At 41.1% G+C, this 144,179-nt stretch overlaps 5 protein-coding genes and 1 long non-coding RNA gene across 9 annotated transcripts in view; 2 read left to right on the plus strand and 4 right to left on the minus strand.

The window, feature by feature from the left end:
• The window catches only part of LOC148103118 (putative C-type lectin domain family 20 member A), a 1,900-nt gene extending 1,213 nt beyond the window's left edge, over positions 1–687 (minus strand). The window contains exons 1-2 of the mRNA XM_087838619.1: positions 520–687; positions 1–331 (exon numbers count right to left, since the gene is read on the minus strand). The exon at positions 1–331 is cut by the window's left edge and continues 47 nt beyond it. Of these exons, the coding sequence (XP_087694745.1) occupies positions 1–331; positions 520–589 (401 nt within the window). The 5' untranslated portion in view covers positions 590–687. The remainder of the gene's footprint in view (positions 332–519) is intronic.
• An 8,021-nt stretch (positions 688–8,708) lies between these two features.
• On the plus strand, positions 8,709–14,761 carry LOC148103119 (stonustoxin subunit beta-like). Of its 2 annotated transcripts, XM_087838629.1 has the most exons (5): positions 8,709–8,743; positions 9,594–9,859; positions 10,493–10,544; positions 14,057–14,103; positions 14,220–14,761. In XM_087838629.1, the coding sequence occupies exons 2-5, from the start codon at positions 9,625–9,627 to the stop codon at positions 14,759–14,761; spliced, it is 876 nt and encodes a 291-aa protein (XP_087694755.1). In that variant the 5' UTR covers positions 8,709–8,743; positions 9,594–9,624. The 2 variants fall into 2 exon arrangements, 1 of the variants encoding a protein (XP_087694755.1); XR_015718545.1 differs by lacking the exons at positions 8,709–8,743; positions 14,220–14,761 and having other exon boundaries at positions 9,834–9,859; positions 10,497–10,544; positions 14,057–14,083.
• Positions 14,762–23,849: 9,088 nt separating this feature from the next.
• LOC148103120 (uncharacterized) lies at positions 23,850–25,067 on the minus strand. Its single transcript, XR_015718570.1, has 3 exons — positions 24,975–25,067; positions 24,133–24,341; positions 23,850–23,969 (listed from the first exon to the last, which is right to left on the minus strand). It is a non-coding gene; the product is annotated as an uncharacterized LOC148103120 (long non-coding RNA).
• A 1,931-nt stretch (positions 25,068–26,998) lies between these two features.
• LOC102782036 (GTPase IMAP family member 9-like) lies at positions 26,999–88,464 on the minus strand. Of its 3 annotated transcripts, XM_087838535.1 has the most exons (3): positions 88,398–88,464; positions 85,835–86,481; positions 67,833–68,726 (listed from the first exon to the last, which is right to left on the minus strand). In XM_087838535.1, exons 1-3 carry the CDS (start codon positions 88,432–88,434, stop codon positions 67,833–67,835), a joined length of 1,578 nt encoding a protein of 525 aa, XP_087694661.1. In that variant the 5' UTR covers positions 88,435–88,464. The 3 variants fall into 3 exon arrangements, with proteins under 3 accessions (XP_087694662.1, XP_087694661.1, XP_087694663.1); XM_087838536.1 differs by lacking the exons at positions 67,833–68,726; positions 85,835–86,481; positions 88,398–88,464 and adding exons at positions 26,999–28,025; positions 28,797–28,865; XM_087838537.1 differs by lacking the exons at positions 85,835–86,481; positions 88,398–88,464 and adding an exon at positions 70,660–70,726 and having other exon boundaries at positions 67,833–68,743.
• Positions 88,465–122,242: 33,778 nt separating this feature from the next.
• Positions 122,243–132,710, minus strand: LOC118455527 (uncharacterized). Its single transcript, XM_087838551.1, has 10 exons — positions 132,674–132,710; positions 129,892–130,248; positions 128,518–128,631; positions 127,542–127,886; positions 126,668–127,006; positions 124,110–124,451; positions 123,700–124,035; positions 123,219–123,303; positions 122,784–122,853; positions 122,243–122,307 (listed from the first exon to the last, which is right to left on the minus strand). Exons 1-9 carry the CDS (start codon positions 132,708–132,710, stop codon positions 122,805–122,807), a joined length of 2,004 nt encoding a protein of 667 aa, XP_087694677.1. The 3' UTR covers positions 122,243–122,307; positions 122,784–122,804.
• Positions 132,711–143,431: 10,721 nt separating this feature from the next.
• The window catches only part of LOC148103121 (uncharacterized), a 6,356-nt gene continuing 5,608 nt past the window's right edge, over positions 143,432–144,179 (plus strand). The window contains exon 1 of the mRNA XM_087838630.1: positions 143,432–143,462. Coding sequence (XP_087694756.1) covers positions 143,432–143,462 — 31 coding nt within the window. The remainder of the gene's footprint in view (positions 143,463–144,179) is intronic.

Here is a 144,179-nt window from a genome sequence, read left to right on the forward strand (position 1 = left end):
CACTTCTCTGATGTCCTCACACAGTTCTCAGGGGTGCCATCATAATCATTTGGCTCTCGAGCTGCCCAACAGGTCTTATTTTCAGTGTATTCCTCCCCCGGCAGAGACCAGTGCCACCTCCTGTTGTGTCTTCCTGGCTCGCTGTACAGTCCAATCCAGGCTTGTGTTTGACTCTGTGCAGAGTCTTGAAGTCTTCTCATGTCTGTCAGGTCAAACACTTTGGCCAGGTCTGTGTAGTTCTCTCTGCAGTATGCCCGTGCTTCATCCCAGCTCATCTCTTCTTTAATAAAGTGGTACTCATACAGCTGACATGTGATGAAGACACACTGACCTAAAACAGAAGAAATACTGTTGAATATCTGCTGATACAAGCAGGAAACTCATGTTCCCATCAAACTGTCCAGTTTACAGGTGAATCCTGGATTTTCTCAGTAAGAGTTCATTTGTTTAATGAGTCCTGATCAAACTAAAGGATTTTAGGTGGAAACAATCAGGAGCCCTGGTAAAATGATCACTCACCCATCAGAAGAAGCAGAAACAGACTCCACTGCATCGTCGCTCTGTCACATGAAAATGACTTTTCTGTCATTTGGAGGAAACAATGAATCCAGCAGCTCTTCAGTGTTTGATGGACACGCAGCACTTTATATTAAACACAGATATCTAGTTTATCACACACTGCTGTAAGAAATATATGATTCTTCTTAATAAATGATCATCTGTTTAAAATTGTCCATGAAGAAAGAAGCAACAGTTCAAATGTGGTCCACACAGCACCTCTGTACACAAACATGAAATGAGCCTGCAGGTTTGAATCTGGTTCTTCTCTGGTGTTCATGCAGACAGCTGTGCAGGAAATAACCATCTGTACTAACACACACTCTCTTTGTACTCAGCATTTGAATATGAACTAACAGTTTTTACCCCTGACTCAAAGACACAGTGTTAATATGAGTTATATACAGACTCATTTACATATTGCTTTGGAAAGAAGAAAGAAGAAACACTGGACTGTCCAACAAGAGGAAGTTTCTAATATCCAAATATGACAGCAGAGGTGCACATGGACAGAAACATGAATATGAGTCTGTTGATTTTTGAAAATATAAACATAACGCTGCCTGTACTGATCAATATCGCTGGATCGCTCTGACGCTGACATGATCTTATAAACCTATCAAAGACTTTTTGCATGTACTGACGCAGCAGTCAATCCTGTTCAAGCTCGCCCTCCAAATTCACCCATCGTCAGGTTGTCATCCATCGTTGAGCTTGTAGAGCTCAATAAATGTCTGTCAGTGCTGATTATTCAAACAGTGTTTAAAACGTGACTCATTCATTGTCAAAAATATCTCCTCTGGATATGCAATTGTTTTTAATATGGCACCTTTTATATTTCACAAACTGCAGATGATGAAATCCACTTTATTTCGTTCATACTCACTGAGCTTCATCTTTAATATGTCAAACTATCTGAACAAGAACGGTATTGTAGATGTAAAGATGCATCTTAATTGACGCAAAGGCAAAAATCTGGAATAAATTTGATGTGACTGTTCATATAAAATCCAACAAAGGTGTGTGTGTGTGTGTGTATAACCCAGTCATAAATTACATATTGTTATAATTACACAAAATGTGTTCTTCATACCTGACTGTTAGGACCTCCAAGCCTGTAGTTATGTTCATTATCAGTTAGAGCCCCTCCTCATTGTTCTTCTTCTTCTTTGGTGCAACCCTATAAATACAGTGTACCCTTTTGCCTCTCCCCTTTTCTACAATTCCCCTGTGGGAGAGGTGGGTGTCATTTCTTTCCAGACACTGTAAAACACACATATAATTCATATTTAGCCACCCTGATATTTCTGAATGTGTGTCTTTATTTCAGTTATTGTCATCATTGTGCCAGTTTTTATTAGATGCTATAAAAGTGTAGTATGTGTGTGCCACAAATGTTTTTTAGGCACCATAAATGCTAGCATGGATATATGCTCCTTGCTAGCTTGGAAGTTGTGGTGGGTTGAGCTAACCCTCTTCCCCACTGTTTGTATTTGGTCGTAGGAGCTGGAGCGAGCAAGTTATTTACTCGGATGTCTTTCATACTTTTACTTTTACTCTTTGTCAGACACAACGCAGAAACACACTGGTTACGTGTGTGTGTGTGTGTGTGTGTGTGTGTGTGTGTGTGTGTGCTTGCAGAAGGAATGTCTCGACAGGAGCCTTTTTAAATGCATCCAATCAGCTTTTTTTTTTTTTTTTAACAAGAGGTGTACATTGTAATAAAAGTCTTCTTTTTCATATTTTATAAATATGAAACTCACAAGATTTTGAATTCATGCTCTTGTGAAAGAATATAAATCTCTGTGTCACAATGATTTCTATAAAAACATGTTGTTTATGGGGCCAATATGACAAATCTTTCATGGTCCCTATGAATGATCACTGGTAACTGAAGAGAAAGAAGAGGAAGCTTGAACCCAGATTCTGTCCATTTTCATAACAAGTGACAGCTCAGACATCTGTTAATGAGAGAACATGTTCTTATCATAAAGACGGTGATGTGAAGCATCAGCAGGACGTCAAAGTGTTCAACAGTCTGGACCCTGAGACATAATAAAAACAGACTTGCCAAAGTAAAAGCAGAGCCAACGTGTGTATTAGATACCCTCAGTTCAAAAGCAGAAAACATAAAAAATAGAATCCACAACAAATCATCCTAAATAAATGTCATCCTGGGGGTCGTTACAAGGAAATACAAAAAGAAAAATCTGCCATTTTTTTTATCTGAAAATGTTGCATTTAGTAAAACAAAGGAGTACAGGGGTCAACAATAATATGGAATATGGACATTGCTGTTTTGTCCGCTATATGTAGAGCCAAAGCAACTGCACATGTGTAAAAAGAAGTTCTTTGCATGGACTTTGAATATATCGATATCATAAAGATCATATTTTGCAAAAAACAAACTTCTTCTCTCTCAGAGCCCTGCAACCTGTCAAAATACAGATAGTTGAGACAAAATAACATACTGAGTCATAGTTATACCAGCTACACCAGGCTATCAATTTTAGGTTATAAATTCACGTGATAACACGCTCTCTTCCTTCACCCCCCTGTTCACAGACAAAATTGCAAGCTGGTAATTGTAAGAGGCACAGACATGTGCCATATACCATGTTCCTCTCCACAGTAAAAGGCTTAAAATACTGATTCATTTAACGCAGCTAAAGCGATTGTTTGTAAAAACCAGTCTTTGTTTTTTTTACAACTGTGTTTTTATATTAAACAGAAGTCAAAGCAGCAGCAGGTAAACTAACTACTGTGATCGATCTGTCTCTATGCAGCCATCTGTGCTTTGGCTGCAGATTCTGATGCATCACTGATCTGCTGTATTACACAGAACTTCCTGCAACGACTCAGATATGCCTTGATCTGACACACCCGCTTCAAAGCAAACTTCTGCGCTTCAGAGTTTTAAACTGAATTCATTATCAAGATTCAAGATTCAAGGTCTTTATCATCAACACAGCATACAGCAGATTCAAATGCTGCCTCCAGTTTGTAGTGGGTTTATGGGAGCTTTTGTTGTTGTTGAGTCTTTTGGTGAGTATTGTGAGGTGTTTGTAAAAGTGTTTGTGTTTGTCTAACATGGTGTTTTTCTCCAGGACAGGCCTCGGTGTGAAAGTCTTCCTGCACTGAGGGCAGCTGTGGATTCCCTTCCTGTCCTCTTCATCAAAGTGCGTTTTAATACAGTTCATGCAGTAGCTGTGTCCACAGGGAATAGCCACCGGATCCTTCAGTAGATCAGCAGGAAGAAAAGGGAGGGTTATCAGGCTGTGCTTCACTCCAGGAAGAGGAGCGGTTTGAGAGCGATACTGTGTGTTTAACCCTTTTATTTACCACTCACCTCAACCTTTAAGCTTGTTAACCCTTTCTTTTATATAAATAAATTTCACTTTAGAAACATCAGAGTTCTCACTGAAGTTAGCAAACAGTCCTCAGTTTTACTGAATGCAGGAGGATAATGATCCTAAACATTCAGTCTGGAAAATAACCTGACTCTCAAAATCAGCAAAACTAGAGAAATGACACTGGACTACCGGAAACGACCAGTCAGGGAACACCAGCCCATCCACATAAAGAGTGTCAAGGTCGAAAGGGTCAACAGCTACAAATTCCTTGGAGTCAACATCACCGAGGATCTCTCCTCAACAGAAAAACACAAAAACATCTTCATCAGCTAATTTGTCTCATTCTTCAAAATGTCACATTTAACCTCCTAGGACCTGCGTCCACATATGTGGACATCACATTTTTGGTTATTTAGACCAGAATACTCAATTTTGCTCTACAAGGGCCTGATATCCACTTACGAGGACATTATACTGCTACTGTTCTATCACAATTTTAAACGAATATCCTCATATGTGGCTCTTATTTTTCTTAAAAACAAAACTAACGTAAAAAAAAATAAATCTGATAATTCTTTGTTTTTACATTCATTGGGCCCCAATATGCCCGTATATCAGAGAGAAATTAAAAATGCTGCTGTGGAAGAGTTCAGGTCTTAGGAGGTTAAAAGTATATGATATAACACAGATTATTAATTAGATTATAAAATTATTAAATATTGTATTATTACATTACTACATTATTCTCACCGTTTTAGCAGATGAACTGAAATGTGTGAGTACATGGGTACATGTACTCACACAGTACATCTGTTTTGAAATTTACATCTGGTTCTTCTCTGGTGTTCATGCAGACAGCTCTGCAGTAAATAATCATCTGTACTAACACACTCTGTCTGTTGTAGAGCTCAGGCCTCGTCTCCTTGTTTGTGCCAGATAATCAGCTGCAGTACCTAAAACAGTTCAGTCACAACCGTCTGCCCACTCTCACCCACCGACTTTCTCCTGCATGGTCATAGATTCAGAGCGCATCCTCCGACACTTGTCTGTGTTTGACTTTGTTGTGGAAAAATTAATGGAGCACTGAAACTAAAGTGGTTTGTTTGTGTGGAGACGATCTTTGTTCATCTGTCAGGAGGTTAGCTCCACAACTCCCATAACTACAAACCTTACTGAACCTTTAAGTCCACCAGCCTGGCTGTTTAAACACATCTGTGTTCCTCGTGGGTGAGTCAGACTTCCACTCTGCACTCACTGGTTGGACAAGGGAGACTTGCTCTGCATCAGAAAATCCACAAGGACAATGTCTGACCATCAGGTCTGAAGGTCAAAGCACTCAGAAAGCAGGAAACACAGCAGCAAGTCCACCTCTGAATGGCTCAGAAACACCAGTGGCCAAGTCAAAGTGTGGAATTTAAGGCTGAGAAGCTTCATCCTTCTTTAAACCGTCGTTCCTGCTAGGAAACCTCCAATGTGTCCCATTCAAACCATACTTCAAAGAAGAGAGGACCAAAAGACATGCCTAGTTGCAAGGTACAGACCTTTGCACACAGGTAGGTTTGGATAACATTTTCCCTTAATAGAATAACCATCTTTTAAAAACAGAATTTTTATTACTCATTTTTCACGAGGTGGTAGCAAATACCTTTTAACAGCACTGCATGCTGTGTCACTTATAGACTCACAATTACCTTTGCTCCTCAGTAACACCACCTGCATCCATAAATGACACTTCTGCTGCTCTGCAAAGGAGCTGATATCACTTAATTCAGTGATGCTCACATTCCCAATAAAAACATTCAATCACAAATATTATTTTCACAAAATGCAAACCCATTTTCTTCACACAGGGATCATTTGAATAGGAAACATTTAAGTCTTTTGAGCCATCAATTTTCAGCGTCCTGTGAAACAGTGAGGCAGACAAACGTATTACGAACTGATTATTAATAACTGTGATCATCACGTGTTATTGAGAAATCCTCACAAATACAAGGAAATAAAAATATGAGATTGCCACAGACAGAAATCTCTGTGTCAAACACAGAGAGGAAAGACTGCTGTGTTTACTGTGATGACCAATCGTAACAGTCCATTTCACCCGCATCTTTAGCCCTCTACAGCATAGCGTTGCCCTGAGGCAACAAACCACATTTTCATGCCTTACACTGGCCCTTCAAAAAAAACACTTTTTTTTCAGATAATGCTACCAGACACATCTCTTTCCAATAAAATGATGAGTTGAAGGTGGTGTGACTTTCATTTTGGGGGGGAGGACCCCTTTCTGCAAGCTGCACTACATGGGGGACATCTCCATTAGGAGGCAAGATAAAGATCACTATTTTACATGTTTATAGTGAAATAAATGTATATTAAAAAATACTTGTATGTGCATGAATATGTTAAGAAGCATATTTGATTGTTTGTTCTACTTTTTAAATTTATTTATACAGTAAAACTGTTCATTTTCATTCATTGCCTCAAGGCAACACTGCGCAGTTAGCCCAATTTTTTTCAGGCATTATAATGCATTTGCATATGTGTGTAGAGATGTGTTTGTGTGCATTTATATGATCATAGTCAATGTTTTTTACTTTACAATCTACTCATAATTACAGGACATGGATGTAAACACCTTTTATGGAAGGAAACCAAGGGAATGTGCACTGTCTGTCCTCAGAAAGTGAGGACAGTGAGCTTTCAGGGAGTGACATTGAAGTAGAGGAGTGGATCCCTGAATGAGGTTTGCGGGACACTTAGGAGCTCAGGGGTCAGTTGATAAAGTAACCGTGTCTTTGTGCGTGTTAGTGCCCACATAGCAAGCAGGTCTGGCCAGGATCAAGTCGGCACTGCTGGCTGACCAGGGCTGGACCAGGCCTGGCATCGATGGCACTGTCTATGTGATGGCATGCCATATCTGGCTTGATTGTGGCTTGGTTTATGTGGCCCAGGCCTACAGAAAACAGGTCTGGCCCAGACCTGGAATAAAAGCTTCAGTTTCGTATGCAGACTGTGGAATGGGGAACAGCTTCGTGTGAGCCCTGGCCTGGTCGACAGTTGATCAGAGGGGCTGCTGAAACTGGCAGCATGAACAGGGTGATGCCAACAACCTTCACAGCGTCCTTGTCTTTTGTCTGGTCACTTCTGCGTCAAAATACTGAAGACTGAAGTCGTTTGAAATCCCAAAGGTATCATTCACAAAACTTTGCAGCTCCTCTACTGTTGGTGGGATCCCTGATGGAATTTCTTGATTTGGTAATCAGTGATTACCAAAGCTTTTTATTTTAGCTTTATCTTGTTCAGCCTAGAATAAAATGTAAATGGGCAGAGTTAAGATTAAGTGGGGTCAACTTGGTCATTTTCTGCTGCTTCAATTTCAAAACTAGTAGTTTAATTTAATACAATCATCCATCACAACCTATTCAAAATGCATAGTCTACATACTGATCAGCTGAATTTAAGTTGAGGGATCTTCCAACAACTGAAAAGAACACAACATTAATAACAATCACACTCCCCGAAGTAAATATTTTACACACACAAATTGTTAAAGACAAATTTGAATTAATACTAAATTTTTTAAAGGTGAGGTTCACATATAAAACAATGAAACTCTTTATTAGATTAAAAAGGGGATAGACTCTATTTTCTGTACCGATCTGGTGACAGATCATGACATGAAATAACACTATTTGTGTATTTATATACTGTATATATCTTCCCATATTTGAAAAGATGTCCTTTTAATCTACACAAGGTCATCTCTGTATCCAAACACCATCGGGTGTTAAACATAGAAATAGACTTATGTCAGATTAAACACGTATTACTATATTACTTCCTGAGTGTACCTTTGTCTTGAAGATCGTTCTACACAAACATAAACATCGTGACTGAGCGTGGGTCTCACTGATACACGACCAAGTTTAACTGGAACCTCCATCATCCCTCTATGTGAGCTGTGCCTGCACTAAATTCACGGGGCTCCGACAGCATGAAAATGAAAACCAGTTATGTTGCTGGACTGAGCCACTTTAGCTTCATTACCACAACTGAAAAACTGTGTGGAGACAAAAGCTTTGAAAAACTGTGACTGACAAAATCCTGCACAAATGATTTTAACTACATCACTGAGTGCAAAACTTTTTCATAAAATGTTAAAAGTAAATGAGGGAGGCTACAGCCCATCGAAATACATCATTGATATATTTTTTTAATATGGTAAAACGTGTGGTTAAGCTCTGAAGTAACACAGCCTTGGAAAGTGACCTTATGCTAGCAGTCCACTTCATGCCATTTTGCGTAAAAATATGATACTGTCGTTACAGTGGTCATTATTAATCAAATTTTGACGTATCATACTGTTTAGATCTTTTACTCAAAACTGCTACACGTTATTGTTTAAAACATGTCGTATATTCGTACAACATAAGATAATCTTATGTGCCACAAACAGGACTTTAATATCACCAACCATTCCCATGTTGTTACGGTGTATCCATATAAATGGACCACCCAGGTCAAAAGGTCATCAATCAAGCTTGCATTCTTGAGTGACACAAGCCGTATACATATGTTTTTTAGCGTGGCACTTGTGGTCCTCCATACTTTTATAGTTTGAAGTATCAGAGACGTGCTGTGATCAGTTTGTTCACTCTGAGCCAGTCTGAGCAGTCAGACAACATATTTGTAAATCAGCACATGGCGGTGTTGCCCTCTCACACTCTTCAGGTGGAGTCCCGCCTCCTTCCAGGAAGCACTTCACCTGTGTGTCCGTGTTTAGTGTCCAGGTGTGAAGTGGAGCTTGTTGGTGGTGTGTGTGTGAAGAAACTGTAAGTTTGCTTTTTGCCTCCTTTAACAGTTTGACTCTTTCTTTCTGCGACGTTTCAGGATCAACTTTGATCACTGTTGTGTTTGAAGACAAATCCACATGATTCTAAATTATTGATTGGCTTGAAACAAACAGTTTTATAAACAGTTCATGTTTGATTGATTACTTCATAAACAACCTGTGCCTTTTTTTTTTGGAACGAAAACATTGTCTCACCATTAAATCACATACATCAGTGTCCAACTGTTTCCTGTCTGTCCTTTAAAATTAAAATGACATTAATGTTAGTTGTAATGTGTTTGATTGCAGTCGGGTTGTAAACTTCATATTTCCTTGATTGATCATAGAATCCATTTGTGTTCCTGTTTAATTCGCATCAAAGAATCAGACAACAAACCTCAGTAACAGCCTCTGAAAATCTGAAAACTAAAACAGTTGCTCCACTCTGATAGGCCCAGATGAGGCACAGGCTCATTTTTCAGGTGTGAGTCAGACAATCAGACAGTTAAAAATGTGTCGAAAAAACTCAACTCTTATCATGTTCCTGAACCTCCTAAGCTGGACTCCTTCCTGCTATTTGGAGGCTAAGCTCAGAGCTCTCTGAGAGGATTCTCAGGCTTTTTGAGAATACCAACACGGAGCAGAAAAATCCTCATCACCCACTGGGAAATAGTCTGACTTTTTGCCAGCAATGCGGCAAAAAGGCAACAAAACACATGACCTCATGGTTGGTGAAACTGACATGCACCCAATTATCCTTGAGAGAATAAAGAGCTGGTCCAGTGACTGGGACAAAAACTCAGTCTTTCCTCCTGTATCCACAGTTAACTGATACTCTCTTGTTCTTTCAGATGAAAATTCCCTCTCGTATTTTACAGATCAATGATGGCGAAGTCTGTTCCATTGCAACTCCTGGAAATGCTGGATCATCTGGGAGAGGAACAGCTGAAACGTTTCCACTTTTACCTGCAGAATGAACCTGTAGGTGATTTCCAGACTATCCAAAAGAGTCGTCTGGAGAATGCAGACAGGCTGAAAACAGTAGATGTGATGATACAGAGCTATTCTGATCATGCAATGGAGGTGGCAACGTTGATTATTATGATGATGAATAATGGTAAGTGAAAAAAAGACATGAAAACAACAAAAATAAATACAAAGGTTTATTTTATTAAGCATGTTGAGAGTCAAGTTGTGTCAGTTTATGTTTTTAAATTTCTCACGTTTCTCCTCAAATTACTTAGAGGAAATATCCTAAAGGTATTTTTTTGTTTGTTTTTTGTTTAAGCCATTCAAGTTATTTATAATTTATTTATTTATTTTTCTCCCCAGTTACTCCCTTAATAAATAGCATGCCATTAATTTGTTAATTGTCCAGCCAAACTTTTAATACATTAAATAATAACATTTCTAAAAAGATTATCCTGTTATGCCTGTTTTACCTTTACCTCTCCAAAAATTGCATGGAAACATGAACACTTTTGATTTATTGATATTTAAGCAATGCATCTTGCTGTCATCTTTTAATTTCATTTTCATAAACTGACTTTCATAGAAAACACGCTACACCCAATGTTATGTTTTTACTTTGTCTACTTTTATTATTGAGCTTAAATAAAGTTATAAAACAGTTAGTTACTACTGCAGTTCTCTGTGCTGTATATAGATAGCAATTGAAGTACATTTTGTAGTTGTTGCCCACTGACTCAATGTTTTCCTTTCTATTTTCTTTTTAAATTTAAAAATTAAGAAAGAGTGCTGAATAGTGGTCTCGCTCAGAGCAGTGAAGTAACCCAGAAACTGTAAGTAAAGTTCAAAAATCCATTTTCTCTGTCACTCAATAAACCTTTCAGATACAGACATTGACAACATTGTTGGTACCCTTCAGTCAATGAAAGAAAAACTCACAATGGTCACAGAAATAACTTTAATCTGACAAAAGTAATAATAAATAAAAATTATATGAATGTTAGCCAGTGAAAGTCAGACATTGCTTTTCAACCATGCTTCAACTGAATTATTTAAAAAAGATAAATGCATGAAACAGACCTGGCCAAAAATGATGGTACCTATAACTTAATATTTTGTTATACAACCTTTTGAGGCAATCACTGCATTCAAACGATTCATGTAACTGTCAATGAGACTTCTGCACCTCTCAGGAGGTATTTTGGCCACTCCTCATGAGCAAACTTATCCGGTTGTTTCCGGTTAAAAGGATGCCTTTTCCAGACTGCATGTTTCAGCTCTTTCCAAAGATGCTCAATAGGATTGAGGTCAGGGCTCATAGAAGGCCACTTTAAAATAGTCCAATGTTTTCCTCTTAGCCATTTTTGAGTGTTTTAGCTGTGTTTTGGGTAATTGTCCTGTTGTAAGACCCATGACCTGCGACTGAGACCAAGCTTTCTAACACTGGCCAGCACATTTCTCTCTAGAATCCCTTGATAATCTTGAGATTTCTTTGTACCCCGCACAGATTCAAGCCAACCCGTACCAGATGAGGGAAAGCAGCCCCAGAACATAACCAAGCCTCCCCCATGTTTCACAGTTGGGACAGCGTCCTATCTTGATATGCTTCATTTTTCTGTCTGTGAACATAGAGCTGATGTACCTTGACAAAAAGTTCAATTTTTGTCTCATCTGTCCACAGGACATTCTCCCAGAAGCTTTGCGGCTTGTCAACATGTAGTTTGGCATATTCCAGTCTGGCTTTGTATGATTTGTTTTCAACAATGGTGTCCTCCTTGGTCATCTCCCATGTAGCCCACTTTAGCTCAAACTACGACGGATGGTGTGATCTGACACTGGTGTTCCTTGAGCATGAAGTTCAGCTTGGATCTCTTTAGAAGTGTTTCTGGGCTCTTTTGTTACCATTTGGATTATCCGTCTCGTTGATCTGTCATCAATTTTCCTCCTGCGGCCACGTCCAGGGACGTTGGCTACAGTCCCATGGATCTTAAATTTCTGAATGACATGTGCAGCTGTAGTCACAGGAACATCTAGGTGCTTGGAGATGGTCTTATAGCCTTTACCTTTAACATGCTTGTCTATGATTTTCTTTCTCATCTCCTGAGAGAACTCTTTCCTTTGCTTTCTCTGGTCCATGTTGAGTGTGGTACACACTATGTCGCCAAACAGCACAGTGACTACCTGGAGTCATATATATTGGCCCATATGTTGGCCCACTGACTGATTACAAGAGTGTAGACACCTGTGATGCTGATTGGTGGACACACCTTGGATTAACATCATCCTTTTGTCACATTATTTGTATTCTTTTCTAGAGGTACCATCATTTTTGTCCAGGCCTGTTTCATGCATTTATTTTTTTAAAATTCAGTTGAAGTAGAGTTGGGATGCCCTGGAAACCTAATCCAGGAGGCGCCCAGGACGCATCGTTGTCAGATGCACGAACTACCTCAACTGGCTCCTTTCGATGTGGAGGAGCAGAGGCTCTACTAAGAGCCCCTCTCAAATGGCCAAACTTCTCACCCTATCTCTAAGGAAGAGGCCAGCCACCCTTTGGAGGAAGCCCATTTCCGCCGCTTGTATCCGCGATCTTGTTCTTTTGGTCACTACCCACAGCTCGTGACCAAAGGTGAGGGTAGGGGCGTAGATCGGCTGGTAAATTGAGAGCTTCGCTTTTACATTCACCTCTCTCTTCACCACAACAGAGCAGTACAGCGTCCGCATCACTGCAGCTGCTGCACCAATCCGTCTGTGGATGTCCCGCTCCCTACTCCCATCACTTATGAACAAGACCCCGAAATACTTAAACTCCTCTACCTGAGGTGGCATAGGCATAGGTGCTGTTGTTGCATCACTAAAGTGTGAACACCATGTACCCCTAAGGCTGCCTCTTTTGCAGTCTTACAGTGGCTTGCAAAAGTATTTGCCCCCCTTTAACTTTCCAACATTTTGTCACATTATTCCAAACATTGATTCCAAACATTTTTTACAAATAAATAACTGCAAAGTGGGGTGTGCGTAATTATTATTAGCCCCCTGTGTCAATACATTGTAGAACCACCTTTTGCTGCAATTACAGCTGTCAGTCTTTTAGGGTATGTTTTAGGGGAGACAGTTCAGGCTAGGTGGCTGGCCGGTCAGCCGAACGAGCAGTGACCCAGAACCAAACAATGGAAAAAGGCACAACATCAGGAAGGAAAAGGAGATATCCCCAAGATGGCATCAATCTTGAAGAAGCTAAGCAGGGAAGATAAGATAAGGGAAGGGGAGAGGAGAAAAGTGCGACCGCCTTCGCCAAGAGCCAAAGAAGAAGCTCTCTCAATGAAAGAACAGTACATACATATACAAGTGTATCGTACCACAGTGTGTTCCAGAACAGCTTTTATACTGATAGGGTTGTAAGTAATCTAGAAAACCTGGAACACCTGTAGGAATTAGTATTACCAGCTTTCCAGGCATGATCAGCCTCTATTCCATTTTTAGGTATTAAAGAGCAGAAATTATTTAATTTCATTCAGACGCCTAAAAATGCTTCTTTCTGAATATTTCTGAAGAATTAACCATATATTCACAGGCTACTGGCCCTTTCTGCCCAGCACATGTAGTACGCATGAGGTTAAATGGCGTCTGGCCCTTAAAACTTTTCAGCTCTTTCAGTGAATTATTGTCTGAGCATGATGAGTATTTGGAATCTGTGTTAGCTCTGAAGGCTAGCTAGCAATTCTTTAGCTGGTTACATGATAATTTCTGGTTCAGTTGTTTGTTTAGTGGACTTTTACATAACTGCTCATTTAATCATCACTTGTTTTCGTTGTTTCTGTGGATACCACACATGTTTGGACTTATACTTCTAAACCCGTGTTATGATGGATTAAATGCGATCTCCTCCCTTTTTCCGTAATTTTTTTGGGGTGTGGGTGCTTAACAGGACTTAAACTGCAATAAATATGTATTAAAAGGTGTTCTACAATTTTTGAGTTTATGTTTTGAGTTTATAGTGTATGTTAGAAAGTATGAAAAACATTTCAGATCTCTGGATGCTACAGGAAACTATGAAAAGTCATTAATAAGAGCAAAGGCAGGGAGGTGTCCTTTCCAGCAAAACAGAAGAGTAATATAAAAATAATGAAGGTCACAGTTTGAATCAGTTATATTTCATTCAATACAGTGGTGTACTGAGTCCAGATCATTAGCAGTTTGAGTCACATATGGATTGAAGTGTATTTGTGAAAATGTTGGACTGTTCCTTTATCAGGGACTAACAGTATGTGTATGAGAGCCATGTAATGTCCATGTGTGCATGCTGAAAGAGACTGTGCTTGTCTGACCCCCCTCCTACTTTCAGGGTGGAGCCTGCTGGAGTCCTATCGCTCAGACAAGTTCTAAGGAAGTGTAAGTGTGTTTTTAATGTGATTCATGAAAACAAAGCAGCACACATTCAAGTGTCAATCAATGAACAGATGATGGATCAATAACTGCAGCTGGATTGTGTTTGTTCTCTCCATCAGATTCCTGTCCACTCACAATCGACACAAACACAGCACAAAAATACCTCAAACTGTCTGACAACAACAGAAGGGTGACATGTACATTTGATGAGGTTCAGTCATATCCTGATCATCCAGACAGATTTGATGGTGATCCTCAACTGCTGTGTAGAAATGGTCTGACTGGTCGCTGTTACTGGGAGGTTGAATGGAAAGGAGAGGTGCATGTATCAGTTAGTTATGGAAGAATCAAAAGGAAAGGAATTAGTAAGGACTCTACGTTTGGAGGGAATGATCTTTCCTGGTGTCTGATCTGCTCTAATGATGACACTCAAGGTGTAGTTTACAATAACAGATTAACCTCTGTTTCCTCCTCCTCTTCCTCTTCCTCTTTCTCTAACAGAGTAGCAGTGTATGTGGACTGTCCTGCTGGCACTCTGTCCTTCTACAGAGTCTTCTCTGACACTCTGATCCATGTGTACACCTTCAACACCACATTCACTGAAACTCTTTATCCTGGGTTTGCAGTTGAATATGGTTCATCATTGCTTCTGTTGAGTTGAGTGTAAAGAGTGTCTCCTGTTAGAGAAACACTAACAGTTGTTGAACAGATAGTTCAGTCTGTAAATGTCTGTCTCTTTCACTCAGAAACACGTTTTCAGACTCATGGGTTCAATCAGTTGATGTTTTAAACTATTCTAAATGATTCCTTGTAAACTTCTTCCTCTTCAGTCTTTTAAAGATGCAATAATGATAATAATAATGGATTGGATTTATACAGCGCTTTTCAAGGCACCCAAAGCGCTTTACAATACCACTATTCATTCACTCTCACATTCTCACACTGGTGGAGGCAGCTACGGTTGTAGCCACAGCTGCCCTGGGGAAGACTGACAGAAGCGAGGCTGCCATATCACGCCATCGGCCCCTCTGGCCAACACCAGTAGGCGGTAGGTGAAGTGTCTTGCCCAAGGACACAACGACCAGGACAGAGACCCCGGGGATCGAACCGGCGACCTTCTGGTTACAGATGCGCTTCCCAACCTCCTGAGCCACGGTCGCCCTTGCAAGCTACTATTGTTCCAGGTCCACATGTTGTTTTTCTGTATTTTGCACTCAAAGCTTCACAGTGAATATCAGTATGTTGTGTTTCTCTGAAGCTCAGTTCACACAGTTCTAGCTCCTCTGCATTTTCAACAAGTCTGGGCTATATAAAATGAATCAAAATGGTTGATTTCTCTTTCTTAATGGGATTTTTCCAAACTCCCCATGCGATCTCACTGTTTAACTCATTGTTGGAAGCTCATCATTTATAAACACTTTTGCCATAGAAGCTGCAAATATTGTCTCAATTGATGTTAATGCAGTTATAACGATAAAATGATTTTCTGGGAGTATCATCATCATCTAATAAATAAGAAAGACTGAATTTACCAATTGAAATTAGCCTTGTCTTCTTTGTCAATGTCTTTTGACAAAAAAACCAGCGGGGCTTGTGGAAACACAGACCTAACAACGTACTATGGAGTTTTTACGTGTTTTGGAGTTTGTACGTGTTTTGTCTGTAGGGGCCACCATAAATATACTTTCATTTATTCACTCCACATAAAATGTAATAAATAAATCATATGATACAAAAACCAACTAGTCACAGTTCAACTTTTAACTATTTAAATTTTCAGCTTTTTCATTTTAAACAAATTTAAAATGAAACAACACAAAACACTGCAAACCACAACACAATTAAATATAAATTAAAATATTAAAACAAAAAGAAGATGCACATTCTCTGTCATATGGACCTGCATGAATAAACTTTCTGAATCCTTTATCATCTGCAACTGAAAATAGTGGATGATTACTATACCTTTCTAATGTGACGTTGTTGTCCCTCGCTCTCTTTCTCTCTGGCTCTGTTCCTGTGCTACTGCGAGTGTAACTTAACGCCCCTCCCCCCTCTGCTCAGCGAAAAGCACAAGGCTCGCATGCGGAGTGAAGCGGAAAAAACATGCGAGAGAGAGGGTGAGAGAAAGAAAAAAAACCCACGGCTCGCGATAAAGGAGCCGGCTCGCGTCGTTCACGTCAAAGACCCGGCTCTAAGAGCCATTTTGTTCGAGACCAACACATCACTAGTACAGATGTTCCAGCTGTATCTGTATGGATCTGTGTGTTGGTGGAGGTTTGTCTCTGTTTCACTCCGTTTGTGTCTCTGTTGTTCAGCTGGTTCTCAGGTAACTCTTATTTCTATAAAGATGATAATAAAATTGGATCTGATTCCGAAGGAAGTGATCTTTTTTCTTATTCAACCTCTTTTCCTTGAGTATAATAGAAATGTCATAGAGATCAATGAAAGGTTGTAGTTTATATCTTACTTTAACGATACATATTCTTCCCCTGTTAATGTATTCAAGTCACATAAACTAGAAGAGCCAGTGAAATCTATCCCATTGTTACAAATGTTGGAATATTAAAGAAGGAACAAAGAGGTCCATATTCACCGTAGTGGCACAAAACCTCTATTTGACATTTAACAATTGATTTACTGGATTGGATAGCTGGATTTACTAAAGAGACTCAGTGTCCAAAACTAAATAGATTTTGAAATATTTCAAACTCAACCACTCTGTGTTCCTCCGCCACTGCCTTGTTTGAGATTTGGACAAAATGGATTCTGGAATATTGAATTTTGTCATTTTGAGCTGATTGGAGACCAAAATAGCCAATCAGATTTTTTTGCATCCAAGTCTCTGATTGGCTGGTATTTTTAGCACAAATACAACAGTGTACAGAAAGAGTTGAGCAAGCACGGGCAGAAATGTTGAGAGCGCGAGCAACACAATGTGAGCAAGAGCAAATGCAAAAACTGAGTGAGAGGGGCTGCTATTGTGTGTGCTGTGTGTGGATAACAGCAAACACTGAAATACAGTTTTTGCACACAACAATTAATTTTGTTCACTCAAATTTAGCTTTTCTTCGCTCAAAATACATTTCTCCTCAAAATGCAACATTTGCACCTGCAATTTTTTTATATGCGCTCAGAATTGTGGCACAAAAATAACGCCATACCAAAATGGCTGTACTGTCTGACTAACCCCAAATTCACAGGTGACTCATGACCCCTGCTTAAGCGTTAGCTTCTGACTGCTCTGTTGGTGTAAATCTGTCTCTCTTTATGAATCGTTTTGTCTCTTATACAGAAAAAGGAGTGATCTTGGAGACCCCTGCACTTCCTGTGATAACAGGAAGTGATGTCACACTGCGTTGCAGACATAGCAATGGTGACACGGTGGCAGCTTACTTCTTCTTCAGTGGACGTCTTCTTGGATCTGGATATAAAGAGCACACCATCTCTAATGTGCAGCAGTCTAATGAGCGTCTGTACTGGTTTACTGGTTTAGGTTTTATCCGATACCAGTACCAAACCGGTACTTTTGAAACGGTGCCGGTGCTCCAACCGGTGCTCCAACCGGTGCTTATAGAATGGAGAACACACAATTTGCCCAAAAAACTCTCATGTTCAGCTGTTTTTTGTAAAAAGATAACAATGTTAGCCTTTTCTGCAGCTATGGGGCATATATGGTATCACTCTTGGCTGGAAGCAGCTTAAACAATGGAAAAAACACAAACTTTGTCCAAAAACCTCTCATGTTCAGCTGTTTTTTTGTAAAAAGATAACAATGTTAGCCTTTTCTGCAGCTATGGGGCATATATGGTATCACTCTTGGCTGGAAGCAGCTTAAACAATGGAAAAAACACAAACTTTGTCCAAAAACCTCTCATGTTCAGCTGTTTTTTTGTAAAAAGATAACAATGTTAGCCTTTTCTGCAGCTATAGGGCATATATGGTATCACTCTCGACTGGAAGCAGTGCTTAAACAATGGAAAAAACACAAACTTTGTCCAAAAACCTCTCATGTTTAACTGTTTTCCACTTTTTCTTTGGTCATTTTAGCCTTTTAGGCCAGGGTGAAGGGAGTATCTGCCATCAAACAAGAAGACAGACGCATGTAGCTATGATGGTGTTTGCTAGTTCACCTTACATGCATTAATGTAATAACGTGGTTAGCCTACTCAACGTAAATTACACATGAACAACATTAAGCTACTCACGCAGAGAAGAACGGCTGCTGCTGCATCATCATCCTCATCATTTCTGCTACACTGGCAGGGCTAGGGGCCAGGACTCTCCTCTTCGGGTTTTTGGGGGATGTTGCTAACTCCGGGTCCGATAACAGGCACCACACCCGCAGTAGATGTGCTCGGTGTGAGGTCTCGCAGCAAGCTATCAAATACAGCGCATTTCTTGACTTTAAAAAAAAAAAGAAGCTATGCGTCACCAGGTGTTTCATCGGATTTGAGGTGTAACCTCCTTTGCACAGTATCACCTTAAAGCACTTGTTGCAGCTGCTGATTTTACATCTTTTGCTGTGAAGTACAGCCAGACTTTTGACCGCTTCGCCTTGGGCATTTTTAATCTGTAGCTCTGCTCTAAAAGATCGTACGTACCTGGACCCGCCTACTATCCTCGGAAACGTAAAATGATCGGCTAGAATCTAAAGTGTATCACAGCTCAGGAAAAAAAGCACTGAAATAAAGCACCGAAATGTGCGCTGGTTTTCGGTCTGGTTACTACCGTTTATGTCAGAACTGGTGCCATCATGGCACCGGATACCAGTACCCATCCCTACTGACAGAGCTCCTCTGATATATACAACAAAGTCAAGCTTACACAGCTTTACTCTAAAGTGCTTCACAAACCGGTTTGTATGATTACAATCACACACAGTACCACATATATAACAATGTAAAAATATGGCTCTTTCATGTCATAGTGTAAAGAAACAGGAGACACCTTTCCTCCAGGTGTAGACTTCATAAATGAACTCCCCTTACACTGGAACATGTTGCAGTCTGTGAGCAACACACTGACAGTCGACACATGTTCATTTGTTTTTACATGCTGGAAAACTAGCCTTACCTCTATTTAGCTCCAAAGGGACATGAAGGGTACCTCAAGTGGTCCCAAGTGGGTCATTGGAACCGCTTGAGACAATAACAATATCCATGATGTCGCAGGAGGAAATTATGTTTTCTAAAAGTGGAACCAAAGAAGTATATTCAGGGAAAACTATGTTGCTCTAATGTAGATCTTGTGGTACTCCGGAAGACAGAAGATGAACAGATGAGATGATCAGATGAGGATCACCTTGTTCCAAATGTGAGAGAGAACAGTCAGTCTGACATACACAACAAACCAAACCCAGATCTGCATGAAATTTGAATCAAACATTTCTCAGGGGAACGGCTGTGTACGATGACGTACCTGCCAGCTCTCCTGAATTGATTGTGGCAGGTTGAATGTTATTCCTCGGTTCCACCCACTTTCAGCCTTGAGCGTTAGGGGGCGCTAGTATAAATAGTGGCCATTTGAGCATTCCTGGATCGCTTACCTGTGATCTCCTTTTTGGTCACCTGACTTCCCTTTGGTGTTGCAGAGATCATTTGCGGGTTACCCTTCTGAAGCCTCCATCGCGGCTGGTGTTTTCTCATTGTAGTGTGTACATTGCCTTACTTGGTGGTAAACAGATATTGTTTTTAGGTCATAGCTGTAGAAGCCTCCTATGAGCCCCTGCTCATGTTTCATGACGCGGTTTACTCGGTACGTAATTCAATTTTGTTACGATCTCTGCCTTTTATTGTTCTTTTATAGTAATTACTTATTATGCTTTGCAGGAAGTGTGGGCCTTAGTTTTACGCAACGCTACGCTAACTGAAGTGCTGCTGCTTTGCTTTGCTTTTACCGTCTGTTCCCGTTGCGAGGTTTCTTTTCCTGCTGCTGCCAGCTTTTTAAAGTGGACGTCTGTGTGGACAGTGGCCATATGCACGCCGGTTATGGGAGTCAGCTGGCGTACATATTGATTGACTGGATGATTAACTTATAGTCGGGCAGATGGCAAGTTGGAGCAATACGGCGATTCCGTTTGCTCCAGATTTTAAAGTTTTATCCAGATTGTATGTTGTTTTTCTGTTGTTTTGATTTGTATTTTGGATTTTTGTTATGCCACTGGTGGGAGGCCCTTTTTCTAGCTGCAGATCACCGGTGTGGTCCTGCAGTTGTGTTATCCCCCAGCGCTACATATTAGTTTTGTTGTAATATATTAAAATTTTCTTTGTTTCTTTTATTCAGATGCGGAGTGCCGACGTGGAGGAGACTAGGGTGCCTTGGTGGTAGGATCCTTTGAGTGTACACACCTGCCTTGTTTTGCTTATTAGTGTGAGTGTGTGATTTTGTGTTACACTTGTGTCTTGGTGTGTTTTCTTTTTTTTGAGTTTGTGCGTGGCATCCCTGCCCCTCCACTGGTAAGCCTCAGCTCTGAATACCTTTTTAAGCATATGTGTACATGGATATTTATGATTGTGCTTTTATACGGTGTTTTAAATAATTATTAATAAATTGTCAACTTGTTTTAACATTGAACCTCGTCTCTGTACCGAGTATAACAAACCTTACTGCCTTCTTGGTGATTAGTGTTACTTCCAGTATTCTCTGGGTGAAATTCCCAGTGTGGCGCTGTCTTTCAAACTGTGAAGAGTATTTACTTTATTCTCACCTCGTGCTGCCACATTAACATCAAGTTGTTTCATTAGCCGTGAGAGGAATAGATTCATAAATCCTGGTCCAGGGAAGACAATACAGATAGTCAGGGCAACCAAATGATCGACATCTGTAACATTGCTGTTATTCCAGTTTAACATGACAATCAAATAATGGTTCTCTTGATTCACTTTTGATATATAATAGAAATAAGACAAACTTGATCAATAAAAGGGGATTGAAAGATAGATGAGCAATGCTTTCAGTGTTGAGGTTCTGATGTAAGTCGAGGCTTTACCAAATATTGGATTTAAACCTGCAGGATGTGCGCTGATGCGTTAAGAATTCATTTTAAATGATCCAGCTCTAGTCTTTACATTTCACGCCAACTTTGCAACACATGACAAAGAGAAAGAGGGAGGAAGATAATTTTACACAGAGGAAGAAGGTCCATCAATTATGGATTTTCTCTTCTTTCGGAAACCTTGAAACAGCTCTGTAAAGCTTGCACCATGTTTTCCTGCAGAGGAAAGAGACAACTATGATTCAAAGTCCCCACATTTAAAGTCACTGAAATCATTGTTTTTTCTCCATTATGTTGGTTAATCTGTACTTCTGCAGGTTGTTTTAAGTGCAGAAAGTTGGTGTCATGTGATTGGCTGATTAGATATTTAGATCAATGAGCAGCTTACAGGTTTTCCTAATGAAGTGTCCCCTGAGTGTACTTAATGGCCATGGAACCTGTATAATTCCACAAACCTTTACTCAGTGTGTTGGAATGTGTGTTATTAGCAGTGTAGGGACTAACGCATTATTAACCCTTTAAGACCTACCATAGAACCAAGTCCGCCAGAGCTTATATTATATTTTTACATGCTGTGGAGCCATTTTTGGGAGCATTTCAAGTTGCTATACATCATTACAAACAATATAGCCCAAATTTTAATAATGTGTATGCATTACCTGCATAGTAATTACATAAATTGCAAAGAAGTGCAATAAACTACAAAAATATTGAACGTTTTTGCAAAGCTATATGTGGAAGGAAATCGTGACCTAGGGAGCGCTGATGGCATAAGATGTAAGTACAACTCCTCCGGTTTCATATGCAAAAAAAAAATATTGTGCTACCTTACGCGATTTAAAAATAGTTACTCAAAACGGAGCGTGCCCGCTCCGACCGGCTTTAAAGGGTTAAGTAACGCGTTACAATAACTACGTTATTGTTGTGGTAACACGCACGGTAATGCGTTATTATGCCAAAATCAGGAATGCGTTAATCGTTACTGGGATTAAGATAGGGTCGTTATTAGTTACTTTGTGTGTTGCATCCGACTTACCTTGGAAATAGGAAGGCGGACCTGGGAATAATGTCACACTCGAGTAAACGGCATTCTGGTTAGCCTCATCAGAGAAGTCGGGACTCCAATATGGCAATGCTCTCTAAAACAGTTGTTTTGCTAGAGCTGAACTTCTGGTAAGAAGTTATGACCTGCAGTCTATCTGGGTCAGATATAAACCAAGTTTAGATGTAGTTTATTTTCCTTATACTGAATTTTTACAGTCAGTTACAATAACTCGTACCACGTACTAGCTAGCGTGACAGAGTTTCTATACAGCTAGGTCGGTGCTATTATTATTATTAGGTCGATGTTACTGATGTTGAATCGTCTCGTATTCAGAGAAAATATTGCGCATTTTGTATTGACGTGAAAAGAAACAACCTGCGTGAGTGTTGCTGGATCCATCACTACAAAGAACACGCCAGACAGGTCAGGGATAAAGTTATTGATTAATTTAAAGCAGTCTTAGGCTACAAAAAGATTTCCCAAGCCTTGAACATCCCACGGAGCACTGTTCAAGCATTCATTCAGAAATGGAAGGAATATCCCAGATAGCAAGGAAACATTGAAACAACGTTGAGTCAATATCAGGCAACGTCATTGAATCAACGTTGAAGTGTGACGTTGACCTAACGTCACTCTTGCACCCTTTTTTAATGTTGAAACAACGTCAGGTTTTGATGTTGAATCAATGTTGAAACCTGACATTGAATCTGACATTGAAACAATGTCATATTCTGATATTGAAACACTGTTGAGCTATGGTGTTGATTTTCCTCCTCTTTCGCACAGTTGCTTTTTATTAAAAAAACAGTTAAATCATGATTGGAAATCTACCTTTCTTTATAGGTATTTTAACCAATACTAAACTACTGCATGTTTCCATCAATACTTAAACCACCTAAACACATAATTGTACTTATTCCTCAAATTGGACACCCTTTATAAAAAAAAACAACAACAAATGTCTCACAATGTATCATGTCAATATTAATATCCTAAAATAAGAAAGCATTGCATGTGATGTAACAGAGAAAAAAAATAAACAAAAAAAGGTCAATAGGCATGTTTCGTTTGCTAAATACTTTATTAAAAGACAGTTTCCTATTTACATTTATATGTTTCACAGAAGTTTGTAATTTTTTACTCTGGGATGGGGATGCATGATGTGCGTCCTGCACCACCCAAACGATCTGGGGCGTATCTGAGCCATTTCTGCACTGCTTGTGCAAAGACAAACTTGGACATAGAGTTTGCCCCTAACTGCTGCGTCAGGCCATCTAGGAAAAAAATACACACACACAAACAAAAAAAGTGAATTAGAGCACATGACTAAGCTCTTGTTAACTGTCTTCAGCGGGGAGAAAGTATGTAAACTCCTAGGCTGATAAACATGAAAGTCACCAGGCGTAAATCTGCAAACTGCCGCATTTGATTCCCAAAGAGCTATGAGCAGAAAAAGTGATAAGTCTTAGCATGGTGTGCCGTGTATCCTTTAAAACGAAATAAACATGGGGTCCTCGGGCTGTACAACTACAACCCGAGGACTAAACAAGCCAAAGACCAAAGACTCCATCTCCAGATTAACTGGACATGAAAGTCTTGTTATTAAGAAAGACAAAGTAATATAGCAAAAAAACTGTAAAACTTACCACCATATATGCATTTGCAGAGCGCTGTATCTTTAAATGCCATTTTTTGCTTCGTCTGGTCCTTGGTTTTTTTCCCTGCCCAGTTGAGTACCGAGGCCAGCTCGTTTGTAATGGCATAAGCCATTACACGGCGGACTCGCACCTCCAGTGTGGTCCCTCCAATCAAGGCAAAGCGTCTCACCTATAGACACATTTTAAGAGATGGAATTAGCGTGTCTCATGTCTTAAATGTGTATGCAAGTGCTTGTGTGTTTAATCAACAGGCCGTTGTTATGTATTTAAATCACATCTGACAGCTATTACACTTTATAGTTACAAAGTGTACATAACCTTTATATACTTACCATTGCCTTATTTGCCTCTTATGATTGAAGAGCTGCCTCTGCATTGTTTAGCTCCTCAATGTTGTGCAAGGGCAAATCCAGAGGCAGTACCCCAGCATCTACCGATTCATTGCAGCAGGGATGGCGGATGGCTCTGACCTCCTCACAGAGTTCGTTAACAGCTGTCGTCAGGTCTGACAGCATAGCTAATATCTTTTGTGAGGTCGCATCTGTTTAAAAAAACAATTCCAGAAAGATTAATGGCTTAAGCAGTGAGAGGCGAAAAACTAATAAATAAATAATAAAACGCAGTTTACGTGTGGACAAAAGGTGCAAACGCAAGGTAGGTGAGCGTGCAACGTAAAGTTAGGTGAGCGTGCATCGTAAAGTTAGGTGAGCGTGCAACGTAAAGTTTGAATTGAGTGCGAATCGAAGCGGGTGCTCTCCAATCAGTAAAAGTAACAAAGTCATTGAACACATTTATACAGTTACCTTTACGTTTATCAATCATATATCACAGATTTACAATTTTTTGTAGTACTATGCTAAAAAGCAACTACAGAGCGAAAATCTGGGTCAAGTGCCGAGGCGACGGCAAGAACAAAGGAACCCTCGAAGCGTTAAAGCTAGCTAGCTAGCTTTGTAAGGGAATATAACGGAAAAGTATGAAACAAAAATGTTTTCTTTGTTGACTTTGTTCGCAGTGCAATTTATTTGTTGCCGGATTGTAAGATGAAAGTAGACACAATTTCAGGCTCCCACATTTTGTCTGAAACTTTACATTAACAAGTTTGTTTGTTTTTTACTGCTATTCAAATGCAACCGTGGAAATAACGAATAGAACAAAAGTCATTCATTCTTACCTTATATTAATCGTGGTGCAGGCCAGTGCAGTGCATGAACTGATGCCTTCTCCGGTCAATTCCGCTGAGAGTAAATCTAATGTCCCGCTCTACTGTACAAGACAATGGTTACCTGAAGGGATGTACCACTGTGAGAGGGGGGGCTATGGAATAGTCCAAGTGGTAGCAGCTTTAATTTCCCGCTCAACCATAAATCAATGGTTTTTCAACGTGATTGTTGTCACCTTGTCAACTATAAATAGATCAACAATCAACGATGACAGAACAACAGTGAATCAATGTTATTTCAATGTCAGTGTCAGGTTTCATCAGTATTTCAATGTTGTTTCAACATTGGTTTTGTGTTGACATTTCAAGCCTGGCGATTCTGATGGTTCAGATGGAAAATCAACATCTGTTCATTGTCTCCTTGCTATCTGGGATGGCACAACTGTAAACCTACCAAGACAAGGCCGTCCAACTAAGCTCACAGGCCGAACAAGGAGAGCGCTGATCAGAAATGCAGCCAAGAGGCCCATGGTGACTCTGGACGAGCTGCAGAGATCTACAGCTCAGGTGGGGGAATCTGTCCATAGGACAACTATTAGTGGTGCACTGCACAAAGTTGGCCTTTATGGAAGAGTGGCAAGAAGAAAGCCATTGTTAACAGAAAACCATAAGAAGTCCCTTTGCAGTTTGACACAAGCCATGTGGGGGACACAGCAAACATGTGGAAGAAGCTGCTCTGGTCAGACGAGACCAAAATGGAACTTTTTGGCTAAAATGCAAAACGCTATGTGTGGCGGAAAACTAACACTGCACATCACTCTGAACACACCATCCCCACTGTCAAATATGGTGGTGGCAGCATCATGCTCTGGGGGGCTTCTCTTCAGCAGGGACAGGGAAGTTGATGGGAAGATGGATGGAGCCAAATACAGGGCAATCTTGGAAGAAAACCTCTTGGAGTCTGCAAAAGACGTGAGACTGGGGCGGAGGTTCACCTTCCAGCAGGACAACGACCCTAAACATAAAGCCAGGGCAACAATGGAATGGTGTAAAACAAAACATATCCATGTGTTAGAATGGCCCAGTCAAAGTCCAGATCTAAATCCAATCGAGAAACTGTGGCAACATCTGAAAACTGCTGTTCGGAAACGCTGTCCATCTAATCTGACTGAGCTGGAGCTGTTTTGCAAAGAAGAATGGGCAAAGATTTCAGTCAGAGACAGACCCTAAAAGACTGGCAGCTGGAATTGCAGCAAAAGGTGGTTCTACAAAGTATTGACTCAGGGGGCTGAATAATCACGCACACCCCACTTTGCAGTTATTTATTTATTTGTAAAAAATGTTTGGAATCATGTATGATTTTCGTTCCCCTTCTCACGTGTGCACCACTTTGTGTTGGTCTTTCATGTGGACTTCCAATAAAATTGATTCATGTTTGTGGCTGTAATGTGACAAAATGTGGAAAGGTTCAAGGGGGCCGAATACTTTTGCAAGCAATTGTATCAGGTTATTCTTAGTACTGTGTACTTATAATGAATATCTTGCCCAAACTTAGTTATCTTAAGTCAGCTTTAGTCAATGTTTTTGAGACAAAAACTTTACATAATTTATTTAAGTTCTGGGAATGAATTAGATTTTACAAGTTAAAGCTGCTGTTAAAACAAAAATATTTTCTATTGAAATACACTTTAAAGAGGAATTGTTTTGGGTGTTAATTGCAATTTGAAACATGCTCAGCAATAATGCTCTAGACACAGGGAGTGTATACATGACACCTTTTTATTGATAAACATAACAAAGTCTGGGGAATATATGGACAAACATGCTTTTATTTTCTTCTTTCAAATTCTCATAAACACAAATGTAAAGCTTTCTACTTTTTCCTTCTCATATCACAAGAATAGGTATTTCAAAATAATCCTTGTTTACATTATTAAGAAAACCAAGTCAAGATAATTTCTTGTGTATTATTTTATTATTTCTACTGGATAATAATTAGTAAACCTATAGTAATTGTGATGTCCAAAGTCAACAGAAAACAATTTACTGACATTAAGATACAAATTGCACTCTGTTCCTGTGTTTATTGTCCTTTATCTCCATATTGATGTACAGTTAATTACATGAAGATGAATTCAATTCACACCAATCCTCATTGTGTTTTGCAGGCCCCCATCTTCACTACCACAGCTACACTTCCCACTAAAGCCCCAACTGCTGCCCCCACTGCGGTACCCACTGGTCCCACCGCAGTTCCAATAGCTGCTCCTGTAACTGCTGCTACACCCACTCCACTAATGGACATACTAGTTCTTAAAAAACGCTGAACGAAGCGACTGTCTTCTTCTGCCACTTTTCTTGCCTCTGCAAGAGTTATAGATACATTTTCTCTCATAATTTGTTTTATCTCATCTGCAATAGCTTGATAAGCATCTTTGAATATTTCATTGGTATAGTAGTTTCCTTTGTTGTGCTTAACCATCACATTGATCTTTTCCAGCAGCTCTCTGACCTGAGTGGGTTCCTTGTTTCTGTTGTTAAAAACGTGATATCCTCCACGACACTGACGGATGAAGTCAGAGAGAGCTTTACTTTCTTTAATGAAGTCCTCTATGTTGACTTCATCTTCCTCCAGATTGTCTCCATAAGTGAACAACACCATAGTGTAAAGGTGTGCTTCCTTGCCAAATATCTTCTGAATCATTTTCACTGTGTTTTGTTCTTCCTCTGTAAATCGGAATGGCTGCAGCACAACCAGGAACGCATGAGGACCAGGAGCAGCAAATAAGATGCACCTAGCAATCTCTGTCACCACCTCATTGTTACTTTTTTCGGTGTCAAACAGACCTGGAGTATCGACTACAGCCAGTTCTTGACCTTCAAACTGACAGGTTTCCTTCTGACACCCTGTTGTTAATGAGGAAGGAGATGATTTAGATTTGAAAGCTTTTGTTCCTAAGATGGTGTTTCCTGCTGAACTTTTCCCAACTCCAGTTTTCCCAACTAGCACAATCCTAAAACCTTCCTCCACTGGTTCCTCTTCTTCCTCCACTCCTCGTTCACCTGTGTGGAAATTTCATTGAAATATAAAGGTCTTAGTGACTTTTTAAATGTACCTCTGCTTATCATCAATTTGTTTCTTCCACACTTCTGAAGAATTGTCAGTGTAATCAGAAAAATCTTGACCTCATTCTGTGTAGCTATTAAAACTGCGAACATGAAATGTGTTCAGTTTCATGCATCCAACCTGCTGTAAGCTGCTCCACCCAAATCATAAACTGTGTCACTGGATGTAAACAAGTCTGAGCAAGCCTGGTAACAAATGCTTTACATACCATCTCCAAGAAAGCATAAAATCTTTGGTTTGTTTTATTTCTTTTCGTTTGAGTTATGTCGCTTCATCCCATACACAAAGTAAAACCCCAGTAAAACTATGAAATCATAACAACACCTTGTCCCTGAAAGTGCTCAATCCCTCCTTGGCTTTTTTTTTTTTTCATCTAAAATGTTAATTTCCACGGAGAAGCTGGAGAACAACAGGAGAATTTCTGTGAACTAGCAACTCACGGTTTACATTGTACTTTTGATCAGACAAAATCATCTGAAAACACAAACATGCATTTTTTTATATCTCTGTCGACAGAGCACAAATTTACTCATAAGAAAGCAGACTTTATGAGGTTGTCTTTGTTTGCATACTCTACTGAGCAATTCAGACAGTTATTGTACACATGTACAAGTTTAACCCAATACATGTCTGCCAAGCTGCGTTGCTCTTTATCTAAAGTGTAAAGTACACCTGAAAAAGAGTGTGATATATAGAGAGGCACTTACCAATCTGGACAACCTGTCTGTCCTTGTCGTCTTCCATAGTTTTGTTTCAGGCCGTCGTCGTGTGAAGTGTGACCTGCTGAATAGTTTCGTTTTCTTCTTAGCTTTCTTATATTCTGCTTCTAGTCCCCTCCCCTTAAACATGCCATTCAGACACACTTATGAAGCTGCCTCATGCCTGTGCCGAAGACATCTCATCCCAAAGATTATAATGACTACAGAGCCATGCACTGATATTGCACATCCCGAAGACCCATCCTGGACCAGCTCCTCTAAGGATATTATAAGAATTGTGTTTTTTGACTTCTGCAGTGTCTCGAGCACCAAATGGCCAGCATGGGGTGGGGGGGGTCTAATGCAGTTAGACCCCCCCCCCCCCCCCCCCCCCCGAGTGGCCTGGATAGTTGACTACCTGAAATGCAGATCACAGTGTCAGTGAGGTTTTGGTCGTAACTTTGATGAGTTGCTGAAACTACATGTTTATAGTGCAGCTATGGTTTTTCTTGCTAATAAAGTGTCATATAATCTGCTTATCTTGTGCTATGAGCACAGTTTATATAGGAAATGTGCACTTTAAACTTTTAATTGCATGATTCTTTTACTTTACACATTATTAAAATAATGGGCAAACAGTACTTGTCTTGATGGAAGAAAGCAATTGATTCTTGCTGCCTGCTGATTCCTCTTTTGAACAGTGCAAGGAGTGAAAGGCAGTGCAAAGCGACGGAAAAATCATACTGTCTAGCTAAATACCATGAGTAAACAGACCAAGAGAACTAATGTGAGTCATTAAGCCAGGTTGCGTGTCAAGAGGAGCAGGCAGAGAAAAAGAGGAACATGTCTAGACATGTCACTAGGGATCTGAAAGAATGCTCGGAAGAAAAGACATTACTTCTCCTTGTCCCTTGCTGAGCGGATGGCTGGAAACTAACCGAGCCATCTGCTCTACAACTTCCCAGTAAGGCCAAACAGATTGTCAACCGTCCTTCTCAATAGATCACTCACTCTCAAGTAAGAGGCAGAGGCAGCAATTCTTAGACTAAAGTGTACATTTGAGTTGACCAATGGTCATGTTATGCCTGTGGTTCCTATGCACAATGGACTAAGTACTGAAAATGCTGCCCATGAACTCTCTTTGGGGACTAAAGATGAAGATATGAAATTGGCTCATGGTAAGTTGAACTTAGAATTAGACTGAATTCTGTACATCTGTGAATAATAAGTTCATGATTTTGAACTGTCTAGCTCCTCTAACCCGTCCCGGTTAGTACAAGATAAGCTTTTGATTGGGCGTAATGATGTGTCAGCTACCTCACAGTCTAAAGAGCCACCTATATGTGCTAATTGTTCTAACAGGAAGGGGGTCTCTGTTAAAGTGAATTGTTAAATGTTGTCATTTTACATTTTACAGCAGCTTTCTGACCTGAGTGGGTTCCTTGTTTCTGTTGTTAAAAACGTGATATCCTCCACGACACTGATGGATGAAGTCAGAGAGAGCTTTACTTTCTTTAATGAAGTCCTCTATGTTGACTTCATCTTCCTCCAGATTGTCTCCATAAGTGAACAACACCATAGTGTAATGGTGTGCTTCCTTGCCAAATATCTTCTGAATCATTTTCACTGTGTTTTGTTCTTCCTCTGTAAATTGGAATGACTGCAGCACAACCAGGAACGCATGAGGACCAGGAGCAGCAAATAAGATGCACCTAGCAATCTCTGTCACCACCTCATTGTTACTTTTTTCGGTGTCAAACAGACCTGGAGTATCGACTACAGCCAGTTCTTGACCTTCAAACTGACAGGTTTCCTTCTGACACCCTGTTGTTACTGATGAAGGAGATGATGTGGATTTGAAACACTATTCCTAAAATGGTGTTTCCTGCTGAACTCCTGCTGAAGGTAAAGTAAGTGACTAGTTACTTCTTTATGTTTGTATCTTTATGTAAAGTAATAAATGTTGAGGAGACCTTTAAGCATAATGTGTTCACCTATGTAAGTGTATCAAGAGGAAAAAGTGACTATAAAATTTTTTTATGAATCTATCATTTTTTGTATAGGAATTTTCTGAGGATGAGAGGGCATGAAGACACCATGGAGTGGCAGTTACAGACTATGCAACACAACAAGCAACAGGATTCCAGCAGTTGCAGAGTTTTGCTGTTAAATGTAACCCTTATTCAAATGATTCCATTTATTGTTAGCTGTCACAATGAATTGTGTGGCTGATCCCAAGTGCAGGACTCGGAGACAAAACATTAACTTAAACGGCAGCTTTATTTGCTTGTGAGACACACTTGGTGATACATAAACAACAACTTAAACTAACTAGACTGGAGATGCAAATGACTCTAACCTGAAGGTAGACGACGAAGAATACACACACAACAAACGTGGGCGACGCAACAACTGGCAGGGAAAAACACAGAGCTTAAATACATACTGAGGTGATTAGGGAATGTGAAACAGGAAGGTGACACAGCTGGGAGAAATTGGGGCTAACAAGACAGGTGGAGCAAAGCTGGACATACTGACATAAGTTAAAATCCTTCAAAATAAAACAGGAAACAATACACAAGGACAAAGTCTAAGAAACACAGACTTAACAGGGGCAGAACTAAACATAAACCAGAATAAGCTGGAACATAGAACATCATCATCAAATAGATCAAGAAAATAACCAAAAATACAAAACCAAACTTAAAAATGAAAACTCAAAATACTGGGTCAAAACTGGCCCAGAACCGTGACAGTTAGCTACAATTAGGACTTTACTTTATAATAATGAGAAATCTCACAATTTGCAGAACAAAACCTTGCTTTTGGAGAAGTCAGTGAAGGATTAACCACCTCAGAAGCAGTTGTGCTGGAGCAAATGCAGATAGCTTGTACCCTACTTGAACATCGAGGTAAGTCCAGTAAAGTCCTTATCATGTTAGAGTGTGCACTTCCAATTTAAATAGTGCTTTTCAAATGGCACAGTACAAAGAGTGTGTTTCAGACCCTTCATAAATTGTCTAATTAAAAAAATTTAGGGGACTAATTTGCAATGAAGTATTTGTGGAAAAAATGTACAGCGTGGGCCATTTATATGGATACACCGTAATAAAATGGGAATGGTTGGTGATATTAAAGTCCTGTTTGTGGCACATTAGTATATGTGAGGGGGCAAACTCCTCAAGATGGGTGGTGACCATGGTGGCCATTTAGAAGTCGGCCATCTTGGATACAACTTTTGTTTTTCAATAGGAAGAGGGCCATGTGACACATCAAACTTATTGGTAATGTCACAAAAAAACAATGGTGTGCTTGGTTTCAACGTAACTTTATTTTTTCATGAGTTATTTACAAGTTTCTGACCACTTATAAAATGTGTTCAATGTGCTGCCCATTGTGCTGGATTGTCAATGCAACCCTCTTCTCCCACTCTTCACACACTGATAGCAACACAGCAGGAGAAATGCCAGCACAGGCATCCAGTATCCGTAGTTTCAGGTGCTGCACATCTCGTATCTTCACACCATAGACAATTGCCTTCAGATTACCCCAAAGGTAAAAGTCTAAGGGGGTCAGATCGGGAGACCTTGGGGGCTATTCAACTGGCCCTCGATGACCAATCCACTTTCAAGGAAACTGTTCATCTAGGAATGCTCGGACCTGGCACCCATAATGTGGTGGTGCACCATCTTGCTGGAGAAACTCAGGGAACGTGCCAGCTTCAGTGCATAAAGAGGGAAACACATCATCATGGAGCAATTTCAAATATCCAGTGGCCTTGAGGTTTCCATTGATGAAGAATGGACCCACTATTGTTGTTCCCCATATACCACACCAAACCATCACTTTTGTTGTTCCAACAGTCTTGGAGGGATCCATCAAATGTGGGTTAGTGTCAGACCAATAGCGGTGGTTTTGTTTGTTAACTTCACCATTCACATAAAAGTTTGCCTCATCACTGAACAAAATCTTCTGCGTGAACTGAGGGTCCTGTTCCAATTTTTGTTTTGCCCATTCTGCAAATTTTGTGCGTCGATCTGGGTCATCCTCATTGAGATGCTGCAGTAGCTGGAGTTTGTAAGGGAGCCATTTGTGAGTAGCTAATATCCGCCGAAGGGATGTTTGACTAATGCCACTCTCCAGTGACATGCGGCGAGTGCTACGCTGTGGGCTCTTGCTGAATGAAGCTAGGACAGCCACTGATGTTTCTTCATTAGTGACAGTTTTCTTGCGCCCACATTTTGGCAAATCCAACACTGAACCAGTTTTACGAAACTTAGCAAGCAGTTTGCTGACTGTAGCATGGGAGATGCGTGGTCTCGTAGGGTGTCTTGCATTGAAATCTGCTGCAATGACCCGGTTAAGGCGTTCACCAGATATTAACACAATTTCGATCCGCTCCTCACGTGTTAACCTCTTCGACATGTCAATGGTTGTGAACAAAGAGAAACTTGTAAATAACTCATGAAAGAATAAAGTTACGTTGAAACCAAGCACACCATTGTTTTTCTTGTGACATTACCAATAAGTTTGATGTGTCACATGGCCCTCTTCCTATTGAAAAAACAAAAGTTGTATCCAAGATGGCCTACTTCTAAATGGCCACCATGGTCACCACCCATCTTGAGGAGTTTGCCCCCTCACATATACTAATGTGCCACAAACAGGACTTTAATATCACCAACCATTCCCATGTTATTACGGTGTATCCATATAAATGGTCCACCCTGTACTATTATTTTTTAATTATTCAATAAATAATGTCCGATTAAAACCTAACCATGGATGTGTTTCGGGGAACGCTGAGGACTACTGCATTGTTTGCTCTATATTAGATGCTGATGCTGACGGCAGCATGATTGAAACGGTAAAAAAAAAAAAAAAAAAAAAAGAAACACATAAGTATTAGTATCATTACTTGCTAATCATGTTTAAAATGTTGACTAATAGTATTCACCAAACAAAATATGAGCTATTTATTTTTCTTTTCTGGGTGCAGTGTGAATCTTGCCAAAGATGGGCACATTTTGCATGTGCAAAATATAAAGAGAGCAACCAACAATATAAATGCAAAACATGTCAGGAAAAAACATAACAACTTCAAATAAAAACAACTGTCTTTCCCCTCCTTGACTCTTTGTATTCTTTGTCAACATTAGATGGTTGTGTGCTGGAGACACGTTTTAATAGTGTGATTTGGCCATCTGAAAATCCTACCTAAATAAATCAAACCTGGAAGCATGTTTTAATAGTGTGATTTGGCCATCTGAACATCCTACCTAAATAAATCAAACCTGGAAGCATGTTTTAATAGTGTGATTTGGCCATCTGAACCCCCTACCTATAGAAATCCCAGAAGGAAGCATGTTTTAATTGTGTGATTTCGCCATGTGAACATCCTACCTAAATAAATCCAACAGGAAGCATGTTATTTGGCCATCTGAACATCCTACCTAAATAAATCCAAGTAGGAAGCATGTTTTAATAGTGTGATTTGGCCATCTGAACATCCTACCTAAATAAATCCAAGTAGGAAGCATGTTTTAATAGTGTGATTTGGCCATCTGAACATGCTACCTAAATAACTCCAAGTAGGAAGCATGTTCTTAACTTCCTAGCGAAAAAACTCAATGCTTTTAAGTGTGATTTGGCCATCTGAACGTCCTACCTATACGACGGAGCCATAAACCACGTAAGGTAGCATATTGTGATAAGGTAGCACGGATTGATCGACAAGACCATAAATTTACGCTACGGTAGGATGTTTTGTCAGAACTTTTTGTGATTCGCGCTCTGTTCTTGCTCTTGTCTTTATTTATATACAAGGGTAATACAACAGTGAGTATGTTTGTTCCTATCAGAGGAATGTTGATATGTATGTATGTGCATATGTGGGTGTGTGTGTGTGTGCTTGAGTTTCTGAGGGAAGAGGCTCCTGTTCCTGGTAGGGAGTTAAACTGCTTGTTCAGCTCTTATTTTCGCTGTGGGAAGAAACTGCTCCTTCTTTGTTATAATAAGAAGGAACAGAAAAAGTCTTGTAGTGAACAACAGTCTGAGTCATCACAAGGTCATCATGCAATATTCTATCATATGCAGACTTATATCATTAAAAGTTTATACTGACGACTAAGTACAATTCTCCATTGACAGTGATCCTTTCAGACATTGAGTCACCAGAGTCACCAATGAGGTGGTGACCTCATTGTTACTTTTTTTGGTGTCAAACAGACCTGGAGTATTGAATACAGCCAGTTCTTGACCTTCAAACTGACAGGTTTCCTTCTGGCACTCAACTGTTACTGAGGAAGGAGATGATGTAGATTTGAAGGCTTTTGTTCCTAAGATGGTGTTTCCTGCTGAACTTTTCCCAACTCCAGTTTTCCCAACTAGCACAATCCTAAGACCTTCCTCCACTGGTTTCTCTTCTTCCTCCACTCCTTGTTCACCTGTGTGGAAATTTCATTGATATATAAAGGTATTAGTGACTTTTTAAAGGTACATCTAAATATCAATATTATGTAATAGTGAGGAGTGAAACCCATTTGATAAAAGTAGTAGAAACGTAATCCTTTCAGACATTGCTCCCCAAAATTATAAAATAGCTGAAATATAAAAAACATACTGACTCCTCAATGTGATGACATTTGTAACAGCTATAAATGCAACATTAATTCTAAACACAGCAAAATACCAAAAACAATGAAGAAAATTCAATTTAAGTTTATTTTATTTAGACACCCCCAAATCACTACAACAGCTGCCTCAAGGTGCTTTATATTGTAAAGTAGACCCTACAATAACACATACAGAGAAAAACCCAACAATCATATGACCCCCCTATGAGCAAGCACTTTAGCGAGAGTGGGAAGGAAAAACTCCCTTTTAACAGGAAGAAACCTCCGACATAACCAGCCTGGGGATGTGACCAGTTGGAGTGAGAGAAGGAAGACAGGATAAAGACATGCTGTGGAAGAGAGACAGAGACTAATAACAAGTGTGATTCTGTGCAGAGAGGTCTATTAACACATAGTGAGTGAAGAAGAAACACCCAGTGCATCATGGGAATCCCCCAGCAGCCTACACCTATTGCAGCATAAGTAAGGGAGGATTCAGGGTCACCTGGTCCAGTATGCTTTAGCAAAAAGGAATGTTAAAGTGGTTGCTGCTTTAAAGAGAGAGAAAAAATGTTGAATTATGTATGAAATACCAAATAAAGTTGATGGATATAGTCGGGTCGCCTTCAACCAAAGAAGAGCAAGTGCTGCTGCTGCAACATAGAGAGGAGATATGTGAGATGGGGCATGGGGTGGAATCTGACTGCTGCAGAGAGCAACCCAGGCTGGGCAGCTGTGTGGAAAGAACTTTTACTAGAGTAAAGAGTATTTTTCTGGAGTATTTTTTAATACAGGTGTCTGTACTTCTACTTTTGCCACCTCTGCTTATCATCAGCTTGTTTCTTCCACACTTCTGAAGAATTGTCAGTGTAATCAGAAAAATCCTGACCTCATTCTCAACCTGCTGTAAGCTGCTCCACCCAAATCATAAACTGTGTCACTGGATGTAAACAAGTCTGAGCAAGCCTGGTAACAAATGCTTTACATACCATCTCCAAGAAAGCAAAAAATCTTTGGTTTGTTTTATTTCTTTTCGTTTGGGTTATGTCGCTTGTTGTGGAACAACAAGCACTTGTTGTGGAATCAAGACAATACATTAAAGGACAATACACTAGAGAGAAATCCCACAACAGTTTCCACCCTCTTGATTACATCTCAATCACTGATACGAAGGATTTCTCTTCCTAACATTCTGTTAATTGCATCAGCAATATTGGACACTCAAAAAGGTTTCACAATATGCATCATTCTTACAGTGTCAGGAAAATAATTTCACTCATCACAATCATCCTCGCTTTCGCTATCATCAATGTAATCTTCAGTCTGCAACAGGGGAAGCTGCAATTTGGGAGACTCACTTTCTTTTGTCAGTGCCACTGTGATTAATCTACTTAATATGGTACGGAGGCATGGGATCAGACAACAACTGCATCATTTGAGAATGGTAATAAAAGTGGCTATGGACATTAGCAACGACATCACTATGGCCTTATACTTCCCAAACTGTCTGTTGAACCACCCGTCTAAGGGGCTAGTAATGCTGGAGTCCTCTGTCATTTGGGATGACAGTGTTCGCAAACCTTCCAAGGCTCTGGTTACAGTGCCATCTGGGGCTGTGTTGTTTGGAATGAAAGTGCAGCACAGAGGACTCACCATAGTTCAGACCCCTGCTTTTTCAGCCAAGAGCATGTCCAGAGCCATTCGATTCTGCCAGGCCATCAAGGATACGGCAGCCAGCTGTTCAGACAGACCCGCCATTGCATCCCGTGTCAGATTGGCCAGTCATTGGACATTGTAATGTACATAGTTGATTCTGTCCACATTCTTATTTGGAGTTACCCATAAGAAGATGGACTCAAACCCCCCTGAAACCTGGTTGGCCAATTTAAACTCATCAGGGACACCTCTGGGGATACCTATAGCATCTATATAAGTTGGGGAGTTTTTAGTCAAATCAAAATCTTCCGTTGTGGTCCTACGGGCCCTTCCCACATGGTCCTCTGCAGAGGCGTGGGACCCTGCTAACACTATAGGGAGTGCCAACCTCACAGTGGTGCAGGTTCCTGACCAGCTGCTGGGCATAGTGTCTCTTAACACCTTGTCACCGCACCACCAGAACAGATCGTCTCAAGCCACATTAATGCTGCTCATATTTTTCCATTTTGTGACATTTATTATTTTAGCACACCATGAATCATCAGGAGCTCCTACAGGGGTGGCATTCACCCTGGTTAGGCACGTATAATTTCTGGTCATTGGGGAGAACACGGGGGGGGGGAGTACTTAATACAGTGCAATCATTGCAGCATGCAATCAAATCCTGGCCTGTCCTCCCAGAACAATAAAGGGGCAGGCACAGTGAACAGTGTGGGGCGGGCTCCAGAGCAGGCCACACAGTCTGTCATGTTAGTTACACTGGCTGTGTATGTTATCCAGTCAAGTCAGTATTTTTGTCTATGTAATCCGTCTCTACTTGCACGGCATTCTTTGGGGAGGTGATATTCAGATCATTTACAAAGGGGTCCTCAAGTGGTCTAAACATTTGCTTGGCTATGGTGGCGGTGACCTCTGTTGCATTAGCACGGTCATACTGTGGTTTGGGCTTAATGCATAATGTAGTCTTACCTTTATTGTGGCCATTGTGTCTGCACCGGCCTGATACACTCCTATGATTAAATAAAAGGAGTCTTCTTTGGAATCGTGGCATGGTCCTGGGAAATTTGGTCTCCTGGAAAGTGGGGTTCCAACTCAGGTTCTTAATTGTTAGCAGTAATGGGTTCAGGCCGGTACCAGTCGCCAATTGGGCTCTAACAAAGGAAAACTATTCTTACTTTTCATCTTACCCTCTGTTGATTTTGTCTGTTCCCCCCAGTACCCTGGCCTGGAATGCCACCACACAAAACTCCAACTTGGACACCACTTCTGGTATCCCGGAACGCCACGTCCAAATATGCACAGATAAACATCATAATCTCTCCAGCTTTCATTATAGCCTTTACAGTCTATCACATTGCACAGATCAAAGCTGAAAGTCTGGGTGGTCGCATACGTATAGTGTAGCTCAATGTATCCGCCATACTCAGTAAGGCATTTGTCTCTCATCTTGTGGGTTGCTCTTGGCTTGTCGCAGGTAGAGGGTAGACTGCCTACTACCTGAATGAGGTGCAGGGATTATTCTGCCCCATTTGTCTTTTATAGTTGTTCCTCTGTTCTGGGTGGTTCTCCTCCAAACAGTTTACAGTGGCTGGCGTGGATCCAAGTAACTCGTTCTCCAACTTTCACCACCGTTTGTCTGGTCAGTAGGACTTGGAATGGGCCCAGCCACTGCTTCGCCTTCCAGTGTCTCCTCCTGAAATCCTTCACTAGCACCCAGTCCCCTGGTTTGAACAGGTGCAGGGGTCCTTCTGGTGGCCTGGGCAGGGCTGCTTTCACTGCTCGGTGTACCTGCGAGAGAGTCCTGGAGAGATTTTGACAGTACACAATCATTTCGCTGTTGCACAACTCTGTGGACATGCCAGTCCATTTGGGGGGTTCTGCCCCCACTCTGGCAGGTCGTCCATACAACACCTCATAAGGGCTGAGGTGTGCTGGAGGTCTGGTTCGCGTATGCACATACATCAGCACGAGGGGAAGTGCTTTTGGCCACGTGAGGCCAGTTTCTTCACAACACTTTACCAGCTTGGATTTTAAGGAGCCGTTCATTCTCTCCACAGCACCTCCAGATTGTGGGTGATATGCACAGTGTGTTTGCAGCTTGAAACCTAGTTGCTCGCTGATCTCCTTCAATGCCTGGTTCACAAAGTGAGTACCATTATCACTTGTGATTTTCCCCGGGATACCCCACCTGGGAATGATTTCTGACAGGAGGGCTTTTGCCACTGCACTGCTGTCTGCACTTTTAGTGGGGAATGCTTCTACCCACTTAGAGAACATGTCCACTACTACCAGACAATACTTCTTTCCCTCGGCTGGTGTCAATTCAATGAAATCCATCATTAGATGGTCGAAATGCATGTCTGGTGGGGGGTGTGCTGCAGTGTTTACCTGTACTGGGCGTCCCACATTGTTGGTCGCACAAATGAGACACCTTTTACAGTACCTCTCAGCTGCAGTGGAAAACCCTTTGGTGAACCATAGCGATGTTACTGCTTGTAGCATCCCCCCTTTGGACACATGGTCTAAACCATGTGTCCATTTTCAGAAAGCAGGGGAAGAAGTGTTTAGATAGACATGGGCGGCCGTCAGCAGAGCGCCAAACAGATTCGGCAAGTGTGCAGCCATGTTTGCACCAGAGAGTTTTCTCTAGCTGGGAGGCAAATGACTGTACAGCAGGAAGATCAGAGATGTTAGGTGTGCGCAGCGGTGCCAAGACAAGTTGGAAGGGTAGGCCTTCTTCGGCGGCTGCTTTGGCCGCTGCATCGGCGGCGGCATTTCCTCAGGAGACACAATCAGTTTTACCTGTGTGTGCTGCACACTTCACTACAGCAATGCAAGCAGGTAGGAGGATGGCGTCCAGCAGTGCTGCTACCTGGTTAGCATTGAGGATGGGTTTCCCATCAGATTTCAGGAACTTTCTGTGACTCTACAAGGCGCCAAAACCATGTACCACACCGAACGCGTAGCGAGAGTCAGTGTAGATGGTGGCCGATTTACTCTTCGCAAGTTTACAGGCTTCTGTGAGCGCCACAAGTTCCGCAGTCTGTGCTGAGAAGTGTCTGGGCAACGAGCCTGAAACGAGAGTGGCATGATCAGAACAGACAGCAAAACCCACGTGAATCATGTGAGGAGGAGCCATCTACATATAACACTATGTCAGAGTTCTCGATGGGAACATCTAACAAGTCAATCCGAGGTGTACAAGTTTCACCCAATACAGCAGTGCAGCTGTGTGGCTCACCATCCTCTCGCGTGGGGAGAAGAGTGGCTGGGTTGAATGTTGTGCATCGTTTCACTGTGATGTTGGGCATGTCAAGCAGTATGGAAGAGTACCTGAGCCAGCGAGTTGCAGAAAGGTGTGAAATTTTCTGCTCCAGCAAATTGAGAGAAACTGCATGAGGTACCTGCACTGTAAGAGGAGACCCTAGCATGTCACGTGAGGCGAACACGGCCTTCTCACACACAGCTACTGCTCGTAGGCATCCAGGCAGTCCTGCAGCCACTGGGTCAAGCTTGGAAGAGTAATAACCCACTGGGCGAAGTGAATCACCATGCTGCTGTAAAAGAACAGAGGACATGAAACCATTCTTTTCATCCACCATTTGTGTATATGGTTTGGATGGGTCTGGAAGCGCTAAAACAGGCACTGTTTGCAGCAGCTTTTTCAAGGAAGTGAAGGCAGCTCCGGCCTCTGGTGTCCAAGAAATGTGATCATTGGCTGACAGACTTGTACCATGTATGAGTGCAGTAAGTGGGGCTTCCACAGAGGAGTCGTGTGGAATGAAATTGCGGCAGTATGATGTGGTTCCTAGGAATGACATCATCTTCCTAGTGGGTGATTTTAACATCCATGTTGATGCTAAAAATGACAGCCTCAACATGGCATTTAATCTGTTGTTAGACTCAATTGGTTTCTCTCAAAATGTTAAAGAACCCACCCACCACTTTAATCACACTCTAGATCTTGTTTTAACATATGGCATAGAAACTGAACATTTAATAGTGTTTCCTGAAAACCCTGTCCTGTCTGATCATTTCTTGATAACATTTACATTTACATTAATTGATTACGCAGCAGTGGAGAGTGGACTTTATCAAAGTAGATGTCTTTCTGAAAGCGCTGTAACTAAGTTTAAGAATATAATCCAGCCACTGTTATCATCGTCAATGCCCTGTACCAACACAGAGCAGAGCAGCTATCTGAACGCTACCCCAACAGAGGTCGATTATCTTGTTAATAATTTCACCTCCTCACTACGTACGACTCTGGATACTGTAGCTCCTGTGAAAACTAAGGTCTCTAATCAGAAGTACCTGACCCCGTGGTATAATTCTCAAACACGTACCCTAAAGCAGATGACTCGTAATCTGGAGAGGAAATGGCGTGTCACAAATTTAGAGGATCATCATTTAGCCTGGAGAAATAGTTTGTTGCTTTATAAGAAAGCCCTCCGCAAAGCCAGAACAGCTTACTACTCGTCACTGATTGAAGATAATAAGAACAACCCCAGGTTTCTCTTCAGCACTGTAGCCAGGCTGACAAAAAGTCAGAGCTCTTTTGAGCCAACCATCCCTTTAACGTTAACTAGTGATGACTTCATGAACTTCTTCACAAATAAAATTTTTATCATTAGAGAAAAAATTACCAATAATCATCCCACAGATGTAATATTATCTACAGCTACTCTTAGTTTCATTGATGTTAAGTTAGACTCTTTTTCTCCAATTGATCTTTCTGAGTTAACTTCAATAATTACTTCCTCCAAACCATCAACGTGTCTTTTAGACCCCATTCCTACAAAACTGCTCAAAGAAGTCCTGCCATTGATTAATTCTTTGATCTTATATATGATCAACCTATCTCTAATAATCGGCTATGTACCACAGGCCTTCAAGGTGGCTGCAGTTAAACCTTTACTCAAAAAGCCATCTCTAGACCCAGCAGTCTTAGCTAATTATAGGCCAATCTCCAACCTTCCTTTCATATAAAAAATCCTTGAAAGAGTAGTTGTCAAACAGCTAACCGATCATCTGCAGAGGAATGGTTTATTTGAAGAGTTTCAGTCAGGTTTCAGAGTTCATCACAGCACAGAAACAGCTTTAGTGAAGGTTACAAATGATCTTCTTATGGCCTCTGACAGTGGACTCATCTCTGTGCTTGTCCTTCTTGACCTTAGTGCAGCATTCGATACTGTTGACCATAATATCCTATTAGAGCGATTAGAACATGCTGTAGGTATTACAGGTATTGCACTGCAGTGGTTTGTATCATATATATCTAATAGACTCCAATTTCTGCATGTAAATGGAGAGTCCTCTTCACACACTGAGGTTAATTATGGAGTTCCACAGGGTTCAGTGCTAGGACCAATTCTGTTTACATTATACATGCTTCCCCTAGGCAGCATCATTAGAAGACATAGCATACATTTTCACTGCTATGCAGATGACACCCAGCTCTATCTGTCCATGAAGCCAGATAACACACACCAATTAGTTAAACTGCAGGAATGTCTTAAAGACATAAAGACTTGGATGGCCACTAACTTTCTGCTTCTTAACTCAGATAAAACTGAGGTCATTGTACTCGGCGCTGAAAAGCTTAGAAATATGGTATCTAACCAGATTCTTACTCTGGATGGCATTACCTTGGCCTCCAGTAACACTGTGAGGAACCTTGGAGTCATTTTTGACCAAGATATGTCCTTCAACGCACATATTAAACAAATATGTAGGACTGCGTTCTTCCATTTGCGCAACATCTCTAAAATTAGAAATATCCTGTCTCAGAGTGACGCTGAAAAACTAGTTCATGCATTTATTACTTCCAGGCTGGACTACTGCAATTCATTATTATCAGGATGTCCAAAAAACTCACTGAAAAGCCTTCAGTTAATCCAAAATGCTGCAGCAAGAGTACTGACAGGGACTAGAAAGAGAGAGCATATTTCTCCTGTTTTGGCTTCCCTTCATTGGCTTCCTGTTAAATCCAGAATTGAATTCAAAATCCTGCTCCTCACATACAAGGTCTTAAATAATCAGGCCCCATCTTATCTTAATGACCTTGTAGTACCATATCACCCTATTAGAGCACTTCGCTCTCGCTCTGCAGGCCTACTTGTTGTTCCTAGAGTATTTAAAAGTAGAATGGGAGGGAGAGCCTTCAGTTTTCAGGCCCCTCTTCTGTGGAACCAGCTTCCAGTTTGGATTCGGGAGACAGACACTATCTCTACTTTTAAGATTAGGCTTAAAACTTTCCTTTTTGCTAAAGCATATAGTTAGGGCTGGACCAGGTGACCCTGAATCCTCCCTTAGTTATGCTGCAATAGATGTAGGCTGCCGGGGGATTCCCATGATGCATTGAGTTTTTCCTTTCCAGTCACCTTTCTCACTCACTATGTGTTAACAGACCTCTCTGTATTGAATCGTATCTGTTATTAATCTCTGTCTCTCTTCCACAGCATGTCTTTTATCCTGTCTTCCTTCTCTCACCCCAACCGGTCGCAGCAGATGGCCGCCCCTCCCTGAGCCTGGTTCTGCCGGAGGTTTCTTCCTGTTAAAAGGGAGTTTTTCCTTCCCACTGTCGCCAAAGTGCTTGCTCATAGGGGGTCATATGATTGTTGGGCTTTTCTCTGTATCTATGAAGCGCCTTGAGGCGACATTTGTTGTGATTTGGCGCTATACAAATAAAATTGAATTGAATTGAATTGAATCTGTTTTTTGGTGAGAGGTTTTGGAATGGTCATCACAGCTTCCACCCTCTTGGAGGAAATCTGGTGAGAGTTGTAAGAAATCACATGCCCTAAGAATGTGACTTGCTCTTTACAAAACTGTAGTTTTGACTTACTCGCTTACTCGGCCCTTGTGATGCAAATGTGTCAGTAAAGTGAGAGAATCTTTCAGACACTGCTCTTGTGTGGGCGCACACAGTAGCAGATTATCGACATATTGCAGTAACACTGTGCCTTGGGACAGGATCAAGTGTGACAGAGAGTCTCTTAAGGCTGCATTGTAAATTGTGGGGGACTCACAGTAGCCTTGACAAAACCAAGTGAATGGGTAAGCCTTTCCCTGGAACTCAAAATAAAACCAGAACTGGCAATCTGGGTGAACTGGAACAGAGAATGCATTAGTCAGGTCAGCAACAGTAAACCACATAGTATCAGATGGGATTTGGGACAAAATGGTGTGGGGATTCGGAACCACAGGGGCTCTGGGGATTACAGCCTTGTTCACACCTTGTAAGTCCTGCACAAACCGCCACTCAACAGGTTCATTTGGTCCTCTGATTTTCTTCACAGGGAATAATGGAGTGCGAACCGGAGAGGTGGGGCATGGGATAATTACTCCAGCATTTAACAGGGATTCAAACACAGGAGTAATCCCCTCTATGGATTCCTGTTTCAGAGGATATTGTCTTTGGCATGGTCTAATAGAGGACTTTGGAGTGATTACCACTGGCTCACAATCTTTAATTAGGCCTACATCATACTTAGATGAGGCTCACAGGCCGTCAGGCACCTCTGTCAGCATGGGGTGTGAGAAGTTTAGAGGAGGTGTCGTTTGAAGCAGACAGTGTAAGACAGCTATGTCCACTAGCTCAACTGACTGGACTGAATACATCACGGTTTGCTTGTAGGCTTTCATTTCTCGAGAAAACAGCACTGTGGTATTCTCTGTAGTCTCCCATTTGCAAGCACGATAGCAGCGGTGCATAAATTCTCCCATGTCTTCCCACTGGCAGCTGTGAGCTTTTGCCAGGGAAACATGCGGGACGGATGCATCCATAGTAAACATGTTTCTTTGCTCATCAGTGAGAGAAATCGCAAGCGCATCAAATGTGGAGCTCCAAAACATACATGTCACAGTTAGTAAATCATTCTCGGTTCTGCACCATTCTTCCTCATAACTGTCATCAGGGCCATGCAGAGAAAAGTGAGACATGCAACTCAACTCTCCAGGAGCCATAAAACAGACATCTGGAGGCATGCAGTTGCGAGTCGCTTGTATGAATTCTGTAACAATCGGCCCCTCCTCCAGCTTCCACCCGTAACCGAAAGCCAGGGTCACGGGGTTATATTTCACCATCATATAATCATAGTCAGATTGTGTGATTATGATGCCATTATAGCAGGAGATTAAACTTATTTTCATTTTGCACATCAAATCTCTGGCAAGCAAATTGACCGGGCACAGGTCTGAACACAAAAACTCGTGTGTGAATTTTCTACCCTGTCCGTCTACACAAAAAAGGGGTATGGTGAAAGTTTCTCTCTGTATGGTTCCTGATGCGGATACAGAATGAGTGAACCTCTCACCCAGCACGGGCTGGGGTGAGAGAGAATCTGAGCATAGTACAGAGTGGGTGGCCCCGGAATCTACAAGAAATTGTACTTCGTGATTACAAACTAACATTTTATACAAGGGCAGTGATTTATAAGGCACGCTATTTAAATGTACATATGTACCAGCTGGTGACAAAGAAACCTGCTCTACATGCTCAAAAGTGTGATGTATTAAAGTGTGTGTGTCTGTGTGTAAAACATTTTCTACATCAATGGGTGTGTGTATGTGTGTGTGATTTTCACTTCCCTGTTCTGATGAGGTGGGCAAACCACAGCCTGAAGCATACTCTGGCGTCCTTTCCCCCCAGTCTCAGTCCGCATGCATCCACCGCTGGCCCTGGTCACTTTGGCGTTGATGCTGGTCACCTGTAGGGTAGCCGTAGTTAGGGCAGCTTCGCCTCCAATGTCCATGTTCACCACAGGAAAAACAGATAGCTAGGTCTCTTCTCCAGTGTTGTCGTTGTCGATCGCGTCCTCGATCACGTCTTCCTCCCCGGCCTCGGTCGTGCCAGCTGCCTTTACCGTGGAAGCCACTCCGCGGGTTTGCTGCAGTTTTGTACAGCGTTAAGGCCGCGTTGTGGAGATCGGTGCTCTGTTTTTCTCTTTCTTGTTTTTTCTTTCGTCCAGGTGATTCTGTGCATGGCGGGCATGGCGTCGCAGTTCTGTTAGCGGAGGTTCATCATCTCCCACCACATATGAACACTTCACCTCGGCTGCCACATCTGGTCTCAGTCCCCGGAAAATATGGCCGCAGAGATGATGCTCATATGTGGAGGCGGAGGCGCCCGTCATGTTATCTTTGGGTATTCCACCATTAGCTTCAAACACAGAATAGAATAGAATAGAATAGCCTTTATTGTCATTGTACAAAGTACAACGAAATTGGAGTGCCACTCCCTTGGTGCAAAATGCAATAATAAATATAAATGTAAAATATAAAAAGTACAATAAAACAACCAAAGTACTCAGACAATGATAAGTACGATATATACAGGATAGCAGCCTAATATAATGATAGTATGAATAGCAGCATAATATAGTGACAATGGAAAGTATGGTAAAGTTAAGCAGGTTTAACTGTTTTGTGCTTATTTACTACGGTGATAGCTCTGGGAAAGAAGCTATCCCTGAATCTGTTTGTCCTGGTTTTATGTGACCTGTACCGTCGGCCTGACGGTAATAGTTCAAACAGTTGATTACTGGGGTGAGAGTAGTCCTTAATGATATTGCCAGCTCTGCTGAGGTACCGAGAGTTTGCAATGGCCTCCAGACTGGGCAGAGAGCAGCCAGTGATCTTCTGGGCTGTGTTGATGACCTTCTGCAGTCCTTTCCTGTCTGCAACTGAGCACCCTGCATACCATGTTGTTATGCCGTACGTTAGGATGCTCTCTATGGTGGCTCTATAGAATGTCACCAGCAGCCTCTCCTCCAGGTTGTTCCTCCTGAGCACTCTCAAAAAATGGAGACGCTGATGGGCCTTTTTTTACCACCGCCGTGGTATTTGCAGTCCAGGAGAGATCATCAGAGATCTGCACGCCCAGAAACCTCATGGAGTGTACCCTCTCCACACAGTTCCTGTGAATGTAGAGTGGGACCGGGTCCGCTCTGCCCTTCCTAAAGTCCAAAATAAGTTCTTTAGTTTTTGTGGTGTTCAGTTGGATGTTGTTAACTGAACACCACTCAGTCAATCTGTTAACCTCATCTCTGTAGTCCGACTCATCTCCCCTTGAGATGAGTCCAACCACTGTGGTGTCATCCGCGAACTTTATGATGGTGTTTGAGAGATGGGTAGGGGAGCAGTCGGATGTGTAGAGCGTAAACAAGAGGGGACTCAGAACACATCCTTGTGGAGACCCGGTACTGAGTGTGATGGTGCTGGACAGGTGGGGGCCGAGTCTAACAGACTGTGGTCTATTTGTCAGGAAGTCCTTGATCCAGAGGCAGATGGGGTGGAGAGTCCCAGGTGAGACAGTTTCTGGACCAGGATCTCCAGGATGATGTGATTGAATGCTGAGCTGAAGTCCAGGAAGAGCATTCTCACATAGCTTCCTCGGTGCTCCAGGTGACTCAGCGCAGTGTGGAGCGCTATGGTGATGGCGTCCTCAGTGGATCGATTTGTCCTGTAGGCAAATTGATGGGGGTCCAGAGTGGAAGGCAGACCGGCCCTGATGTGCTGACAGACCAGTCTCTCAAAGCACTTCATCACTACAGGCATAAGTGCAACAGGCCTGTAGTCATTTGGGCTGTCTACAGCCGTCTTCTTAGCGATGGGGATGATGATTGAGGTTTTGAGGCAGGGTGGGATGGTGTTTAATGACAAGGAAAGGTTGAAGATTTTAGTGAAGACTCCGGTCAGTTCGTCAGCACATGCTCTGAGAACCTTTCCATGTATTCCATCAGGACCTGCCGCCTTCCTGGGATTCACTGACCTTAGAACACACCTCACTTGATGGTCTTCAAATGTTAGTGTGCCGGTGCTAGAGGCGGGTGGAAGTGGTGTAACAGCTGAGGGCCTGGTCGTCTCAAAGCGGGCGAAGAAACGGTTTAGATTCTCAGCCAGCGAGGCATCAGTCCTAGATGTCGCCTGGTTATTGCTTCTGTAGTTGGTAATGTGATTGATCCCCTGCCACATTTTTCTGGGGTCGTTGTCGACAGCAAAGTGATCTTCAGTCCTGCTCCTATAGGCAGCCTTAGCTTTCCTGATGCCTCTACTCAGGTCTGCCCTGGCCGCCCTATACGCAGTCCTGTCCCCTGACTTGAAGGCAGTGTTGCGGCTTTTTAGGAGGGATTGCAATTCGCTATTCATCCAGGGTTTTTGATTTGGAAACACCCTGACCCTTTTGTTGACGGTGACATTGTCAACACAGTTCCTGATGTACGAGAGTACAGTGTCCGTGTACTCCTGGAGGTTGAGGCTGGAGAATAAATCCCATTCAGTTGTTGAGAAGCAGTCCTGCAGTTGAGAGACGGCTCCTTCAGGCCAGGTTTTTATTATCTTTGTCTGGGGCTTTGTTTTTCTCAGCAGAGGGGTGTAGGTGGGGGTGAGGGACATGCAGAGGTGGTCAGGTCCAGCCAGGTGGGGGAGGGGTGTCGCTCTGAAGGGATGCCTGATGTTTGAATAGACATGGTCCAAAGTGTTTTCTCCTCTCGTAGCAAAGTCCACAAACTGGAAAAATTTGGGAAGCACAGTCTTTAGGCACGCTTTATTAAAGTCGCCGGCAACAATAAAAACCCCATCGGGGTGGGCAAGCTGTTGTTTATTTATGGTGTTGAGCAAGAGGCTGAGAGCCGTGCCAACGTTAGCATCCGGTGGTATATAAACAGCTATCACAATAACTACTGTAAACTCCCTCGGGATATAAAAAGGTCTGCACGAAACTGCCAGAACCTCCAAATCAGGAGAACAGTGTGTGTGAATGATCCTGCTGTTACAACACCATTTGTTATGCACGTAAACATATAGCCCCCCTCCTCTGCTTTTACCTGAGTTGCTGTTTCTGTCATGCCGGTGTAGCGTACGGCCTGCTAACTCAACTGCAGCATCGGGAATCAGCGGGTGAAGCCACGACTCCGTGATAAGAATACAGTTACAATACTGCAGTTACGTGCAAAGCTCGTGGTGGCTATCTGTAGCTCCAATTCGTCCAATTTGTGGGTAATGGATCTGGCATTCGATAGGAAAAGGCTCAGAAGTGCTGGCCAGTATGGTTGTTTACGTAGCCTAGCATCTGGGCCCGACCGGCATCCTCTCTTCTGCTTTCTCTCCCTTAGTCACCTCCTACGCTTGCTGGGTGGGCAGACCATCCACGGTGACCCTGGCGGTCTCGCTATCTCCCCCAGGGTGTTGGGTGTTCGCTATTAGTCGCCAGAGACAGACAAACTATATTTGAAACCTAGGTCAATTAGGTTCTGGCGACTGTAAGAGATGGTGGCGTTGCAAACTTTCAAAAATATACACAGTAAAAGTAAAAACAAGCACCAAACTGGAGAGCTAAGAGCCGCTGCACCCGCGCGCGCCACCATCTTGAATGCATGCATGCAGTTGTCATGCTAAATCATCCACAGATTCATCCTTTCTTTGCTTGCAAGCCTGAATCTTTGACATGTCCACCTTGTCTGGGAAAACCTCCTTTAGCTTATCCACCAGGTGGGTCACTGCAGTACAATATTCACGGTTTTCTCCATGCTCATAGGTCAGGTGTCGTATCCTCAGCGTAGGATCAGGCAAGTAAGGTGATATTCTCCTCAGGTCGCATGGTTTCAGCTTACCTGCCAGTGCGCATCTAATTTCTTGACCCGTGGGACGATATTCTTGGCAGAAAATTAGGAGCTGCTCACCGAACTTTGCACCCGACACGAGAGGGTCAGTTAGATGGCTTGTGGCGTCAGTGATGTCTGACTGTGTCCATGGTCTGTCAACTAAAATAGGTCCCTCGGGTCCCGCCACTTCCACCATCGGGAGCTGTAGGTTTTCTCCTTTCGCCTGTCGCTGTTTCCACATTCTCTGCACGGTCTGGAACTTTTTGACCTCCTCGCTGCTGTCTGCATTCTCTGTATCGTCCCGCTCATCATCAGTGAGACAACATTCAGGCTGATCCGTGGCAAAAGGCAGGGCGTAATATCCATGGCGGCTGTCCTTACTTCTGCACTTTCCTCTCACATCTTTCTGTTTCTGTATTTTCTCTTTCGTCGCTTGAGCTCGCGACACGCTCTGTGTGTGACTGAGCGCTTGGAGGGCCTCTCTTGTGTCGGATCTGAGTGTCATTCTCTCCGCTTCCTCCTGGCGGGGCTGTCGCTCCTCAGTCGCGGAACTGGCACTGGCATCCTCTGGTGGTGAGGCGTGTGGTGCAGAGCGGGATGGGGAGGGAAAGGAGTCCAGGCCTGCATCGGCTTTCAGGCCCTGCAAAACAGCTTGTACTGGGGCACAAGGAGAAGCACAGACAGTGCGTGAACAGGGAAATTATGTTTTGTTCTCCATGTTATACGGAGGTGGAAGAGCCCTTCTCCTGTCGGTGGCGCTGTCACTTGGTGTTCGCTCGCTCTGTGGTATAGTATCACTTCCTGTTCCTGCTCAAACACAGTGGTGTTTCTGAGTAGCTTATTTGCTTAGCAGTTTAATTAACAACTTTTAAATACATTCTTTTTTCATAGTATAATCTTCACGTGCTTCATCCGAAGCACACTTTCTGTGTACTCACTACCTAATTTATAGCCAAAGTATTCACTCACTGTCTCTGTACTGTTTCGCTAGCTTAGCTCGTAGCCGACTTGTTAGCACCATGGCTACTTCACCTGTCCCTCCTGCACTTTCTTGCTCATTGTGTCAGATGTTTAGTTACTCCTCGGCCTCCTTTAGCAGTAATGATATCTGTAACAAATGTAGCATATTTGCAGCTCTGGAGGCCAGGATTACTGAACTGGAGACTCGGCTTCGCACCCTTCACTCACCCTTAGCTAGCCAGGCCCCTGTAGCTGGTGCAGCCGAAGATAGCGTAGGTCCCGCTAGCTTTTCCCCGGCAGATCCCAAGCAGCTGCGGAAAGAGGGCGGCTGGGTAACGGTGAGGAGGAAGCATAGTCCTAAACAGAAGCCCCAGGTACACCACCAACCCGTTCATTTGTCTAACCGTTTTTCCTCACTCGGTGACACACCCGCTGGGGGTCAAACTCTGGTAATTGGTGATTCTGTTCTCAGACACGTGAAGCTAGAGACACTGGCAACCATAGTCAATTGTCTTCCAGGGGCCAGAGCAGGCGACATTGAAGGAAATTTAAAACTGCTGGCTAAGGGTAAACGTAAATTCAATAAAATTATAATTCACGTCGGCAGTAATGACACCCGGTTAGGCCAATCGGAGGTCACTAAAATCAATATTGAATCGGTGTGCAACTTTGCCAAAACAATGTCGGACTCTGTAGTTTTCTCTGGTCCCCTCCCCAATCAGACCAGGAGTGACATGTTTAGCCGCATGTTCTCCTTAAATTGCTGGCTGTCTGAGTGGTGTCCCAGAAACGATGTGGGCTTCATAGATAATTGGCAAACCTTCTGGAGGAAACCTGGTCTTGTTAGGAGAGATGGCATCCATCCCACTTTGGATGGAGCAGCTCTCATTTCTATAAATATGGACAAATTTATTAAACCCCTCAAAATATGACTATCCAGAGTTGGGACCAGGAAGCAGAGTTGCAGTCCTACACGCCTCTCTGCAGCTTCTCTCCTCCTGCTACCCCCCCCCAAAAACCCATCTCCATAGAGACTGTGTCAGCTTCCAAAAAGACAAAAAATAAACTAAAAACCAACAACATACAACTTAAACATTTACAAAGAAAGAACAATACAGTATCCACATCTGAACCAAAGAGTAAAACAGTGAAATGTGGATTATTAAATATTAGGTCTCTCTCCTCCAAGTCTCTGTTAGTACATGACTTAATAATTGATCAACAAATTGATTTACTCTGCCTCACAGAAACCTGGTTGCAGCAGGATGATTATGTTAGTTTAAATGAATCAACACCCCCGAGTCATTCTAACTACCAGAAATCTCGAAGCACAGGTCGAGGGGGAGGTGTGGCAGCAATTTTTCACACCAGTCTATTAATTAATGAAAGACCAAGACAGACTTTTAATTCATTTGAAAGCCTGATGCTTAACGTTGTCCACCCCAGCTGTGAAACTCAGAAACCAGTCTTACTTGTTATCATCTATCGTCCACCTGGGCCTTACACAGAGTTTCTGTCTGATTTCTCAGACTTCATATCTAATTTAGTTCTGAGCTCAGATAAAATAATTATTGTGGGTGATTTTAACATCCATGTTGATGCTAAAAATGACAGCCTCAACATGGCATTTAATCTGTTGTTAGATTCAATTGGTTTCTCTCAAAATGTAAAAGAACCCACCCACCACTTTAATCACACTCTAGATCTTGTTTTAACATATGGCATAGAAACTGAACATTTAACAGTGTTTCCTGAAAACCCTCTCCTGTCTGATCATTTCTTGATAACATTTACATTTACAATAATTGATTACGCAGCAGTGGAGAGTGGACTTTATCAAAGTAGATGTCTTTCTGAAAGCGCTGCAACTAAGTTTAAGAATATAATCCAGCCACTGTTATCATCGTCAATGCCCTGTACCAACACAGAGCAGAGCAGCTATCTGAACGCTACCCCAACAGAGGTCGATTATCTTGTTAATAATTTCACCTCCTCACTACGTACGACTCTGGATACTGTAGCTCCAGTGAAAACTAAGGTCTCTAATCAGAAGTACCTGACCCCGTGGTATAATTCTCAAACACGTACCCTAAAGCAGATGACTCGTAATCTGGAGAGGAAATGGCGTGTCACAAATTTAGAGGATCATCATTTAGCCTGGAGAAATAGTTTGTTGCTTTATAAGAAAGCCCTCCGCAAAGCCAGAACAGCTTACTACTCATCACTGATTGAAGAAAATAAGAACAACCCCAGGTTTCTCTTCAGCACTGTAGCTAGGCTGACAAAAAGTCAGAGCTCGTTTCAGCCAACCATCCCTTTAACGTTAACTAGTGATGACTTCATGAACTTCTTCACAAATAAAATTTTTATCATTAGAGAAAAAATTACCAATAATCATCCCACAGATGTAATATTATCTACAGCTACTCTTAGTACCATTGATGTTAAGTTAGACTCTTTTTCTCCAATTGATCTTTCTGAGTTAACTTCAATAATTACTTCCTCCAAACCATCAACGTGTCTTTTAGACCCCATTCCTACAAAACTGCTCAAAGAAGTCCTGCCATTGATTAATTCTTCGATCTTATATATGATCAACCTATCTTTAATAATCAGCTATGTACCACAGGCCTTCAAGGTGGCTGCAGTTAAACCTTTACTCAAAAAGCCATCTCTAGACCCAGCAGTCTTAGCTAATTATAGACCAATCTCCAACCTTCCTTTCATATCAAAAATCCTTGAAAGAGTAGTTGTCAAACAGCTAACCGATCATCTGCAGAGGAATGGTTTATTTGAAGAGTTTCAGTCAGGTTTCAGAGCTCATTACAGCACAGAAACAGCTTTAGTGAAGGTTACAAATGATCTTCTTATGGCCTCTTTAATGGACTCATCTCTGTGCTTGTCCTTCTTGACCTCAGTGCAGCATTCAATACTGTTGACCATAATATCCTATTAGAGCGATTAGAACATGCTGTAGGTATTACAGGTATTGCACTGCAGTGGTTTGTATCATATCTATCTAATAGACTCCAATTTGTGCATGTAAATGGAGAGTCCTCTTCACACACTGAGGTTAATTATGGAGTTCCACAGGGTTCAGTGCTAGGACCAATTCTGTTTACATTATACATGCTTCCCCCATGCAGCATCATTAGAAGACATAGCATACATTTTCACTGCTATGCAGATGACACCCAGCTCTATCTGTCCATGAAGCCAGATAACACACACCAATTAGTTAAACTGCAGGAATGTCTTAAAGACATAAAGACTTGGATGGCCACTAACTTTCTGCTTCTTAACTCAGATAAAACTGAGGTCATTGTACTCGGCGCTGAAAAGCTTAGAAATATGGTATCTAAGCAGATTCTTCCTCTGGATGGCATTACCTTGGCCTCCAGTAACACTGTGAGGAACCTTGGAGTCATTTTTGACTAGGATATGTCCTTCAACGCACATATTAAACAAATATGTAAGACTGCGTTCTTCCATTTGCGCAACATCTCTAAAATTAGAAATATCCTGTCTCAGAGTGACGCTGAAAAACTAGTTCATGCATTTATTACTTCCAGGCTGGACTACTGCAATTCATTATTATTAGGATGTCCAAAAAACTCACTGAAAAGCCTTCAGTTAATCCAAAATGCTGCAGCAAGAGTACTGACAGGGACTAGAAAGAGAGCATATTTCTCCTGTTTTGGCTTCCCTTCATTGGCTTCCTGTTAAATCCAGAATTGAATTCAAAATCCTGCTCCTCACATACAAGGTCTTAAATAATCAGGCCCCATCTTATCTTAATGACCTTGTAGTACCATGTCACCCTATTAGAGCACTTCGCTCCCGCTCTGCAGGCCTACTTGTTGTTCCTAGAGTATTCAAAAGTAGAATGGGAGGCAGAGCCTTCAGTTTTCAGGCCCCTCTTCTGTGGAACCAGCTTCCAGTTTGGATTCAGGAGACAGACACTATCTCTACTTTCAAGATCAGGCTTCAAACTTTCCTTTTTGCTAAAGCATATAGTTAGGGCTGGACCAGGTGACCCTGAATCCTCCCTTAGTTATGCTGCAATAGATGTAGTCTGCCGGGGGATTCCCATGATGCATTGAGTTTTTCCTTTCCAGTCACCTTTCTCACTCACTATGTATTAACAGACCTCTCTGTGTTGAATCATATCTGTTATTAACCTCTGTCTCTCTTCCACAGCATGTCTTTTATCCTGTCTTCCTTCTCTCACCCCAACCAATCAGAGCAGATGGCCCCGCCCCTCCCTGAGCCTGGTTCTGCCGGAGGTTTCTTCCTGTTAAAAGGGAGTTTTTCCTTCCCACTGTTGCCAAAGTGCTTGCTCATAGCGGGTCATATGATTGTTGGGTTTTTCTCTGTATCTATGAAGCGCCTTGAGGCGACTTTTGTTGTGATTTGGCGCTATATAAATAAAATTGAATTGAATTGAATTGAATTGAAAGAGACGCGGAGACATACTGTGCGTCCGCCCCTCTTCTACGCACTTCTCTAGGTAATTCTTTCAGAGCTGCTTTATTTTCCCTCCTTTCTGCTTCCCTCATCCACATTTTCAAACATTCCTTCTCATCGCTTACCCTACGCAGATCACAGAATGTCCCCCACTCTGGGGTCAAGCCATCCTGTGTGAGCTTCCGTCTCCTGGGAGACATTCACCAGTTTCTCACCATCTGTTTCCCAGCGTGAATGAGGTGTGAACCAGACATGCTAAACTAAGTAACATGAAAGCATTTCATCAAGACAATACATTAAAGGACAATACACTAAAGAGAAATCCCACAACACGCTTCATCCCATACACAAAGTAAAACTCCAGTAAAACTATGAAATCATAACAACACCTTATCCCTGAAAGTTCTCAATCCCTCCTGGGCTTTTGTTGTTGTTTTTGTCATCTAAAATGTTAATTTCCACGGAGAAGCTGGAGAACAACAGGAGATTTCTGCCAACTAGCAACTCACGGTTTACATTGTACTTTTGATCAGACAAAATCATCTGAAAACACAAACATGCATTTTTTTTATATCTCTGTCGACGGAGCACAAATTTACTCATAAGAAAGCAGACTTTGTGTGGTTGTCTTTGTTTGCGTACTCTACTGAGCAATTCAGACAGTTATTGTACACATGTACAAGTTTAACCCAATACATGTCTGCCAAGCTGCGTTGCTCTTTATCTAAAGTGTAAAGTACACCTGAAAAAGAGTGTGATATATAGAGAGGCACTTACCAATCTGGACAACCTGTCTATCCTTGTCGTCTTCCATAGTTTTAGACACCCACACTTATGCAGCTGCCTCGTGCCTGTGCCGAAGACATCTCATTCCAAAGATTACAATGACTACAGACCCATGCACTGATATTGCACATCCCGAAGACCCATCCTCGACCAGCTTCTCTGAGAATATTATGAGAATCGTGTTTTTTGACATCTGCAGTGTCCCAAGCACCAAATGGCCAGCTCTACTGCTGGCAGTGATCAGTGGCGGTCCTAGCCTGTTCGGTGCTCCGGGCAAACACTCCCTCTGGGACGGTTTTCTATCGCTCATTTGCCGGGATTAAGGCCGCCTTTCGTTTGCGAGGTGCGCCTGCTGCTTGCGGCACAGGGAGGAGAGGGTGGGGCGGCGGGGGATTCTCTGGCTGGAGCAGCGTCTAATAACCAACTTGCAAAATAAAACAAAATAAAAAGAAACCAACAAACACGAAAACACCAGACATTATGATAAAGACATAATTTGCACCGATGTTTTTTCGAAATTCTATACGCAAAAAGTGAGCGCGAGAGCCCTCGGTGCACCTGCTCACTGCTGAAGTCAAAGTAAACTTGCTGTACTGTATTCATCTCCGCTAAATACAGTACAGCATATATAGAGACAAGACGACGAGGCTCCAGTTACAGCAGTGCAACTAAACAAACAATAAATATAAGAAGAGTAAAGAATAAATATACACTTTAGGGCAGGGGTAAAGGGATCAATAACAATTTAAAATTTATGATTTACAGTTTGATGATTAAAAGTCTCACACACAACCTGTTGAAAGGGGAGGGGGGCCTGCTGCTTCCAAATAGATCACATTTCATTCACAATGTTATAAATCCAAGCCCATTATGTATTCATGATTTGAATCCTGGGTAGTGCGAAATCCCAGAAATAAACCTTAGACAAAGCTAATCTGTGAACTAAGGTGTAGGTCTATTAGGTTATGTTGTGGTGATCCTCGGGTTGAGGAATGGGTGTTCATACTGGAGTGCAAAATTAAAACCAATGTAAGATGGACAAGAAAAGTTGAAAGCCATCAGGTGCTCAGTTTAGAAAAAAGAGAAAAGAAGAGGAGGAGAAAAGAGCAAAAGATACAGGTACGCAGATGTGTGACTGGATAATGGCAGGTCATCCTGAAACAATCAGAGTCAGAATACTTTATTAATCCCCAAGGAAATTATGTGGGTTACAGTTGCTCCAAGAAGAAATGGTAAAGAAAGTAACAGTAACAGACTAAACTCCAAACAATACATTATGTTACAGATTTTAATATTAATTTGTCATTGTCAGTTGTTGATTTGTCCTGTTCTCATTGTATGACGTATTATGATGGCTGTTTGGTAGCTGTTTGCATGCTATGCATACTCTCTCTCTCTTCATATGTGTGTGTGTGTTTCTCTGGTGAAATTCAGTATGGTTCCGACAAAAGTTTTATGTTAACCCTTTAAGAACTACCATAGAACAAAGTCCACCACAGCTCATCTTTATATTTTTACATGCTGTAGTGCCATTTTTGGGAGCATTTCAAGTTGCCAAAAATCAATACAACTTTTATAGCTCAAATTTTAATATATGTATGCATTAAGTCCATAGTAACTACTAGGGCTGTGCGATATGACCAAAATCTCATATCCCGATATAAAACATCTATTGTCCGATAACAATATAAATCACAAAAATTTAACATTTTCTGTAAATTCTGTGAATCTCGGATTGCTGAAGTGTTTCCAGTTGGGCATCGTGTACCTGTAGTCGAGTGTTTTAACCGATGCATTTTATTTTTATATCAGGGATGTTTTGTTTGTTATGTTGGCCTTGGCTCTCCCTGATGTTATACCTCAGTCTGAACCCAAATCTCATCTCCAGCATTAAGAAGGAGGAGCCAAGATGGTGATTTTAGAAGGTTTATTTAATGCTGGTGATGAGATTTGGGTTCAGACTGAGGTATAACATCAGGGACAGTCAAGGCCAACATAACAAACAAAACATCCCTGATGTAAAAATAAAAGAAACTTACCTAACTCCAAAGAAAACAAAATACACAACCTATAACCATAACCTACCTAACAACACATAAACGGGAGAAAACGGGATGTCAAAACAAAAGGCAGCTCTCCCCTACAAGTAGTCTGAACATGAAAACAACAATGCTCATACAAGATACAAAGGCATGCAAGCCTGTACAGGTATGGCAACCAAAATGGACAGAGGGCACAGAAGCACAGCTCCACAGGCCTTAAGTAGTGCTCTGCTGATTAACAATTGGCCAGACTCTGCGCAGCATCCAATCAGGACAGAGGAGGTGGAGCCTAGACAAAACAAAGGGTTAGTAGGGAGAAGAGACATCCTCCTGGGGGATGTAACACTACACATTTTAGACATAAGTTGTAATGGCCACAATTTTCTTTGTGAGTATTTATTACACGGCGTGCTGCGGAGAAAAGCCTGTTCTAACGTTTGAGTCTAAGGTTTATTTTTTAACACCTGACGGCTCTTTTTTGCTTCTCATCCGTAAATAATCTGCTCTTTCACGTGATTCAGTTTATTTTGAAAAGTGTCAGCAGGATCTTGAGCTTTATTGTGAAAGGTTTATGTGGAAAATAAACAAGTGGACACGTGATGGTTTTACCGTCGTTTTATTTTTGAGATACACCAATTTTTATATACTGCAGAAAAAACCAAAAACAATCCTATAATGCAAATTTGCACAGAAAACAGCATGTGCATCAAAATTTAAAGCAGTGATATTTGGGTTCTAGGCATCCCAGAAACTATTGAGAAAAGTATAACGTCAAACATGACTTTTAAAAAGAACAGTATAGGCTTTTATGGGCCTACAAGTAAAAAACTACAATTTTCGCGAAAATGACAACACTTCCGGTTTAGGACAGGTAATGGCGGACATGCGATTGTTCGTGCTGCCGTCTATTTCAACGTAGGAAGTGTTATGAATAGCTGATCGGATCGGCAAAGTGTGTTTCTGGAATATTATGTTCCAGAGGGAGTGTTTACCCAGGGAACCAATTAGGCTAGGAACGCCACTGCACCCCACCACGATGCCGCCCCGGGCAGCCACCCGTGTCGCCTGTATCAAAAACCGCTACTGGCATTGATGCAAATAATCCCCCCCCCCCCCCACCCCACCCAGGTGTCATGGGATAGTTGACTACCTGAAATGCAGATCACAGTGTCAGTGAGGTTTTGGTCGTAACTTTGATGAGTTGCTGAAACTACATGTTTATAGTGCAGCTATGGTTTTTCTTGCTACTAAAGTGTCATATAATCTGCTTATCTTGTGCTATGAGCACAGTTTATATAGGAAATGTGCACTTTAAACTTTTAATTGCATCATACTTTTACTTTACACATTATTAAAACAATGGGCAAACAGTACTTGTCTTGATGGAAGAAAGCAATTGATTCTTGCTGCCTGCTGATTCCTCTTTTGAACAGTGCAAGGAGTGAAAGGCAGTGCAAAGCGACGGAAAAATCATACTGTCTAGCTAAATACCATGAGTAAACAGACCAAGAGAACTAATGTGAGTCATTAAGCCAGGTTGCGTGTCAAGAGGAGCAGGCAGAAAAAAAGAGGAACATGTCTAGACATGTCACTAGGGATCTGAAAGAATGCTGGGCAGAAAAGACAAGACATTACTTCTCCTTGTCCCGAGCTGAGCGGATGGCTGGAAACTAACCGAGCCATCTGCTCTACAACTTCCCAGTAAGGCCAAACAGATTGTCAACCGTCCTTCTCAATAGATCACTCACTCTCAAGTAAGAGGCAGAGGCAGCAATTCTTAGACTAAAGTGTACATGTGAGTTGACCAATGGTCATGTTATGCCTGTGGTTCCTATGCACAATGGACTAAGTACTGAAAATGCTGCACATGAACTCTCTTTGGGGATGAAGATATGAAATTGGCTCATGGTAAGTTGAACTTAGAATTAGACTGAATTCTGTACAGCTGTGAATAATAAGTTCATGATTTTGAACTGTCTAGCTCCTCTAACCCGGCCCGGTTAGTACAAGATGAGCTTTTGGTTGGGCGTAATGATGTGTCAGCTACCTCATAGTCTAAAGAGCCACTATATACCTATATGTGCTAATTGTTCTAACAGGAGGGGGTCTCCTTCAGGTGGGAAGTGCCCGGAAAGTATCCTTGTCTGACACCCAAAACATCTCAACTAGCTCCTTGCTTCCACAGTCGCTCTCAAATTACCGAATTATACTAAAGGACTATTATTGTGCAGCACCAGTTTATAGCATCATATTTATGGATATATCAAACACATGTTTTTTACTGCTCACTGATAATGATGATGGAGAATACAGTTTTCTTGCTTATGTGTATGTGTGATGGCTGCATGCAAGCACACAATTGAAATACTTGGGTAATATTCATTTGATCTTTTTGTCTTATGTTTACATTATGCTCTAAAGCCTCTGTGATCATAAGTTAACTTATTTGATATTTTGAGTTTACCTGTAATGCATGACAGCACTAAGCTCTAGTCCAAATGGTGGCATAGACTCTACTTTGCATTGTTTGTTATTTTATATAGGTATAGGTTATATTAATTTTATTTCTGCTCTTGCTGAGTTACCTGGCGTCCGCTCCAGTCCTTCCTGGTTTGGTTGAAAGAAGAGGCTTTTTCTTCTTTTTAAATGTTAGTGGCGGTTGTCAAACAACATGCATTACCGCCACCACTAGTATGGAGTGTGGACTGGAATGAAGGCCCCCCCCCCCCAAAACAAACAAACAAACAAAAAAAAAATAAACCCTCAAAGCGAAAGAGGAGGCTGAGGATGGAGCTGGTTTAAATGCAGAAGCCAATAAAATGGACTGGACGATCTATTGTGATCATGTGGGGGGAATAGGGTTCTTCTTGTATGATGGTTAGCTGTTATCTCTCTAGTTTTCACCTTTGGTGTATATAATGTTTTTTTTCATTTGCTATATAACTGGAGCATTTTCTCATTTGGGCAGGTCAGTTTGTTGAGCTGTGTTTTGTTAAGTGACTTTTGAGTAGAGTTCTGTTAAGTTAGCCTCTGTTATGGGCCCACGTGGTTCTTAAAAAAGTTTATTTTGGTCATTTTTAATTTTTGTAATCATCTTTTCCTTTTTGGGGTATAATAAACCCATTTTTTGAAGATTACATTTGTGCGACACATACACACACAGACACACACAAAAGGCAGTTTTCTTTATTTTCGGGGTATTTTTTCCCCTCTATTTTTTTCTTCACTCCTTATCAAACCATGCAGAGAGGAGCAAGGAGTGTGAGAGTAGTCCAAGGAGATGTACCAAGCCAGCATATGGGCTCGGAAGTACAAGTCGATGGAGAACAAGAGGAAAATGGAGTTTCTGGAGAGGTAGACAGTATTGAGGGCCAAGGTAAGGAGCCAACAATATGAGATCTGATCTCTTTTCTCCGTTCACATATGGGTCAGCAGGAGGCCAGATAGGCTAAACAGAAGGAGGAGAGTGGAGATCAAGAATAACGTTTGTAGGAGCCATAATTGAATGTATTGAATTTTTTGATGACCACTGGGTTTTCATTTGTTTGGTTGCTATGGTGATGTGTAATGGGAGTCACGTGGGTGATAGCAGTGACATTAAGAGGGCGTCGTCAGTCTGTCATTCACTGGTTGTGATTTTGACAGAGAGGAGGGCTGGGCAGCCGTAGTTTTTGTTGACCGCTGCACAACATGTTTCGTCTTGTTACATTAGAGCCTGTAACGTTGTAAGAGTCCAAATCGCGAGATGACATTACTCTGTAAACACTTTAATAAACAAGGAAACAATTCCACCTCTCGCATTATTGCGTAAAGTTGACAGCGCATCAGGCAAATAGGCGGGCTCCATCCCCCGCCTCTAGCGACTATAGAAGTCGCTACAACGTTTTAAAGCACTTCAACACCAGTTTCAGTTGTTACAGGTAGAAGTACAAGCCCACACTTCTCCAGTGCCTGAATGTCAGGCAGCTGAATCACCTGATCCAGAATCTCTAGATGATGACATTCTTCCTCAAGCTGGTTTCAGTATGTCAGGTACTGGCTCATCAGGACAGTCCCATGTTCTGGAGCCTAAGTTACAAAAACTCACAGACGAGGATGATATTGAACATTTTTTGATTACATGAGTACTGAATTTGGGGCACTCTGTGCCATGGGCAGGACATTTGGGAAAGCATAAAACTAATGCGAGCCATAAAACCATGGTTCGCATTAGGAAGCATTTCCACTGGCCGGGCCTGCGTACTGACGTGGCCCAATTTTGTAAAAGCTGTCCTCAGTGCCAAAAGACTTCCATCAAAACCCCCTCCAGAGCTCCACTTCAGCCTTTGCCAGTCATTAGCACCCCATTTGAACGGTTGAGGATGGACATTGTTGGACCTGTTGAGAAAAGCAGAGCAGGAAACCGTTACATGCTGGTAATAACTGATTATACTACGAAGTACCCTGAACTTTTTCCTCTGAAATCTATAAAAGCCAAGTTCGTGGCTTTTTGTCTGGTGCAATTTTTCTCAAGGGTGGGATTCCCTCGTGAGATCCTGATAGACTGTGGGACAAATTTTATGTCAAATTTATTAAAGCAGGTCTATAGCTTCTTGGCATCAAAGGCCTAAGGACTACTCCATACCATCCTCAAACAGATGGCCTGAGTGAGCGCTTCAACCAGATCTTGAAGCAGATGTTGCACAAATTTCTGAATAACACTGGTACTGACTGGGATCAGTGGCTGCCTTACCTCTTTGCATATAGAGAAGTACCCCAAGCTTCTACTGGCTTCTCACCTTTTGAACTATTATATGGTCATGAAGTAAGGGGCCCCCTCTCTTTGCTAAAAGAAATGTCGGACGGTGACCGGAGAGGGGCAGCGGCTACTAATGTCATCTCATATGTTATACAGATAAGGGAGCGACTTGAGAAGATGACTGAGCTAGCCCAAGCTCATATGGTAGCTGCCCAGCAACATTCAGAAGGTCTGGTATGACCTTCTGATGAGAGGTCATTTGAACCTGGACAAAAGATACTCCTTCCAAGTAATGACAGTAAGCTGTTAGCTCAATTACAAGGACCTTTTCAGATTCAGCAGAAACTGGGAGCAACCACCTATCGGGTGGAAACTCCAGGTCACTCTCGCTCCAGTAGAGTTTTGCATTTAAATCTCCTGAAGGAGTGGGTGGAGAGGCAGAAGAGAGTAGAAGTTCTTTTGATAAGGGAGATTCATGAGGAGGAAGAGGTAGAAGAGCAGTATCTTCCTTTAGGTGTTCTCCAGCATTTTGACCTTAATCACCTTTCAGAAAAAAAACAGCTTCAGTTGAGAGAGTTATGCAGCTCTGGAGTGTTTCAGGAGAATCCTGGGAAGACGGATGTTATTGAACACGACATTGTATTAAAGGATGGAGCGTCTGTGAGACGTATGAGTTATGGATTCCAGAGCGGCTGCTAACATCACTGAGGAAAGAGGTGGATTTAATGTTGTCTCTAATAACCATTGAACCATCTAAGAGCAAGTGGTGCAACCCAGTGGTTTTGGTCCCAAAGAAGGATAGTAGCCTGTGGTTTTGTATTAATTTGATGGATCGGGTACGAAGTTATGCAGTCTATCTGGGTCAGATAAACCAAGTTTAGGTGGAGTTTATTTTCGTTATGCTGACCTTTTCCGTACTGCGTACTAGCTAGCATGACGGAGTTTCTATACAACTGGGTGGGTGCTATGTTACTGATGTTGAACTTTATTTTGTACACAAGGTTAATTATTAGAGTTTCCAACCGTCCCGTAAAAAACAGAATCATCTCGTATTCAGAGAAAATATCACACGTTTCGTATTGAGGTGAAAAGGAACACAGTTTGTCCCGTACTTCAGCTACAATGAAAAAGACACAAAGCTGGAGCTGCACAGCTGCCTCTTCTCTCATTCTCAATATGTATTTAATAGTAATTTCTAGTATCAGCTGATGATTACTGGAGCCACAGCTGTAAAGCTGCTGGTCATGATGTTGGTTTGGTTATCTGGTGAGAGAGAAACATGAAGATGAAACCAGGAGATGTTCTTACTGAATCATCAGAGCTGAACAGGTGATGGAGAAACAGGTTTACCTTTTAGGTGACATGAATGAGTTGAAGGGAAGTTATGAACTGTCTTTGAGAGACGAAAAATAACAGGATCCTTTTCTATGTAGCTGTAACTGTGCAGGGGCGGGTCTAACAAAGTTTTCCTGGGGGGGGGGGGGGGGGGGCAGGTAGGGCATTAACAGGGAGAGTACTTTTCTTTCTTATTCTCATTTAAAATATTTAGATTTTAAAAAATAATTATCGGAATCTTACAACAAGCGATTGATATATTGATACATATATACCATCTGTCAGAAGAAAATTGTACATGGTGTGATCAGCTACATGAAATGTGTCTTTTTATGGATCGCTAAACAATCCACATGTTTACGTGACTTTTCACATAAACTCTTGTGTGATAAACTTATTTAGCAACTAACAGCTTCCTCTTTTCTAAGAACATACAGATTTAGAAAAGGGGAACCTCAGCTCTGAGTTCTTAGAATAACTTTGTTATCTTTGTACGCACACAAGCTTGTATAAATAAAGAACGCAGACAGTGACAGAGCGCTCTGTGACCGTCCTCGCGAGTAAAGACAACTGCAGTGTTTGTGTTTTCTAACTCAGGTGTCTCAGCTGAAGAACTGTGGGGCGATTCTTAGAAATCCCCTGTCATCATCAAAACAGTGTACATTGCTGTCACAACAGCATTTGTATTCATGCAAAGGCTTTAGAATTTTTCCTATAATGGCGGTGTGAAGTAGTCAGACTCGAACGTCAAGGAAGGTGGTAGGGAAGCAGACTATGCAGACATTTCAGGTTTCCAAGGTGAGCAATTTATTTACAGTGAACTTAATTTAATGTAACTTAACAAAACTTCCTCCCCAAATAATTAACAAATTATTAACAAAACTCAACAAACCATGGATCTGGTGACACAGCTCACCTCTCCTCTCTCCTGCATCTGGTAGAGACTGGCTTTAAATAGGGTCATCAATTTCCCTCCAATTGCCCAACCAGTACCACTCACGCAACTGAGGGATCTAAAACTCTACACAGATTATCTAAAAACACAAAACCTCTACACACTTCTAACATGCACATTTACACAACTAAATGGCAGTATTAACGAAAGGAAAAACATTCAACAAATCCCTTTAAACCTTAACACAAACAAAAGGAAGCATCTCTATTGAAAAGGAAACCCCTCCACTTGGTTTGACCTGCTGATGTCACATGTGACATCATCAGGACTTTAAAATGAGGACATGCCAGGCGGGCGTTTCCCCACACCTGACCCTTATGACGACTGAAAAGACAAACAAAGTAAGTATGAACAAATGACTTAATCTGTAACATAATAAAATATAAAGAAATATAACTTAGTATTTGTCTTAATTTGCAGAATGTTTGATTTGTCGGCAACACAACGCTTACACAAACGAACCCGGGATAGTGAGTGAAGCAATGTTACTTGACAAATAGCAAATCATAGCAAATACATAGAAACAGAATAATGTGTACAATGTGAAAAAAAAAATGTAAACACATATGGGACAAATGGAGAGCATTGCAACTGCTCCTCCACTTTGTCAAAGGCGGGCCGGTCTCTAGTCAAAATCCTCGGGCCGATTATTTTGTCCCAGTGTAGCCCTGTATGCAGCTCATCTGCAGTCTGGTGTTACCTACATCTTCCTATTCAGAAGGCAGAATTTATGAATTCTGAGTACAATGGAAAGCACCACGACTGCAGTTTTTGTCTTGGATGTAAAAAGCGCACATGACGCTGTGACGAAAATGGCCTGTATTTATATAGGCAAGACAAGGCAAGGCAAGTTTATTTGTATAGCACAATTCAACAACAAGGTGATTCAAAGTGCTTTACAGAGACATTAGAAACAAAAAAAAATAAAAAGCATGATTTAAAATTGATTAAAACAAGCAAACTAACTAATTAACAAACAAACAAACAGAACAGTATATAAAATCAAAACAGATAAAATCAGAACAATAGATAAAATCAGTAGTTAAAATGTAAGTTTTGAAATTTAAGCTTAAGTGTGGATTTGGCGCGTTAATGTGCACCAAATCCATGCTTTAATTTATAGCGCTTTTACTCTTCCCTAAGGACCCCAAAGCGCTTTACATATCGAGTCATTCACCCATACATTCACACACTGGTGATGGCAGCTACATTGTAGTCACAGCCACCCTGGGGCGCACTGACAGAGGCGAGGCTACCGGACACTGGCGCCACCGGGCCCTCTGATCACCACCAGTAGGCAACGGGTGAAGTGTCTTGCCCAAGGACACAACGACCGAGACTGTCCAAGCCGGGGCTCAAACTGGCAACCTTCTGATTACAAGACGAACTCCCAACTCTTGTGCCACGATCGCCTCAGACTATTCTCATAGGCTAAAATCATGGCATCGGTCACCGACGGTCCAGGCGTGGGATTTCTCTCCTGGAAATATGCACATTATTTTTTCCTTCTGTTGGTAGGTGGGACAGTGCACTTGTGGCAAGTAAGCAAGCTAGAAGACTGGCAATCTTGGTGGGTATCCAGTTATGGTAGCAACACATTAACAAGAGAAGTCTGAGTAAAACCAAAGTTACTTTCCCTAGTAACTAGTTACTTTGAAAGTAATGAGTAACTTAAATTACCGGAGTTACTTTTGACAGAAGTAACTAGTAATGTAACTCGTTACTAATTTAAAGTAACTTACCCAACACTGGTTGTCATTTAATATGTTATCACCTCAAATGACATTTTGTTCAAAAATGTAAAATCTCTTTATTAGGTAAATTGTTTTTCTGTATGTGTTGAATTATATGAACTCAGGGAAATGTCTGGTTTTTTAATCAAATGCAGCTACTGATATGATGACACTGACTCTCACGATTTTATTTTGAAGTTTACTTGATTGAACTTATTAGCAGAGATTGATCTTCACTTTATCACTAATATAATGCTCAATTTATTGTTTCATTAACTTAATATGAATGCATATAGTTCATTTTCATAAAGCTGCCCGAGAATTCAACATTAATGAATCAATGGTACGGAAGTGGAGGAAGCAAGAAGAATGAATTGAGTGAAGTTTGACTTATCTGACTATTTTGTTTTGCTTAATGCGCCTTATGGTCTGAAAAATACAGTAGGTGAAACTGATAAATTTGTATCTGGAAAGATATATTTGTTGGCAGCAAAAAAAAAAAAAAAAAAATTGAGTTGAAAGAAAATGAAATGGAGTGTTTCAGAAGTAAAGATGATGGCCATGTAGGTCTGTGATCAGGAGCCTAACCCTGCTGTCAAACACATGGTTAAAACCAGTGTTAAAACAAAAATCTTTCCTTTAGAATTACACTTTAAACAATTTTAAAGGGGATTTGTTTAAGGTTTTGGGTGTTAATTGCAATTTGAAACATGCTCAGAAATAATGATCTAGACACAGGGAGTGTATACATGACACCTTTTTATTGATAAACATAAACAGTTCAGGGAATGGACTTGTTATGGACTAACATAATTTTATTTTTTTTGTTTCAAATTCTTATTAACACAAATCTAAACCTTTCTCTGTATTACTGATTTGAACTTTTCCCTTCTCACATCACAAAAGGTATTTAAAATAAACCTTGTAGACACCATTCAGAAAACTTAATCTAGATCATTTGTGGTGTATTATTTCAATTATTTCTACTGAATAATAGCTAGTCAACCTATAGTAATTGTGATGTCCAAAGTCAACAGAAAACAATTTACTGACATTAAGATACAAATTACACTCTGTTCCTGTGTTTATTGTCCTTTATCTCCATATTGATGTACAGTTAATTACATGCAGATGAATTCAATTCACACCAATCATCATTGTATTTTGCAGGCCCCCATCTTCACTACCACAGCTGCACCTCCCAATAAAGCCCCAACTGCCGCTCCCACTGCGGTACCTACTGGTCCCACCGCAGATCCAATAACTGCTCCTGTAACTGCTCCATAACCCACTCCAGTAACGGACACACCAGTTGCTAGAAATAAACGACTAAAACGGTTGTTTTTTTCTGCCACTTTTCTTGCCTCTGCAGGAGTTATGGATAAACTTTCTCTCATAATTTGTTTTATCTCATCTACAATAGCTTGATAAGCCTCTTTGAATATTTCATTGGTATAGTGGCTTCCTTCGTTGTCCTTAACCATCACATTGATCTTTTCCAGCAGCTCTCTGACCTGAGTGGGTTCCTTGTTTCTGTTGTTAAAAACGTGATATCCTCCACGACACTGACGGATGAAGTCAGAGAGAGCTTTACTTTCTTTAATGAAGTCCTCTATGTTGACTTCATCTTCCTCCAGATTGTCTCCATAAGTGAACAACACCATAGTGTAATGGTGTGCTTCCTTGCCAAATATCTTCTGAATCATTTTCACTGTGTTTTGTTCTTCCTCTGTAAATCGGAATGGCTGCAGCACAACCAGGAACGCATGAGGACCAGGAGCAGCAAATAAGATGCACCTAGCAATCTCTGTCACCACCTCATTGTTACTTTTTTCGGTGTCAAACAGACCTGGAGTATCGACTACAGCCAGTTCTTGACCTTCAAACTGACAGGTTTCCTTCTGACACTCTGTTGTTACCGAGGAAGGAGATGATGTAGATTTGAAAGCTTTTGTTCCTAAGATGGTGTTTCCTGCTGAACTTTTCCCAACTCCAGTTTTCCCAACTAACACAATCCTAAGACCTTCCTCCACTGGTTTCTCTTCTTCCTCCACTCCTTGTTCACCTGTGTGGAAATTTCATTGATATATAAAGGTATTAGTGACTTTTTAAAGGTACATCTAAATATCAATATTATGTAATAGTGAGGAGTGAAACCCATTTGATAAAAGTAGTAGAAACGTAATCCTTTCAGACATTGCTCCCCAAAATTCATAAGATCATAGCTGAAATATAAAAAACATACTGACTCCTCAATGTGATGACATTTGTAACAGCTATAAATGCAACATTAATTCTAAACACAGCAAAATACCAAAAACAATGAAGAAAATTCAATTTAAGTTTATTTTATTTAGACACCCCCAAATCACTACAACAGCTGCCTCAAGGTACTTTATATTGTAAAGTAGACCCTACAATAACACATACAGAGGAAAAACCCAACAATCATATGACCCCCCTATGAGCAAGCACTTTAGCGAGAGTGGGAAGGAAAAACTCCCTTTTAACAGGAAGAAACCTCCGACATAACCAGCCTGGGGATGTGACCAGTTGGAGTGAGAGAATGAAGACAGGATAAAGACATGCTGTGGAAGAGAGACAGAGACTAATAACAAGTGTGATTCTGTGCAGAGAGGTCTGTTAACACATAGTGAGTGAAGAAGAAACACCCAGTGCATCATGGGAATCCCCCAGCAGCCTACACCTATTGCAGCATAAGTAAGGGAGGATTCAGGGTCACCTGGTCCAGTATGCTTTAGCAAAAAGGAATGTTAAAGTGGTTGCTGCTTTAAAGAGAGAGAAAAAATGTTGAATTATGTATGAAATACCAAATAAAGTTGATGGATATAGTCGGGTCGCCTTCAACCAAAGAAGAGCAAGTGATAAGAAACAAATCTGCAAATTATCGCAGTGCAAAAAAACAAAACTAACAAAAAGGACACAAAACACAGTCTCCATGCACAGAGATAAAGGAATTGCCCCACTATCAGCCTCTATGTATCCTGGTGAGGATTCTTACATTCAAAGAGAATAATAGACAGGTAAAGTAATTCCCACACCACTAGTCACTGCCAGCAGCTGCTGCAACATAGAGAGGAGATATGTGAGATGGGGCATGGGGTGGAATCTGACTGCTGCAGAGAGCAACCCAGGCTGGGCAGCTGTGTGGAAAGAACCTTTACTTGAGTAAAGAGAATCAGTATTTCAACTTTTTCTGGAGTATTTTTTAATACAGGTGTCTGTACTTCTACTTTTGCCACCTCTGCTTATCATCAGCTTGATTCTTCCACACTTCTGAAGAATTGTCAGTGTAATCAGAAAAATCTTGACCTCATTCTGTGTAGTTATTAAAACTGCGAACATGAAATGTGTTCAGTTTCATGCATCCAACCTGCTGTAAGCTGCTCCACCCAAATCATAAACTGTGTCACTGGATGTAAACAAGTCTGAGCAAGCCTGGTAACAAATGCTTTACATACCATCTCCAAGAAAGCTTAAAATCTTTGGTTTGTTTTATTTCTTTTCGTTTGAGTTATGTCGCTTCATCCCATACACAAAGTAAAACCCCAGTAAAACTATGAAATCATAACAACACCTTGTCCCTGAAAGTGCTCAATCCCTCCTTGGCTTTTTTTTTTTTTCATCTAAAATGTTAATTTCCACGGAGAAGCTGGAGAACAACAGGAGAATTTCTGTGAACTAGCAACTCACGGTTTACATTGTACTTTTGATCAGACAAAATCATCTGAAAACACAAACATGCATTTTTTTATATCTCTGTCGACAGAGCACAAATTTACTCATAAGAAAGCAGACTTTATGAGGTTGTCTTTGTTTGCATACTCTACTGAGCAATTCAGACAGTTATTGTACACATGTACAAGTTTAACCCAATACATGTCTGCCAAGCTGCGTTGCTCTTTATCTAAAGTGTAAAGTACACCTGAAAAAGAGTGTGATATATAGAGAGGCACTTACCAATCTGGACAACCTGTCTGTCCTTGTCGTCTTCCATAGTTTTGTTTCAGGCCGTCGTCGTGTGAAGTGTGACCTGCTGAATAGTTTCGTTTTCTTCTTAGCTTTCTTATATTCTGCTTCTAGTCCCCTCCCCTTAAACATGCCATTCAGACACACTTATGAAGCTGCCTCATGCCTGTGCCGAAGACATCTCATCCCAAAGATTATAATGACTACAGACCCATGCACTGATATTGCACATCCCGAAGACCCATCCTGGACCAGCTCCTCTAAGGATATTATAAGAATTGTGTTTTTTGACTTCTGCAGTGTCTCGAGCACCATATGGCCAGCTCTACTGCTGGCAGTGATGCAGTTAGACCCCCCCCCCAGTGGCCTGGATAGTTGACTACCTGAAATGCAGATCACAGTGTCAGTGAGGTTTTGGTCGTAACTTTGATGAGTTGCTGAAACTACATGTTTATAGTGCAGCTATGGTTTTTCTTGCTACTAAAGTGTCATATAATCTGCTTATCTTGTGCTATGAGCACAGTTTATATAGGAAATGTGCACTTTAAACTTTTAATTGCATCATACTTTTACTTTACACATTATTAAAACAATGGGCAAACAGTACTTGTCTTGATGGAAGAAAGCAATTGATTCTTGCTGCCTGCTGATTCCTCTTTTGAACAGTGCAAGGAGTGAAAGGCAGTGCAAAGCGACGGAAAAATCATACTGTCTAGCTAAATACCATGAGTAAACAGACCAAGAGAACTAATGTGAGTCATTAAGCCAGGTTGCGTGTCAAGAGGAGCAGGCAGAAAAAAAGAGGAACACGTCTAGACATGTCACTAGGGATCTGAAAGAATGCTGGGCAGAAAAGACAAGACATTACTTCTCCTTGTCCCTTGCTGAGCGGATGGCTGGAAACTAACCGAGCCATCTGCTCTACAACTTCCCAGTAAGGCCAAACAGATTGTCAACCGTCCTTCTCAATAGATCACTCACTCTCAAGTAAGAGGCAGAGGCAGCAATTCTTAGACTAAAGTGTACATTTGAGTTGACCAATGGTCATGTTATGCCTGTGGTTCCTATGCACAATGGACTAAGTACTGAAAATGCTGCACATGAACTCTCTTTGGGGATGAAATATGAAATTGGCTCATGGTAAGTTGAACTTAGAATTAGACTGAATTCTGTACAGCTGTGAATAATAAGTTCATGATTTTGAACTGTCTAGCTCCTCTAACCCGTCCCGGTTAGTACAAGATGAGCTTTTGATTGGGCGTAATGATGTGTCAGCTACCTCACAGTCTAAAGAGCCACTATATACCTATATGTGCTAATTGTTCTAACAGGAGGGGGTCTCCTCCAGGTGGGAAGTGCCCGGAAAGCATCCTTGTCAGACACCCAAAACATCTCAACTAGCTCCTTGCTTCCACAGTCGCTCTCAAATTACCAAATTATACTAAAGGACTATTATTGTGCAGCACCAGTTTATAGCATCACATTTATGGATATATCAAACACATGTTTTTTACTGCTCACTGATAATGATGATGGAGAATACAGTTTTCTTGCTTATGTGTATGTGTGATGGCTGCATGCAAGCACACAATTGAAATACTTGGGTAATATTCATTTGATCTTTTTGTCTTATGTTTACATTATGCTCTAAAGCCTCTGTGATCATAAGTTAACTTATTTGATATTTTGAGTTTACCTGTAATGCATGACAGCACTAAGCTATAGTCCAAATGGTGGCATAAACTCTGTTTTGCATTGTTTGTTATTTTATATAGGTATAGGTTATTATAATTTTATTTCTGTTGTTGCTGAGTTACCTGGCGTCCGCTCAAGTCCTTCCTGGTTTGGTTGAAAGAAGAGGCTTCTTCTTCTTCTTCTTCTTCTTCTTAAATGTTAGTGGCGGTTGTCAAACAACATGCATTACCGCCACCAATAGCATGGAGTGTGGACTGGAATGATGCCCCCCCCCCCAAAAAAAAACAAACAAACAAAAAAACAAACAAACAAAAAAAAAAACCCTCAAAGCGAAAGAGGAGGCTGAGGATGGAGCTGGTTTAAATGCAGAAGCCAATGAAATGGACTGGACCATCTATTGTGATCATGTGGGGGAAATAGGGTTCTTCTTGAATGATGGTTAGCTGTTATCTCTCTAGTTTTCACCTTTGGTGTATATAATGGTTTTTTTCATTTGCTATATAACTGGAGCATTTTCTCATTTGGGCAGGTCAGTTTGTTGAGTTGTGTTTTGTTAAGTGACTTTTGAGTAGAGTTCTGTTAAGTTAGCCTCTTTTATGGGCCCACATGGTTCTTAAAAAAGTTTATTTTGGTCATTTTTAATTTTTGTAATCATCTTTTCCTTTTTGGGGTATAATAAACCCATTTTTTGAAGATTACATTTGTGCCTGTGTGTTCTTGGCTGCTTGGTTCATGACAATTGGTGGCAACAGTGGGATACAGTCAGTTTAAAAAACACACACACACATACACACACAAAAGGCAGTTTTCTTTATTTTGGGGGTATTTTTTCCCCTCCTTTTTTTTCCTCACTCCTTATCAAACCATGCAGAGAGGAGCAAGGAGTGTGAGAGTAGTCCAAGGAGATGTACCAAGCCAGCATATGGGCTTGGAAGTACAAGTCGATGGAGAACAAGAGGAAAATGGAGTTTCTGGAGAGGTAGACAGCACTGAGGGCCAAGGTAAGGAGCCAACAAAATGAGATCTGATCTCTTTTCTCCGTTCACATATGGGTCAGCAGGAGGCCAGAGAGGCTAAAAAGAAAGAGGAGAGTGGAGATCAAGAATAACTTTTTAAAGCACTTCAACACCAGTTTCAGTTGTTACAGGTAGAAGTACAAGCCCGCACTTCTCCAGTGCCTGAATGTCAGGCAGCTGAATCACCTGATCCAGAATCTCTAGATGATGACATTCTTCCTCAAGCTGGTTTCAGTATGTCAGGTACTGGCTCATCAGGACAGTCCCTTGTTCTGGAGCCTAAGTTACAAAAACTCACAGACGAGGATGATATTGAACATTTTTTGATTACATGAGTACTGAATTTGGGGCACTCTGTGCCATGGGCAGGACATTTGGGAAAGCATAAAACTAATGCGAGCCATAAAACCATGGTTCGCATTAGGAAGCATTTCCACTGGCCGGGCCTGCGTACTGACGTAGCCGAATTTTGTAAAAGCTTTCTTCTGTGCCAAAAGACTCCCATCAAAACCCCCTCCAGAGCTCCACTTCAGCCTTTGCCAGTCATTAGCACCCCATTTGAATGGTTGGAGATGGACGTTGTTGGACCTGTTGAGAAAAGCAGAGCAGGAAACCGTTACATGCTGGTAATAAATGATTACACTACGAAGTACCCTGAAGATTTTCCTCTGAAATCTATAAAAGCCAAGTCCGTGGCTTTTTGTCTGGTGCAATTTTTCTCAAGGGTGGGATTCCCTCGTGAGATCCTGATAGACTGTGGGACTAATTTTATGTCGAATTTATTAAAGCAGGTCTATCATCTTCTTGGCATCAAAGGCCTAAGGACTACTCCATACCATCCTCAAACAGATGGCCTGAGTGAGCGCTTCAACCAGATCTTGAAGCAGATGTTGCACAAATTTCTGAATGACACTGGTACTGACTGGGATCAGTGGCTGCTGTTGGATTATAATATTATGTTAGACCCCTAATTAAAGATTGTGAATTATTATGTAGTTTTAGTTTGCATTAAAAGAAAAGAAAAGAAAAGATGGCGCCGGTGAGGTCGGCTGCCGTCACGACTGCTCCGACCACCTTTTCTTTTTTTTTGCTTTTTAAGTTAGTTTTCAGCGTTTCTAAATCGGCAAAATCATCACCATTGGGTACATTAGGTATGACAGTGACACTCTTGTTTCTGTTGGTATACAATGTACTCACAATTCGAAGTTTTTTACTCCGGATCCGAGCTGGCCGAGTGAGATCTTGAGGGAGAACAAAGGACGCAACGCGAAGCGGCGGCCTCGAGGGAAACAAGCCGGCGTCAGGAACAGGCTGAGAGCTCGTGCACACCGCACACCTCTGCCTAGCATCCTGCTCGCCAACGTCCAGTCACTGGAGAACAAGCTTGATGACCTCAGGGCCAGGATAAAGTTCCAGAGAGACATTCGGGACTGCAATCTCCTCCGCTTCACCGAGACATGGCTGAACCCAGCGGTGCCGGACCACGCCATCCAGCCGGCCGAGTTCTTCTCGGTTCACCGCATGGACAGGACACGGGACTCGGGGAAGTCAAGGGGAGGCGGCGTGTGTTTAATGGTGAACAACAATTGGTGCAACAGTGCGAACGTTGTTCCTCTCACACGCTCCTGCACACCAAATCTGGAACTACTGTCCATCATGTGTCATCCTTTTTATCTACCTCGAGAGTTTACATCGGTCATTATAAGTGCCGTTTATATTCCACCACAAGCGGACACAGTCACCGCCTTATGCGAGCTGCATGAGGCACTCACACAACACCAGACACAACACCGGGACGCTGCGCTTATTGTAACGGGGGAATTTAATAGTGCCAACCTCAAACGCGCAGCGCCGAACTTTTATCAACATATCACCTGCCCCACCAGAGGTGAAAGGACACTGGACCACTGCTACACTACGGTCAAGGATGGCTACAAGGCACAATCCCGCCCTCCGTTTGGCAAATCCGATCATGCCGCCATCTTCCTCATGCCAAAATACAAACAAAGGCTGAAACAAGAAGTTCCGGTTCAGAGGAAGGTCGCGCGCTGGACGGATCAATCGGTGGCCGCGTTACAGGACGCACTCGACGACGCAGACTGGGACATGTTCAGAAACAGCTCCGACGATGATGTCAACGTGTTTACGGAAGCGGTTGTGGGATTCATCGGGAAACTAGCGGATGATACCGTGGAGACAAAGACTATCACAACGTTTCCCAACCAGAAGCTGTGGGTGGATAAAACCATCCGCGACACTCTGAGATCCCGCACCGCTGCCTACAACATGGGACTCATGACGGGGGACATGGACCCGTACAAAGCCGCGTCATATAACGTGCGGAAGGCGGTGAAAAAGGCAAAGCAGCGCTATGGGAGGAAACTAGAGTCACAACTCCAACAGAGTGACTCTAGGAGCCTGTGGCGGGGACTAAGGACAATAACGGATTATAAAGCACCAACAACCGGTATGACGAACACGGCCGTGACTCTGGCAGATGAGCTGAACACTTTCTATGCTCGCTTCGAGGCTGCAAGGACTAAGGACTCCAACGATGCTAGTGCTAGCGGCGCTAACGGCTGCAGACAGGAAGATACTGCCAACACCGGAAACGTGCTCGTCATCTCCGAGCATGAAGTAAGGAGAGCCTTCAAGAGAGTGAACACCAGGAAAGCAGCAGGACCAGACGGCATCCCAGGTCGTATCCTCAGAGACTGCGCATACCAGCTAGCTCCTGTGTTCACTGAGATATTCAACATCTCTTTATCTCAGTCGGTGATCCCCACATGCTTCAAAGAGTCCATCATTGTTCCTGTCCCAAAGAAACCCCACCCTGCTTCTCTCAATGACTATCGCCCTGTAGCCCTCACCTCAGTAGTGATGAAGTGCTTTGAACGCCTGGTCAGAGACTTCATCATTTCTTCACTACCAGACACACTGGACCCACTATTCAATTCAATTCAATTCAATTCAATTCAATTCAATTCAATTCAATTTTATTTATATAGCGCCAAATCACAACAAATGTCGCCTCAAGGTGCTTCATAGATACAGAGAAAAGCCCAACAATCATATGACCCCCTATGAGCAAGCACTTTGGCGACAGTGGGAAGGAAAAACTCCCTTTTAACAGGAAGAAACCTCCGGCAGAACCAGGCTCAGGGAGGGGCGGCCATCTGCTGCGACCGGTTGGGGTGAGAGAAGGAAGACAGGATAAAGACATGCTGTGGAAGAGAGACAGAGATTAATAACAGATACGATTCAATACAGAGAGGTCTGTTAGTACATAGTGAGTGAGAAAGGTGACTGGAAAGGAAAAACTCAATGCATCATGGGAATCCCCCGGCAGCCTACATCTATTGCAGCATAACTAAGGGAGGATTCAGGGTCACCTGGTCCAGCCCTAACTATATGCTTTAGCAAAAAGGAAGGTTTTAAGCCGAATCTTAAAAGTAGAGATAGTGTCTGTCTCCCGAATCCAAACTGGAAGCTGGTTCCACAGAAGAGGGGCCTGAAAACTGAAGGCTCTCCCTCCCATTCTACTTTTAAATACTCTAGGAACAACAAGTAGGCCTGCAGAGCGAGAGCGAAGTGCTCTAATAGGGTGATATGGTACTACAAGGTCATTAAGATAAGATGGGGCCTGATTATTTAAGACCTTGTATGTGAGGAGCAGGATTTTGAATTCAATTCTGGATTTAACAGGAAGCCAATGAAGGGAAGCCAAAACAGGAGAAATATGCTCTCTCTTTCTAGTCCCTGTCAGTACTCTTGCTGCAGCATTTTGGATTAACTGAAGGCTTTTCAGTGAGTTTTTTGGATCCTGATAATCCTGATAATAATGAATTGCAGTAGTCCAGCCTGGAAGTAATAAATGCATGAACTAGTTTTTCAGTGTCACTCTGAAACAGGATATTTCTAATTTTAGAGATGTTGCGCAAATGGAAGAACGCAGTCTTACATATTTGTTTAATATGTGCGTTGAAGGACATATCCTGGTCAAAAATGACTCCAAGGTTCCTCACAGTGTTACTGGAGGCCAAGGTAATGCCATCCAGAGTAAGAATCTGGTTAGATACCATATTTCTAAGCTTTTCAGCGCCGAGTACAATGACCTCAGTTTTATCTGAGTTAAGAAGCAGAAAGTTAGTGGCCATCCAAGTCTTTATGTCTTTAAGACATTCCTGCAGTTTAACTAATTGGTGTGTGTTATCTGGCTTCATGGACAGATAGAGCTGGGTGTCATCTGCATAGAAGTGTAAATGTATGCTATGTCTTCTAATGATGCTGCCTAGGGGAAGCATGTATAATGTAAACAGAATTGGTCCTAGCACCGAACCCTGTGGAACTCCATAATTAACCTCAGTGTGTGAAGAGGACTCTCCATTTACATGCACAAATTGGAGTCTATTAGATAGATATGATACAAACCACTGCAGTGCAATACCTGTAATACCTACAGCATGTTCTAATCGCTCTAATAGAATATTATCGTCGACAGTATCGAATGCTGCACTAAGGTCAAGAAGGACAAGCACAGAGATGAGTCCACTGTCAGAGGCCATAAGAAGATCATTTGTAACCTTCACTAAAGCTGTTTCTGTGCTGTGATGAGCTCTGAAACCTGACTGAAACTCTTCAAATAAACCATTCCTCTGCAGATGATCAGTTAGCTGTTTGACAACTACTCTTTCAAGGATTTTTGATATGAAAGGAAGGTTGGAGATTGGCCTATAATTAGCTAAGACTGCTGGGTCTAGAGATGGCTTTTTGAGTAAAGGTTTAACTGCAGCCACCTTGAAGGCCTGTGGTACATAGCTGATTATTAGAGATAGGTTAATCATATATAAGATCGAAGAATTAATCAATGGCAGGACTTCTTTGAGCAGTTTTGTAGGAATGGGGTCTACTACAGTTCGCTTACCGTCCAAATCGTTCCACAGACGATGCCATCTCTCATCTCCTCCACACATATGACTGTGTGGCCACTACCAGCTCCACCACCATCATCAAGTTTGCTGACGACACCGTCGTGGTGGGCCTGATCTCTGACAACAACGAGACGCCCTACCTGAAGGAGATTAGGAATCTGGAGAACTGGTGCCAGAGGAACAACCTCCTTCTAAACGTCAGTAAGACAAAGGAGTTGATAGTGGACTTCAGCACTAAGCAGGAGAGGAACTACCAGACCCCCGTCATCAACGAGTGCCCAGTGGAGAGAGTGGACAGCTTCAAATACCTCGGAGTTCACATCACGCAGGACCTGTCATGGTCCTGTCACATCAACACCGTGGTGAAAAAGGCCTGTCAGCGTCTCTACCACCTCAGACGCTTGAGAGACTTCCGACTGCCCCCCAAGGTGCTCAGGAACTTTTACTCCTGCACCATAGAGAGCATCCTGACGGGAAACATCTTAACCTGGTTCGGGAACAGCACCATGCAGGACAGACGAGCTCTACAGAGGGTTGTGCGTTCAGCTGAGCGCACCAACCGCTCAAAGCTCCCTGACCTGCACTTAATCTACAGCAGGCGGTGCTGGACCAAGGCCAGGAAGATCGTGAAGGACCTCAGCCATCCCAACAACGGACTGTTCTCTCTGTTGAGGTCAGGAAAGCGATTCCGCTCCCTGAAGACCAACACAGAGAGACTGAGGAGGAGCTTCTTCCCGCAGGCGATACGGTCTCTCAATCACAGCACCACACAGTACTGACCCACACATATAGTTCTTACACACACACTGGACATTCTGGACATTGTTCTCACTTCATCACTTAAACCACTTTAAGCATATTTGCACTGCACAAGACACTATATAATGTGGATTGCACAACACTGGACATTATATTCCTCATTTCCAGTTAATATTTGTACAGCTGCTGTTATTGTGTGTATATATATTTATATTTCTTCATACATTCTTATATATTTCTATACTGTGTATTTTGCTGTACAGTTATTTTATTTTCAACTTTAATTTATATATTTTATCTTATTCTTCCCAGTTAAATTTACCCTTTACCCTTCATTCTAATTTGTGTTGTACAGTTATCTCATTCTTAACTTAATTTTTATATTTTATTTTATTTTATTCCTTCCTGGTTAAATTTACCCTTTTTTATTTTCATATTTATTTCCTATCTTATTCATAGCCTTCTCTTTTTTTCTTTAGGTCACGAGCAGTTGTCCAAGCATTTCACTGCATATCGTACTGTGTATGACTGTGTATGTGACAAATAAAAATTTGAATTTGAATTATTCTCCTGAATTAGAAGAAGGTGATAACTATTACATTTGTTAAACTGATTTGCATTATATTAGACTGCTGATTTATTGTGAATGAATGATATATTTTTATGATGCTTTATACTGCTGAGTTATAAGAAATACTGTTCGCAGAAAGTCATCGCCTTATTTGTCTGATTAGAAGAGAACAGAACATTGGAGAGGTTTTCTGCCCCATCTCACCAGGAGCAGATAAACAGGGAGCCAAGGTCGTAGCTTAGGCGCTGTGTGAGAGAAAGAATGTGAATGTTTAGGCTTTTATGATTAGGTGGAGGCTATAAGAGTTTGAAAAATGCTCCACCATTTTGAGATCTGATGCTGTCTGCGTACGGTGTCCATCTCCCACGCGTGTGTTCAATAAATCATTGTTTGACTCAACCCGGCCGGACCAGTGTTGTTATTTTTGTTTTCCTCGTGTATCCATCCCCAATATTTGAATCCGTGACACTGCCTTACCTCTTTGCATATAGAGAAGTACCCCAAGCTTCTACTGGCTTCTCACCTTTTGAACTATTATATGGTCATGAAGTAAGGGGCCCCCTCTCTTTGCTAAAAGAAATGTCGGAGGGTGACCGGAGAGGGGCAGCGGCTACTAATATCATCTCATATGTTATACAGATGAGGGAGCGACTTGAGAAGATGACTGAGCTAGCCCAAGCTCATATGGTAGCTGCCCAGCAACATCAGAAGGTCTGGTATGACCTTCTGATGAGAGGTCATTTGAACCTGGACAAAAGATACTCCTTCCAAGTAATGACAGTAAGCTGTTAGCTCAATTACAAGGACCTTTTCAGATTCAGCAGAAACTGGGAGCAACCACCTATCGGGTGGAAACTCCAGGTCACTCTCGCTCCAGTAGAGTTTTGCATTTAAATCTCCTGAAGGAGTGGGTGGAGAGGCAGAAGAGAGTAGAAGTTCTTTTGATAAGGGAGATTCATGAGGAGGAAGAGGTAGAAGAGCAGTATCTTCCTTCAGGTGTTCTCCAGCATTTTGACCTTAATCACCTTTCAGAAAAAAAACAGCTTCAGTTGAGAGAGTTATGCAGCTCTGGAGTGTTTCAGGAGAATCCTGGGAAGACGGATGTTATTGAACACGACATTGTATTAAAGGATGGAGCGTCTGTGAGACGTATGAGTTATGGATTCCAGAGCGGCTGCTAACATCACTGAGGAAAGAGGTGGATTTAATGTTGTCTCTAATAACCATTGAACCATCTAAGAGCAAGTGGTGCAACCCAGTGGTTTTGGTCCCAAAGAAGGATAGTAGCCTGTGGTTTTGTATTAATTTGATGGATCGGGTACGAAGTTATGCAGTCTATCTGGGTCAGATAAACCAAGTTTAGGTGGAGTTTATTTTCGTTATGCTGACCTTTTCCGTACTGCGTACTAGCTAGCATGACGGAGTTTCTATACAACTGGGTGGGTGCTATGTTACTGATGTTGAACTTTATTTTGTACACAAGGTTAATTATTAGAGTTTCCAACCGTCCCGTAAAAAACAGAATCATCTCGTATTCAGAGAAAATATCACACGTTTCGTATTGAGGTGAAAAGGAACACAGTTTGTCCCGTACTTCAGCTACAATGAAAAAGACACAAAGCTGGAGCTGCACAGCTGCCTCTTCTCTCATTCTCAATATGTATTTAATAGTAATTTCTAGTATCAGCTGATGATTACTGGAGCCACAGCTGTAAAGCTGCTGGTCATGATGTTGGTTTGGCTATCTGGTGAGAGAGAAACATGAAGATGAAACCAGGAGATGTTCTTACTGAATCATCAGAGCTGAACAGGTGATGGAGAAACAGGTTTACCTTTTAGGTGACATGAATGAGTTGAAGGGAAGTTATGAACTGTCTTTGAGAGACGAAAAATAACAGGATCCTTTTCTATGTAGCTGTAACTGTGCAGGGGCAGGTAGGGCATTAACCGGGAGAGTACTTTTCTTTCTTATTCTCATTTAAAATATTTAGCTTTTAAAAAATAATTATCGGAATCTTACAACAAGCGATTGATATATTGATACATATATACCATCTGTCAGAAGAAAATTGTACATGGTGTGATCAGCTACATGAAATGTGTCTTTTTATGGATCACTAAGCAATCCACATGTCTACGTGACTTTTCACATAAACTCTTGTGTGATAAACTTATTTAGCAACTAACAGCTTCCTCTTTTCTAAGAACATACAGATTTAGAAAAGGGGAACCTCAGCTCTGAGTTCTTAGAATAACTTTGTTATCTTTGTACGCACACAAGCTTGTATAAATAAAGAACGCAGACAGTGACAGAGCGCTCTGTGACCGTCCTCGCGAGTAAAGACAACTGCAGTGTTTGTGTTTTCTAACTCAGGTGTCTCAGCTGACCACCAACAGTAGGCAGAGATGGGGTTAGTATCTTGCCCAAGGATATTTGGCATGCAGCCAGGAGGGAGCCTGGGATCGAACCACCGTCCTTCTGATTAGTGGCTGACCTGCTCTGCCACCTGAGCTACAGCCACCCCCTCACATTTGATTCTGTAAAAGCTAAATTTTCACTGCTTTTATGACCTTTTTAGTGGGGAGAACATAGCTAGGATTTAATGATTTCACAAATCTTTTAATTCCTTTGTCCTCCACAATGCTAAATGGCCGGGAGTCCTCAATCACCATGGTAACCAGGTCTTCATCTATTTGAGATTGTTCTCCTGAGGAAAGACAATAAAAACAAAGCACAAATATAAACATTACACACGTAACGTATTACAGCTGTATAATATTGTTATATCATTTAGTAACATTACTACATGCTATATTATCATGACATTTTATGGCTCACCTGGTCTTGCTCCACAATCGGTGTTCCCCTTATTCTCATGCAAAGCTCTGTAGTGCCTAAGCATGGATGAGGTGTTGTTGTTATATCCCAGCTCCCTGGCACATAGCAAACACTTCACCTTGTACAAAAGTAAAGACAGCTTAACATAAATTGTATTGCACCATCAGTATTATGAAAATACATCTTCTGTAGAAATTTACATACCTTGTTGGGAGGAATAACATCAAAATGTTCCCACACAGGGGAGGACATCCTCCTCTTCTTAGCTGGCTCCATTCTCTCCTGACTTTCTCTCCTCACTCTCATAAACCTCCAAACTGTCTCCGAACTCTCACTAACCGCAGCTCTCCATTAAACACCTACATTTTGAATGAAGTCTGAGGGGTTTATATCGCTGTCATAGCTCGCGGCAAAGTTCGAACCACTTCATGAACCAGTCACGTGGTACAGCCGGGCAGCGAGGCTTCGGACGTCATCATTTTCAGCTCCTCCCATAAATGAAGCAAGCCTTGATACGCGCATCGCGGAAACGCCCCCTCAATTACTCGACACCAGCTTTGAATCCTCGATACAGAATGTCACATCACTACTCTGACCACCACCAGTAGGCAACGGGTGAAGTGTCTTGCCCAAGGACACAACGACCGAGACTGTCCAAGCCAGGGCTCAAACTGTCAACCTTCCGATTACAAGGCGAACTCCCAACTCTTGTGCCACGATCGCCTCAGACTATTCTCATAGGCTAAAATCATGGCATCGGTCACCGACGGTCCAGGCGTGGGATTTCTCTCCTGGAAATATGCACATTATTTTTTCCTTTCTGTTGGTAGGTGGGACAGTGCACTTGTGGCAAGTAAGCAAGCTAGAAGACTGGCAATCTTGGTGGGTATCCAGAAGCAACACATTAACAAAAGAATTCTGAGTAAAATCAGAGTTACTTTCCTTAGTAACTAGTTACTTTGAAAGTAACGAGTAACTTAAAGTAACTGAGTTACTTTTGACAGAAGTAACTAGTAATGTAACTCGTTACTAATTTAAAGTAACTTACCCAACACTAGTTGTCATTTAATATGTTATCACCTCAAATGACATTTTGTTCAACAATGTAAAATCTCTTTATTAGGTAAATTGTTTTTCTGTATGTGTTGAATTATATAAACTCAGGGAAATGTCTGGTTTTTTAATCAAATGCAGCTACTGATATGATGACACTGACTCTCACGGTTTTATTTTGAAGTTTACTTGATTGAACTTATTAGCAGAGATTGATCTTCACTTTATCACTAATATAATGCTCAATTTATTGTTTCATTAACTTAATATGAATGCATATAGTTCATTTTCATAAAGCTGCCCGAGAATTCAAGATTAATGAATCAATGGTATGGAAGTGGAGGAAGCAAGAAGAATGAATTGAGTGAAGTTTGACTTATCTGTCTATTTTGATTTGCTTAACCCTTTAAAGCCGGTCGGAGCGGGCACGCTCCATTTTGCATAACTATTTTTAAATCCCGGTAGCACTGCAATCACGTAAGATGGCGCAATAATATTTTTTGCATATGAAACCGGAGGAGTTGTACTTACACCTTCTGCCATCAGCTTGTCCTCGGTCACAGTTTCCTTCCATATATAGCTTTGCAAAAACAACACAAAAAGCACTTGCAGCAACAAAAACATAATATTCCAGAAACACGCTTTGCCGATCCGATCAGCTGTTTGTAACACTTCCTATGTCCATCAGCGCGAACTATCCCATGTCCGCCATAACCTGCCCGAAACCGGAAGTGACGTCATTTTACGGAAATGTAGTTTTTCATCATCGGGGCCTTATGAGCCTATACTGGTGTTTTTAAAAGTTAGGTTTGACTTTATGACTTTCTGTGTCGTTTCTGGGATGCTTAGGACTCAAATTGCACTGCTGGAAATAGTTTATTTTGATGCATATAATGCTTTTTTGCAAATTTGCATTATAATATTTATTTTCGTTTTTCCTGCAGTATATAAAAATTGGTGTATTTCAAAAATAAAACTATGAAGACACTCAAAATAAATTTCCTGTGGTGGGAAACTAATTTGTGCAACTTTTTTGTATTTACAGTTTTGAGGGATAAGCCTCTTAAATTTGTCTAACTAGAAATATATGTTTAAAAAACAAAAACAATTTTCAAATTTTTTGTAGTTTATTGCACTTTTTTGCAATTTATGTAATTACTATGCACTTAATGAATACATATTATTAAAATTTTGGCTATAATGGTTGTATTGATGTACATCAACTTGAAATGCTCCCAAAAATGGCACTATAGCATGTAAAAATATAATATAAGCTCTGGCGGACTTGCTTCTATGGTAGGTCTTAAAGGGTTAATGCGCCTTGTGGTCTGAAAAATACGGTAGGTGAAACTGATAAATTTGTATCTGGAAAGATATATTTGTTGGCAGCAAAAAAAAAAAAAAAAAATTGAGTTGAAAGAAAATGAAATGGAGTGTTTCAGAAGTAAAGATGATGGCCATGTAGGTCTGTGATCAGGAGCCTAACCCTGCTGTCAAACACATGGTTAAAACCAGTGTTAAAACAAAAATCTTTTCTTTAGAATTACACTTTAAACAATTTTAATGGGGATTTGTTTAAGGTTTTGGGTGTTAATTGAAATTTGAAACATGCTCAGAAATAATGATCTAGACACAGGGAGTGTATACATGACACCTTTTTATTGATAAACATAAACAGTTCAGGGAATGGACTTGTTATGGACTAACATAATTTTATTTTTTTGTTTCAAATTCTTATTAACACAAATCTAAACCTTTCTCTGTATTACTGATTTGAACTTTTCCCTTCTCACATCACAAAAGGTATTTAAAATAAACCTTGTAGACACCAATCTAGATCATTTGTGGTGTATTATTTCAATTATTTCTACTGAATAATAGCTAGTCAACCTATAGTAATTGTGATGTCCAAAGTCAACAGAAAACAATTTACTGACATTAAGATACAAATTACACTCTGTTCCTGTGTTTATTGTCCTTTATCTCCATATTGATGTACAGTTAATTACATGCAGATGAATTCAATTCACACCAATCATCATTGTATTTTGCAGGCCCCCATCTTCACTACCACAGCTGCACCTCCCAATAAAGCCCCAACTGCCGCTCCCACTGCGGTACCTACTGGTCCCACCGCAGATCCAATAACTGCTCCTGTAACTGCTCCATAACCCACTCCAGTAACGGACACGCCAGTTGCTAGAAATAAACGACTAAAACGGTTGTTTTTTTCTGCCACTTTTCTTGCCTCTGCAGGAGTTATGGATAAACTTTCTCTCATAATTTGTTTTATCTCATCTACAATAGCTTGATAAGCCTCTTTGAATATTTCATTGGTATAGTAGCTTCCTCCGTTGTCCTTAACCATCACATTGATCTTTTCCAGCAGCTCTCTGACCTGAGTGGGTTCCTTGTTTCTGTTGTTAAAAACGTGATATCCTCCACGACACTGACGGATGAAGTCAGAGAGAGCTTTACTTTCTTTAATGAAGTCCTCTATGTTGACTTCATCTTCCTCCAGATTGTCTCCATAAGTGAACAACACCATAGTGTAATGGTGTGCTTCCTTGCCAAATATCTTCTGAATCATTTTCACTGTGTTTTGTTCTTCCTCTGTAAATCGGAATGGCTGCAGCACAACCAGGAACGCATGAGGACCAGGAGCAGCAAATAAGATGCACCTAGCAATCTCTGTCACCACCTCATTGTTACTTTTTTCGGTGTCAAACAGACCTGGAGTATCGACTACAGCCAGTTCTTGACCTTCAAACTGACAGGTTTCCTTCTGACACTCTGTTGTTACCGAGGAAGGAGATGATGTAGATTTGAAAGCTTTTGTTCCTAAGATGGTGTTTCCTGCTGAACTTTTCCCAACTCCAGTTTTCCCAACTAACACAATCCTAAGACCTTCCTCCACTGGTTTCTCTTCTTCCTCCACTCCTTGTTCACCTGTGTGGAAATTTCATTGATATATAAAGGTATTAGTGACTTTTTAAAGGTACATCTAAATATCAATATTATGTAATAGTGAGGAGTGAAACCCATTTGATAAAAGTAGTAGAAACGTAATCCTTTCAGACATTGCTCCCCAAAATTCATAAGATCATAGCTGAAATATAAAAAACATACTGACTCCTCAATGTGATGACATTTGTAACAGCTATAAATGCAACATTAATTCTAAACACAGCAAAATACCAAAAACAATGAAGAAAATTCAATTTAAGTTTATTTTATTTAGACACCCCCAAATCACTACAACAGCTGCCTCAAGGTACTTTATATTGTAAAGTAGACCCTACAATAACACATACAGAGGAAAAACCCAACAATCATATGACCCCCCCTATGAGCAAGCACTTTAGCGAGAGTGGGAAGGAAAAACTCCCTTTTAACAGGAAGAAACCTCCGACATAACCAGCCTGGGGATGTGACCAGTTGGAGTGAGAGAATGAAGACAGGATAAAGACATGCTGTGGAAGAGAGACAGAGACTAATAACAAGTGTGATTCTGTGCAGAGAGGTCTGTTAACACATAGTGAGTGAAGAAGAAACACCCAGTGCATCATGGGAATCCCCCAGCAGCCTACACCTATTGCAGCATAAGTAAGGGAGGATTCAGGGTCACCTGGTCCAGTATGCTTTAGCAAAAAGGAATGTTAAAGTGGTTGCTGCTTTAAAGAGAGAGAAAAAATGTTGAATTATGTATGAAATACCAAATAAAGTTGATGGATATAGTCGGGTCGCCTTCAACCAAAGAAGAGCAAGTGATAAGAAACAAATCTGCAAATTATCGCAGTGCAAAAAAACAAAACTAACAAAAAGGACACAAAACACAGTCTCCATGCACAGAGATAAAGGAATTGCCCCACTATCAGCCTCTATGTATCCTGGTGAGGATTCTTACATTCAAAGAGAATAATAGACAGGTAAAGTAATTCCCACACCACTAGTCACTGCCAGCAGCTGCTGCAACATAGAGAGGAGATATGTGAGATGGGGCATGGGGTGGAATCTGACTGCTGCAGAGAGCAACCCAGGCTGGGCAGCTGTGTGGAAAGAACTTTTACTTGAGTAAAGAGAATCAGTATTTCAACTTTTTCTGGAGTATTTTTTAATACAGGTGTCTGTACTTCTACTTTTGCCACCTCTGCTTATCATCAGCTTGATTCTTCCACACTTCTGAAGAATTGTCAGTGTAATCAGAAAAATCTTGACCTCATTCTGTGTAGTTATTAAAACTGCGAACATGAAATGTGTTCAGTTTCATGCATCCAACCTGCTGTAAGCTGCTCCACCCAAATCATAAACTGTGTCACTGGATGTAAACAAGTCTGAGCAAGCCTGGTAACAAATGCTTTACATACCATCTCCAAGAAAGCATAAAATCTTTGGTTTGTTTTATTTCTTTTCGTTTGAGTTATGTCGCTTCATCCCATACACAAAGTAAAACCCCAGTAAAACTATGAAATCATAACAACACCTTGTCCCTGAAAGTGCTCAATCCCTCCTTGGCTTTTTTTTTTTTCATCTAAAATGTTAATTTCCACGGAGAAGCTGGAGAACAACAGGAGAATTTCTGTGAACTAGCAACTCACGGTTTACATTGTACTTTTGATCAGACAAAATCATCTGAAAACACAAACATGCATTTTTTTATATCTCTGTCGACAGAGCACAAATTTACTCATAAGAAAGCAGACTTTATGAGGTTGTCTTTGTTTGCATACTCTACTGAGCAATTCAGACAGTTATTGTACACATGTACAAGTTTAACCCAATACATGTCTGCCAAGCTGCGTTGCTCTTTATCTAAAGTGTAAAGTACACCTGAAAAAGAGTGTGATATATAGAGAGGCACTTACCAATCTGGACAACCTGTCTGTCCTTGTCGTCTTCCATAGTTTTGTTTCAGGCCGTCGTCGTGTGAAGTGTGACCTGCTGAATAGTTTCGTTTTCTTCTTAGCTTTCTTATATTCTGCTTCTAGTCCCCTCCCCTTAAACATGCCATTCAGACACACTTATGAAGCTGCCTCATGCCTGTGCCGAAGACATCTCATCCCAAAGATTATAATGACTACAGACCCATGCACTGATATTGCACATCCCGAAGACCCATCCTGGACCAGCTCCTCTAAGGATATTATAAGAATTGTGTTTTTTGACTTCTGCAGTGTCTCGAGCACCATATGGCCAGCTCTACTGCTGGCAGTGATGCAGTTAGACCCCCCCCCCAGTGGCCTGGATAGTTGACTACCTGAAATGCAGATCACAGTGTCAGTGAGGTTTTGGTCGTAACTTTGATGAGTTGCTGAAACTACATGTTTATAGTGCAGCTATGGTTTTTCTTGCTAATAAAGTGTCATATAATCTGCTTATCTTGTGCTATGAGCACAGTTTATATAGGAAATGTGCACTTTAAACTTTTAATTGCATGATACTTTTACTTTACACATAAATAATGGGCAAACAGTACTTGTCTTGATGGAAGAAAGCAATTGATTCTTGCTGCCTGCTGATTCCTCTTTTGAACAGTGCGAGGAGTGAAAGGCAGTGCAAAGCGACGGAAAAATCATACTGTCTAGCTAAATACCATGAGTAAACACACCAAGAGAACTAATGTGAGTCATTAAGCCAGGTGGTCACTACCCGATCCGTACCGGAAACCCGATCGGTACCCCGCATGCGCAAATCTTACGTCACTTCCTCTCTTTGCCAACATTGCGACACTCAATATATTTGAATGATACGGTTAGCGCCCAGTTAGCTCCTAGCATTTCTCAACAGCTCTGCCTCCTTTTCGACTGCCCGGGACATTTAAACAATGGATAATCCGTATACAAACAAATTCATGCTTTTCTCCTCAACAGAGAGCGTTCCCCGATTGAACAACAGCGCTGTAAAATAAGAAGAATGGCGCCTAATTACAGAATTAATAATATTGACTTAGCAATGTGTCACTGAAGATTCAGCAGCCAGATTAAGTGTTTACTGACAGCTGACAGTGATAGCGGACATCATCATCACTATTCCAATCAATCCTCTCCACACAGACAAGCATAAACACACTCGACTGTCACTAAATCAAATTTAACACACGTTTGTAATGACGCTAATTCAGTTTACAATAGGGTTCATTCGCTCGGTCAGCAGGTGGCAGTATCCTCGTACACTGGGGAGTAAACTGCCATTAAACGAACAGAAGAAGAAGAAAACATCTGCACATGCGCGGTACATATCGGGTAGACCCGATTTGTACGGTCGGACTTTGCACATGCGCAGTAAGGATCGGGGAGTCCCGATCCGTAACTATCTCTTTATTTTTCGTTTTTGTCTACATTGTACTGAAATGCTTCATTATTGCAAACATTTTAAGAGATACTTATTATTCTTAACATTTTAACAGATACTCTGACCCGTAACTATCGTAAAACGCTTCGACCGGAAGTAGACACCTTTCGCGCATGCGGGGTACCGATCGGGTTTCCGGTACGGATCGGGTAGTGACACAGGTTGCATGTCAAGAGGAGCAGGCAGAAAAAAAGAGGAACATGTCTAGACATGTCACTAGGGATCTGAAAGAATGCTGGGAAGAAAAGACATTACTTCTCCTTGTCCCTTGCTGAGCGGATGGCTGGAAACTAACCGAGCCATCTGCTCTACAACTTCACAGTAAGGCCAAACAGATTGTTAACCGTCCTTTTCAATAGATCACTCACTCTCAAGTAAGAGGCAGAGGCAGCAATTCTTAGACTAAAGTGTACATTTGAGTTGACCAATGGTCATGTTATGCCTGTGGTTCCTATGCACAATGGACTAAGTACTGAAAATGCTGCACATGAACTCTCTTTGGGGATGAAATATGAAATTGGCTCATGGTAAGTTGAACTTAGAATTAGACTGAATTCTGTACAGCTGTGAATAATAAGTTCATGATTTTGAACTGTCTAGCTCCTCTAACCCGTCCCGGTTAGTACAAGATGAGCTTTTGATTGGGCGTAATGATGTGTCAGCTACCTCACAGTCTAAAGAGCCACTATATACCTATATGTGCTAATTGTTCTAACAGGAGGGGGTCTCCTCCAGGTGGGAAGTGCCCGGAAAGCATCCTTGTCAGACACCCAAAACATCTCAACTAGCTCCTTGCTTCCACAGTCGCTCTCAAATTACCGAATTATACTAAAGGACTATTATGATGATGGAGAATACAGTTTTCATGCTTATGTAACCCTGACGTGTGTCCCTCTATCTATAAAGAGATGATCTATACTGCTCGCACAAGTGCAATGTCTACAATATCCGAATCTAGGTTTGGGAAGGAGATTGGCGGTAGCAACTCTGTAAGAGCAATAATGCTTCAATTCAATTCAATTCAATTCAATTTTATTTATATAGCGCCAAATCACAACAAAAGTCGCCTCAAGGTGCTTCCAACCCACATAACACGCACAACCACAGGTTTGTGAAACAAAGTTTGCTTGATATATATTTTCTTTGGATCAGTTCCCTTTTCTCATCCTCAATGTAGGGATACCTTCAAATGCAGTAACCATCTCAAATGCATCACAAAAATAATTGAACAATCAAAATAGATGTAAGACAAGAAACACAATATTTCAACACCCCAAGAAAAGGAAAAGAAAAGAAAATAGCATGTGAGTGTCCAGTTCCTTATGGTGTCAGTTTATTCAGTTACCCACTGTCCTGGGTTAAGAACTGAAAATGACCTGAATCTCAGGCGGGGAAAAAGTAGCAAAAGAAAATGATAAAGTATCTCTCAGGTGGGCTTCCCTTTGTTTTTTCCCTACCACCCTCCTGGTACGGCAGGCATCAACGTGTTGGTGTCCTGACACACAGAAGGCCTCCACAGCAGCAGCAGTGTCTTAGACCCACGATACCAGCTCCTCACTGGGCACACATGGAACTGTACCTCAAAAAAAAAACCAGTCTGCACACAAATACGCAGAATGTTAGATGTCCACATTCCTTAAATGTCCTTGTTCCTAATGTCCTTGGTTCTTTTTAAATATTAAAATAAATTTGCATCTTGTGACACATTAAAAGTAAATACACTGGCATTACTGTACATCACTCGCAGTTACAGCTACAGCACAGCTATTGCACGTGAACTGCACATAACCACTTAGCTTGCCGCGGCTGAACTAGCAGCTGAACTAGCAGGCCCAAGAAAATAAAAACACTAAGCACTCATAATAAACAAAACTGTCACAACATTGCAATACTATGAAAACACATCTTAAACATCATTAAACACATTTACTACTATTCTGACTGGTTAGTTATTTTTTTTTTCAGTGCATTGAACTGCAATAGCGGTGCTAAGTGAGCTAGGCTAACTCACCAGAATAGTTCAAAAAGTTCGAAGAAACACTCCGACTCCTTCGAGGTAGGTACCCGTCTGTGGTTCACCGCTAACAACAGCTCTCTCACAAATATTCATTGAATCTCTTTTCTCTCTTCCAACTGGGAAAAACTGTGCTCCGCGGCAGCATGGAGTTTTTCCTTGCCGTCTTTGTTCCCCTACACCACACATTCACGCGCACCGAGCTGCAGAAGATGCCTTCAGGGCAAGCCCGGAAATTAAACTATCAAACAAGAACTACGATGCATTCAAAGAACCCTGTACTTCTGATTGCTGTAAATCTTACCAGGGTTACACTTATGTGTATGTGTGATGGCTGCATGCAAGCACACAATTGAAATACTTGGGTAATATTCATTTGATCTTTTTGTCTTATGTTTACATTATGCTCTAAAGCCTCTGTGATCATAAGTTAACTTATTTGATATTTTGAGTTTACCTGTAATGCATGACAGCACTAAGCTCTAGTCCAAATGGTGGCATAGACTCTGTTTTGCATTGTTTGTTATTTTATATAGGTATAGGTTATTATAATTTTCTTTCTGTTGTTGCTGAGTTACCTGGCGTCCGCTCCAGTCCTTCCTGGTTTGGTTGAAAGAAGAGGCTTCTTCTTCTTCTTCTTAAATGTTAGTGGCGGTTGTCAAACAACATGCATTACCGCCACCACTAGCATGGAGTGTGGACTGGAATGATGCCCCCCCCCAAAAAACAAACAAACAAAGAAACAAAGAAACAAAACAAACAAAAAAAAACGTCAAAGCGAAAGAGGAGGCTGAGGATGGACTTGGTTTAAATGCAGAAGACAATAAAATGGACTGGACCATCTATTGTGATCATGTGGGGGGAATGGGGTTCTTCTTGTATGATGGTTAGCTGTTATCTCTCTAGTTTTCACCTTTGATGTATATAATGGTTTTTTTCATTTGCTATATAACTGGAGCATTTTCTCATTTGGGCAGGTCAGTTTGTTGAGTTGTGTTTTGTTAAGTGACTTTTGAGTAGAGTTCTGTTAAGTTAGCCTCTTTTATGGGCCCACGTGGTTCTTAAAAAAGTTTATTTTGGTCATTTTTAATTTTTGTAATCATCTTTTCCTTTTTGGGTATAATAAAACCCATTTTTTAAAGATTACATTTGTGCCTGTGTGTTCTTGGCTGCTTGGTTCATGACAATTGGTGGCAACAGTGGGATACAGTCAGTTTAAAAAACACACACACACAGACACACAAAAGGCAGTTTTCTTTATTTTGGGGGTATTTTTTCCCCTCTATTTTTTTCTTCACTCCTTATCAAACCATGCAGAGAGGAGCAAGGAGTGTGAGAGTAGTCCAAGGAGATGTACCAAGCCAGCATATGGGCTTGGAAGTACAAGTCGATGGAGAACAAGAGGAAAATGGAGTTTCTGGAGAGGTAGACAGCACTGAGGGCCAAGGTAAGGAGCCAACAAAATGAGATCTGATCTCTTTTCTCCGTTCACATATGGGTCAGCAGGAGGCCAGAGAGGCTAAAAAGAAAGAGGAGAGTGGAGATCAAGAATAACTTTTTAAAGCACTTCAACACCAGTTTCAGTTGTTACAGGTAGAAGTACAAGCCCACACTTCTCCAGTGCCTGAATGTCAGGCAGCTGAATCACCTGATCCAGAATCTCTAGATGATGACATTCTTCCTCAAGCTGGTTTCAGTATGTCAGGTACTGGCTCATCAGGACAGTCCCATGTTCTGGAGCCTAAGTTACAAAAACTCACAGACGAGGATGATATTGAACATTTTTTGATTACCTGAGTACTGAATTTGGGGCACTCTGTGCCATGGGCAGGACATTTGGGAAAGCATAAAACTAATGCGAGCCATAAAACCATGGTTCGCATTAGGAAGCATTTCCACTGGCCGGGCCTGCGTACTGACGTGGCCGAATTTTGTAAAAGCTGTCTTCTGTGCCAAAAGACTTCCATCAAAACCGCCTCCAGAGCTCCACTTCAGCCTTTGCCAGTCATTAGCACCCCATTTGAATGGTTGAGGATGGACATTGTTGGACCTGTTGAGAAAAGCAGAGCAGGAAACCGTTACATGCTGGTAATAACTGATTATACTACGAAGTACCCTGAACTTTTTCCTCTGAAATCTATAAAAGCCAAGTCCGTGGCTTTTTGTCTGGTGCAATTTTTCTCAAGGGTGGGATTCCCTCGTGAGATCCTGATAGACTGTGGGACTAATTTTATGTCAAATTTATTGAGTGAGCACAAAACAATAATGGTCCAGAAGAGCTTCAGTCAAACAATGATTTTAATGAACACACGTGTGGGCAGATGAACACTGCCCACAGACAGCATCGATCTCCGGCTGATAATACACAAGCAGTTGTTTTTATACCATCAGGGTTTACTTTTATGATGGCCCCTCATGCGTCAAGCAGATACAATACATGCATAAGTTTCAAAACCACAAATGTTCTGTTGATGGCTTTTGACACATTTAAAAGGACATCTTCTCCGTCTCGAGGCCAGGTGCTTCCTATTAATCTTCTAACTCTCGCTTATCTCCTGGAACAAACTGTCCCTTAGGCAGACACAATTTTGCAGTCACAAGCTTTTGCAAACTATTATTTGAACTCTTACCTAAATATGAGTCGACCTCCAACGCACTCAGCCTCACCCCGCCCGTTGGCGCTTCTGGCCTTTTACCAGACAGAAGCTCTCTGTGATAGGTGTAATAATCTTAACTAAGAACATGCGTAATCTATTGCATAAATGCTTTGATGAAATGATAATTAATTTAATGGTAATGATGATGGTTATGAATAGTAGCAGTAAAATATTTCCCTGATCTCCACACTCCCGCTTTTGACCTCTTGACCACAAGAGGTCACCGCTGCGCTGTGTCACTCCTCGGCCCATTCAACTGCTTCCATGTCCATCAATGGCATCATGGGCCCGTGTCACCATTCCCAGGTCCACTGCCCTCGCTCTGACTCTCTCTAGCCATCCTCTGGCCCAGGGAATGAGACAACACCCTCTGAGACATGAGACAAAAACAAACTCCTTTCCCTACTACGCCTCCCACATTTATCTCCTCAATTGGTCTCTTAATTATTCATACTTGGTTCAAGCTATCATGTTTGGGACTCTCTAATCAAAAGCGAGCCTGACTTAGGGCCTTGGCTCCCTATTTATTCTACCTTCAACAATGGTGGGAGTGAAGCTCCCGTGGAATGTGCTCTCTGTCTCCTCTATTATCAGAAAAAGCAAGGTCCTGACTCTCTGAAAACAGTATTTCTTATAACTCAGCAGTATAATGCATCATAAACAATATCATTCATTCACAATAAATCAGCAGCCTAATGTAATACAAATCAGTTTAACAAATGTAATAGTTATCACCTTCTTCTAATTCAGGAGATACTTAGAACCTCTGTCCAAAGAGCTTTTAACCTTTACTATATTGCTGCAGCTATCAGTGTCTTCCAGTCGGGTGATTCTCTGCTCTTCTTTCTTCGACCTCAGGGGTTAGACCACCCTTCAGTCATTACACAGATCAGGGGATTATTCTGCCCCAATTTCCCATATCCTCAGATCCTCTTCTTTTTTGGCTCTCGGAGGAGGCGAACACACTTTTTCTCCTCTCCCTTATCTTCCCTGCTTATGTCCTTGTCTAGTCTCGTGGGTTTTTTTTGTATTTTCCCTGGAACATTCTCTCACAGTCTGTTCTCTAAAACCTAAAAGAGGAATTATGGATTGGATCAACTGGTCCCTAAATGCAATTGACACTCCTTTCTCAACGAGAAGTTTGGGCTTGGGTGAGCCTGAGTGCTGAAGATATCTACCTATTCGGAACCATGGTAACAGGGTTCTGGCGGATCGGAGCTGGCATGGCCCTGACTTATCGAAGAATTAAGAAAGCGGAACCGGCTGTTCAAACCCCCACAAGGCTGCCCGCTGGGATTGGAACGATGGGAAGAGGCGTGAGTTTCTCAAAATGGGCTCATTGAGTCAGCACGGATAAGATCTTGGAGAGGCTACGGCTGCTGTGAATACTCAGAATAAGATCTCTGACTGCAGACTAGATACATCTCAGAAGGGCAAGCCCGGAATATCATCTCTGGGCGCAAAATTGGATGACATCTCGGGGAGGCACACTGCCGTTAGTTCTCAGAAATTGGCTCCTTGAGCACAAGAAATGACAACATCACAGAACGCAAGTATGGCGAAGCTCGCGGCTCTCCAACGGGAGATTGAGAGACCAGTGTTGGACTGTAGAACTTTGAAATTCATGTGAGCTGTTCGCACTAAAGTAAAAAATAACATCACTTATGCGGATACCCCTTTGGCGCCAGCTGCCAGGCCAAAGCTGAACAAAACTCCCTGATAACGACTGTGTTTAGTCTGTTCCTTCCCATTCCATGCAAGGCCACCTGGGTTGGCTGGAAGACTTTTTACTTAGCCTGGAAGGGCGAAGGACACTGTCTCAGCTGAACTATGGACACGCACACACATACATATACTGATACTGATAAGCACTCACCAACGCATCACCCTCCCTACCCCGGATCCAACGCCACCTCCAACGCTTACCTCCCCTCTGATGTGGACATCGGGTCAGTTGGAGGCGCAGTCGAAAGATTGCAGCGGTCCCAGATCAGATGTACACACTGGAACTCTTTCCCATGTTCCTTGTCTTTGTTTATTGTGCTATGGTGTGTTGATATCTGTGCATTCCTGTATTATCCTTTTGTGTTACACATTTCAATGGTTTTTTCCTCCCTACCTAGCCTGACCTGTCTCCCCAATGTGATGTTTGTGTGTTGTATGTACGGTCGGCAAGGTCTGTCATCTCGGTTGTGGGCAAAAGACCTGCAACTGACAAATAAAGGCTATCTCATCTCATCTCATATCTCCGTGACCTCGTCTGGTGTCTGTTCCTTTCTCTGTAAGGCAGAAAACCAAAACACCTCTCTGCCTAGCCTTAATAATCTAATGTTGATATTCATTGTTCCTCTAGTGATTCAAAATTGGTTTAGAATATTCAGAATGTTCACGACTCTCTAGCCCAGGGACTTATTCTAATCATAATCTGTGTGTGTGTAAGCATGTTTGCATTTAGCCCTCTGCACTCAAAGTCAATACCTAAAATATATCAGTCCGGACCATCACGCCGAACGAAGCTTATAACTTACTAAAGACTGAGTGCCAACTCATTATGAGCACATTTGCAGTGTGTATATGAAAATAAAAATAACCACTTATTTTAGTAAAGGAAATCAAAAACAAATTAACCATTTTTACTTCTACCATTTGCCACCTTTTTACAAAAATCATTTGTTTCTTTCAGCCTTCCGTCCTCTCCAGTATGATACTCAGCTTCTCATGAACACAGGCATTATATCCTCTAAACGCTATTCAGTTTATTCCAATCATTAATGCTTAAATATGAAAATCATGATTTATACTTCTCACTGGTTCTCTAAAAAAGTCTGGGAACTTTTGGGTCATTATAAGCTTAAGTTTTACCATACCTAAATTATTAAACACACAAGTCATAAAATGTTCATAAAACCATTGTTTGATGTTAAAACTCAACTTCCCCCTTTTTGACACACTCCCATGTGTCAATTCATCGGAGCTAGAAAATTAAAAGAAAAGGTTAGTGGCATCATATCTCAGAAAGTATCAGAAATTCTTCTCTCGAGTACCGTTGCTCCAGCCTTGTCATCCTGTGTTAGGGAATGAAATCAATTTAATTATCATGTTAGATCTGTTAAACTCCTGGCTCTGCCCAGAGCCAGCGTCCACAGAATTACCTAGAAACAAAACCTGTATTAATATGAACTTCACATATAAAAACACCGTTTTTTTTTTTTAAATCTCCCCCTGTTTTTCCCTCACTGACCACAGCAGGGGAATTTATGTCTTGATTCAGCCATGAATCCAGCTCACACTATTCATCACTGAGCCCTGATGTAACTATTTCCAATCTGTTAATTAGAGTCCTTAAACATGAAGTAGACTGCGTCCAAAACAAGTCAATACAGCTGTGAATGTGGCTAATTATCAATCTATTACCAATCAATAACAAAATTATAGCTTTTATTCTATGCATGCTTTAGTCAACCACTTACCCAGAGGATCATCAATCCCAGAAAATTCCTTCTCCTCATTTAATAAAGTCTGTCATCCTTCCATGGCCTGGTAACTGGGCCATCCAGAGCTGTATCATTTTGAAATATACATACAACAAGTCGAACCACACCTTGGTCACACCAACCCTTTTCCACCCTGAGGATGTCCAACGGCATCCCAGTCTGGACTGTCAAAAGTGACTTTAACACCGACTGTTCTGACAATCCTTTTTATTGCGTTACCTGGTCAGATTAGCAAATGTCTGCACACTGGAATAAACATAATCAACATAATCAACATTTGTAGTCAACATTTTACTGCGTGTTATTTCACAATATTATAGATTCCAACGCTCCATCCTTATGTGGTTTACTAAATTATGTCTATCTAGATCTCCAATCTGTCTCTAAATTTTGGAGAATTTTTATGTTTGGTGTCAAATTTTAGGAATTTGACCATAAGTGAAAGTTATGGTGTTATCACCCCCATCGGGGCTTACCTTTCCTTTTGATGATATTCCTCCTTTGGTGGCAAATAACTGTTGGTGTGGTCAAGTGGGTGCTAAAGGAAACAAAAGCTCAGGACAGAACAGTTATCAGTCATGTGCTTCATACAGAATTTGCATGTATTTTGATTTCATATTGATCCTCTGAGTGTAATGGCACATTTTAATTTGAATTGATCAAAACTAAACACAATAAGTTTTCCTTTCTTTACTTTGCTCTTGTTCTCTTGCAGTACCACATCCTATCACATGCCCCTGTCGGTTATATTCTACTTTTTAAATTATTGACTATTTCAAGGAAGAACCTAAATCACGTGGACCAGTGTTTGTTATTACATATCTCTATTTTGAAGATGACAAATCTACCCTTCCCCTATGTTATTCATAAATATTGTTAAAGTTTTGGCTTTTTCCTCTATAAAATTTAACTGACTTTTTACAGTGGTCTGCTATGGTTAATAGTAACATATTTTTCTCCACTGTAGCATTTGACATTCCCAACAGTATAATGTGATACCTTAATCAAAACACAGCTAATAAAACAGAATTTTCTTAATGCAAACATCAGTAACTCAAAATTAGCAACCAAAGGGTTAAGTCTGCAGTTCACACTCTCATGTGAAGCTACAGTCTCCCCCTCCAGTCTCTCTCATCCTTCTGCTCCTGCAAAAATAAAGCAAGACAAAACAAAGCTGTCTGTTGCTGGCTGGGTGAATTGTTGCTCAACATTTACTTCTCCTAAGGTCGGTGTCGTTTTTGTCTTAGTATCAAGTCAGTCCATCACAGTCCAGTGACACGCATCCATTCACACCAGATGTTCCTGATAATGGAGTCTCACGCGCAATCTATTTGAGCATCCATCACCAGCAAGATGATGTCATAATTTTAAAAGGAAAACACTTCCTTGTTTTTTGCACTGGATTGCAATCCTTTTAGACTCAGGACTATCTCATGTGATCAATGCCCCACTGTTTTCAGTAAGAATATTTCATAGCACTTTAAATTTCAATCTTCCAGGCCGGGTTTAAAGAACTGATTGTTAAATCATGAACTCACAAAATATCACCACCAGTGGATCACACCTCTCAGATGTTCTTATCTCGGTGCACTGTAACGAAAGCAAAAGCAAACATAACCAACAAAATACTAATAAAATAACTCATACTAGGGCCCGTTGCAGACATGTCCAAGCATAAAACCATCTTTCTCTCTCTTAAAGAAGAAAATAATCCAAACCTCACTTATAAAATCAACCTAGTGTTAAGCAAAACCCAAAAATCAATCAGAAATTCACAGCAAAGTTTTGCTTCCTCCCAGGACAATATTGTGTGGGAATGAGAACCTCAGCTGTCGTAGCAACTTTTGTTCTTCCTTAAATTAAATCTCAATCACAGAAAATGTGGCGCTCCGACATAAAACTTCACTCTGTACCACTGCTCCTCATCAGGCTGTGTGAAGCACAGCAAACAATTCAGTCGAGGCCTTGAGCCACAAACAGACATCACGCACAGACATTGTTTTCATAACCAGACAAATTTGGACCATGTTCCTTAAATCTACATAAATGCCCTCTGGGTGACATAAAACACATTTACCCAATAATAAAACACATTCTTAGTAATCAATGACTTCTTGTAACCAATTCTATATTTGGATGTTTGTGTGCAGCATTTTGCATATCAGCATAAGCATTTGTTAGCAAAGCATTCTTCATTGCATCAGCATGTGTGTGCATCACTCTTCATTGCACAAGCGTGTGCATGTGTATTTGTGTGGATCACTTCTCAGTGAGTCAGCATTTCGATTTGTGTGTGTCATTTCTCACTCAATCAACGAGTGCACGTGTGTTCATGTGTGTGTTTCTCTTCATTCTGAGTCAGTGTATGTAGATGTGTGTGTTTGTGTGTGTTCATCACTTTCCTGTTCTGGTGTCTTGGGTAAACCACTGCCTGAAGCGTGCCCTGGGGTCCTGCCCTCCCCCTTTTCAGTCCTCCTCCACTTCAGTCTGTTTGTGATCATTGCTGCTGCTACTGTTCAAAGTTCATTCCGTCCTGGTTCTGACCCCCATTGAGGCAGTCCTTTCTCCAGTGTCCATGCTCACTGCAGGTGAAACCTGTGTCTTCTTCTGTGTTTTTTGTCCGTTCTAAGGTGCCTTTTTACCTCAGTTGCTCCTCCTGTCTCTGGCACGCCTTTTTCTGCTGCCGTGTTGGTCCATCACTGTCCTGCACAGTGTTAAGGCAGAGTTGTCAAGCACAGTATTCTGTTGCTCAGCCCCACTTTTCATCCGGACTTAATGGTCGTCCCATCACAGCTCTGTCAGCTGAAGCTGTCTGGAAATGTCCCCCATGTAGTGAAACGGGCCGTAGGTTTTGTTTTTACGTGTTTTGGAGTTTTTACGTGTTTTGGAGTTTATACGTGTTTTTATGTGTTTTTACGTGTTTTGGAGTTTTTACGTGTTTTGGAGTTTGTACGTGCTTCGGAGTTTGTACGTGTTTTTACGTGTTTTGGAGTTTTTACGTGTTTTGGAGTTTTTACGTGTTTTGGAGTTTATACGTGTTTTTACGTGTTTTGGAGTTTTTACGTGTTTTGGAGTTTTTACGTGTTTTGGAGTTTTTACGTATTTTTATGTGTTTTTACGTGTTTTGGAGTTTGTACGTGCTTCAGGGTTTGTACGTGCTTCAGGGTTCGTACGTGATTTGTCTGTAGGGGCCACCGTAAATATACTTTTATTTATTCACTCCACATAAAATGTTATAAATAAATCATATAATACAAAAATCAACTATTCACATTTCAACTTTTAACTATTTAAATTTTAAGCTTTTTCCTTTTACAAATTTAAAATGAAACAACACAAAACACTGCAAACCACAACACAATTAAATATAAATTATAATATAAAAACAAAAAGAAGATGCATATTCTCTGTCATATGGACCTGCATGAATAAACTTTCTGAATCCTTTATCATCTGCAACTGAAAATAGTTGTTGATGATTACTATACCTTTCTAATGTGACGTTGTTGTCCCTGGCTCTCTTTCTCTCTCTCTCTCCCTCCCGCTCTGTTCCTGTGCAACTGCCAGTGTAACTACCGCCCCTCCCCCCTCTTCCCAGCGTAAAGCACAAGGCTCGCATGCGGAGTAAAGCGGAAAAAAAGTGCGAGAGAGAGGGTGAGAGAAAGAAAAAAGAAAAAACGGTTCGCGATAAGGAGCCGGCTCGCGTCGTTCACGTCAAAGAACCGGCTCTAAGAGCCATTTCGTTCGCGACCGACCCATCACTAGGAGGTTGTGAGTGATGGAAGCTGCGAGCTGTGTTTACACATGCTCAGTGTGACAGATGTTGGCTGCTGTGAAAGCCGAATGCTCTCTGGTTAGAAGTGATTTCACACATTAGGATAACTGTGCTAGCTCTCTGTCAGAGTACCAGGGCTTCGCTTTGACCACATGACTCTCAGCACACAGCATGATGTGTGCGCTGTAAACAGGAAGCAGAGGAGCAGGACTGAGGTAAACCTCTGAGGGATCAAACTGAGACTGAGCTCCAGATGTTTCCACATGTTTCTACTCTGCCGTGTGTTTGATGATTATTTCAGGTATAGATGATGGAATATGAGCAGTCTGATGTGAGCCTGCTTCTATGACATCACCTCACCTCTCTGTGCTGTCCCCGGCTGGCTTTGATTATTACTGACTGAGTCCTTGCTGCCACTTTATTAGGTACAGCTTGCTAACATAGGCTCAGACCTGCTTTGCCTTCAGAGATGCCTTAAATCTTCATGGCTCAGACTCAGCGACGTACTGGAAACATCCCTCAGAGTCATGTGATCAGTGACATCTGCTTCAACACTGACAGATAGAAAAGTGCATCCACAAAAACAGGATATGTATTAATAATAATCAAATGCTGATTTTCAGCTTTTCAGACCTTTGTCTGGGTGCTAATCCAGCTGTGTGTGTTTGCGATGACAGTAAATAAATGTCAGACTTAGTGTTAATGTGTTAAGATGACATTAGCACATTGACATGGATGGTAGTGAAAGCAGGAAGTGACAAATGTAGCACAGCAGCAGCGTTTAACACGTCTGAGCTGGAAACAGAAACTCTGATATGAACATCATAGAACAGCTTCCACCTTCTTTTGCTCTGCTACAGCTTGGATGGATTTGCATTTAAAGATGCAAAGAGACTAAAATAGTTATGGTTAGTAACCACCACAGTGACAGGAAGTGTTTTTAAATGACTGAAACACTGAAATGATGTTAACGGCTGTTGTTAGGCTCACTGATAGCAGTGCTGATGTGTTCATGTCAAACACTGGCTCAGGTCAGACTCCTTCATCCTTCTCCAGCGTGAGGCCACTTTGTGTTTTGACCTCGAGAGGGCGACAAATCAGCACAGACACACATACTTAAATAGAAGACATGGGACGTTGAAGCAGTTTAAACACGTCCATCCGTCCATGAACATGTAAGAAATCAAATACATATTTGCTTCATGTCTAAAATATGCAGGAAATATGCTCAGTATAAAAGTTTCTGTCAAAGTGCAGCTGATCCACACAGATCCATTTCTGCTTTTGCTCAATTCTAATTTCCCTATAAATGCCTCTTCAGTGTTTGGTTCCTCATTAAAATTTTATTTCTCTTTCCTGACCTGAAATTATCGTGTTTGTCTGAAGCTCCTTGTCAAGGTAATGTTTTCCTGGCTAACATCAGCTGTATGCAGCTTAGTTCCAGCACAAAAAGCACAAATTTGCCATTCCATAGTTCACTGCGACGGACTCACAGCTGGACCAACGAGGCTGCTGTCTTCTGTCTTTTAGCGCATGTGAGTATAAATCTGGAATAAGAGCAGCAGCAGGGCTCTTTTTGAATTAATCTTTACAATCAGACATTAGAGGCATTTCATTCTTTAAAGGTTTGAGATCCTTGATTTTCTTCTCTGTTCTCTTTAAGTTTGTCTGCTCCATTTGAACATTTCCCCATTTTCTGCTCTGCACTTTAATAGCTGAACTTAAACCTGTTATAAAATTAAAATACAACTTCTATATTTATGCCCTGAACATGCTGTTAAATCAGACGTTGTCCCTAATGTTTACATTTTAATGAAAACACTTCTGAATCTGAAAGAAGCAATTTTATTTTAGAATCTTCCACCACAGCTGACTATTAGAGATTTTTTTAAAATTGTTTCCACTTCTCTTTACTTGTAATAATTGTAATAAATTGTAATCTCGTCCTTCCCACTCATGAAACTAAAGGATTTAATCCATACTGTTCCTTTAAGGCAGCTGACTTGGTACAAAATTATAACAACAATGGTGACCAAACATTTCAGCATGTTTAGCAACTGCAACTGTTACTTTTCTCACCAAAGAAACAGCTCCAGATCTAGCAGGCTAACCGAACGGGCATCATGTTTGTCTAATAAGATCACAAAATAACAAATAACAAAACTGAATAATTAACCAAAAAAAGTTATGTTAAAGCATTCAACAAGTAAATAACTTAATTTTAGTGTCATGGCTACTGGATGGACTCACGTGCAGACAGAGTTATTTGCAATCAAAAGAAGACAGTTTATTTACAACAGGGAACAACTCAGTGCTACATATATGTGCAGTGAGTTGGAAGGGGCTCCAGAGAGAGGGCGTAATCCACACACACACTTCCTCTTCAGCACAGTCACCACTATATCACCCTATTAGAGCACTTCGCTTTTACACTGCAGACTTACTTGTTGTTCCTAGAGTATTTAAAAGTAGAATGGGAGGCAGAGCCTTCAGTTTTCAGCCCCCTCTTCTGTGGAACCAGCTTCCAGTATGAATTAAGGAGACAGACATTATCTCTACTTTTAAGATTAGGCTTAAAACTTTCCTTTTTGCTAAAGCATATAGTTAGGGCTGGACCAGGTGACCCTGAATCCTCCCTTTAGTTATGCTGCAATAGACATAGGCTGCTGACTGTTTCTTTTTCACTCACTAAATCTATTAAGTCTTTATTTAATCTAATGTTACGATGACCAAAAGATCTGTTTTCATATGTAAAGTTATGATGGGACTGTTCCATCTGGCCTAACCAGAAGTCACCAGATTCAAATGGTAAATGTACTAGTTCTTATATAGTGCTTTTCTACTCTTCTGAGCACTCAAAGCGCGTTATATAACTTGTGCCCATTGACACAAGCACATTTTTCTTAGTGCTTTCTGACTAACATTCACACTCCGATGGATGCATTGGAAAGCAATTTGGAGTTAGTATCTTGCCCAAGGATCTCATGTTGATAGGGTTTTTCAGTGTTTTGTGAAATCATTTGACAAGACCTGAAATGTAACAGATGTTCTTTTATATGCAAAAGTACTGTAACCGCAGTTTGTGGAACAAGAACCCCCCTATTCACTCTAGTCCTAAACAACCACACATACATAACCTTTTTAAAAAAAGTAAGAAATATTACATATTTCTTTGTAAATGTACATTAGTAAAAGATTACATTGTCTTTCTGCATTGATGTTTTTAATGTGTCTATAGATACAATATGGAACGGTCTGTACAGGAGCAGCTGTTGTATATGCTGCAGAATCTGGGAGAAGAGGAGCTGAAACATTTCCACTGGTACCTACATAATGTAACTGTAGGTGATTTCACTACCATTCGGAAGTGCCATCTGGAGAAAGCAAACAGACTGGAAACTATAGATTTGATGGTGCAGACATATACTACTGACCATGTGATAGAATTGGCGACATCCATTTTAGAGATGATGAGTCAAGGTCAGTCTGTGAAAAGAGACACTGAACACAGTAATGCAGTATGCAGGCACAGCATTATACTGAGTTTCTCGGAGGAACCCACTCAAGGGATTAATAAATTACTATCTATCTAATTAATAAATCACTTTTAAGAGGCCATGATTCAAAATGTTCTTTCATCCAACAGGAAATCCCTCAGTTCAGGCACCTTCATTACTTTCATCAGAAGGTAAGAGTTAAATACTCTCAGGAAATGTTTTTAAAGCAAAAACTTTTTGCTTGTTTTCATGTTGTGTCTCCGTCGTCCCACTACGTATTTTTTATTTTGCAAGGTCAGCTTCTCTCTGAGAGTCAGCATCAGCTAAAATTAAGCTACACCAACACCCTTAGTGCAAAAACCTGCACAAAATGTGTAGGTGTAGTTTTACTGCACCACTGAGCATGAGATACAAGTACAACCAATAAGAATTGCCTTTCTCAACCAGTTTTTACATTATAATTTTACTTTGGTGTGTCAGGTTTGTGTTTTATACTGGTTATTCTGTCTCTTGTCCTGTATGTATTGTGTTCCGTTTTGTTTCCCAAGTTGCTAACTTGCTAACTTGAGTCACCGGTGTCTGGTTTTTCTTTGCCATGTTTGGTTACTTGTTATCTGTGTTAGCTGGGTCAGCTGTGTTTTAAGTTTGACTTATGCCTGCTGAGACCTGCATTTGGTTACTCCACTACCAAACAACATTTCCCTCCACATGATCAGATTGCTGCCACTCTTGATCAACCAGCGCTTTGTTAATTCTGACAGTATTACTTGCTGGTGTTGATTTAATCTGGGTGTCATTACTGTCAATGTAAATTTTTGACCTAATTTATGGTTATCCTGAGCCAACATTTTCAGATTTACTTAAATGTCACCTCCTCTGGCCTCGGGAATACAACTGACTAACTGAGGTGTGACTAACTGAGCAGGAAAGTGTTGGTGTCACTTGCTGGTGTCATACTGCCAGTCTTTCAATTAAGAACTAAGCTAATACCATGTTAAACTAGCAAATTATAAAAAATAAAATAAAATAGAATAGAATTCAACTTTATTGTCATTGCACATGCACAGGTACAGGACAACGAAATGCAGTTTGCATCCATCCAGAAGTGCTTTAGCCATGATATAGATATATTACAATATATATTAGCAATAATATAGATATGTAAGTATATTACAGAAATGGGTCTATTATAGTATGTTATAATGTACACGGTATGAAGTATGTTATGAATATTCTATAACTATAAGTATGTACAGGCTGTAGTGAGTACAAGCTATGTACAGGGTATGAACAGGATATAAATATGAAATAAAAAACTATACAGAAATCTGAGATATACAGTAATACATAAATGTGAACTATGCAAGTTATAAACAGTTGTAGGATTAAAAATTATTGTATGTACAGAATGATTATTTACACAGAACTATACAGTAGTGCAGTTAAGATAAGTGAGATAGGTGGAAAATTTCTACAGAGGCTATATAAAGTGCTAGTGGTTGTGAGTGGTGGTTCAGTCCATGTTATTATTGTGTGTTTGAGGGTACAGTTGTCCATTGTGTGTGTGTGTAGGTTGTTGTGGGTGTGTGTATGTTTAGTCCATGAGTTTAACGTGGGTCAGATGTCAGGAGGCAGAGTTCAGGAGTTTGACAGCTGTGGGGAAGAAGCTGTTCTGGTACCTGGTGGTCTTAGTCCGGAGGCTCCTGTAGCGCCTCCCAGAGGGCAGGAGGGTGAAGAGTCCATGTGATGGGTGACTGGGGTCTTTGATGATTTTCCCAGCCCTTTTCAGACACCGCTTCCTGTAGATGTCCTTTATGGCAGGAAGTGGTGCTCCGGCCATGCGCTGGGCAGTTTTCACGACCCTCTGCAACTCCTTCCGGTCCGAGGCAGAGCAGTTCCCGTACCAGACTGTTATACAGTTGGTCAGGATGCTCTCAATGGTGCTGCGATAGAAGTTCACCAGGATTTCTGAGGACAGGTGGTTCTTCCTCAGAGTCCTGAAGAAGAAGAGGTGCTGGTGAGCCTTCTCTACCAGCTTGGAGCAGTTGGTCATCCAGATGAGATCCTCGGAGATGTGGACTCCCAGGAACTTGAAGCTGCTCACACACTCCACAGCCGTCCCCTTAATGTGGATGGGTGGATGTGGGTCAGCATTCCTCCTGTAGTCCACGATGTAGGCGGCCTCATTGTTGTCACTGATGAGGCCAATCACCGTGGTGTCATCTGCAAACTATATGGTGGTGTTGGAACCATCAGCAGGTCTGCAGTCGTGGGTAAAGAGGGAGTAGAGGAAAGGGCTCATCACACAGCCTTGTGGTACATATATATATACACATATAATGTATATATGTATATGTATATATATGTATATGTATATATATGTATGTATGTATGTATATATGTATGTATGTATGAAAAAAAAAACACCCAGCACGCCCCTGCGGGCGGTTTATCCTTCAAGCTCGGGTCCTCTACCAGAGGCCTGGGAGCTTGAGGGTCCTGCGCAGTATCTTAGCTGTTCCCAGGACTGCGCTCTTCTGGACAGAGATCTCCGATGTTATTCCCGGGATCTGCTGGAGCCACTCGCCTAGCTTGGGAGTCACCGCACCTAGTGCTCCGATTACCACGGGGACCACCGACACCTTCACCCTCCACATCCTCTCGAGCTCTTCTCTGAGCCCTTGGTATTTCTCCAGCTTCTCGTGTTCCTTCTTCCTGATATTGCTGTCATTCGGAACCGCTACATCGATCACTACGGCCGTCTTCTTCTGTTTGTCTACTACCACTATGTCCGGTTGGTTAGCCACCACCATTTTGTCCGTCTGTATCTGGAAGTCCCACAGGATCTTAGCTCGGTCATTCTCCACTACCCTTGGGGGCATTTCCCATTTTGACCTCGGGACTTCCAGGTTATACTCGGCACAGATGTTCCTGTACACTATGCCGGCCACTTGGTTATGGCGTTCCATGTATGCCTTGCCTGCTAGCATCTTGCACCCTGCTGTTATGTGCTGGATTGTCTCTGGGGCATCTTTACACAGCCTCCACCTGGGGTCTTGCCTGGTGTGATAGACCCCAGCCTCTATGGATCTTGTACTCAGAGCTTATATATGTATATATATATATATATATATATATATATATATATATATATATATATATATATATATATATGTATATATATATCTGAGCATGTGCAAAAAGAGTGTAGTTATAGCAGTATACAGTGTGTTAGGTGGACGAGTTGTACAGGGAGATGGCCCCAGGTAGGAATGATTTCCTGTTGTTCAATGGTGCTTTTTAGTAGTCTCAGTCTCTCATTGAACGTGCTCCTGTGGCTAGCCAGCACATCATGGAGTGGGTTGGAGAAATTATCCAGCATTGTCTTTATCCTGAATAACATTTGCCTGTCCATAAGAACCCTAAGATAGTCCAGCTCCATCCCCACGATCCTTTTACCCTGGCCTTTTACTGAGTTTGTTAGCAGCAGCAATCTTAGCATCAGCAATTGATAATTGATTGAACCATTGCTGCAAAGAACTTACAGATCCAGGATCAGTCCAAATCATCAGCAGGTTGATCTGCGTATGGATTGAAGTGTATTTGTGAAAATGTTGTACTGTTCCTTTATCAGTGTCTAACAGTATGTGTACGAGAGCCATGTAATGTCCATGTGTGCATGCTGAAAGAGACTGTGCTGGTCTGACCCCCCTCCTCCTTTCAATTCAATTCAATTCAATTCAATTCAATTCAATTCAATTCAATTCAATTCAATTCAATTCAATTTTATTTATATAGCGCCAAATCACAACAAAAGTCGCCTCAAGGCGCTTCATAGATACAGAGAAAAACCCAACAATCATATGACCCGCTATGAGCAAGCACTTTGGCGACAGTGGGAAGGAAAAACTCCCTTTTAACAGGAAGAAACCTCCGGCAGAACCAGGCTCAGGGAGGGGCGGGGCCATCTGCTGTGATTGGTTGGGGTGAGAGAAGGAAGACAGGATAAAAGACATGCTGTGGAAGAGAGACAGAGGTTAATAACAGATATGATTCAATACAGAGAGGTCTGTTAATACATAGAGAGCGAGAAAGGTGACTGGAAAGGAAAAACTCAATGCATCATGGGAATCCCCCGGCAGACTACATCTATTGCAGCATAACTAAGGGAGGATTCAGGGTCACCTGGTCCAGCCCTAACTATATGCTTTAGCAAAAAGGAAAGTTTTAAGCCTAATCTTGAAAGTAGAGATAGTGTCTGTCTCCTGAATCCAAACTGGAAGCTGGTTCCACAGAAGAGGGGCCTGGAAACTGAAGGCTCTCCCTCCCATTCTACTTTTAAATACTCTAGGAACAACAAGTAGACCTGCAAAGCGGGAGCGAAGTGCTCTAATAGGGTGATATGGTACTACAAGGTCATTAAGATAAGATGGGGCCTGATTATTCAAGACCTTGTATGTGAGGAGCAGGATTTTGAATTCAATTCTGGATTTAACAGGAAGCCAATGAAGGGAAGCCAAAACAGGAGAAATCTGCTCTCTCTTTCTAGTCCCTGTCAGTACTCTTGCTGCAGCATTTTGGATTAGCTGAAGGCTTTTCAGTGAGTTTTTTGGACATCCTGATGATAATGAATTGCAGTAGTCCAGCCTGGAAGTAATAAATGCATGAACTAGTTTTTCAGTGTCACTCTGAAACAGGATATTTCTAATTTTAGAGATGTTGCGCAAATGGAAGAACGCAGTCTTACATATTTGTTTAATATGTGCGTTGAAGGACATATCCTGGTCAAAAATGACTCCAAGGTTCCTCACAGTGTTACTGGAGGCCAAGGTAATGCCATCCAGAGTAAGAATCTGGTTAGATACCATATTTCTAAGCTTTTCAACGCCGAGTACAATGACCTCAGTTTTATCTGAGTTAAGAAGCAGAAAGTTAGTGGCCATCCAAGTCTTTATGTCTTTAAGACATTCCTGCAGTTTAACTAATTGGTGTGTGTTATCTGGCTTCATGGACAGATAGAGCTGGGTGTCATCTGCATAGCAGTGAAAATGTATGCTATGTCTTCTAATGATGCTGCCTAGGGGAAGCATGTATAATGTAAACAGAATTGGTCCTAGCACTGAACCCTGTGGAACTCCATAATTAACCTCAGTGTGTGAAGAGGACTCTCCATTTACATGCACAAATTGGAGTCTATTAGATAGATATGATACAAACCACTGCAGTGCAATACCTGTAATACCTACAGCATGTTCTAATCGCTCTAATAGGATATTATGGTCAACAGTATCGAATGCTGCACTAAGGTCAAGAAGGACAAGCACAGAGATGAGTCCACTGTCAGAGGCCATAAGAAGATCATTTGTAATCTTCACTAAAGCTGTTTCTGTGCTGTGATGAACTCTGAAACCTGACTGAAACTCTTCAAATAAACCATTCCTCTGCAGATGATCTGTTAGCTGTTTGACAACTACTCTTTCAATGATTTTTGATATGAAAGGAAGGTTGGAGATTGGCCTATAATTAGCTAAGACTGCTGGATCTAGAGATGCTTTTTGAGTAAAGGTTTAACTGCAGCCACCTTGAAGGCCTGTGGTACATAGCCGATTATTAGAGATAGGTTGATCATATATAAGATCGAAGAATTAATCAATGGCAGGACTTCTTTGAGCAGTTTTGTAGGAATGGGGTCTAAAAGACACGTTGATGGTTTGGAGGAAGTAATTATTGAAGTTAACTCAGAAAGATCGATTGGAGAAAAAGAGTCTAACTTAACATCAATGGTACTAAGAGTAGCTGTTGATAATATTACATCTGTGGGATGATTATTGGTAATTTTTTCTCTAATGATAAAAATTTTATTTGTGAAGAAGTTCATGAAGTCATCACTAGTTAACGTTAAAGGGATGGTTGGCTCAAAAGAGCTCTGGCTTTTTGTCAGCCTGGCTACAGTGCTGAAGAGAAACCTGGGGTTGTTCTTATTTTCTTCAATCAGTGATGAGTAGTAAGCTGTTCTGGCTTGGCGGAGGGCTTTCTTATAAAGCAACAAACTATTTCTCCAGGCTAAATGATGATCCTCTAAATTTGTGACACGCCATTTCCTCTCCAGATTATGAGTCATCTGCTTTAGGGTACGTGTTTGAGAATTATACCACAGGGTCAGGTACTTCTGATTAGAGACCTTAGTTTTCACTGGAGCTACAGTATCCAGAGTCGTACATAGTGAGGAGGTGAAATTATTAACAAGATAATCGTCCTCTGTTGGGGTAGCGTTCAGATAGCTGCTCTGCTCTGTGTTGGTACAGGGCATTGACGATGATAACAGTGGCTGGATTATATTCTTAAACTTAGTTACAGCGCTTTCAGAAAGACATCTACTTTGATAAAGTCCACTCTCCACTGCTGCGTAATCAATTATTGTAAATGTAAATGTTATCAGGAAATGATCAGACAGGAGAGGGTTTTCAGGAAACACTGTTAAATGTTCAGTTTCTATGCCATATGTTAAAACAAGATCTAGAGTGTGATTAAAGTGGTGGGAGGGTTCTTTTACATTTTGAGAGAAACCAATTGAGTCTAACAACAGATTAAATGCCATGTTGAGGCTGTCATTTTTAGCATCAACATGGATGTTAAAATCACCCACAATAATTATTTTATCTGAGCTCAGAACTAAATTAGATATAAAGTCTGAGAAATCAGACAGAAACTCTGTGTAAGGCCCAGGTGGACGATAGATGATAACAAGTAAGACTGGTTTCTGAGTTTCACAGCTGGGGTGGACAATGTTAAGCATCAGGCTTTCAAATGAATTAAAAGTCTGTCTTGGTCTTTCATTAATTAATAGACTGGTGTGAAAAATTGCTGCCACACCTCCCCCTCGACCTGTGCTTCGAGATTTCTGGTAGTTAGAATGACTCGGGGGTGTTGATTCATTTAAACTAACATAATCATCCTGCTGCAACCAGGTTTCTGTAAGGCAGAGTAAATCAATTTGTTGATCAATTATTAAGTCATGTACTAACAGAGACTTGGAGGAGAGAGACCTAATATTTAATAATCCACATTTCACTGTTTTACTCTTTGGTTCAGATGTGGATACTGTATTGTTCTTTCTTTGTAAATGTTTAAGTTGTTTGTTGCTGGTTTTTAGTTTGTTTTTTGTCTTTTTGGAAGCTGACACAGTCTCTATGGAGATGGGTTTTTGGGGGGGTAGCAGGAGGAGAGAAGCTGCAGAGAGGCGTGTAAGACTGCAACTCTGCTTCCTGGTCCCAACTCTGAATAGTCATGTTTTGAGGGGTTTAATAAATTTTTCCATATTTCTAGAAATGAGAGCTGCTCCATCCAAAGTGGGATGGATGCCATCTCTCCTAACAAGACCAGGTTTCCTCCAGAAGGTTTGCCAATTATCTATGAAGCCCACATCATTTCTGGGACACCACTCAGACAGCCAGCAATTTAAGGAGAACATGCGGCTAAACATGTCACTCCTGGTCTGATTGGGGAGGGGACCAGAGAAAACTACAGAGTCCGACATTGTTTTGGCAAAGTTGCACACCGATTCAATATTGATTTTAGTGACCTCTGATTGGCGTAACCGGGTGTCATTACTGCCGACGTGAATTATGATTTTACTGAAAGAGAGTTGGTGTCTATCTATCTGACTATCTATGGACTATCTATGTCCACTGTGAGCGACCATCTTTGAACAGAGGCGGTGGTTTACGACACCAACTCTCTGCCATCTATAATCCAGTTTTGAGATCCCTTCCCAGACGCCTTAACGCCCACTCACACCCTGGGCCATCTGACCTCAGGAATTCGCATGATAAGGTGGGGCCAGGTTTCACAATGAACTCACCCGAAACTCTGGCTGATTGGGACCCACACCCAGTTCCACACCTTGGCTCAGGCGATTAGAGGATCATCAGGGGGTCCTTTTGTCCCTCTGTGGGGGGACACTCCCACCAGGTTTATATCTGGGACTCTCCACCATTTGACCTTAGAACTGAAGAAGCTTCTCGGATGAGAGGTGAAACGTCTTCAAGTAACTTACAGAAGTCCAGACGCTTTTCTTTGCAAGCTCCCTTGACCACAATTGACTATGGTTGCCGGTGTCTCTAGCTTCACATGTCTGAGAACAGAATCACCAATTACCAGAGTTTGACCCCCAGCGGGTGTGTCACCGAGTGGGGAAAAACGGTTAGATAACTGAACGGGTTGGTGGTGTACCTTGGGCTTCTGTTTAGGACTATGCTTCCTCCTCACCGTTACCCAGCCGCCCTCTTTCCGCAGCTGCTTGGGATCTGCCGGGGAACAGCAAGCGGGGCCTATGCTATCTTCGGCTGCACCAGCTACAGGGGCCTGGCTAGCTAAGGGTGAGTGAAGGGTGCGAAGCCGAGTCTCCAGTTCAGTAGTCCTGGCCTCCAGAGCTGCAAATATGCTACATTTGTTACAGATATCATTACTGCTTAAGGAGGCCGAGGAGTAACTAAACATCTGACACAATGAGCAAGAAAGTGCAGGAGGGACAGGTGAAGTAGCCATGTTCCTAACGAGTCGGCTACGAGCTAAGCTAGCGAAACAGTACAGAGACAGTGAGTGAATACTTTGGCTATAAGTTAGGGAGTGAGTACACAGAAAGTGTGCTTCGGATGAAGCACGTGAAGATTATACTATGAAAAAAGAATGTATTTAAAAGTTGTTAATTAAACTGCTAAGCAAATAAGCTACTCAGAAACACCACTGTGTTTGAGCAGGAACAGGAAGTGATACTATACCACAGAGCGAGCGAACACCAAGTGACAGCGCCACAAGAGAAGAGAATTTATGAAGAAGCATTTTTCAGTTGTTGAACCAGAAGAACACATACTTGATAAAAAAAAAAAAAGGGCAAAACCTTCCAGTATGTCCCAGTATTGCCCTCCTTGGTGCAGGTCCTAAGTAAGTCTTTTCAAGAAAACACATTTGAAGGTGAAAAAAAACCTGAAAATGACTTTAAGTACCAGACATTTCTTGATGGATCTCACTATCAAAACAACAAGTTTTTCTCTGTAGAGGAGAACAGAGTGAGTCTCATCCTGTACGTTGATGACTTTGAGGTATGTAATCCTCTTGGGACATCTCGAAAAAAGCACAAAGTCACAGCTGTCTATTGGGTGTTGGGATGCAGTTACGTTCCACATTGACATCAATCTACCTTGCAATTCTGTGTAAGGCTGAAGACACCAAGCAGTTTGGATTCCAGCGAGTTTTAGAGCCACTGTTAACAGATATCCAAAGCTTGGAGAAAGATGGTCTTTTTGTTCCAGCGTTAGGGAAAGCCATCAAAGGGACTGTGGTCAGTGTGGTGGCAGATAATTTGGGGGCGCACTCTGTGGCAGGATTTGTCGAAAGCTTTGCAGGGTCATACATCTGCCGGTTTTGTGTTGGGGAGCGATCCAAGTTTCAGTCCAATGAAGTGAAATCTGGGTCTTTTCATCAAAGAACCAAAGATCAACATAGACAGCTGTGTCTAGTCCAGATCACCCTCATTGTTATGGTGTAAAAGAACTGTGTGCATTGTCAGAAAAACTGGAGCATTTTCATGTTACATCTGGTTACCCTCCAGATGTTTTACATGATCAGCTGGAGGGCATTGTTCCAGTGGAACTGGCTTTGGCATTTGATAACTTGATCAAGAAAAAATATTTTTCTCTCATGGAACTGAATGATGCCATTTCCAATTTCCCATACAAGTGGAGTGATAAAACAAACCGCCCTCATCTCATTCCTGCTAACTTTTCGACTCGAAAATCAGTAGGGGGCAACGCACATGAAAATTGGTGCTTATTACGTCTTTTGCCTCTGATTATAGGTTTAAAAGTACCCCAACAAGAGCCTGTATGGCAGATGCTGATGACACTGAAAGACATTGTGGACCTTGTCATGTCTCGAGCCCATACTGAAGAAAGCATTTGCTATCGTGACAGCATCATTTCAGAACACCAAAGCAGATTCCTTGATGTTTTCCCCCAACATAAGCTCATTCCCAAGCACCATTTCCTTGAGCACTATCCTCAGCTCATTCGGGAATTTGGCCCCCTAGCTGCCCTCTGGACAATGAGATTCGAGGCCAAACACAGTTTTTTCAAGAAGGTGGTCAGACACACTGGTTGTTCCAGGAATATTTTGCTGTCCCTTGCAAATAAGCACCAGCGCATGGTTGCATATCATCAATCACATTCTGTCAAACCATCACTTGCAGTTACAAAAACAACAGAGGTCTCTTTAGATGTGGTTAAGGATGACCTAAAAGACCTGGTGAAATGCAGATTCCCTGCTGTTACAGCTGTGCATGTTGCCAATAATGTGTGCAGTTTAGGCACCAACTATGCAGTGGGAATGTTGTTGTGTTGTGGTTCCACTGCAGGACTGCCTGACTTTTCTGAAGTGTTACAGATAATGGTGATTTGTAACAAACTGACTTTTTTCGTGAGACAACAAAATACATGGTACAATGAACACCTGGGGAGTTATGAGCTGGAGAACACAGGGAGTGTGCAGTTACTTGAGCAAAGAGAGCTTAAAGATTTTTATCCTTTGGCTTCATACACCCTTGCAGGAAGACGCCTGACAACTTTAAAGCACCACATTTGCCTATCCTTTTGAAATGTGAGGAGAGAAGCTTGTGAATAAATGTCTGTGTATTTCTCTTCTCTGTTGTTGCAGCTTCTTCCTGTTGATATGGCACCCTCAGCGAAACTGCGGATAATTTTTGGGGAGGATGATGTCCACAAACTACTTCTACCTGCAGGCATCCCAAGCACACTTCAGGACCTCAATGATGTTCTTCGAGAGACATTTGATATTACAGGACCATTCACTGTTATGTACCAGGACATGGATTTCGACGGTCAGTTCTTCACTTTGACCTCGATTGAGGAAGTACAAGATAAAGCTAACCTCAAAGTAGTAAAAACTGAACCAGTAATCTTGAGTCTCACTACTGTGGACATGTCAGAAGTCGAATCTCCAGTTCCACTATCTACAGAAGCAAGCTCCTCCTCATCTGTATGCGACACAATCCTGTTGTCCTCCCCAGGAGAGTGGACCATCCTACAGGTCTAAGCCATGGCCATTTAAGTTTGAAATACCAGACTTCTCTTATGATATAGACCTTGCACTGGAAGCAGGAAAGCAAGCTTATGAAAATGATGGCACACTTTTGAACAACCCAAGCGTAACTAGTAGCATTCTTGAGAAGCTTGCAGAGACTATATTTGGCTTCACAGCATATCCAACTGATGTCCAGATTTTGGCTGTTGCTGAAGCCTTGATAGCAAAATACCCATGCCTCAAAGAGCCAGGGTCTTTTAATGGCCTATATGGTTGGCAACAGAGGTTAAAGTATAAAATGGGCAACTACGGGGCAAAGTTAAGAGGTCGCCAATTAGCCATTCCAGAGCTCAAGGTGAAGACACTGAAGAGACGATGCTCCAGTGAAGAGGGTTCACTTAAAGGCTTTAAACGGGCAAAAAAAGCTGAAGTCAACTATCTGCCACCACTGCCATTCGGTGAGACTGAGGAAACCTTAGAGATTTGCTGAAGGAAATGAAGAAGAAGCACGAGAGGGCAATTAATGAGAAAATGGAGAAGTCTTTTGCTGTGAGAAGAAAAGAGGTTGTCAAGAATTGCCCCGCAATCCAAGACCTCTTAGAGAGGTGGCCTTCTCTGTTCTGTGAAAATCAGGTAAATCCAGTTCTTGTTCATGCAGCAACTAAGTGTATGTGAGATCTCATGAGTCATCTTTGACATGATTTTGTGTTTTTATCTCTCATTTCAGATCAAAGAGGAGTTTAAGCAAATAACCACAATTCATCTGGAGCGAACGTTTTTGTCCAGATTGGACGGGTACACCACCAAACTCCTGGAGATATTTCGAAGGAAGGGCAGGACTGCAGGGACCAAAATAAAACCAATGTTGGACTCACTAAATAAGGTAAAATTTTAAATTATTTTAATTACATAATCTAATGCAAAAGATGAGGTCATACACACTGCGAATGTATCACTCTTATTTAAAGGACAAGTTTGTTATTTTACACTTAAAGCTTTGTTTTCAGATTGTTTATGATGAAATCGAACGATTTTGATTGAGATTTGGACACATGCTGCTGGCCCGAGATTTTTTGGTTTCTGTGGTAGCACACCCCCACCTCCACAATGGCTTCATACAAAGACGTGAAACTCACCGAGTGGTCAGGGGTGTTCACTGATATGTTCACACACAAATCGCTACAACAATGCTTTCCAACAGGCGTTTTACCATTTGTTGTAAAACTGTGGACCTATTTTTTCAAACGCCTCACACCTGTACATTCTTCCGCCGAGAGCTTGAATAATAGAATAGAATAGCGGCGGACTAATACCGTACATCACAGCACATCTAATACAAGTCAATGGAGTTGGACAAAAACTACAATAAAAACCAGTTGAAAAGCATTTTTGCAGCGATTTGTGTGTGAACATATCAGTGAACTGACCGAGTGGTCAGGGGTGTTCAGTCTATGAAAGTCACATGTTGACTACTGAGCGTGCTAAATTCCCCGCAGCACTGATTGGCCAAACACTGTAGCATGATCATCTGCAGCCAATGATGGCCAAATGGGGCCACGATAATTCGGGTGTGTCCGGACCTCCGCGGCAGAGGCTCTGCCGAACCCCTGAGTCGGTCTCAGGGGTTCGGCAGAACCCAGGTTAAGAACCATGGGGTTAGACACATGAACAGGTTGGTGGTTTACCTGGGGCTTCTGTTTAAGACTATAGTTCCTCCTCACCGTCACCCAGCTTCCCTCTTTCCCCAGCTGCTTGGGGTCTGACAGCTAGCATGGCCTACACTACCTTCAGATGCACCAGCTACAGGGGCCTGGCTAGCTACAGGTGTATCAAGTAAAATCAACTAAATTGATATGCAGATAAGCTATTCAAAAACACCACTGTGTTGAAACAGGAACAGGAATTTATACTCTACTGCAGAGAGAGCGAACACCAAGTGACAGCACCACCCGAACCCGAATTCACATGAGGAGGAAAAACTTTGAGGAGTTAAACAGTATTCTGGATAAACAAATGGAAGTCAAGCTTAAATACTTCAGAAAAAAAAATATTGTGAAAATAGCCCCAAAGCTAAATAAAATATTACCATGGAAACTGCGCAAACAATTAACAGAACAGTTAGAAAAATTAAAAATCCACTTACTAAGTCCTATTGCTACAAACCTGAAGATATAGAAGAATCATTTACATTGTATTACAAAGAGCTTTATACTGAACAACAAATAATGGATTCATTACTAGTGAAAGGATTCCTGGAATCCCTAGATTTGCCTTCTATAGGAGACGAACAAAATTCAATTCAATTCAATTCAATTCAATTTTATCTATATAACGCCAAATCACAACAACAGTCACCTCAAGGCGCTTTATATTGTACAGTAGATCATACAATAATAGATACGGAGAAAAACCCAACAATCATATGACCCCCTATGAGCAGCACTTTGGCGACAGTGGGAAGGAAAAACTCCCTTTTAACAGGAAGAAACCTCCGGCAGAACCAGGCTCAGGGAGGGGCGGGGCCATCTGCTGTGACCGGTTGGGGTGAAAGAAGGAAAACAGGATAAAGACATGCTGTGGAAGAGAGACAGAGATTAATAGTGGGTATGATTCGATGCAGAGAGGTCTGTTAATACATAGAGAGCGAGAAAGGTGACTGGAAAGGAAAAACTCAATGCATCATGGGAATCCCCCGGCAGCCTACTTCTATTGCAGCATAACTAAGGGAGGATTCAGGGTCACCTGGTCCAGCCCTAACTATATGCTTTAGCAAAAAGGAAAGTTTGAAGCCTAATCTTGAAAGTAGAGATAGTGTCTGTCTCCTGAATCCAAACTGGAAGCTGGTTCCACAGAAGAGGGGCCTGAAAACTGAAGGCTCTGCCTCCCATTCTACTTTTAAATACTCTAGGAACAACAAGTAGGCCTGCAGAGCGAGAGCGAAGTGCTCTAATAGGGTGATATGGTACTACAAGGTCATTAAGATAAGATGGGGCCTGATTATTTAAGACCTTGTATGTGAGGAGCAGGATTTTGAATTCAATTCTGGATTTAACAGGAAGCCAAAACAGGAGAAATATGCTCTCTCTTTCTAGTCCCTGTCAGGACTCTTGCTGCAGCGTTTTGGATTAGCTGAAGGCTTTTCAGTGAGTTTTTTGGACATCCTGATAATAATGAATTGCAGTAGTCCAGCCTGGAAGTAATAAATGCATGAACTAGTTTTTCAGCGTCACTCTGAGACAGGATATTTCTAATTTTAGAGATGTTGCACAAATGGAAGAAAGCAGTCTTACATATTTGTTTAATATGTGCGTTGAAGGACATAAGACATAAGAGCCGGAAATTCCATCACTAGCCGACATGTGTGATGTCGGCTAGTGATGGAATTTCCATCACTAGCCGTCACTGATTCTGGAGTTTCAGAATGAGCTTTGTGTTTATGCTCATTTTGTGTTAGATTCTGAAGTTGTAGGTTTTATCTCTCTCCAAACAATATTGACAGAACCAGCAGCCAAAAAAGATCCAAACTACGCTTCACATAAACATCATCATGAATTCCCTCTGACTTTTGCTTTTTTGCTTCCACCACAAAAAAAAAAAAAAAAAATTGCACATCATGCAGAGCTCATTGTCTCTCTCTCTCTCTGTACTTCAAGAACAGTTTCCCATCTAAAAGTCTAAAAAATGTTTTAAAAATCTGTTTTCTGTGGAGGACCACAAGAGCCACGCACATCGAGATAAAAACTTCTATGCTTAAATGATGAACTGTAGAATAAAATCTGCATTTGTAAATTCATTTTTGAATTCCATTTTTATAAACTGATTTTTTAAATGCTTTTTAATAAACTGCATTTCAAAATCCATTTCCCCTTTCCTGTTCGCTCAGGGATTAACTTTTGGATTAGCAACTTAATTTTAAAAATCCTGCTGCTATTCAAATTAGCAACACAGTGGAATGTAAGGAGATCTCTGATTGGTTGGAAAGACAAAGGCTGTATAATAATAAATAAAAAATAATAATAATAAAATATTAAATAAGAAGAATTAAATAATACAAACAACCCAAGACAGTGTGGAGAGATTTAATGAAACTGTACAGAGGTACACATTCATCAGTCATGGTTAAATGAATACAAAACTATTTATGGGACAACTGAAACACAAGTCATGCATGTATATCAAAAATAATCATATTCTGAACATTATCATTTTATTTCAGTGATCAAACTGTTAGAGTCATCTTCCTGTCTGCAAGGCAGTTTGCTGGTGAATCTTTGGTAATTGTGTTTTATGACATGGAACCATTTGCAATCCACCAGCTAGTTGTTATAAAAACATTAAGAGCAACAGCAAAACTTCAGGTAAAAATCTACTTCAAAGTTTGTTTGTTAGTTAGTTTGTTAAAAGAAATACATTTAAAAAAAATACACGCGATACAGACAAAACGTCACCTGACAGTAAAAAGCACCACTCGGTAGGCTGGTTCACGAGTCTTTATGGCACAGTACTCTTTTGGTTTCTAGTGTCCAGAAACCCAACTCAGGGGATGCAAAGATAAACCATCTGTACATTTTTCTTAGTTCATATTTCATTCGAACACTATATTTTCAACTTAGAGACGTACATTTAAATTAATAAACACAGAGTACTATTTATAAACTGACATCAGTAAATAAAGCACATTTCCTCTAATCCACTTCTCTGGTCACTGTCTCAGTTTCACTATCAGTCAGTTCTTCTTTGCTTCAGCATTAATCGTCATATCTGATAACCTGCAGTACAAACATGAGCTCTAACTGTGAATTTGAAGAAAGATGAAAGTAAAACTCAGGCTCATTCAGGTTCTATCTTTTTTTGAGTTTTGGAATTGAAAACCGCGATCTTCACTGGTGGAGAGGTGAAATGATCTAGTAGTTAGTAGAGGTGCCAACCGTCCCTTAAAAAAACAGAATCGTCCTGAGGAACTATTACGGGTTTCGTATTGAAGTGAAAAGGAACAGTTTGTCCCGTACTTCAGCTAGAATAGAAAAAAAAAGACACAAAGCTGGAGCTATTCTGTGTCTTTACGCTGTCAGCTGCCTCTTCTTCTCTCATTCTCTCCCCCTCCCTCTCCTGTTGCTACTTCAATCATGAAACTGATCAATGATCAGCTGATTGGCTTTTCTGTCACAAGTCCCGTCTCTCTTGTTTGTTTATCTCCCAATTTCCGCCAGAAACAGGTTTATCTTTTAGGTGACATGAATGAGTTGAAGGGAAGTCATGAACTGTTTCTGGGAGACAAATAACATCAGGATCTTTTTCTGTGTAGTTAACAGCTGGTAACTGTGCAGGGGCGGGTCTAGCAAAACTTTGCCAGGGGGCAGGTAGGGCATTAACAGGGAGAGGGGGGCACAAAGAAATACTTTTCTTTCTTATTCTCATTTAAAATTTCTAGTTTTTAATAAATAATTATCTGAATCTTACAACCAAAGTTTTTATCTGATATAAAATATATAGAAATCATACTTATACCAACAAGACTGTACATCACTGTGACAGCAGCGTTTGTTTTCATTCAAAGGCTTTATGCCTTTTCCTATAACACCTGGTGGGCCGGTCTCTAGTCAAAATGCCCTGGCTGATTTTTTTTGTCACAGCCCATCCCTGTCTAAAGGTGTGAGAGAAGAGTCAGTCAGACATACAAACTGGATCACACAGAGTCTACGTCCACACAGTATTTTTTAAAACAGAGATTTTCGGTTTTATTTAAAAAAAAATAAAAAATCCCGTCCACACGTGCAGTTTTGAAAATAAATATATCCGTCCACATCTAAACACCAAAAATGTGAACGCTGCCAAGGACGTGCCAAATCCTAGTGGTGTAGAAATTTGGGCCAATCAGAAGTGCAGAAGCCTGGGAATGGAAAAAGTAAACAGGGTTTTATGCAAACCTTAAGTACTTCTGTATGTATGTTCTGTATGTATGTTACTATTCAAGTGCTTTTATCATCTCAAATGTTAACAACCAAATTTGTGCATACACAATTTTTTTTTTTTAATTACATTTATTCCCAACCAGTGACCACATTAGGATTTAGGTTGTGAGAGTGTCTGTTTTGAATGAAGAAGTTCACTCTGCGCACAACTTTGATATTGTGTGAATAAATCTCAGTTTTCCTCATCCACACATAAACACAAAAGCATAGCTTTCAAAAATTTCCACCCTGGCATGAGTTTTTAAAAATCTCAGTTTTCAGTGATTGAAAATGCCATTTACATGTGAATCTAGAAAAAGCTGTATTTTCAAAAATACCTGTGTACGTGGCCACAAATCTGCATGTAATTTGAATCGAACATTGCTGAGAGGGACGGATGTGCATGATGACTTACCTGCCAGCTCCTCTCCTCCATTTAACATGAAGTGTTTTCTTTAGTAGTGAGTGGAATATATTCATGAGTCCTGGTCAAGAGAAGACAGAACAGACAATCAGGAGGAAACAAGCAAAAAGATCAACATATGTAACATTGCTATTTCCAGTTTGACACCAAGAACCAACCAATGAATCACTTGATTACACTTAGATATATAATATAAATAAAACAAACTTGATCAGTAAAGAATTCAGTAAAGATTGAAAGAAGGATGAACGACGCTTTCAGTATTCAGGTTCTGATGTAAGTTGAGGTTTTAGCAAAATTGGATTTAAACCTGCAGGATGTGCGCTGAGTTAAAGATTCATTTTAAATGGTCCAGCTCCAGTCTTTACATTTCACACCAACTTTACAACAGCCAACAAAAATAAAGACAGAGGAAGACGACTTTACACAGCGGAAGAAGGTCCATCAGTCATGGGTTTTTTCTTATTTCTGAAGCCTTGAAACCGCTCTGTAAAGCTTGCACCATGTTTTCCTGCAGAGGAAACAGACAACATTGATTCAGAGTCTCATTTAACTTGTCTTCAATCTCTGGTGCGAGTTATCAAGAATATTTGAAACATCGGAATCAGGACTGCAACCATTACTCAGTGATATCAAAGAAAACTATGAGAAGCTATTCCTCATTATAAACAAAGGGGAATTACAACGTTACACTGTAAAAGACAGCATTCAAATATTGTTTTGATTTATTATCAGTTTCAGGATAAGTCTATTATGTGAATCTATTTCTGACCCATCTAACACTCAACAGAAATGGACGCTTACTGTTTTCACAGCAGTTCCTCCACTAAAGTAGCAGAAGGTGGAGGAAGCTGCATTTACTGACCTCTGTGATGCATTTACTGACCTCTGTGATGCATTTACTGACCTCTGAAAGTAAGCGTCACTCCTTTCTGTCTAAGGATGTCTTCACCCTGGGAGACTGTGCACATGTAGAAACCACTGTGGGTGTTTTGGGGGTCTTTCAGGGTCAGACTGAGGTCTCCAGTCCTCAGTGGCTCTTCATTCATCTCTGTGCGACCTCTGTAATCCTGTCCCTGTTCTTCTAGCTGGTTTTGGCCATCCTGATAGGTGTGGACTGTGACTTTGGAATCACCACGCCTCCACTCGACTGTGACATCATCGGGTAGACCAGGAGTGGTTTTAAAGGGCAGCAGCACAGACTTCTTCCCCTTTGTTACTTCAAGTATTTCCACCTGGTAGTCTGATAAAATACAACATGAGCTGTAAATACAGACACAAGTTATACATTTACTGACCTCAGATAAGTTTACTGACCTCTGATAGTGAGTATCACTACTTTCTGTTTCAGGATGGCTCCATCTTTTTTGTAGACGGTGCAGGTGTAGACTCCACTGTCAGTAAGTCGAGGGTAATTCAGGGTCAGACTGAGGTCTCCGGTTCTCAGTAGCTCTTCATTCATCTCAGTGCGGTCTTTGTAGTCCTGATGTTGCTCTTCATGCTTCTTTTGGTGGTTCTCATGCATGAGGACCTTCATATCTTCAAGGTCTGAACGTCTCCACTCCACTCTGATGTCCTCAAGCAGGTGAGCTGTGGTTTTGAAGGGAAGCATAACACGCTTCACCCCCCGTGTCACCTCCACTGTCTGAAGCTCGTAGACTGAAGAAAGTAGAAGATACAGAAAGACACACGTTATGTTCTGCAGTTGATATTCAAATCAGTTTAGTTTATTTGCTTTACAAGGAAAGTAAATCTACAATACCAAAAAAGATAACTACACTGATCAGATAACCTCCTGTGACCAACACATGTGAAGCAAAATGATCTTTTAAAAGAAGAGACTATCAATAGAAACAGGATCAAGGAGGTGTAGCCATCTATTTGGTGGTGAGGGCTTAGAGGAATAAGATCAGAGAGACCACACATAACAAACAGACAGTGTTGGGGAGTAACGGAATACATGTACCGCCGTTACGTATTTAAAATACAAAATATGAGTAACTGTATTCCGTTACAGTTACCGTTTAAAAAGGTGGTATTTAGAATACAATTACTTTGTTGAAATAAATGGATTACACGGCGGTACTTCCCTGTTTCATATTGTGGCGGGTCAGGACTGTTTGGGTTTTGTTTGACAGCTACGTTCTGTTGTTCCAGGCGGCAGCGTCACGGTTGCCATGGTTACAGGGTGACGCTCTCTCTCTGCGTGTTTCCTGGGTGAGAGAGGCCTTTTTGTTGTTGTTGTGCTAAGCTAACAGGCAGAATGCTACAGGTATAGCTCTAAAGAATGTAGCATCATGGGCAGTGTAGTCCGTGCTGCAGGGAGAATGGACTGTCATACACGTTATGTGTCTGTGAGCGAGGGAGGGAGAAAAAGGAAAAGTACGAGCTGTCATCGAGCAGAAACGGGAGCTGGAAGCATGTAAATATAATAATAACCACTGCAGCCAAGAAGAGAGCCTGACGAGCCCAGCTGTAAGTAAGCTATTAAGACTCGACTGTACACCGTGTTCGTGTTTTCCTCTGAAACAATAAGTTCCATTGGAGCAGCCTTTCAACGCCTCTCTCTGTCTCTGCTAGCAAAGTTGACCCAGACAACAAAGTAAAGCTAGTTTTCGGCTACGAGCCGACACAGAACCCACCGTATTAGCCAGAGGTCCCTTTACTACGGTTCGGAGCCGCGGACCTTCAGTAACAGTAATAAATCACAGCAATAGTACATTCATGTAGTTGTAAACAGCATGATAATATATTAAGTAATCCAAAGTATTCAGAATACGTTACTCTCATTGAGTAATATAACGGAATACGTTACAGAATACATTTTGGGGCATGTAATCTGTATTCTGTAATGGAATACATTTTAAAAGTAACCTTCCCAACACTCTAAACAGGACAAAATCACAAACTACAGCAGAGAGAAGACAAAGTTCATGACATGAAGTAGTGGTGTATCAACATACAAGAAGTGAAATAAATAACAAAGATCTTTCGTTTTATATTCTCAATGTACTTCTCAGAACGGACAAACAGAAAATGCAGATAATAGCAATAACCCATAATATAAAGATGAATTGAATATTTATATTTATATGTGCAACAGTGCAGAGTGATTGGTGTTTGATATGAGAATATGTCTTGGAGACCTGGAACACCTAAACGTACACTATCAGTCTAAAGTTTGGCCCCACTTTCACATTTAATGGTTTGTTTTATTAATTTCTACATTGTAGATACTGAAGACATCAAATATATGAAGTAAGAATTATGTAGCCAAGAATTTCTTTTTAATATATAAATCTAAATATATCCCATATTTTGATACCTTATAATAGCCAACCTTTATTTTGTTGACCATGGCTTTCTCTCAATACATTATGTTACATAATACATTATGTTATGTTAATATGAGCTTTATGATCACATGAAATGGTTTTCACTCACAACTATGCCTTGTCAGGGTTCATTTGTGGAATTAATTGCCTTCTTAACCATCAGTTATGTTGTGCAAAAGTCAGGTTGGTACACAGCTGACAGCCCTATTTGACAACAGTTAGATTTCATATTATGGTAAGAACCAATCAGCTATGCAAAGAGAAACGACAGTCCATCATTACTTTAAGAACTCATGGTCAGTCAGTCCGGAAAATTACTAAAACTTTACATGTGTTCCTAAGTGCAGCTGCAAAAACCTGTTAAGTTTTCAGGCCCCTCTTCTATGGAACCAGCTTCCAGTTTGGATTCAGGAGACAAAAGCTATCTCGTCTAGTAAAGGCTAGACACTAGATTCATATTTTTCATACAGTCAATGGAGTCTAGAGAGTTGACAACAGGAAATGACAACATACCACAGCCTCTGTGATGTCTTTACTGACCTCTGACACTGAGCACCACCACTTTCTGTTTTAGGACTTTTCCATGCATGCAGACAGTACAGGTGTAGACTCCGCTGTCAGTTAGTCTGAGGTCTTTCAGGGTCAGACTGAGGTCTCCGATTCTCAGTGCCTCTTTGTTCATCTCTGTGCGACCTCTGTAAATCTCGTCCTGTTCACCGGAAAGGTGCTGGCTGCTCTGAAACATATGAACTTTCCTGTGTTTGGAGTCTGAGCGTCTCCACTCCACTGTGGCATCCTGTGGAAGTTCATCTTTGGTTTTAAAGGGCAGCAGGACAGACTTGTTCCATTCTGTCACCTCCACCGTCTCCATCTGGCTCTCTGGGAAGAGGACACAGTAGAACATGAGACAGACAGACATCAGTGAGTGTGATCATCCATCATGTCCTCTGCTGTGTAACCAGTAGCTCCTGTTTTCAGTGTTTCTCTGACTTGGAGCTGAACTGTTGTGTGTTGATGTGTGAGGCTGCAAAAACAGCTGTGCCGCTGCGTTGCTTTATTTAGTCTTCTGGATTCATTCTGCCGACACATACAGTGTGAAACTTCTGAGCATTTGTGATTCCTGCTGATTCCTGATTACATTGCCATGGAGACCTGACATAGTATGGCCACATGTTAAGATCTGTAGAAGAAGGAAGCAGTGTGGACATCTAATTCTTGAGTTAAAGAGCTGATACAGCGCTATCCCACATTTTTTTTTGTTTGTTTTTTTCATTCTGAGGTTTGTGCAGCCCTTAATCTGACTGGTTCACCCCCCCCCCCCCCCCCCCCCCCCCCATTCATGGGCCAATGTGTCAGCAGCAGTTTGTTCAGATTTGTGGAGAACCCAGATAACAATCAAAGCTGTTCCACTCACCTCTGACAGTTAGAGACACCACTTTCTGAAGTAGGAGGCTTCCATCCTTGCTGCTGACGGTGCAGGTGTAGACTCCGGTGTCAGTAATGCGGGGTTCCTTTAGTTTCAGACTGAGGTCTTTATCTCTCAGTGGCTCTTCATTCATCTCCGTGCGGCCTTGGTACACTTCGTCCTGTTTGTCCGGCTGATTTTTTCCACTTTCATACACGTGAACCTGCATGTGTTTGGGGTCAGTGAGTCTCCACTCCACTGTGGCGTCCTGGGGAAGATCCTCTGTGGTCTTAAAGGGCAGCAGGACAGACTTCTGGTCTCCCTCCGACATCTCCACCATCAATACCTGGCTGTCTGTGAGGACAACAGAGCAGATCATGACATGTGCACTCAAACCAACACATCAGTCTACCAGGACCTCAAAGAGCAGGTGTGTGATTGTTTCAGTGCTGAAGTCATGGAGGACAGAAAAAGAAGAATAACTGTATCTGCACTATGATACAGTTATTCTTCTAGATTTTCATCTATTATCATCATCATCATCTATTATCATCTAGCTTTATTATCATCTAGAATCTCAAGCATTTCAAATTAGCATCAAGCCACAACTGTGCACATCTTAGACTGACGTAGAACTATGAACAATGTATCATTTAGCCATGTTCACATTAGCTGGCTTCTCCTGACAGATGACACACATCTGGATGTCAGGGTTCCTTCCTCTGCAGGGAAATGAGTGCCCACAAAGCCCTGATGAGGAAATAATCATTCATTTATTACTGCCTTTCCAGTTCTGCTTTATCGTACAAGGTATACAATGTATGAACCACACAACCTCGATCAAAATTATAATCATCATTATTTTGATCAGTATTGGGAACTCTCCATTAGATCCCTGCAGAAGTGAGTTTTGTTTTGTTTGGGGTTTATTTGTTTGCTTTTTATTGCTGCTTTAAAAAACCAACATCAAACCAAACTACCATACCTGCTGGGCGTTTGATCCATTTATATCTATAACACATGACGATCCCAATGACAGCCAGGAGAGCCAAGATAGCCAGGACAACAAAGAGAGCCCAGAGCCAAGTCGGAGGACGCTCTGTGGTGAACAGAAGAAACCTGAAAATGAAACATGATGAATTCACAGCAGATGACAAAAGTGTGGGCTGGCGGACTGTACAATCTACAGCTCAGAGATGTGCCATTCCTGCTAAACCAGCAAGATATCAGCAAACTATAAGTAAAAAGATGATAAGTTCTTACTAACCAGATACTTTATTAGGTACAGTATGTGTTAAAGAACAGCTGAACAGGTGTGCCTAATAAAGTGGCACTGAGTGTATATGTGTTGAAGTCAGATTGCTCCCCCTGCTGGAGACACTCGGACATCTCTGTTTTGTTTTCACACCATTACAGAGCCAATGTCACAGAGCCTTACTGGACACTTTATTAGGTACACCTTGCTGGTATCCTGTTCCTTTGCTTGTTAATGGCTCAGATGTGACATCATCACAAACATGCTGCACATTTATCATGTGACTCTTTTGTTCCAGCACATAGAATAGATGCTCTGTTGGACTGAGATCTGAGACTCTGTAAGCCCTCTGAGTGCAGTAAACTCATTGTTACTCATTTGTTATCCTGCAGGAGGCATCAGAGGACGGTACACTGAGGTCATTATGGGATGGACACAGTCAGCAACAGTACTCATGGCTGTGGGGTTTAAACAATGCTCAGTTGGTATTTAAGAGGCCAAAGGTGTCTCAGGAAAATCTCCACTACACCATCACACCACCAGCAAGCTGAGCCTTTGGTACAAGTCAGTATGGATCCATGCTTTCATGAGGTTTTCACCAAACTCTGACTCTACCATCTGAATGTTGCAGCAGAAACCAGTAAACATGTGTCAACCTTCTGTTGTCCAGTGAGTGTGTGCTCTGGTCTAACCTGATTGGTGTGGATAAGTGTGGTGTGCTGTGTTTCTGTGTTTCAGACCTCTGCAAAAAGACTGGAGGGCAAATCCCTGCAAATCACCAGTTTGTGAAATACACAAACCAGCAATCATTGCCACATTTAAAGACACTGAATTCATTGTTTCTTCTCCATTATGTTGGTTAGTTTGAACTTCTGCAGGTTGTTTTAAGTGCAGTAAGTTGGTGTCATGACATTGGCTGATTAGATATTTAGATCAATGAGCAGCTTACAGGTGTAACTAATGAAGTGCCCAGGAACCTTTAGTCAGTGTTTTGGAATGTGTATTATTAGTCAGTCATGATTTGTGAGCTCAGAGCAACAACATCTCAGACAGACAATATTTTAAAGGCATCATACTGAGTACTGACTGATTTCACACACTGACCTTTGACCTTCAGTTGCACATGGGTCTTGCTCTGATCTTGTCCATATTTGCGAACGATGCAGGTGTAGGTTCCACCATCAGAGACTGTAGGGTTCCTCAGGGTGAGGCTGAGGTCTCCAGTCTGCAGGGCGTCGGCTTTCATCGATGTTCGGTTGGTGTAACGATGGTTCTGATCATTCAGAATATCATCTCCGCTCTGCACACGCATGTGGACTGTTGGGATCTTGAACTCATCACGGTCCCAGACCACTGCTGTGGAGCTACTGGAAACATTGACAGGTACCTGACAGGGCAGCAGGACAGACTCCTCCCCCTCATACACCTGATAGACCTCCACCCCTGAGGCATGATGGGAAACTGAGGAGAGAAACAGAGTCCCGTCATTCAGTCTGTCCACAGGGTGAGTCACATGTCGGGATGAGTTCTAACAAGAGGTTTTAAATTAGTACCAGTAATGACCACAGTGTGTAACACTAGAAACCTTTGAAAAAATATTGAAGCTCATCAGGAGCCTCCATCAGCGCTCAAAGGTATAAATAGGAGCCAAAGAAACATCTGCTCCATGCAGACAAGTTTTAATGGAAGGCCTTCATGTTTGAGCAGGAAGATGCTGATTCCAGCAGCAGCTGGAACCCTCCAACAAAGCAGAACAGGTTCTGTTCTCTGCTCACAGACTTATGTCAGAAGATCCAGTACTACCAAACTTGCGGTTCCGCTCAAAAATCTGTCAGAATCTGTTTTCGTATGACTTTAGAAACCTATAAAGCCGCACCGCTTGATGGTTTGTAGGAGCATTACGGCTAATGTAGTCAAGAGCCTCATGAAGTAATCTGGGTCCTAAACTCTCTCCTCTTCAGGTCCCAAAGTCAAACGATCACTGCAGCATCACTGAGAGTTAAAAACTGTCTAAATTCTTTCATCTTCAATAAAATGATCAGTGTTGCTGCTTTACCAGGTGTAACAATTAAGTTCAACATCCAGGCATCCATGAAAACAGAATTTATTAAGTTTAAAGGCATTATCGGGAAGTTAGCTCGCTAGTTTCAACCTAAACATAACACACCATGTTCTGACTGAGAGATTTCTGAGAAAATTTAAACGTACAGATCTGTTATCACTTCCAACATTCCAAGACAGAAAACTAAACAGCAGTGAAGTTGGACTAGGTAATATATAATGATGTGCTATGTGATAACTAGCCACACAGCTATGTTAGCAAAACATTAGCACAGTGACGCTGGAGGATGAACGCTAATATTTTTCCACTCGATAAAAGTTAACAGTATGCTGAAAAAGGATCAAACTTCAGGCAGGAGAACAACTGAGATAATCCATCCACAATCTGAGGTTAGTCATTAATATACTGCAACAACATGGGAATAGAGCAGCTGAGATAGAATTCAGCATTAATGAATCAATGGTACGGAAGTGGAGGAAGCAAGAAGAATGAATTCTGTAAAGATTGGCTTATCTGACTTTTTTGTTTTGCTTTGCTTAATGTGCCTTATAATTATTTATTTACAAATATTGCTGTTATCAACATGATACATATGAATACAAATTATGTATAAACAAACATGATTTACTGACTCCTTTAAGTTTCTTGAAACGTTTCATCCGAGAAGTTTCTTCAGTTCTAAGAACAAATGGTAGTGAGTCCCAGATTCTAAACCCTATGGGAGTGTCCCCAAGAGGGTCACGAACCCCCTGTTGATCCTCTACCTAATCACACAACCCAAGGTGCAGTAATGGGTGTAGGTCACAATCAGCTAAGGTTTCAGGTGAACCCACTGTGAGACCTTGCCCCACCCTACCATGTGACTTACTGAGATGAACTGACCTAAGAGCAGAGAAGACAGTTTGAAAGAGGAGTAATAGAAGAATATACATAATTATCACGTTCGTACAATATAATATTTATATTGTAATAACGTGATATTATGTTGTTCAAACGTGAAAGGTATATTGTACAAACATGATAGTATATTGTACAAACAGGAAAAGTATCTTGTTAGAACAATAAACTTTTCACGTTATAACGTGATACACTTGTATTTTTCTTTTGCCTAGGTGGCAGTTCTACGCTTCCGTAACCTGTTGCCGGTGTTGTGCCAAAAAGTGATTGTCTGCCAAAAACTGATTTCCGGTATTTGCCAAAAACTGATTGCTTGTATTTAAACTGCTATAAGTAACTTGTTGGGCTATAATATATGAAACATATGTCAAATGCATCGCTTATGGATGACATAAAGTCATCTTGAGCCACAAACAACATTCGTGTAACAAGGTAGAAGCCGCAATCAGTCTTTGGCAGTGACTTTTATATAACCTTTATTTATGCAGTTAAAAAAAATCTCATTAACATTAAAAATGTCTTTTGTAAGAGTAAGTTGGCCAAGAGGAGAAGAAATGGCAGCAAATATTACAATAGTTCTGTAAAAATATTTTAAGTGGGGATAAAGGACCGGATTGGTTATAATGTAAGTACAATAACACAGAGTTGTAAAGATACTTGAAAAACGGATATTTTTTTTAATTCTCTATATAACCCCTTTGTAAACCCTGTTCACCGAAGTCTATTTACGAACATACGTAAAGATATTACACAGAAAAAATACACAGAAACATTGGAAATCACTTTTTGGCAGACAATCACTTTTTGGCACAACACCCGGCTACGAGTCAGTTACGGAAATTTCAAGCAACTGCCAGAGGTTTCCTTACTACGGTTCGGGACCGTGTGTCTGACGGCTCAAAAAATAGACAGGTTCAAAGTTCTTACCGTGCACGAGCAGCAGGAAGGGCACGAAGCTTTTCATCCTCCTGTGACAGAGACTATAACCTAGTTCCAACTCAGCTCCACTCGATACAAACTAACAAACGGCTTTAACTTCCCAGGTGTGACGACAAGTTTTACTTTCGATTTCAACCTTCAAAATAAAAGCTTACAGAGAAGTGTTCAGAGATTTCATTTATTCCATTAGAGGGGAAAGTTCTGCAGTGACAGCAGGAGCTCAGTAAGAGCTTTATTTTTCTTCTCTCTATCATTCTTTGATGCGATGACGTGGGTGACTCACCAGTTGCAGACCAGCTGGGGTTTTTTTCCGCTCTGGTATTTTATTGTGAAAAACTTTGTGATCTCTGTCTATAAAGGTGCTTTAGAAATAAACTTTACCTAAAGTTACTACTTTATGATTTTTTTTTTAAATTAAATCACTTAAAGGGTCATATTAAGACAGATTTAGTCTTGTGCTGAAAATCTACTAGTAAATTCTGTTGTTACAGGAAGCTCTTTTTATCCTTACACTAAAACATTCCACACCATTCAGGTCACTGTGGTATGGGTGGACCTAACACATACCACAGTGATGTGTTAGGTCACTAACACATTTCAAAGATCATGAAGGCAGCATCTGCAGTGACGTTTCACTTGAGCTTTTTTGTACATAACAGAGACAACCATGTGCAGGACCAAATCATCCATCTGCTGCAAACATTTAGATGTTACCTGCTGAAAATCATTCATTCATTCATTTACAGAGTAAACTTTGGGCTATTTTATTGGCAGTTTCTTTTTTTTTGTTTTCTGTTTGAGACAACCCCACTTCTCGACATCCTTGGGCTAGCAGGGCAAGCTGTGTGGAAATTATTAAAAGACCCGAAGAGCAGGCAGCTTCTGAAGTGAGTGAGCTTTATTAATATGAAAAGAGAAACAAACAGGAATGTGCTGGACATAAACCAAAAACCTAAGAATGACCTAAACTAAACACAAAACACTGTCATGTCATTTAACTGGGTCAAATGGCGTGGCTTCTTCGTCTGGTGCTGACTAGCTGGTGGGTTGCAAAAAGTTCCAAGTCATAAAACACAATTACCAATTAAAGCTGCAAACAGCATTAAGAAGGCCCTCACACCCCTGAGCGTCAAGCCACGCCCAACACCTATGCCCAGCAGATCCTATTTGATATCACACTCATCGATTTCATGTGTACAATCAGCAGCTAAAACTTCATCTTGTTCAATGATGACTATAATATACATAGTATCTCCTCTTCCCACCAGGTGGTGCTCTTACTATTGCTGACAAATTGCATACCAAACTTTTCAGAGTTTGATTCTCATCATACCTGTGTAGTTTGGGAGAGATTGGTCAATGTGTCTTTGAGTTACAGCAGTTTACTGCTTCTTGGCGAGTGATTGAAACTCCACGTGACGAAATGACAACCCTGTTTCACCAAAAACAAAACTCTTCACAATTTAACATCACAAAGGTCTTTAGATTCCATGCACCAGAGATCATGTCGATCTGATGAAATCCTGAGGAGGAGTATGTCAAAGTATGAGGCTTGAAATGAGGGGAAAATGTCGCCAAAATTACACTTTAATTTTAAAATGGCTGACTTCCTGTTGGATTTGGGATATTGCTCCAAGAGACTTTTTTGTACATCTTTGTATTTTCCATAAGCTTAGCAGGTTTCTGGCTCATAGATGAAACACAGAGCAGGGGCTGATGTTTTAAAATATTGTAGGGGGCTCTGTGGCGCCATTTTGTGGCACCTCAAAAGCCACTTCATCTGTCATGGTGGGTTAGGCCACACTACGGCCACATCACATCCCAAGAACTCAAAATTCCCGCAATTTAATACGGTCCAGCTGTGTAGTAGACACTAACAAAATATGAAGATAAAAACACCAAACCCCAAGGAGCAGTTCGCAAAAGTACGAGGAGTGGAAATGGCAAAATTAGAGACAAAATGTCACATTGACTTCCTGTTGGGTTTGGTCCCACTGACTTTTTTGTTCATCTTGACATGATACATATGTGTGCTAGACTTCATACATGTAGCTGAAACTATGTGTTCATAGGGCTTTATTTAACAAGGCATAGGTGGCGTTCCAGAGCTATTTTCCAATGCTCATACGTAAAACCATTTAAATATATGATTTCACCAGAACAGGCATGTATGCAAAATGGCATGAGCTTTTAAGCACGTTACAGCCCTCAAAAAGACATTTTTCCCCTGAATAATAATAATAAGAAACAGAGCAGATACAATAGGAACTTTGCACTCTCAGTGCTCGGGCCCTAATTAAAGCTGCAAGCAGCGTTATGAGGGCCCTCGCACCCCTCGCCATGCCCAACACCTATACCCGAACTAATATCACATTGATGGAATTCATGCGTAGAACCACGAGCTAAAATTTCATCTCATTCAATGATGATTATAGTCATCCCACTAAATGGCGCTCTAACTATTACTGACAAATCGCTTATAATATTTCCGAGCTTGACTCTTGCCTGCAACGTTTGGGAGAGATTTGACATTGTGTTTTTGAATGACAGCAGATTACTGCTTTTTGGCGAGTAGTTGAAACTCCACGTGCCGCCATGATTACCTCATTTCCCTGAACGTAAAAAGCTTCCCAATTTAACATCACAAAGGTCTTAAGATTCCATGCCCTGGAGATCGAGTCAATCAGATGAAATCCCAAGGAGGAGTTCGTCAAAGTGCGAGACCTGAAATGAGAGGAAAATGTCGCCAAAATAACACATTAAGTTGAAAATGGCAGACTGATTGTTGGATTTGGGATATTGCTCCAAGAGACTTGTTATCTTACATAAGCTTACCAGGTTTTGGAGTCATATATGAAAAACAGAGCAGGGGCTGATGTTTTGAAATGTTGTAGGGGGTGCTGTGGAGCCATTTTGCAACTTTCCATAAAAATTATCACATAACAAGAAAGTGTTCATGACATTAGAGGTGTGGGCCAAATTTCAAGAGTTTTTAAACTTTTCAAGCCCCTCAAAAACCACTTTGTCTTTCATGGTGAACCGCCATGCCATCAGGGTGCGCCATTCAGTTTAAACTCACAATTTTCTCACAGAAACACTGATGTTAATATTCACTGCTTTTGAGGTTGATCTGATGAACCTATGAAAATCTGTATATCAGAGTGTACTACTGACAATGGGCATATCAATCTGTTCAGGGGAGGTCTGACATCACGCCTGTACAGTCTGGTACTGATCAAACCGGATTTCTTTGAGTAATGCTAATTTGTTTCTTCATGGTGAGACATCAATGTTCGCCATGCTGCTGGGGTCACACCCTTTCACGAAAACTCACACTTTTCACTGTAACCCAAGACCAACTCCTTAAGGCTTTCCTGGAGAAATTTGAGGCTGAAGATGTCACCCATCACTATACTGTACCCCAAAATCTAAAACATGACATTTCCTGTTCCCAATATGAACAATAATAATAATAATAATAATAATAATAAGAAGAAGAAGAAACGGAGCAGATACAATAAGGCCTTCGTACTCTCAGTGCTGGAGCCCTAATGAATCATCTGCACCAGCAAACTGCCTTACAGACATGTGAGTGGAATAAGGTTACTGTAGCTTACTGTCAGATTTGTAAAGCCGGAGACAAAATGAAAGCTCTGCACATGTTTTATAAGACCAGAGGCTGCCGCCGACAGTTGATCAGTTAATCATTTTATATTAATAATGATAAATGTTCAGAATACTATTATTTTTAATATAAGATAAGATTACTCTTTATTGCCATTGCTCAATCAGTACAATAGTATAACAAAATTGGAAAGTGTCCCGCATGGGGACTACAGTAACTTAACTTAAAGTGTATTTTAAAGTGCAAGAAAGGTATGAGCAAAGAAATGTTTATGTTTGTATGTTTATTGAACATTGTTATTATTATTGGTGTTGTTATTGTTATTGTCCCCCTTTAAAAAGTCCAAGGAGGTAGCCAATCAAATAAGCAGTTTGCAGTGATTAGGGCTATTGTCCTGTTGTAAAAGCTGTCATTGAGTCAGTTTATCCAGGACCTCAGCAGCCTGGGGTTTCTCTGAAAATGGAGACGCTGTTGAGCCACCTTCAAAACCATCAAGGCCATGTGTCATGTTTCCGCTGCGCTGCAAGCAAGATGAAGGACCCAATATGCAGGAGTTTCGGAGATGGCAGGCTAAACTTAGAGCACACCTTTTATTGCTGGACAAAAAAACTCTTAGAACAGAAAAGCAAAGAAACTAGAAATAGGAACTGAAATCTAAAGACTAGGACACTGGAATTCTACAGAAGTAAACTGTGAAATAGAACTGGAAGCCTACAAGAAGTACAGAGGGAAACCACACAACATATAGAGGGTACAACACAACACTGCCAGAGAGAAACACGGGGCTTAAATACACAGTGGAGTAATCAGGAACTAGGAGACAGGAGGGAAAAAAATCTGGGAGAAATTATACCTAACAAAACAAGGGGAAGCAGACTCACTGCACATAGGACTGGGACTATCAAAATAAAATAGGAAATTAGATAATTATAAAGACAGAGACTTGACAATGAACTAAACCTACGCTAAACATGAGGGCACAAGAACATAACCTAAGAACTTAACTCTAAACCAGAATAAACTGAGACAGACACTAATAATAATCAAAACAGCACAACTACAGAATCAGAACATAAATCATATAGAATATATAGAATAACATAACATATAGAATAACATCAAAACAAAAGAAACTAAAAATGCTGGGTCAAAATGAGCAAGAACTTTGACAGTTTGAGCTCTACTGGAGGTCTGTGTCTATGCACATACCTAGGAACTTGAAACTGGACACCCTTTCCACTCGTTCTCATTGATACTGATGGCCATGTCATGACTGATGAGTGTGTACCTCAGTAAAGTTTCATTACACCTCTTCACACTGTTGTGGGTTGTTTGCAAGACCGTAACATTGTGCTGAATACAAAAGCGTGTTTTAAACACCAGAGAACCACAGACCACAGACATTTTTGCTTGTTGGCTCTCCACTGCTGTATTTTCTGTTTGCAAAAATATCACATGGTGAAATGCATCGCATAAACTGCTGAAACTGACCATTTGAAGTGGCTGCAGTGGGAGAGTCAGTTCCTGCCATTTCCTCTAAGGCAGTGAGGATAGAGTCTGGCAACAGCTAAAGAAAGCTGTGAAGCTACAGTGTTCCCTTTTTGAGCATAAATGTTCATGGCATGGATATGTAGCTGAATTTTCTCAAATTTTGACAGATGTGAATAAACTTTGGCACACAGCACCACTTGTAAAATGGCATTGTAATGCAACCAGGGAAAAGTTGTGGAACATTTTTGTTGAAAAAGTAGCACACATTTAGCTCACTTCTGCACTACTATAAACTTAAGATCAGGTTGTGCAGGCTTTGTGCAGGTGATGATGTCTGAAAAATCTAATTCTTCTCTTTCACTGTCATTTGTGTTTGACTGGTTCCTGACATGGGGCTCAAGTTGCTGTGGTAACCATGATAAGAATACTTGTCACTCTCTGAAATAACAATATATAAATGACTGTATTGCACATAATAACAACATTATTGACACTTGTAAATTAAAAAAAATCTATTCCTATACTGTATATTCTTGCACTTGCTCATTTGCTTGACTGTTGCCCTCACCATATCACCCTTTGTGAGGAAACCACATGGACCAAATACAGATCAGTTCAGTGTTATGACAGTGTGTGCTTGCGTGCACAATTATTTTGGTTGTTTTTCTTTATGTCTGTTACCTGGTCATCTGTGCCTCCTTTTTAATTTTTTTTAAATTATTTTGTTGTTTCAGCAACATTTAATTTAAAAACTGTACTTTTGAGTTAAAAAAATATTTATAGTTTTAATAAATTACAAATTAAAAAAAAGGCATTTTTTGTATTGAAAACATATTGGACTGTGACAAAAAAGTATCGAACCGAACCATGAATTTTGTGTGTCGTTGCACTAGTATTTACCTCCTTCTGGTCATGACTTTTTTTCTTTTTGCAAGTAGGTGGTCTCGACCAACTATTAAAAAGTGTTGTCTACGCACCTCTTTTCATGATTGATGTCTCAACAATTCAATTAGACAACATTTAGTTAGCATGAGCAACTGTGCAAACAAACATACAGCAAGTAGTGAAGGTTCTGTAGAGAAAGCAGGTTGGGTAATGCTAAGTATTTAGTGAAGGGGGGGGGGGGGGGGTACATGATTAAACATGCAACTACTTTGCTGGCAATACTTGAATTGATTAAAGAAAGCCTTCTTTACGGAATTACGTGTATGGTTGTTTGGATTATGTAATTCTGCTTATTTGAAAAATGAAAATGTGTTTTTACTTGATTGCAGTCATCAGTCATATGTAACTATAATTTCGCATCTCAGTAAAGTTTCTCTGTCATTGCTTTTTAAAGAAGATGTGGCAGTGATGCTCATGTTCTTATTTTTACCAGTGGTTTTAAATAAGTTTCAGACAGAAGTTTTTTTTTAACCTGCGTAACAGTGAACAGTGCAAACTTCATTGCAAAGAGCAGCATGCAATGAAGACATGAAGAGTGTATCTTGTATAAGAGACTCTGACACCTGCTGGAAAAAGAAAATCAAATGTGAGAATCTAAGAAGATCAAAATGATGTTAGAAGAGAATAAAAAGCATCATAACTGTGTTGTAATATGAACTTTAAGAACTATAGGTTAAAGACACAGTTCATCTTCCGCTGGCCTGTGGTGCTGTTTCTACATCTATAGATTATTTTAGTTTGATGTGTCCACTTTTAGAAATGTAGAGGTGTCTGACTTCTGTTCAGTGTGATGGATCTAAAATAAAAATAATAATTTTGATTGTTCTAAAGACAAAAAATGAGTTCTACACATATGGTGATAACAGTTAAAACAGATCAAGTTGAAGAAGTTAAAGAACCAGACAGGTGCTGTGATGTAACTCAGTTTAACTAGTTCATCTGGTCCACTACAACAGGCTAGTTCACTCATGGCTGCTTGTGCACCAGGCTAAACATGATTTGCTGTTAAATTCATGTTCATTTCACTTAATGAGGGGAAAATAAACCTGAACTTCCCTGCTTCTTCTCTTGTGTGCACAGCTGAGGCTCCTCTCTCCTGATTCCCAGGTAAAAATCAGAGGGGTGCAGAGGGGTGGTGCTGCATCAATCAACATGTAATATCTTTGACTGTGAAATGCCGACATGTCTGCCTACCTCGCGAGTTTACCATCGTCATTGTAGCGGCTTAGTACTTACCACCCTATGCTAATGCTAAGTTGGCCATGGATGAGCTGTGCAAGGCAATAAGCAGTCTGCAGAACTCCCATCCTGACACAATGCACTTCATCACTGGTGACTTCAAACATGCTGAATAAAATCTGGGGATTAGTATTCCCCGAATTTGAACAGCATATTAAATGTGTAACAATGGGGAAAACACACTGGTCAACGCCTATAGCAACATCCAAAAAGGTTACAGAGCAACCACACCTTGGTTTGTCAGACCACATATCCATGCTGCTGATCCCTGCATACAGATCCCCCCTCCCCCAGCCACAAAGACTGTGAAAACCCGGGCAGAAGGTAAATCACATTAGCTGCAGGACTGTTTTGAAAACACGGACAGTAGCACAGCTGGACTGGCCGCCCAGTGGTTCGATAGTGATTTTTTGTTTTTATGGGCCGATGTTTTTTGTTGTTGTTGTTTTGGTCAGTTAGTCATGAGTGACTTTGGCGTGGGCCAATTACCGCCGAAGAGGTCGAACTTTAAAGCTCTGTAAGTGAAAATGATTCTCTGAAAATCATTTTCTGCCTGGAGTTAAGGGGGCAAAACAATCGCATGAGTGCTGCTGTTTGACTGATGAAGAATAAAGTCGTGGTAGCCAATCACATGACCACTTAAAGACAAAGCAACAAGGTGATATATACCAGTTTTTAAATTGTGTTGATAGGACACGTAAAACCAGAGTCATGATAAACAATTTATACCCGGCGTTTTTCCTCAATAGTTTCGTCACGTTTACTGTCTAAGGACAGCGCTAACAAGCACTCTCTGCTTATCAGCAAAAAAAACCCCAAACCTGCCCTTTCATGTTGGCGGAAAATGCACCATGTTGACCAATCAAAAAATGATATGGCAACATGACATCTGGTTGTTTAGGAAGAGAGGAAAGTTTTAGGAGTGACGTGTTGTCTTGTGTAGTTAGTGTGTAGTGTTGTGGATAGTTTTGTGTTGTGTGTCAGAACAATGAGGCGACTGCTGTCTCCAGGTAGAAACAGGAGTGATGCACCTGCTGCTGTCAGATCTGCAGGTATCAGGCTGTGGTGTTGTTTGCAAAACTTGTGCATAGGATTTTAAAATTGTCAATTTATATTTGCATTTAAAGTTATGAAATATGATTCATTAAACATGTTTTTGGCTGTTACGGGGCGTTTTTTCCTCAGTAGTTATGTTTAATAGTCACGGAACAAGATCTCTCTGCTTATCAGCAAAAAAAACCCCAAACCTGACCTATCGTGTTGGTGGAAAAATGCACCATGTCGACCAATCAAAAAATGATATGGCAACATGATATCTGATTGTTTAGGAAGAGAGGAAAGTTTTAGGATTGATGTGTTGTCTTGTGTAGTTAGTGTGTAGTGCTGTGGATAGTTTTGTGTTGTGTGTCAGAACAATGAAGTGTCTCCAGGTAGAGAACAAGAGTGATACACCTTCTGCTGTCAGACCTGCAGGTATCAGGGTGTGATGTTGTTTGCAAAACTTGTGCATATGATTTTAAACACTTTCAATTTATATTTGCATTTAAAGTTATGAAATATGATTCATTAAACATCTTTGTGGTTGTTACAGTAAAAAATATCACTTTTTCAACTCGGATTTTATGTTTTTTGTCTAATTTTAGATCAATTGAGTTAATACAGTATGTCAAAATGGAAACATAACTGTAAATTCAGACACATGAGGTTGTGCTGAAACGAATGATGCCAAACAAAGCAAAGTAAATAGTTTTTAAAGGTGAAATGTGGAGGAAACATCAAAAGTAGTTAAAAATGGCCAATTATACCCTGGACCCCAGAGGGTAAAACATTTTTTTTTTAAGTAATGGAATAGTTAATTAATTACTTTTAGAATATTATAACTCAGTTACTAACTCAGTTACTTTTTTGAAGAAGTAACTAGTAACTATATTTTAATTACGTTTTCAAAGTAACTTGCCCAACACTGAAAATAATATAATAATAACGATAAAGTTGTGGATCTCAGACTCCACCAGTGTTCCTCTCACTCATCAGCATCCACCCTCAAAGCTGCAGTGTGACTGGAACAGGTTATTCCGATCATTTCTCCTCTGCTGTAAGACCAAAGGAGATCATCATGTAGCTGTTAAGACAGTAATGGAAACTTTACACCTGACTAGAATCAGCTTCCTGTGAAGACTGCTGACCTTCTGAAGCAGAGCAAACACTGCTCTGACATCCTGTCAGCTGACACGGCTGGATGTATACCCCTGACATATTTCATGTTCACAGAAATGACAGAAACATAGTAATGACACTGAGAACTGTACGACAATCATCCAACACAGAGCCTCACATCGTTTACAGGTACTCATAATTTCCTACACTAGTTTATTTATCATAGTTTGTGTGAGTGTTTCAAGCTTACAATAACTTAACATAATGATTACAGCCAAACTCTGTTCTCACAATTCCCTTTCAGTATGCTTAAACTATACAGTTGTCAACAATGCTTCAAATAAATTGATAATTACACTTAAATTGAATCAGTATGTCATCTGTGACACAAAATCCTAAAACAAGCCTGATGTGACATTTGAGGAAACTGAACCTGAACCTTGCCATATACATGTAAAAGCATCCAAGGACAGTGTGGTATTGAGTACTGATTCAAAGTGGTTGTAAACAGGAACAAAGCAGTGTCTGAACTGTATAAGGTCCAGCTTCATGTATTGTTTTTGTGAACAACCAGTATTGCATAGCATCCGAGGCTGGGGTTGGCTGGAAACCTGCATGATGACAAGAAATGGTAGGATGTGGTCTGGCCTTGTGGTTCGTCTAAAAAGCATAGCTGCTGTTTCTCTAAGCAAGCTGCAGAGTTTGGATGGTCTCTTAAGAGAATTCTGTCAAAAGAGAAGTTTAGTGAAGAATGTTTAGTTAGTTGGAATAGTTAGTAGAGTTGCCAACTGTGCTCTAAAAAACTGAATCAGTTTGCACTAAATTTGCGCTAAAAAGGGAAACCAGCGGATGAACAACAGCAGCATGTTTAAGCTTGATCAGCTGTTGTTAGAGTTTATTTAATATTACTTTCTAATTGTCTAATTGTCATGATATCGGGTTGGTTATTTGGTCAGAGGGAAACATGAAGATGGAACCAGGAGATGTCCTTACTGAATCATCAGAGCTGTGATGGAGAAACAGGTTTACCTTTTAGGTGACATGAATGCGTTGAAGTTATGAACTGTTTCTGAGAGACAGATAACACCAGGATCCTTTTTTATGTAGCTAACAGCTGGTAACTGTGCAGGGGCGGGTCTAGCAAAGTTTTGCCAGGGGCCAGGAGGGGCATTAACAGGGAAGGGAGGGTTAGCAAAGAGCTTTCATTCTGAGGCTTCTGTCTTTAATGTGGTAAGAGCTGAAGTGAGATTCTGTTGCACACTTTAATCTTCAGTCATCATCAAGACAACATGAAGACTACAGCCGTCACACTGCTCTTTGGTGAGTCACACAGAACTCCTACACTTAATAATTTCAGCTCCCACAGAGATCAAAGCGAGTCCAGCTAAAGAACAGATACTCTGTGAATGCTGAGTTTCCTTGGTGCTACAGGAGGTAAAAACAGGAAGTCAGCTTGTTTTTTGTAGATAGGTGTGAAGTAGAGACAGCTGCAGCAGAAATGAGAAAAATAAATTAAATTAAGAAAGTAGAAAGGGACATGTGCTTCATCTTTTATCCCGTTTTGTACAATTAATATACATGATAAAAGTGTATTAAACTGTACGTCTCCTGTCTTTATCAGTTCAGTTTCGACCATGCCGATGGTTCATGTTAAATACGTCATGCTGTTTTTAACATCAAACACAAACACTAAACACATAGTTCTCTGATTCTTCCAAACAATAACAAGTAATATCAACGTTTAGAAAGAATGGAAAAAATAATAATTTAAGTACACAAAACAGAGGGAGGAAACTCCTCTCTGGCAGGAGCATTAAAACTAAATTATCTTCAGAATATCTGTGATTACAGAATGAAACACAAGATGACTTGGGAGCTGAAGTCCCAAACTCAAAAACACTGCTTAAACTGACCCGGGACCATATTTTTTTCTTCTGGGTTTCAGGAAGATGGATAATTATCTTAAAACAGATTGTTTAAAATTTGGTCCGAGTTCAGCAACGGCACCTGACAGTTTAAAGGAAAGGATATGAATGA

This window comes from Neolamprologus brichardi, chromosome 3 (genome assembly GCF_056152115.1).
Source record: "Neolamprologus brichardi isolate AB-2024 chromosome 3, ASM5615211v1, whole genome shotgun sequence".
NCBI lineage: Eukaryota > Metazoa > Chordata > Actinopteri > Cichliformes > Cichlidae > Neolamprologus > Neolamprologus brichardi.

What these genes read in the sequence shown, in the direction of transcription:
- LOC148103119 (XM_087838629.1), top strand. Translation starts at nt 9,625, where the DNA reads ATGATGGCGAAGTCTGTTCCATTGCAACTCCTGGAAATGCTGGATCAT. An exon ending in AGTGAAGTAACCCAGAAACT is followed by an intron (nt 10,545 to 14,056) that starts GTAAGTAAAGTT and finishes TCCTACTTTCAG; the next exon opens with GGTGGAGCCTGCTGGAGTCC. An exon ending in CAGACAAGTTCTAAGGAAGT is followed by an intron (nt 14,104 to 14,219) that starts GTAAGTGTGTTT and finishes TCTCTCCATCAG; the next exon opens with ATTCCTGTCCACTCACAATC.
- LOC102782036 (XM_087838535.1), bottom strand. Translation starts at nt 88,434, where the DNA reads ATGGAAGACGACAAGGACAGACAGGTTGTCCAGATTG. An exon ending in CAGACAGGTTGTCCAGATTG is followed by an intron (nt 86,482 to 88,397) that starts GTAAGTGCCTCT and finishes ATTTCCACACAG; the next exon opens with GTGAACAAGGAGTGGAGGAA. An exon ending in AAGAGGCTTATCAAGCTATT is followed by an intron (nt 68,727 to 85,834) that starts GTAGATGAGATA and finishes CAAGGAGTGGAG; the next exon opens with GAAGAAGAGAAACCAGTGGA.
- LOC118455527 (XM_087838551.1), bottom strand. Translation starts at nt 132,710, where the DNA reads ATGAAAAGCTTCGTGCCCTTCCTGCTGCTCGTGCACG. An exon ending in GGTGGTGCTCAGTGTCAGAG is followed by an intron (nt 124,452 to 126,667) that starts GTCAGTAAAGAC and finishes TACTTTCTTCAG; the next exon opens with TCTACGAGCTTCAGACAGTG. An exon ending in AGTGATACTCACTATCAGAG is followed by an intron (nt 124,036 to 124,109) that starts GTCAGTAAACTT and finishes GTATTTTATCAG; the next exon opens with ACTACCAGGTGGAAATACTT.